Raw genomic sequence first — 130,815 nt, 5'->3', positions numbered from 1 at the left:
CCATTCTCTCTCTCTCCCTCTATCTGTCTTTCTCTCTGTGTCTGTTGCTCTCAAATAAATAAATAAAATTTTTAAAAAAAGTTTAAAAAAAAAATCTGCCTCAAGAGCTAGAGAAATTCAAGAGTATAGAATTCTTCAATAGCCTGATTAATAGAACTTGGGGTGAAGGTATCAGCTCTTTTTTCTACTTTACATACTTTCAGATTACTTTTTCTTCAAATTCATTGTTTGTTTATTTCAGGAGAGAGAATGGGCATGCCAGGGCCTCTAGCCACTGTGAACAAACTCCAGATGCATGTGCCACCATGTGCACCTGGTTTTTGTGGGTACTTGGGGAATCGAACCTGGGTCCTTCGGCTTCTCAGGCAAGTGCTTTAACTGCTAAGCCATCTCTCCAGCCCTAGATTATATTATTTTAGATTTTTTTTAGTTTTTTTTTTTAATTGTTTTGAGCTAGAGTCTCGCTCTAGCCCAGGCTGACCTGGAATTCACTATGTAGTCTCAGGGAGGCCTTGAACTCGCGGTGATCCTCCACCTTCACCCTCTGCCTTACTCAAGCTCACAAGGTAGCTCAAGGTAGTTCTATTGCATCCCTTCAAGTCTTCACTCTACTGTCTAAGCCTTAGCCTCTTTACACAAAACTCGTTCTCATCCCTCGATATCCAAACATTTACCAGACATAAAAAGTGGCTTCATAAATTGTTATTTGTGGCATCAGGTAAAGTTAATAGGACTTTCTCAACTCCATGCCTTCCTAGAGGACATACAGGCTCTCCACTTTAGTCTTCCCAGAGGCAAAAAAAATTACTTAGTACTTGAGGGCTGGAGAGATGGCTCAGTAGTTAAGACACTTGCATGCAAAACCTAACAGCCCCAGTTCAATTCCCCAGTACTCATGTAAATCCAGATCCACAATTTGGCACATGCATGTGGAGTTCTTTGCAGTGGCTGGAGGCCTTCACATGATCATTCTGTCTCTCTTCTATCTCTCTCTACTTGTACATAAATAATCTTTAGTTTTTATTTATTAATTTATTTGACAGAGAAAGAGGGAGGGAGAGAGAGACGATGGGAACACTGGGGCCTCCAGCCACTGCAAACGAACTCCAGACACATGTGCCCCTTGTGCATCTGGCTAACATGGGTCCTGGAGAATCAAACCTGGGTCCTTTGGCTTTGCAAGCAAATGCCTTAACCACTAAGCATTCCCTCCATCCCTTTGCACATAAATAAAATATTTTTAAAAATTACTTAGTACTTGAAAGAAAATCATAGCTGGGTGTGTTGGTGCATGCTTTTAATCCCAGCACTCAGAAGGCAGAGATAGGAGGATCACCATGAGTTCAAGGCCACCCTGAGACTGTAGAGTGAGTACCAGTTCAGCCTGGGTTAGAGTAAGGTTCTACCTTGAAAAAACAAAACAAACAACAACAACAAAATCAGGGGCTGGAGAGATGGCTTAGCGGTTAAGGCACTTGCCTGGGAAACCTAAAGACCCAAGTCCCACATAAGCTAGATGCACAATGGTGGCACATGCATCTGGAGTTCGTTTGCAGTGGCTAGAGGGCCTGGCGTGTCCATCCTCTCTGTCTCTAATAAATAAATAAATAAAACTAAAATCTTATTTTAAAAACCAGGATAGCAATTTGATTTTAAAACTGACAAATGACAGAGCTAAGCATGGTGGTGCATGACTTTAGTCTCAGCACTTGGGAGGCAGAGGTAGGAAGACCAACATGAGTCCTAGGCCACCCTGAGACTACATAGTGAATCCTAGATCTGCCTGGACTAGAGTGAAACCCTACCTGGGTGGGAGGGGGGAGGGAAATAAACTGACAAGTGACGAATTAAAACTACAAAATCTATTTGATCTTTGAGGCAGTCTTTATGGCTAAGAGTACATATATATTGTCTATGTTGATAATATGCTAACATTAGCTCATAAATACTCATAAATTTAAAAAGAAATCAAATTAACTTGGGTCTTCATGAATTTAACTGTAACTAATTTTTTTTTTAAAAAAGACTTCTCTCTTGGATTTGTGAGGGGGAAAGTGGGGAGCAGGAAGGGAATTATCATGGTTTATTGTCTATAATTATGGAAGTTGTGAATAAAAATTTTTTTAAAGACTTCTCTTTCCCTTTAATAGTATGTGTTACATGTCTGTCATTTGTCTAAGGCTGGCCAGCCTGTCATCATGTTCTCATGGGCTCATATGTTTCATGTAGCTTGTCTTTATGTACAACTAAATCGATGGTCATTAAGGGTTCTGAAGCACATAGATGTATTTTAAGATGATACTGGAAACAGGTATCCAATATATTTAAATATTTAAAATATTTTACCTCTGTGCTTTTGGCAACATGCTTGGTCATGCTTACTACAACAATAGACATGTTTGTATACCAAGTTTTAATCTTGCTTCTAACATTGCCTTCTAAGTGTTTATTATGACCTAAATCTTTTTTGTTTATTTTCTATTGACAACTTCCATAATTGTAAACAATATCCCATGGTAATTCCCTCCCTCCCCATATGTTCCCCTTTGAAACTCCACTCTCCATCATATCCCCTCCCCCTCTCAATCAGTCTCTCTTTTATGTTGATGTCATCATCTTTTCCTCTTATGATGGTCTTGTGTAGGTAGTGTCAGGCACTGTGAGGTCATGGATATCCAGGCCATTTTGTGTCTGGACGAGCACGCTGTAAGGAGTCCTACCCTTCCTTTGGCTCTTACATTCTTTCCATCACCTCTTCTGTAATGGACCCTGAGCCATGGAAGGTGTGATGGAGATATTTCAGTGCTGAGCACTCCTCTGTCACTTCTTCTCAGCATCATGGTACCTTCTGAGTCATCCCAAAGTCACTGTTGGGTTTTTTGTTTGTTTGTTTGTTTATTTTGGGGGGGGTTGGGGGTTTTTTGTTGTTGTTTGTTTGTTTTTCAAGGTAGGGTCTCTAGCTCAGACTGACCTGAGGAATTCACACCCAGCCATAAGTCAATCTTTTATTTGCCTACTTATACCATCTGTTTCAACAGCTCCAATTCCAAATGGTTTCAGAAATGCCTGATGTCACTTGGAACTCTGGAACTGCCCCCCCATCTGGTAGGCCTCTTCGTGCGTGCCCCTGCCTGTACCTCCTTCCTACATTCATCTGTCTTAATCTCCCGACTATGCACTCTCCCTTGGGATGCCAATGCTTGTCTATCTCTGTGATGTCTCCCCACTTCACTGCAGGTCAGACATGTTCTGCTTTACGGGTATGTAGGATCACTCCAGCCAAATGGGAGACACTCTAAAATTATTCTGATCATTCCCATGGAAACTCCAGGGAGGTCTCAGTGGTTTCATTTCTTCTTACTAAAGAAAATGGTTGGAGAGATGGCTTAGCAGTTAAGGTGCTTGCCTGGAAAGCCAAAGATCCCTGGTTCAATTCCCCAGGATGCACGTAAGCAAGATGCACAATGTGCCCCATGTGTCTGGAGATTGTTTTCAGTGGCTTAAGGCCCTGGCACACACCCATTCTCTCTCTTTCTTTTTCTTTCTCCATCTCTCTCTTTCATAAATAAATAAATAAAAGAAAGTGGAGCCCCCCCAGTACCTTAACCCACTGCCTCTTTCTCCTGCTGTGTCAGTTTTTACTTCCAGAGCCACCTCCTGGGACCAGATAAAATCCACCCTCCTGTTACAATTCCATTGGGCCACACCTCCACCTTGACCCTCACAATAAGAACTATGTGAGGATCATGATCCTGTAAAGCATGTTTCTTGCTGGGTATGATTGCACATGCCTTTAAGCTCATCGCTCAGGAGGCAGAGGTAGGAGGATTTCCATGAGTTCGAGGCTACCCTGAGACTACATAGTGACTTCCAGGTCAGCCTAGGCTAGATTGAAACCCTACCTCGAAAAACCAAAACAGAAAAAAAACCCTATTTCTGTTCAAAGTACAACTGTAAATCTGACCTTTAAAAATGGACTTCAGCTGGGCATGGTGGTGTGTACCTTTAATCCCAGCACTTGGGAGACAGAGGTATGAGGATCACCATAAGCTTGAGGCCACCCTGAGACTAATAATTAATTACAGGTCAGTCTGGATTAGAGAAACCCTATCTAGAAAAATAAATAGTAAATAAATAAATAGAAAACAACTTCCACCCATTCTCCAGATTCCACTAGTTTCCTGTTTGCTCATCTTGAGTTCTACCTTCAAGTTTTCTAACACAACTTACTTTACCATAACTCACTTTCTAGAAAAATCTGCCTACAATCAACATGATATCTTCTGGATTTGTGGAATCTCAACATATATATGCCTTCCTACTAACTGCACTGATATATATACTCTTGGCCTTCTGTCTCCTGCTTTATCTCTTATACACCTGATTCCCCTATCCCAATTCCCATAACTGCCAATATAAAGTCTAAAAGAGATAGATGCAACTGTCCTCCGCTTGCTCACGGCCTTAGGAGTCTTGACAGGTGTGGCCACAGGAGCAGCTAGACTTGAAATGTCTGCACATGAGACAACTTCCCTATCATGCCATCTGTCAAGAACGTCTAAACAAAACAAAAACAAGCCGGTTCCTCCCAACACCCCACAAATCCTGCCTCTACCCAATTCCCTCCAAAAGCACCAGAGGCAGGAGACCTGGATTCAAGTGGCAGCTCTGCCACTGACCCTGGGGCCCAGATCAACCCTTGCCTCCTCAGCCAGTGTCCTTACATGTCCTTCACATGGGATGGTGACTAAACCCTTCCTGCCTCTCCCACAGTGTGTAAGCTTCTACCCAACCCCAAAGCAATCCAGTATTTTATCGTCCAAACCCATGGCAGGGCCACTGGACAGGACAGGGGGATGGGAGAGGACAATGGATACTCTCTGTTTTTTAAAGAAAAATACAGTTTATTTCAGGCTTACAGTAAAAAATAAATAAAAATAAAAACACAAGCCGGGTGTGGTGGCGCATGCCTTTAATCCCAGCACTCGAGAGGCAGATAGGAGGATCACCTCACCGTGAGTTTGAGGCCACCCTGAGACTGCATACTACATAGTGAATTCCAAGTCAACTTGAGCTCGAGTAAAACCCTACCTCGAAAAACAAAATAAGGGCTGGAGAGATGGCTTAGCGGTTAAGCGCTTGCCTGTGAAGCCTAAGGACCCCGGTTCAAGGCTCGGTTCCCCAGGACCACGTTAGCCAGATGCACAAGGGGGCGCAAGCATCTGGAGTTCGTTTGCAGTGTCTGGAAGCCCTGGCGCGCCCATTCTCTCTCTCTCTTTCTCTCTCTGCCTGTCGCTCTCAAATAATAAAGTTAGATCAAATTTTTTTTTAATTAAAAAAAAAAAGAAAACCAAAACAAAGTCTGAAAAAACATCTCGGATCAGATGGACTTGATCAACTTGATTCCTTGACTGCTACATTGCTCCCAAATCGCAGAGGACTCAACTTCTTAACAGCAGCCACCAGGTGGGGTAGAGGTAGGGTTTCACTCTAGCCCAGGCTGACCTGGAATTCACTAAGTAGTCTCAGGATGGCCTTGAATTTATGGTGATCCTTCCACCACTGCCTCCTGAATGTTGGGATTAAAGGTGTGCACCACCACGCCCGGCTGGAATGTCTTAGTGCCATCACTCTCTCCACTAAGCTGGACAAGATAAAGATGTCTCTGTGCCTTTCCACTCATTCCAGACTCCAAGCCCTCCCCACAATAGACAGAATGGATCTATCTCCCCTTTTCATACATAAAAGAGTCTGGAAATGAAAGAATTAGCAAACAGACCCTGGACAGACTCCAGGGGATTTGTCCAGACATTGTAAACTTGCAGACAAACTTGAGCCACAGTCTGCCGAGAGATAACCAGCTATCTTTTTTTTTTCTTTCTGTCTTTCTTTATCTTAGCCCACAAGTATCCACTCACTGACTTACCACGTCAAGAAACTAAAATAATACCAGACAGCTTGCAGCTCCAACATCCTCCCTTCTCCCTTCCTCATTTTGCAGCTAGACTGTCCCAACCCAAGGCTAATAAAATCTCCCAGCACACACCACCCACCACACACCCTTGTTTCACACTGCTGTTGGCACCTGAGGCATCCACCTCTCAGACGCTATACTCTAAATAAAGCCTACTCTTTACCGTTAAGATTTCTTTCAAGGGGCTGGAGGAATGGCTTAGCAGTTAAGGAACTTGCCTGCAAAGCCAGAGGACCCAGGTTCAATTTCCCAGGACCCATGTAAGCCAGATACACAAGGTGGCACATGCGTCTGGACTTCATTTGCAGCAGCTGGAGGCCCTGGCGCACCTATTCCAGCCTCTCCCCTCCCCCCACCTCTTTCTCTCTGTTGAGTAAATAAATAAATAGGGTTTCAAACTTGCCTCTGAACTTTTAAATGTTTTCTTTATTTGAGAGAGAGAGAGAGAGAATGGGCACACCAGGACCTCTAGCCACTGAAAAGAAACTCCAAACACATCTGCCATATTCTACACCCAACTTTATGTAGATACTAGGGAATCAAACCTGGGTCCTTTGGTTTTGCTGGCAAGCACCTGAACTGCTAAGCCATCTCTCCAGCCCTTTTAAAAAGATAGGAGACAAAAAAAAAAAAAAAAAAAGATAGGAGACAAAGGTTTTCTAACGTTGAAATTCATTAAAATGAAAGACAGTGGAAAATATGTAAACATACAAAGCAAATTTACATTCAATTTCAACTATTTCTTTTTTTGTAATAGGTGAAAGAAGAAAAACAAAGCAAACTCAGTTTATTTTTGTGAATTTACAAAATACTAGTGAACTTGAAAAATGTAGATAGAAAAAAGGAACCAATTTTTAAGTTTTTATTTATTACATTATTATTATTTGTTGGAGAGAAGGGGGTGAATGAACACTGCTGCAAATAAAATCCAGATGGATTGCTTCAACTATTTTTTATTTATTTATTTGAGAGCGACAGAAAGAAAGAGAGAGAGAGAGAGAATGGGCGCGCTAGGGCCTCCTGCCACTGCAGACGAACTCCAGATGCGTGCACCCCCTTGTGCATCTGGCTAACGTGGGACCTGGGGAACCGAGCCTCGACCCGGGGTCCTTAGGCTTCCCAGGCAAGCGCTTAACCGCAAAGCCATCTCTCCAGCACTGCCTCAACTATTTCTTAATATAGAGTAAGATGCACTCTTTGAAGGTCCCCTGCGGTAGGTACTCGTTGATCTACCAGTTTGCAGCATTTGGTGGCGTACTAGAATAATTTATGGCGCGGTAGCAGGAAAGCACAGGGCATCTGAGAGGGCAAACCGCAGTCCGTTCAGTGGGCACGGGAAGCGCCCAGGAAGTGCTCCGTGGGTCCCCGGCTCCTCGGGCTGGGCACGTCCCCGGCGGCCGCGGAGAGCGCCGCCGACCATAGAGCGGCCAGACCTCCGGGATGGCTAGAGAGCCTCCGGAAGTGCCTGCGGGGCAAGATGCGTGCGGGCCGGCGCGGGGCTCGGCGGCCTGCGAAGTTAGCGTGTGCCGGGTCCGGGCGAGCACGGCCTTCCTCCCGGCGGACGGGCGGCGGGCGGCGCGCGGCCTCGCTTCCTCGCCGGCCTGCGGAGTCGCGGTGAGTGCGCGCGGGCTCGGCCGCGGGCGGGTCGGGGCGGCGCCGGGCCGACGCGCGGCCCCGGCCCCCTCCCCTGCGCCGCGGGTTCGCCCCCTTCTCGGCCGGTGTTCCGTGTTGTCTCGCAGTCCATCTGACCTGTCCTTAAGGAAGGAGCCGCGTCCCCGCCGCCCAACACACACACGTTTTCTTTTGTCCAACTATTGCCACGGTCTGAATTGTTTTACTTAGCAGTTTAAAGTCCCATTTGTTTGATATTTTACTTTTGAAAACTCACTTATATACACGGAAACCTTCTATTTTTGTTCTCTTTTTTTCCACCACACCCTCCCCCATAGTGTATTCAGAAAATAGTGATGTGTAACTGGGTAATGGTGCACAAAAACATTTCTTAGGAATTCCAGGGCAATGGAAAATTGAACTGTATTCAGAATGCTGTACTTTCTTAACTTACTAAAGCTAACTGATGTGGACGCCCGAGCACTCTTTGAGAGGGTCTTCATTTCCAAAGCTCATGACAGTCATGTTTGTTCCACTACTGTTATACTGGGCACCTCCCCCAAAGACACTTCTGTTTAATTAGTTCACTGGGGTGTAACCATGCAGCAGTCATTCTTTTAGCAAATGCACATATTTTGATTTTCTGTTGTGGTTAAATATAAAGTTGGTAGGTGGGAACAGGGAAGATGGCTCAGTTAAAGGGACTTACAAAGCCCACTGATGACCCAGGATCAATTAAAAGTAAGCTGGATACAAAAAAGTAGTGCAAACCTCTAGTATTGGTCCACAAGGAGAGGCCTCGCATGCACAAACACACATGCATGTGTGCACAAATAAGTAAAAGGCAAAAAAAAAAAAAAAAAAAGTAAAATGAAGGTTTTTTTTTTTAAATTGCAAACAGAGAAAGATGGAGAGAAGACACACAGAATGCATGTGCCATTTTATGCATCTAGTTTTACATGGGTACTAGGGAATCAAACTCGGGTTGTTAGGCTTTTTAGACAAGTGCCTTAACGGCTGAGCCATCTCTCCAGCCCAAGAATTGATTGATTGATTGATTGATTGGTTTTTTTGTGGTTTTTCGAGGTAGAGTCTCACTCTAGTCCAGGTTGACCTGGAACTCACTATGTAGTCTCACGGTGGCTTCGAACTCATAGTGATCCTCCTACAGAGCTCTGCCTCCCGCATGCTGGGATTAAAGGTGTGCACCACCGCGCCTGACTAGGATTTATCTTTTTAATGTGATAGATGTTAGAAACATTCAGCGAAGGCTGGAGAGATGGCTCAGCTGTTAAAATCACTTGCTTGCAAAGCCTGATGGCCCTGGGTTCAAAGCCAGATGCACAAAGTGACCCATGCTTGTGGAGTTCATTTGCAATGGCAAGAGGATTTCTTTCCTCTCATACTCTCTCTGCTTGCAAATAAATAAATAATATTAAAAATAAAACATTGACCTAGTACAATTTGAGATAACCACATAACCTTTCCTTGCTTGTTCAAGTCCAGAAATTGTATTGTTTTCCATTCCTAAACACTCCTCAAATTAGACTTCATCTGAAGGGAAAATATATTTTCCTCTACATCTATTGAAAACAGTGAGTTGTACCTTCAGTAGTTCCCATGATTTTAACATCTGGGGTCCCGAAGAAACTATTTTAAAGTTGTCTCTTTTAAGTTCATAAAGTAATTAACCTGCATAGGCATTCTTTAAGGAGGGTTTGTAAAAGTCAGTCTTGATCCACAGGTGCTAGCCAACTTAATACAGTGTGTGCACCCTGTAAAGAAAGTGAAAGTGATGGTGCACACCTTTAATTCCCACATTTGGGAGGCAGAGGTAGGAGGTCACCCTGAGTTCAAGACCACCCTGAATTCACATAGTAAATTCTAGGGGTCAGCCTGGACTAGAGTGAAACCCTGCCTCGAAAAAGAAAAAAGAAGCCAGGCATCGTAGTGCATGCCTTTAATCCCAACACTCAGGAGGCAGAGGAAGAGGATCACCGTGAGTTCGAGGCCACTCTGAGACTACATAGTGAATTCCAGGTCAGCCTGGACCAGAGTGAGACCCTACCTCAAAAAACTAAAAAAAAAAAAAAAGAAAGAAAGAAAGAAAGAAGAAAGAAAGAAAGAGAGAGAGAAAGAGAAAAGCGAAGGAAAACCCTGGATTGATCTCAACAGAGAGAAGCTGCAATCTTCCTGCAGGGTGGAGGCTGAAGCACTGAACTAGGCTAGGGTTTAGGCTTAAAAAGAGCTCTGACCCTGAAGAAAACAGACTGGACCTGGTGCAGGTCCAAGGGAAGTAAATAAGGAACATCTAGCTATTTGTGTCTTTGCTCAGAATAGGCTTCTTTTCATCAAGAATTGTCTATAGGAGGATACCCCAGATGGTTTCTGCTTTTTCAAGGCCTTCTGAGTTAAGGGAACTACATCAGTCACGGGAGTTGTCAAGCTAGTCTGAGAATGGCTGCTTCTGATGTTTCTGTAAGGCCTTCCAGTGTTAGAGACAGTCTAATGACTCTGGTCTTCAGGGAGAGTCATTAACCTTTCACACACAAAGCTACTGGGAGTCGTGGCACATGCCTTTAATCCCAGCACTCAGGAGACAGAGGTAGGAGTATTACCGTGAGTTCGAAGCCACCCTGAGAATACATAGTGAATTCTAGATCAGCCTGGCCTAGAGCAAGACCCTACCTCCAAAATAATAATAATAATAATAATAGCTATTGGGAGAAGAAAATGTATGGTGGACTAATTTTTTCTACCTAGTTACAGATTTTGATTCTCAGAAACTTAATGAATGGAGGAGGAGGAAACTGAAAATGTAGTGTTAGCCACTAACAGGAATGAAAGGGCTGGGCACAGTGGTTCATGCCTGTAATCCCAGTTCTCAATAGGCTGAGGCAAAAAGGATCGCACATTTGAAGCCAGCCTGGGCTACATATGAAGACCAAATCAATAAAATCAAAGTTGGTGGATGGACAAGAGCTGTTGAGTGATTTGTCATAAAATGTGAATGACCCTAACAGTGAGATTCCTTCTGTCAGCGTCACTATTCAGACATTTAACACCACCTCAACAATATCAAGTTTGTGAGTGTTGCACACTTCACACTAAAGCATTTGAGAGCTGATTATGTTGTTGCTTTGCATTGTAAGGTCTCACTCTAGCCCAGGTTAACCTAGAATTCATTATGTAGTCTCAAGGTGGCTTTGAACTCACAGCAGTTCTTCTATCTCTGCCTCCCATGTGCTGGGATTAAAGGTGTGAGCCACCACACCCAGCTCATCAGTTGATGATTCTTTTTTTTTTTTTTTTTTTTTTTTTGGTTTTTCGAGGTAGGGTCTCACTCTGGTCCAGGCTGACCTGGAATTAACTCTGTAGTCTCAGGGTGGCCTCGAACTCTCGGTGATTCTCCTACCTCTGCCTCCCGAGTGCTGGGATTAAAGGCGTGCGCCACCACGCCCGGCCGAGTTGATGATTCTTAATGAAGATTGATTGTGAAAATAAACTTTGGCTTTAGGGAAATTCCTAGCAAAATATGATTAAATGTTAACTATATAGCATCACATTCACATCCCCCACCAAATTTCAATATCTTTCCCAAACTGTTCCCCCAAATTCTTTATTTTAGGAAATCCCTGTGTCTCTCCATGGAGTCAGGGTCCACGACTTAACCCATGATGTTAATAGCTACCTTTCCCTCAGTCTGTTGTTCCTTGCTTCCTCCTGGGTCCATATTATATCCTGCACACTAGTCTCAGACTTGGAAAATAATTTTCAAATTCCTTTCTCTGCACTTTCTCTCAATAGAGAACTTTTTTAAACTTTTGTGATGTTCTTGAATACGTTTCAAGTCTGTAGATTGTGCTGAAGTTGAATGCAGAATTTTGTACCTTTGGGTGTTTTTCTGAGAAGAATCTGCTTTTCATTAGATTGAGGTTTCCACTTCCCCTCCCCCTCAAAAAAAAAAAAAAACCCTACAAGATACAGAAGCAGCTTGTGTGAAGACTCGTGTAGTAACTTGTAACCAGCTTTTCTTCCTCAGCCTCTGTGGGGACTGCAGGACCTCTCTCGTTTTATTTTATTTAGACTCGCTGACTGTAGGCGCCTCAATTGCTGAGCCATCTCTCCAGCCCCTCCCCCACTGGCTCTCCTGGGTGTGCTGCCTGTGCTTGAGCTCTGCTTCTCCATCTTCCCTTCATCGGCTAGGTTTTTTAGCAGTCCATTCTCCACAGAGCCACCATGGTGATCTTCCTACTCCCCACCCACACACCTAGAAAACTTCCCTACTTGCAGAAGGTCACTGCCACAAACAAAGGCTTGCAAGAAGGCTGTCACCACTGGCAGACATTTGTAATCCTGTGGCAAGCCCTGCATTTGGGCCATATGGGAAGTACCTTGGCAAGACTGAACATCTTAATTCAATCAAGGGTAAAGACCTCACTGAAGAGGCAGTAGGGGCTGGAGGATGGAACTTGCTAGAAGGGCCTGCTGGCCCAGCACTCACATAAAGCCGGTTGCACACGGTGGTACATAGAGTTCACTTGCACTGGCTGGAGGCCCTGGCGCTCCCGTTCTCTCTTTCTACCTTGATCACTCTCTCACTTTCGCTCAAATAAATAATACCAAAAAAAAAAAGAAAAGAAAAGATTTAAACCAGGCATTTATTTGCAAGCAGAGAGAGAATAGGCATGCCAGGGCCTCTAGCCACTGCATCTGGCTTTACATAGGTTCTAGGGAATCAAACCTGGGTCACTAGCCTTTGCAGGCAAGTGCCTTAACCGCTGAGCCATCTCTGAAGCCCAAAGTGTGTGTGTGTGTGTGTGTGTGTGTGTGTGTGTGTATGTTTTGTTTTAATTTCATTTACTTTTTTATTGACAAGTTCCATAATTATAGACAATAACCCATGGTAATTCCCTCCCCCCCCCACTTTCCCCTTTGAAACTCCAATTTCCACCATACCCCTTCCCCCTCTCAATCATTCTCTCTTATTTTGATGTTATCATTTTTTCTTCCTATTATGGGGTCCTGTGAAGGTAGTGCCAGGCACTGTAAGGTCATGTATATCCAGGCCGTTTTGTGTCTGGAGGAGCACGTTGTAAGGAGTCCGACCCTTCCTTTGGCTCTTACATTCTTTTTTTAAAATTTTTTTTTATTGGTACTTTTATTTATTTGAGAGCGACAGACAAGAGAGTGAAAGAGGCAGAGAGAGAATGGGCACACCAGGGCCTCCTGCTCTTACATTCTTTCCGCCACCTCTTCCGCAATGACCCCGAGCCTTGGAAGATGTGTTAGAGAGATTTCACTGCTGAGCACTCCTCTGTCACTTCTTCTCGGTACCATAGTGCCTTCTGAGTCATCCCAAGGTCACCACCATCTGAAAAGAGAAGCTTCTCTAGACAAAAGTGAGAGTAGCATTAATATATGAGTGTGAACATTAAGAGAAGTGATTACCAGGCAGTTTGATGAGCATAGTGTAAACATTTAGGCAGATGGCAGCAGACATTACACCCCTAGGGCTCATGACTACCCCTTGTTGTAGGTTGTCAGTATTAGGGATATATTCTTCCCATGAAGCGGGTTTCCCCCATAACAGACATGCCACTATTGTACCCATTGGCTCATTTGGCCTGGCTGGCCAAATTTAAGGCTTGTAATGTCCACTGTTGAGTATCTTCACTGGTGATTTCTCTCTTTCCCCTTGATCTGCATGCCACGTATCTTTTTCCAGCTTTCTGTCAGCTGGTCTACATGGAGGAGGTTTCCAGCTCAGCTTCAGCAGGGTTTCTCAGTGACCTTGCCACACAAGTATGTGGAGTCTTCAGCAATAGGGTCTTACCATCTATTCCTGGTGGAGAACCAAGAGCCTTAGCAATGGCCTGCAATGTTTTGGGGGCATCAGGGGTCTCCCTGGCCAACAACTCACTGGAAAGTGTCCCATCCCTGACACTGAAAATTTTCTACTAATAATCTATGGCTCCTGAGTGTTCCATTGTCCAAAAAAGTAGGTTTCCATATGACTTATTAATAACCTCTTAGATTTGATTAGCCCCCTCCCCATCTTCCTTTATTCAGTCTCTTCCCCTGACCTTACTTAGGCCTTTCCATTCTCATTAATCAGTTCTTCTACTTACATATATACAGTATGTTTTGTTTTGTTTTGTTTTTCAAGATAGGGTCTCAGTAGCCCAGTCTGACCTGGAATTCAGTATGTAGTCTCAGGGTGTCATTGAACTCCCAGTGATCCTCCTACAGTCTGCCTCCCAAGTGCTGAGATTAAAGGCATGCGCCATGACACCTGGCTTGTTTTCTTTCTTTCTTTTTTTTTTTTTATGTAGCATTTCACTGCAGCCCCAGCTGACTTGAAACTCACTATGTAGTCTCAGTGTAGCCTCAAATTCATGGTGATCCTCTTACCTCTGCCTTCCAAGTGCTGGGATTAAAGGCATGTGTCACCATACCCATCTTAAAAATAAATTTTTCAAATATTTTTATTTATTTATTTGCAAGCAGAGACAGTTAGAGAAAATTGGCATGTCAGGGCCTCCAAAATCATTTAAATAGCTGTGCCATGTCACAAGAGGGAGCTTGCTAAGAGATTTTAGAAAGTTACTGTGACTTTCATCTTGCACTAACACTATGTGTCATTTTCTCTTCTGGAAGAAGTGCCCTGGAGGCCATAGAAGACACTCAAGAAGATAGAGACGGCAGGAGGAAGGAGCCTTTGAAGCTTTGTTGGCCCTAAATGGCGGCAAAATCAAGGAAGCCTTCTTCAGCACCATCTTCAGCAGACCGGGCTCCTGAAGAGGACCTTGTCATCGTCAAGGTGGAGGAGGACCATGGCTGGGATGAGGAATCCAGCCTGCATGAAAACAACCCTCCTAGCCAGGAACTGTTCCGCCTGCGCTTCAGACAGCTGTGCTATCAAGAGACCCTCGGTCCCCGAGAGGCTCTGATCCAGCTTCGGGCACTCTGCCACCAGTGGCTACGGCCAGACCTGCACAGCAAGGAGCAGATCCTGGAGCTGCTGGTGCTCGAGCAGTTCCTGAGCATCCTGCCCCGAGAGCTGCAGGCCCTGGTGAAAGAACACCAGCTGGAGGATGGAGAGGAGGTGGTGACCCTGCTGGAGGACCTGGAACGGCAGATCGATATACTAGGACGGCCAGTAAGTAGCTCTGCTGGCAGAGTACAGAGCTCCTGGAAGCTGTGTACTGCCTTACTAAATTCTGAGCACTGGTTTTCTTTCTCTAGATAGATATAAATAAATAAATAATTTTTTTTAAAGTTTAAGAGCTGGCCATGGTGGCACACACCTTTAATCCCCACACTGGGGAGGCAGGGGTAGGAGGATCGCCGTGAGTTCGAGGCCACCTTGAATTCCAGGTCTACATAATGAATTCCTGGACTAGAGTGAGACCCTACTGTAAAAAAAAAAAAAAAAAAAAAAAAAAAAAGAATATTATTGTCTTCCCTACAGTTGCATAATACATAGCATGCTCAGATTGCTTTCTTAGTAGAACCTGACAAATGAATGTTTACCAGTACTCTTGTCTGCATAGCTGCTTATCAGGGGTGTTGTGGGTTTCTGCAGCTCTTCCATTGGTCCTAGAGTAGAAGCACGCAGCACTTGTGTGCTGAAGCAAGGAAGACAGCAGAAATCCTCCTTCAGAGCTCAGGAGAAACAGTGCTTTCTTTCTGAGCAGGTCGCTAGAAGGGCTCATTGCTGCCTTCAGGAAGTAAAGGGGACTCTACTGCTTCCTCATGCATGGATCTCCCATTCGTCTGCTGGCTCTCTTAACCCCATGCCCTTCCCTTCTCAGAGGAACCCTTATAAACCCCCGTCCCACTGTTTCCAGATCCCAGCTCGTGCGCATGGGCATAGAGTGCTCTGGGAGGAATTGGTATCTGCAGACTCCGCTCCAGAACCACGTTCTCAGCTCCCACCTGTGGCAACCCAGTGTCAGTCTCCAGTGCCCCGAAGGCCACAGGAAAGAGGTAAGAACTGTACCTCGCTGGTGAGGATGGGGAGAACATGGAGAGTACCATGTGGGGTGACAGTATTCACATCAGTGTTTACTGAAGAGAGGAAACTTTCACTGATTCAGAGTTTACTTGTGGTTTCTCACAAGAGCATAAGCAAATTATGAACAGTTATACCACTGGGGGGGGGGGGGGATGGGTCTCCCAGCAAGTGTTTAAAACCTCATAAGACTCTCCCCGCTAGCAACTATTAACTGCCAATACGTCTTCAGGGAAAGGGGCCAGGCCTCATGAGCCTTTCCTCCCCACTCCATGAGGAAGGTTGGTGATGGCCTGGCTTCAGGAAATCATGCACTTTAGAGATTTACTGTACGTTCAGGTTAAGTTCAAGGACATGAAAGTGCAGGTGTCCTGTGGGTAATCATGACACGGACCCAGAGTCTAAGATGTCAGCACTTTATGAAAAAGGATCTCTAGCATGATTTATGCTGAAATGCAAATAATTTTGGGGTGAGTGAGTGCTAACTCCCACAACCACAAAACCAGGCTGATGTCATTCCTGCTTCTTTCCCCTCAGCCACATGTATTTCTCAGAGCCCTGCCCCCTCCAAGAAAGGAAGTCCTAGTGATGAGGAGACCACAACCACACTTCTCACAGCAGGGATCCAGGTGAGCTGTGCTCCTGTCTGAAAGCCCATGTCTCTGGTTCCAGATTCTTTTGCACAGTGAGAAGTCAGTTCTTCATGTCTTCCAGTAAACCTAGTGCATTTTCTTCCCTTCTCAAATCCTTTACTTAGCACATCCCACCCTCCATCCTCTTCCAGCATTCTTGGAGCTGTGAAAGTGTCCAGGCTCTTGAAAGTGAGGCTCTTGTTTTGTTTCAGACTTTGGAAAAGATTGAAGACATGGCTGTGTCTCTTATTCGAGAGGAGTGGCTTCTTGATCCATCACAGAAAGACCTGAGTCGAGAGAATAGGCCTGAGGGCTACAGAAACATGTCCTCCCTGGGTAAGGAGAGTTGTGATCTGACTGTAATTTAAGCATTTCTTTGTTTGTTCTGTTTCTGGTAGCTTTATGAGCTTTCTGGAAGACGGTCGAATTTAAGCTCAGAATCCAGAAGGTGGAGACAAGGCCACTTCCAGAGTCCACACCGGAGCTTTGTTCTCTGATGCATGAAGTCCTCAGTTTGCACACGAGAAGTGTGCTGTTTGCCCTGTAGTGCCTCCTAAGTGCACTCATCGCTCCTTCCAGTTCCTGTGGGACCCTCACATAGCTTTGTTGTGTTTTCCCCCACATACAACTATTGTAACACCCCAAGGCTGCTAGGTACATTTGCCTATTCTGTCCTACTCTGTAGATCTTTTAGGAATTGTATATCTCCCTACTCCCCAACATCCACTTCTCAGTTGATCCCTTTGCAACTCTAGCCCCCTGTTGGTGGCCCTCTGATGGTGGCATTCCTTCAGCATTCAGCCTCTGGCCCTTCTGCTTGGTCCTGCACACATCTCTCCCACTATGAAGCTGTCCTGGGCAGAGTTGGTTTGTTTACACATAGCTGTTCCCCATGCACTTTCTTTCCCTCCTGGGTTTCTCTTCTACCACAAATGAAGTGACCTTGACAGTGTCTCTTTGTTACATATTTGTTTCAGGTGGTGAGACCAGGGATGAGAACAAGGAATTAGCTTCAAAACAGGTAATATCTACTGGAACCCGACAACATGGAGAGACAGCTGCTAAGTGCAATGGGGATGTTATCGGGGGTCTTGAGCATGGAGAAGCCCAAGGCATTCTGGGCAGATTAGAGAGGCAGCGGGGAAATCCCACACAAGAGAGACGGCATAAATGTGATGAATGTGGGAAAAGCTTTGCTCAGAGCTCGGGCCTTGTTCGCCACTGGAGAATCCACACGGGGGAAAAACCCTATCAGTGTAATGTGTGTGGCAAAGCCTTCAGTTACAGGTCAGCCCTTCTCTCCCATCAGGATATCCACAACAAAGTGAAGCGCTATCACTGTAAGGAGTGTGGTAAAGCCTTCAGTCAGAACACGGGCCTAATCCTACACCAGAGAATCCACACCGGGGAGAAGCCTTACCAGTGTAATCAGTGTGGGAAGGCTTTCAGTCAGAGTGCGGGCCTGATTCTGCACCAGAGAATCCACAGTGGGGAGAGACCCTATGAGTGTAATGAATGTGGGAAAGCTTTCAGTCATAGCTCACACCTCATTGGACATCAGAGAATCCACACTGGGGAGAAGCCCTATGAGTGTGATGAGTGCGGGAAAACCTTCAGGCGGAGCTCACATCTTATTGGTCATCAGAGGAGCCACACTGGGGAGAAACCCTATAAGTGCAATGAGTGTGGGAGGGCCTTCAGTCAGAAGTCGGGCCTTATTGAACATCAGAGAATCCATACTGGAGAAAGACCCTATAAGTGTAAAGAATGTGGGAAAGCGTTCAATGGGAACACTGGCCTCATCCAGCATCTGAGAATACACACTGGGGAGAAGCCATACCAGTGCAGTGAGTGTGGGAAAGCTTTCATTCAGCGGTCAAGTCTCATTCGGCATCAGAGAATCCACGGTGGAGAAAGGTCGGAAGCCATAGGAGTTTAAGAAAAGCTCTGCTTTTTATTTGAGCACTGTTCAACATTAGAGATCCCGTGCACTGGAGGGAAGGTCTTTGGATGTCATGAGAAAAGCAGAAAAGTTTGTCAGCACTGTTAGTGGCAGGATCAGTAGAGGGGACACAGGAACGGGTCTTCAGTAGTTTAGGTCAAGAGCCTTGACACAGGGTGATCAGGTTGACTGTCTTCAGAGGTGTCTGATGAAGCAGGACTCCCTCCCAGCAGCTTTGAATATCCTTTAGAATTTGAAGTAGTGTTGGAGCAACTTGCTTGCTGTGGCTAGAGGCGCGCTAACCCTTGCCCTCTGGATGAGTAGCTGTTGGTATGAAAGAGGCTGCTCCCCCACCACCGTCCTCTGCTGCCTCCCATCTCCTGTGACCTCTTCTCCCATGTCTTCTGAAGCTGCCACCGTAGCTCCTCATCTAGCTAAGAAGCTGCTTGAGTCTGAGGCAGCCTGGCAGTGACATTGCATTTGTATTTAGCTTTCTATTATCCTAGTTAGAAGTCTTTACAGACACTTAACACTTAAGCTTAAGTGTTTCTTTAACTAGCAGTTCTTCCAGTTGAGGGAGACCTATACCCCCTGTACACTCAGAGAGCTCCATTTTTAACAGCACCCCAGCATTTTCCTTCATTCTCCCCTTTACTGACCCCATGTACTTGTGCATCTGTGCTTGTCCTGTATCACCCCAGTTCTGGCACCTGTGTCAGCAGAGACGTGATGCAGTAGTGATGCAGAGAGAGGTGGGTGGAGCTCAGCCTGGCTGTTCCTGAGCTGCAGTGTTGTACCTCATGGTGACTGGTTCTCCCACCACCCCTTGCTAAACACTGTGCAGCTGTCCTAGTAATGCCGTCACGTGGAGGAAGAGGGGACGGGTGCTGGAAAAGACATGAAATCCTTACCAAGGGTATACATCATTCCTCTCAACCCGCTACAGTACTGCTCTCCTGGATTCCTGCCAGGCTGTACAAGCTCCCTGACTCTGGTCAGCTGTACCATTACGCTGAGCCCAGCTTCAGGTTGCCTTAGCACCACCCGTATCATTTCCTACTTGTTTCTTGCCATTGGTGTAACTCTCATGGTCACAGTGCTAAGCTAGCACCCTGACATCACAGTTCCTCGTTCTGAGTTTGGAACTCCACCAGTCATCTGCCAGTAAAGATGCACGGTGAGACCCACAGCACACTTCTGAGGCCTTCCCGTGCCACGGAATGCTGCTCAAAGTAATGAGGGACGATTAATGTATCCAAAATAAGTGTCCTCTAAGCTAAGTCTGCTTATTACTTATTATAATATTTATTCTACCATACTACTATTTCCAAATATTTGGAACATTCATTCTTAAAATTCTCATTTTATAACCCTTATTTAAAAACCTATTACTGTCAACCATATTTCATTTAATACATAATTGCTTTTCTGGGCTTGGAATTGGATAACTTTTGCTTTCCAGCATTGGCCCTCACACTAAGAATTATTCTGTTAATCCTGTTCAAAAAGCAAATGTGTAGGTTTTTAAAAAACATTTTTATTTGTTTATTTGAGAGAAAGAGAGAATGGGCACACTAGGGCCACCAGCCACCGCAAGTGAACTCCAGATGCATGCACTACTTTGTGCATTTGGCTTATGTGCGTCCTAGGAAACCGAGCCTGGGTTCTTCGGCTTTGCAGGCAAGCACCTTAACTGCTAACCTATCTCTCCAGCCCCAGATGTGTAGGTTTTGCTGAAAACGCCAAGAGAACACAATTTCCACTGTGAATATTCTGTAAAGGGATAACTGTCCTGTTTGTTTTATGATGGATGTATTTTATGACCTCATAGAGGTCCAGGATGTACGTCCTCCTACCTCCTCATGGCTCCCTTGACCACTGATGTCAAGGCTGTCTGCATTGACTTCATGAGCCATTGGTACACACCTGTCACTCCATCCTGCTTTCTTTGGTTAACTTTTCCACAACAGCCCTTTACGCCATCCCTTTTACCCTCGCTAGCTCTGTGCACATAACATTTCAAGAAGCCAGAAACAAGTTGAAATGGTTGTGACTAGATCTTTGCTCCCTGCTTAAGTTGTGCCTTACCTTCTACACAATACAAGTTCTGCTTGTGACCAGCGCTACCCTGTGTCCAAAGTTATCCAGGATGGATTCATTATGAGAGGGAAAGTAAAGGTGTGTGTCTGTGTGTGTGTCTGTGTGGTCTGAGTACATACCCACTCCTGACATAAACGTTACATGTGTCTGTAAACATACCCACTCCTCTGGTGTAACTATGCATGTGTGTGCATACCCACTCATGTAACTGTATGCGTGTGTGAGTACATGCCCACTGCTCTAAAATAACTGTGCACACCCACTCATGTAACTGTATGTATGTGTATATCTGTAATTCCCACTCCCCTCATGTAACTATGCATGTATTTGTGTACATACCCCCTCCTCTCATGTAACTGTGTGTGTGTGTGTGCACGCACGTGTGCATATCCACTTGTAACTGTGTGTGTATCTGTTACATGGCACTCTCTCATACACTTTGGAAGAACACCTGCCTTCATTCCCTATAACTTGCTCATTGAGCTCTAGGACCCAGAGTGATGAACACCAGAATTACTAAACCTCTGGCCGAGGTCAGAACAGAACAGACCGTGGCTGGGATGTGAGAAAGGACTGTCACTACAAGAGTGTCATGCGGCAGTAAGAGAAGGGCTGCGGATTCTTCATGTGGCATGCCCCTAGCAGTAGAGCGTTGCTCGCTCTGTGGCACTGCATTGAGCTCAGCGTTATGCTCCTTCATCCTGCAGTGCTGTTTCTTTACTCTCAGTCTGGAATAAATTATTCAGTACTTAATTTTCCCATCCTTGGCTTCCACTTTAGGAGCTGGCTTGATCAAGTGGCCCTCCCCTAACTCAGTTGCTATCCAACGTAGCCCTAGGAAAGGCCTCTAACATTTCAAAGAATTTCTCCCTAAAAGCAAGACAGTCCTTCTAGAATGTGGTGGTTGGTTTCCATATGGAACAGCTTAGTTGACCCTTGGAAGTAAGTCTTTAACTAATGGTAGCTAGCACTTATTGAGTGATTATTGTGTGTCAGCCCTAAGTTGAATATTGCTCCTCTTTGAGAGCTGTCACCACATTTCATAGGTGAGGAAATGGAGGCCTCGGGAGCTGATGAGCATCACGTTGGCAGTGAGTGACAGAACAGTCCGACCTGTGCAGCCTGGCCCTGGGGCCTGTGCTCCAACACTGTTTTGTGGACACTGAACACCTGCTCTGGCTGGCCCTGCAAAACGTGCACCCCTGTTGGAAGAGGAACCAGGGAAGGTCGTGTGCAGTGTAGTGCAGATCCATTGTAGTGACTAGAGAATGGGTTAGAGCATCTTTTTGTTGTAATTGCTTTGTTTGTTGATTGTTGTTTGGTTGGTTGGTTGGTTTTTTTTTTGAGGTAAGGTCTCACTCTAGCCCAGGCTGACTTTTGTTTTATTTTGTTTAACTTCTTTTTATTGACATCTTCCATAATTATAGGTAATAAACCATGATAATTCCCTCCCCTCCCCAACTTTCCCCTTCACAAATACACTCCATCATATCCCCTCCCCCTGTCTACTTTGATGTCATCCTTTCCTTCTATTAGGGTCTTGTGTAGGTAGTGCTAAGCATTGTGAGGTCATGGATATACAGGCCATTTTGTGTCTGGACAGTTGCATTGTAAGCAGCCCTACCCTTCCTTTAGCTCTTACATTCTTTCCGCCACCTCTTCTGCAGTGGACCCTGAGCCATGGAAGGTGTGATGGAGATGTTTCACTGCTGAGCACTGCTCTATTACTTCTCAGCACTGTGGTGCCATCTGAATCATCCCAGAGGTCACTGTCATCTGAAAAGAGAGGCTTCTTTAACCAAAAGTGAAGCCAGAAGTGGCACTTGAGGGGCAGAGGTGGTAGGATCACCGAAAGTCCAAGGTCACCCTAAGATTACATAGTGAATTCTAGGTCAGCCTGGGCTAGAGTGAGACTCTACCTTGAAAAAAACAAGTGAGAGTGGAATTAATATATGGTTATGAATGTTAAGAAAAGTGCTTGGTGAGCATAATGTATGTATTTAGCCAGGCACCAGCAGGTGTTGACCCCCCCCCCCGCGCCCCGGGCTTATGACATCCCCTGTCATAGGCTTTCCTAGGTTTTCAGTACCAGGCATGTATTCCTTCCCATGGAGCAGGCCTCCAGTCCAAATAGAGAGCAGTTGGTTCCCACCATAACAGACTATTGTACCTGTTGGCTCATTTGGCTTACCTGGTCAAATTTAAGGCTTACAGTGTCTACTGTTGTTTCTCTCTACCAGGTTGACTTTTAACATTTTTGTTTTGTTTTGTTTTGTTTTGTCTTGTTTTGTTTTTCAAGGTAGGGTCTCCCTCTCACACAGGCTGACCTGGAAGTCACTGTGTAGTCTCAGGCTGGCCTTGTACTCAAAATGATCTTCCAACATCTGCTTCCCAAGTACTGAGAGTAAAGGTGTGTGCCACCACGCCTGGCTGGTTTATATCATCTTTAAATGTTGATATTTTTTGTGGTTTTTAGTACAAAAAAGTTTAGTATAGAAGTTTTCAGTAAAAAGCTTTAAGAAAACAAAATTGTATCAATAATACTTTTTTTTTTTTTTTTTTTTTTACTTTTTTGAGGTAGGGCTTTGCTCTAGCCCAGGCTGACCTTGAATTCACTATGTAGTCTCAGGGTGGCCTCAAGCTCACCATGATCCTCCTACCTCTGCCTTCCAAGTGCTGGGATTAAAGGCATGTGCAACCACACCCGGCTTAAAATGTATATCTTATTTATTTACTTATTTATTAGAGAGAGTGGGTGCACCAGGGCCTCTAGCTATTCCAAACAAATTCCAGACACATGCGCCACCATGTGCATCTGGCTTACATGGCTTCTGGGAGTCGAACCTGGGTCCTTCAGCTTCACCAGCAAGTGGCTTAATCACTAAGCCATCTCTCCAACCCATGTTATCCATTTTAACCTACTTTCACTTTAATCCTTAAAACTTTTCCTTACTGTCTGCCATGCAGAGCATGCCATTGAAAGGTACATCACACCAGTGGACAAGATGTTTTTTGGCCCTTGTCTTTTTTAGTCTCATATGTATCTCACATGGTGGGATTTCCCCTGAACTTCAGGAATACTTTCCCTTGGTATAGTAATCTTTTTAGGTCCGTTTTCTTGACTATCTGCTTTTTTTTGTTTTGTTTTTCAAGGTAGGGTCTCACTCTAGCCCAGACTGACCTGGAACTCACTCTGTGGTCTCAGGCTGGCCTCGAGCTCACAGTGGTTCCCTTACCTCCCCCTCTGGAGTGCTAGGATTAAAGGCGTGTGACAGCACCTGCTTGCCTTTTTCTTGGTCTTACTCCCCTGCAGAGGAAAGAATCCCCACTCCATGTTTTCTTTACTTCTAGTCACCTGTTTCTTCATATTTTGAGTAACTTTGTTTCCTACCTTGTCTTATGTATGATGTCACCAAGTGGAGTTCTCCCCAGGTACCCACAGAACTCAGTGTTTGAAAACAAAATGCACCCCTTTTCTCTGTCAACCTGCATGTTCCTTTTTACTGGACATCGCAGCTTAACTTCTATAACTTGAGGGACACTACCCTTTGCATTTCTCGTCCCATCCTTGAACTCTTCGTTGTCCTACCCACCACTCTTTGTCCAGAACCTTGCTGCTAATAATAGTTCTTTGTCCTCTCAAGGCTTTTTATTTTACTAGTATTTTTCATTTCTACCATCCATCCCCCTTGGAGCCTTTCACACAGATCTCCATCGTAGGAGGCCGTAGGTGCTGTCGTTCTTTTTCCAGTTCCCTTGCTCTCTCAGTTCCCATCTGTGTGAACTTTGGTGGTGTCTTGTCTTGATTCGAGCTCCTGCGTGGCCTCACCAGCTCGGTGGTGCTCCTGTTCTTCCCTGGCCTGGCCATCCATGCCTCACCTGCCTCAGCCTCCACGCACCTGCACGCTACACTCTCAGTTCCTCATCTTCTGCTCGTGTCTGACAAGCCTTGCCTCTGAGCCTGTCTCTGTCCTCTCTGATGCACTCCACTCTGTAAAAGCTAGCTACCCTGATTGACCTGGTACACCAAGACCTCCCGTAGCCTGTGCCTCCTCAGCACTTGCCTTTGCATTTGTACTGTAATCTCCACAGTTACTAATATGTTGCTCTGTAATTGTTTTCTAGCACTGTATTATAGTTTGATGTTTGTATTTATTTCCAAAATCACATTGTGAGCTCCTTGAGGGCAGGAGTAATAACCTTCACATTGTATGCTGCACCCTCTAGTGCCTAGTACAGTGCTGAGCACACAGTAGGCGTTTAATAAATGTGTGTTGAGTTGTGGATTATTTGTAGTATCATCTATAGAAAACGTTGAGCCATTTGCAGGGATATCTCCTGCAACTTTGTGTGCTCAGGAAATACATACCTAGTTGCACTAAGTCTAGCACATCAGGACTTGCCTGCACTGAGGAGTAAGGCCACCAACAGAAGACAACTCTGGGAAGGTGAGTGTGAGATGTGCAGCTTGAAGTTCTCTGTTTGTTGCCAGACTCACTGGTGAGTTAAATAGGAAACACAAAAGCCGGGCATGGTGGAGTAGAGGTAGCAGGATTGCCATAATTCCAGGTCAGCCTGGACCAGAGTGAGACTCTACCTTGAAAAAAAAAAAAAAATAGGAAACACTCCTGGTGTGGTGGCACAACCTTTAATCCATTACTCAGGAGGCAAAGGTAGGAGGATCATCTTGAGTTTGAGGCTACCCTGAGACTACATAGTGAATTCCAGGTTGGCCTAGTCTAGAGCAAGACCCTGCCTCAAAACAAAACAAACAAACAAACAAACGAAAACAAGAAACTTTCATATTTGGAATTTACAGTAACATACCAGAATGTAGATTAAAGCTAAGCATGGTGACGCACACCTTTAATCCCAGCACTTGGGAGGCTGAGCTAGGAGGATCACTGAGTTCTAGGCCACCCTGAGACTACATAGTAAACTCCAGGTCAGCCTATGCTAGAGCAAGACCCTACCTCAAGAAAGTAAAAACAGAACGTAGACTAAAAAATTAATGAGGGGGCTGGAGAGATGGCTTAGCGGTTAAGCGCTTGCCTGTGAAGCCTAAGGACCCCAGTTCAAGGCTCGGTTCCCCAGGTCCCACGTTAGCCAGATGCACAAGGGGGCGCACGCGTCTGGAGTTCATTTGCAGTGGCTGGAAGCCCTGGCTCGCCCATTCTCTCTCTCTCCCTCTATCTGTCTTTGTGTCTGTCACTCTCAAATAAATAAATAAAAAATGAACAAAAAATATAAAAAAAAACTGAATAGGCTACTTTAAAAAAAAAATTAATGAGGGAGAGAACTGGCATGCCAGGGCCTCCAGCCTCTGCAGTTGAATTCGAGGCAACTCGTGCATATGCGTCACATTGTGCGTTTGGCTTATGTGGATTCTAGGGAGTCAAACCTGGGTCCTTAGGCTTTGCAGGCAAGTGTCTTACCCACTAAGCCATCTCTCCAGCCCTGTATTTTTAAATTGACACATAGTAGGCACATTTTTATGCCAGTCAGGTGGCATTTCAGTGCATATATGTGATGCTTGATGATCAGATCAATATAATTGGCACATCCGTCACCTCACACATTTAAATTTTATGGGCAAAATTGTTTTTTGTTGGTTGGTTTTCCAGGTAGGATCTTGCTGTAGCCTAGGCTAACCTGAAATTCACTATGTAGTCTCAGGCTGGCCTCAGACTCAACAGTGATCCTTCTACCTCAGCCTTTTTTTTGGGGGGGGGGGGTGAGGTAGGCTCTCACTTAGTTCAGGCTGACCTGAAATTCATCTGTAGTCTCAGGGTGACCTTGAACTCACAGCAATCCTCCTACCTCTGCCTCCTGAGTGCTGGGATTAAAGGCGTGCATCACCACGTCCATCCTACCTTATTTATTTGAGAGAGAGAATGGGTATGCCAGGGCCTCCAGCCACTGCAAACAAACTCCAGACACATTCATCTCCTTGTGCATCTGGCTTACATGGGTCCTGGGGAAATGAACTTGGGTCCTTGGCTTTGCAGGCAAATGCCTTAACCACTAAGCCATCTCTCCAACCCCTCAGCCATTTTTAAATATTCACTTAGTTGTTGCCAACTATAGTTATCTTAGTGTGCTACGGAACACAAGACGTTCCAGGGCCAGAGGTGTAGTAGCTCTGTTACAAATCTTCCATCCAACTACACATCTGTGCCTGTCTCTAGTCCTTGGAAACACACACAGCATTGGCTTCCAGATCATGGGAGGGAGCTGTGGGGCAGAGGGAAGCAAAGGAGCCCCTAGGAGTCCGGAGCCCCTCCCCATCAGTAAAGCAAGAATTTACATTTGCTTAAGGCCTTTCTCCTTCCCAGCTGCAAACTTGCAGTTTCTTAGGAGTCAAACCAGAGACCCCTTTACAGTAAAAAGACATGTTCTGGGGCTGGAGAGATGGCTCAGCAGTTACAGCATTTACCTGCAAAGCCTAACCTGGGTTCTCTAGTAGCCACCAAAATGGTGTGTGGCTGGTAAACAGTCGTAGTTCTCCATTAAGAAAGCCCATATCCATTGCCTCGGGTGTGTCTGGCTTTCTTTCTGAGCACCTCTCATCTCTTGTGCTTAAAGTATATGTTAAAATACTTTTAACAAAGTCCAACTCGGGCTGGAGAGATGGCTTAGCAGTTAAGGCACTTGCCTGCAAAGCAAAAGGACCCAGGTAAGCCAGCTGCACAAAGTGGCGCATGCATCTGGAGTTAGTTTGCACTGGCTAAAGGCCCTGGCACGCCCACCATTCAGTCATTTCCTCCCCGTCCATGCAAATATTAATTTAAAAACCCAACTCTGCTTCACACTGGATAGACCTGAAGTTCTTTTCTGCCTCCAAACCCAATGCTGGGTTTGCCTGAGAATTGGGAACATTAAGTTTAACATTCAGTAGTTGGTTCTGGAAGTGTGGGGATTGAGATTCCCCAGCACCCTCAGTACTAAGGATCGAACCCACAACCTCTAGCAAGCATTCTGCAATTGAACATATCCCCAGTCTGAGATTTGCAAAACAAATCCCAGGCTGAAGAGATGGCTCAGCGGTCAAGGCAGTTGCCTGCAAAGCCTAACGACGGGGTTCCATTCCCCAGTACCCAGGTAAAGCCAGAGGCTCATATCTCTGGCTGGAGACCCTGACACACCCTCTCTCTCTCTCTCTCTCTGGCTGTCTTCTCTTTCTGCATGAAGATAAGTAATTTTTTTAAGAATCCCATTTCTTCAACGACTCAGTATGAGACCTGGCTGTTGGTGTGTTTCAGAGTGAAGCTGGAGCAGGAAGGACACCATTGCAATTCAGCTTTGCCATAACTTTCACTGCTCAGGATTTACGTCTGCTGTCCCTTCTCTGGGATGTGTTGTAAATGTCTCCACTATACTTGTTTCTTGATGTAGGTGGGTTTGTTTGGGTTTTGGGGGTGTTGATCGAATTTATCAATCTTTTCACTTATGCCCTTGGGATTTGGGCTCACAATTAATAGTCCTAAGACACCTTCCACATTTTAGGGTTTCAGTTTTAATATTTAAAAGTCTTGACTTGCTAGGCGTGGTAGTGCATGCCTTTAATCTCAGCTCTCGGGAGGCAGAGGTAGGTGGATCACCATGAGTTCCAGGCCACCCTGAGACTACATAGTGAATTCCAAGTCAGCCTGAACTAGAATGAAACCCTACCTCAAAAATAAAAAAAAGGGGGAGGGCTGTGGAGGTACGGTTTAGTGGTTAAAGTGTTTGCCTGCTAAGCCAAAGGACCCAAGTTAGATTCCCCAGGACCCAGTTTGGCCAGATGCACAAGGGGCACACACGTCTGGAGTTCATTTGCAGTGGCCGGAGGCCTCTCTCTCTCCCCTCCCCCCTCTTTCTCTGTTTTAATAAATAACAAACTATTTTTTAAAATATCTTGATTATTGGGAATGTTTGTACAGTGAGGTAGCAATCTACTTTGTCTTTCCAGGTGACAAACTGGTTCTCCTTGGTGAAGAGTCTACTCCTGTCACTTATTAAGTTTCTGCATCTTCTAAATTCTGTACCAGGGCTGGAGAGATGGCTTAGCGGCTCAGGCGCTTGCCTGTGAACCTAAGGATCCTGGTCCCATTCCCCAATACCTATATCAACCATATACAAGGGAGCTTATGTGCCTGGAGGCCATTTGCAGTGGCTGGAAGCACTGGTGCGCCCATTCTGTCTCTCAAATAAATAAAAATAAAATATATAAAAAAAAAGAAATTCTGCACCATTTTTGTGCCTCCAGCATCGCGCAGTTTAAGCCCAGTGGCTTTATATTTATTTGGTGGGAAGAGAGTGCAAGAGAATGAATGGGCGCACCTGGGCCTCTTGCCTGTGCAATAACTCCACTTTGTGCAGCTGGCTTTACATAGGTACTAGGGAACCAAACCCAGGCCTACAGGCTTTGAAGCAAGTACCTTTCACTGCTGAGTTATCGCTCCAGCCCTAATCATGCTTCTTTATTTTCTAGGTGAATACTAAAATCTAAAAAGTTGGTGCCGGGCGTGGTGGCGCACGCCTTTAATCCCAGCACTCGGGAGGCAGAGGTAGGAGGATCACCGTGAGTTCAAGGCCACCCTGAGACTACAGAGTTAATTCCAAGTCAGCCTGGACCAGAGTGAGACCCTACCTCGAAAAACCAAAAAAAAAAAAAAAAATCTAAAAAGTTGGTGGTTTGTGGGAATAAGTTAAATTTACAGATTATTATTGTTGGGTTAGGGTTTTATGGTTTTTTTTAATAATTTTATTTATTTACTTGCAAGCAGAGAGAGAAAAGAGCCAGACAGAAGGAGAATGGGCACACCAGGGCCTTCAGCCACTGCAAACGAACTCCAAAAGCATGCGCCCCCTTGTGCAACAGGCTTACGTGGGTCCTGGGGAACCTATCCGAGGTTCTTTGGCTTTGCAGGCAAGCGCCTTAACCGCTAAGCATCTCTCCAGCCCCCCCCCCTTTTTTTAATCGATACTGGAATCCAGGGCCTCACACCTGCTAGACAAGCGCCCCACTACTGATGCACTTCCTCAACCCCCACAAAGCAATTCTCAGATTCTTCGACTCCGGGGCCTCACAGGGGCAGTTAGACTGGGGATGACCCACCTGGGAGGCAAGGCTCGGGTTCAGAAGTTATCTCCCGGTTTCATCTGTTACCTGACCTCGGAAATTTTATTTGGGAGCCACCAAGTAAAGCATTAAAAGGCCTTAAATCTAGCTTTCAGGTGGCCTCCCGCACCACTGAGAAGGGGGCCTCCGACGTCCTAGAGAGCACCTAGCCCCGGGGCTGAACCGCGCGGTCGGCCTCCCGCACCACCGAGAGGGGAGCCGCCGCAGTCCTAGAGCACACCTCGCGGGCGGCCTCTCTAGGCTGGCAGCGGGCCTCTGCGCTCGCGGCTTCCGCGGCCGTGCAGGAAGGGCGACCCCGCACCACCGAGAGGAGAGCCTCCTCAGTCCTAGAGCACACCTCGCGGGCGGCCTCTCTAGGCTGGCAGCGGGCCTCTGCGCTCGCGGCTTCCGCGGCCGTGCAGGAAGGGCGACCCCGCACCACCGAGAGGAGAGCCTCCTCAGTCCTAGAGCACACCTCGCGGGTGGCCTCTCTAGGCTGGCAGCGGGCCTCTGCGCTCGCGGCTTCCGCGGCCGTGCAGGAAGGGCGACCCCGCACCACCGAGAGGAGAGCCTCCTCAGTCCTAGAGCACACCTCGCGGGCGGCCTCTCTAGGCTGGCAGCGGGCCTCTGGCTCGCGGCTTCCCGCCCGTCCTGGTGCTGCGCGAGGGGCGGCGGTGCAGGAAGCGAGACCCCGCACTGCGGGGCGCTGCGGGCGGCTTTGCGCGCTGCCTCTGCTCCTCCCTCGTCGTCTTTCCTGCGTGGGAGGCGCGGTGGCTCGCGGGAGGTCTTGAGTTCCGCTCCCAGGGCGACAAGACGCGCTCTTTTTAAAATTTATTTTCGAAGAAAGCGTGAGTATGGGAGTACCAGGACCTCTTGCCAGCTGCAAACGAATCCCAGACGCACGCGGCATTTTGTGCATCTGGCTTTACGTGGGTGCTGGGGAATTGAGCCCTGGCTGGCAGGCTTTGCCAGCAGGTGCCTTTAGCTGCTGAGCCATTTCTCCAGCCTCAAGACTCGCTCTTCTGACAGCTGAATTTCCAGACAGAAGGGTGGGTGAATAGATGCCTTAATTTTTCTTAGCTCGGGGTCCTCTAGTCTCCCTTGAGATGGTTTCTGTTTATTTTTGTAAAGTGTTGCTCAGTTTAATGTGTGGGGGGTTATTTGTTTTTTTAATTTTTATTTTGGACTTAAAAATTTGGGGAAGACCACAGATGTGCAAATGCCATTTTCACCATATCAAGGATGTTGAGACAGTTTGTAGTATGGAAAAAGGCAGAGGGAGGTAATAATTACAACTGGAGTTTGGGAGCAGAAATCAAGTTTATAAGTTTCACAAGTTCTCCGCATAATGTTCAGTACCATAAAGATGGAATGGGCAGGGTGGGCCCAAGATGGGCCTAGTATCTTCCAAAAGCCAAGAAAATAGGGCATTCTTTTTGCTAAGATACTGCAGTATTGGGTATGTCAAGCAGTGCTCCCACAATTCATTCTCTTCCTCAGATAATGCGGATGTCTTGAATGTTAATACATACTGGCCAATGATGTCTTTGTCATTTCTTGTTTGTCTTTTGAGGTAGTGTTTTGCTCTAGATCAGGCTGACCTGGAATTCACTGTATAGTCTCATGGCCTTAAATTCACAGCGATCCTCCTACCTCTGCTTTACAAGTGGTGAGATTAAAGGTGTGCACCTCCACACTCGGTTTCATTGTCATTTTATTTCTAATTTACTTTACTGTTTACTTTGCCTTCTGTATTCCCATATTCATCTACCCTGTGTGCAAATCTCTTCAATTTCTGCCCTGTTTCTTTTTTTTTTTTTTAATTTTTATTAGCATTTTCCATGATTATAAAAAAATATCCCATGGTAATTTCCCCCCCCCCACTTTCTGCCCTGTTTCTTAACTTACTCTAAGATCACCAAAAATATTTTAAATTAGTAATTGTATGCTTTGTTTTGTTTTGTTTTTTTCAGTGTTGTGGTTCAAACATAGGGCCTCATGCATTATAGCCATATCCCCCACCCATATACATTATTTTTATGTTTAGATTCGATTTAAATACCTTTAAGGAGACAGTCTTAAATAGCTATTTTTATAATTTTTTTTTTTTTGAGAGAGGGGAGCATATAGAGTAAGAAAGGACACACCAGGACCTTCAGCTGTTGCAAATGAACCCCAGACACATGTGCATCTGGCTTACATGGGTCCTGAGGAATCCAACTGGTACTTTGGCTTTGCAGGCAAGCTCCTTAACCACTAAGCCATCTCTCCAGCCCTTAAGTAGCTATTTGAATCAAGTGTTCATCCAAGTAATTCTGTGATATTACTCTCTTCATACAGGTGAATGAAAACAATCTGGATCTATATGGTTGCTGTGCCTGAGATTATTAAACATTTGACAGCTCTAGTTAAGTCTGTGTCACATTATATTAACAGCAGAGAAAAGTATATTTGAAAAATCCTTTTATTATTTCAAGAATCAAGACCAGAGTTGTGACCAAGTATCACCTTTAAAAGGAAGATTGTCTTTTAAAAAATTTTTTGCAAGGATGGACCCACACCAAAAGGTCTCTAGCATATATAATGGAGATTATCTACACATTCCCAAGTGTGAAAAGGCTTCTCAGGGTAAGTGCCAGTCAGAAAAGCATGGGGGCAGAGCCACAGAAGAAAGACGGTTTAAATGCAGTGAGTGTGGGAAAAAGTTTTCCCAGAACTCAGGCCTTGTTCGACACCAGAGAATTCACAGTGGAGAAAAGCCTTATGAGTGTGATCACTGGGAAAGCCTTCAGTGTGCGCTCTATCCTCACTGCGCACGGAAGAATCCACACCGGGGAGAAGCCCTATGCTTGCAACCAGTGTAAAAAAAGACTTCAGTGTGAGAGCACACCTGATCGTCCATCAGAGAATCCATAATGGAGAAAAGCCCTATGACTGCAGTAAGTGTGGCAGAGCATTAGGCATGAGCTCAGACCTCATCAAACACCACAGAATTCATACTGGGGAGAAACCATGTGCATGTCATGAGTGTGGGAAGACTTTCAGCATGAGCTCAGACCTCATCAAACACCAGAGGATCCACACAGGAGAGAAACCCTATGAGTGTAAAGACTGGGGAAGCCTTCTATATCAACTCAGCCCTGACTAATCACCAGAGGATTCACTCTGGAGAAAAGCCCTATGAGTGTGGAGAGTGTAGAAAAGCATTCAGTCAGATCTCGACTCTTATTCACCACCAGAGAATCCATACTGGAGAAAAACCATATGAGTGTGATACATGTGGGAAAACTTTCCAGGGAAGCTCTAATCTTAATAAACACTAGAAAATGCATGCCAAAAGAAAGTGTCATCAGTGACGTATGTAATGAAGGATTCTAGGTGCCAGTTATTGCATCAAGAGTATTTTTAAAATGCATTAATCTTCCTTTGGAATATTGAAGAGAAGTCACTGAAGGGGGATTCATCAGCATGATGTCCAAGTCTCCAAAGTCAGCTCTCCTTAAATGCAGTTTCACAACTTGTGAGGTAAGACCATTTAAAATCATATTCCATAATGAAATTTTATTTAATTTTTCAAGGTAGGGTCTCGCTGTAACTCAGGCTGTCCTGGAATTCACTATGTAGTCTCAGGGTGGCCTTGAACTCACATCGACCTTTCTGCCTGTGCCACCCTTGTGCTGGGATTAAAGGCATGCTCCACCATGCCCAGCTCCATAATGAATTTGTGTTAAAGCTGTCTTACATTATACTTCTGTCTGTTGTGTCCACGGTTTTTGTTTTGTTTTGTTTTGTTTTGTTTTGTTGTTACCATTCCTTACAGATGAAACATTAAATTTTGAATTGAAAATAATGTGGCAGGTGAAAGATCACACACCCTCACTGACCCAGAGAAGTCCAGTCTGTTGATCATGCGTTGCCTTCAGCAACTCTACTTTCAGTGATGATTAGCTGCATTGAGCAGCCTCTTGGTGTCTCTTCAGGTGGGCATCTCAGTAGTTAATTCTCATGGTTGTCCTCGTTTGGCCAGGAAAAGTTCTGAGCCAAAACAAAATGGAAACCTCCTCCTGAAGCATTCTGGGGAGGATCTCCTGACACCTGATGCTCAGATTTCTTGCGTTCAGATAATTAAGCATTGACATCAACTCAGAAGTTTTCTGGCACTTAACACAAAATTATCCAGCTGGTCCCAGGTTCTATAAAAGAAAGAACAGGCTGATGCCCCTCCCAGCTCTGACACATTCTCTCTAAGAACGTGTAGTAAATTACTTGTTGATATAACTTTCATTCATCTGATGCTTTCTACGTGATTGTCACAGAAAATCTTCACTCTGCTCCCAGGTCCTTAGTTTACTTCTGCTCTGTGAATGCCACTAATAGTTGTTACACTCTTTTCAAGGTCTGTTTTCCAACTGTTTAGATATATTATTTCACTAAAAATTTCAGATGCTATATTTAGAAATGAAAGAAAATTGAAGAGTAATGGTATAAATTTAAATTTCCATGTTGAGAAAATGTAAAGGGGAAAAAAAAAAAAAGCAGGAAGGCCAGACATGGTGGTGCACTCCTTTAATCACAGCACTCAGGAGGCAGAGGTAGAAGGGCCAGCGTGAATTCAAGGCCAGCCTGAGACTATGTAGTGAATTCCAGTCAACCTGGGCTACAGTGAGACTCTACCTTGGAAAAAACAAAACAAAACAGGAAGATAAAGGAAAAATATTGAAGATGCAAACGTCAGTTAACACAAAGGCAGCACGCTGTCTTACTCAGAGTGTTCACACACGTGGTGCCGAGTTGCAGGTTCTCTCTACAGGCTGCTGCCTTGTGTTACACCTGAACCCCTCCTTCAGGAAAAAGTTCTGACTGTGTGGTTCTCTTGTTCTTTCAGGTGGCATCTTTAAAAGGAGCTGTTTCAAAGTAGAATTCTCCAGAAGTCCAACTCAAGGAGATGCCCAAGGAACTAAGAACACTGTTCAGGGGCCCCACACTGAACGAGTTTTAAATAACTTACCCACGGAGCCCATTTTGACTTATTACAGCAGTCACTGCCCCAGCCAAGAGTATTGCTCATCAAAGGACCTGGAGAAGTCATGCTGAATTCAGTCCTGACAGTGCTCAGCAGCAGGAAGCCCGCCATTTACCTTGTACACGATTTTAGATTCAACTCTAATGAAGAAGCAGCTTTTCAGACGTAAAGAGCATGGAAACGTCATCAATCTGCAGACATACCCAGCACACCAGAAATGCCAGAGCATCCAGTCTGGAGGTCATCCTAGGCCTATCCTGAGCCTGGAAAGACCTTAAGTACACAATGAATCCCACTAAACAGCAGAAAAATCATCTTGGGGGGTGGGGGGTCACAGGATTATAAAAACTGGCAAAACTTTAGGTAATGGAATGATCTGTCAGAATCTGAGGACACCAAGCTTCGGAGATGCCTCAGCAGTTAAAGGCATTTGCTTGCAAAGCCTGCTGACATGCCTTTGATTCCCCAGTACCCCCATAAAGCCAGATGCATTGAGTGGTGCATGCATCTGGAGTTCTATTCTCTCTCCTCCCCCCTTCCCCCCCCCCTCTTGCAGACTAAGATATTTTCTAAAAGTCTGAGAAGGCTTGTTTCTTCAGTATGAGGGGCCTGTGTGAGCTCATCTTATTAAACCAAAGTACACTAGACAGGAGCTTCATCTGTATTGTGAGTGAAGGTTTGAGGTGCTGTGATTGTGTTATTAAACATGAGGGTTAAGGTGTTTGCCTGAAAAGCCAAAGGACCCAGGTTCAAATCCCCAGGACCCATGTTATTAGCCAGATGCGCAAGGGAGCACACGTGTCTGGAGTTTTTTTGCAGTGGCTGGAGGCCTGATGCCCGTTCCCTCTCTTCCACTTTCTCCCTCAAATAAATAAATAACTAAAATGCTAAACATGAGAGTCTCTGTGCCTGAGGAAAAACCCTGGGTATGGTAAAGGCTCTCTGTGGCTCAGTTCCACTCCCAACAAGAAAGTCCATACTGAGTACAGCACATGAGTGTAGTCTGGAGGGAAAGCTTTTGGTTGGAAGTTAGCACTTATAACTAGGCAACCCACAAATGCAAAAACGTGCAAAGGTCTTCACCAAAACTTTTTGGATGGATGTGTAGATGGGGTGCCCAGAGCTCTATTTCCCCTTTTTGGATTTTTTGTTTTGTTTTTTGAGGTAGGGTCTCACTCTAGCCCATTTTGACCTGGAGTTCACTAGGTAGTCTCAGGGTGGCCTTGAACTCATGGCCATCCTCCTACCTCTGCCTCCTGAGTGCTGGGATTAAAGGTGTGTTCCACCATGCCTTTTATTTATTTATTTACTTTTCTGAGGTAAGATCTCACTCTAGCCCAGGCTGACCTGGAATTCACAATGTAGTCTCAGGCTGACCCCAAACTCAACAATTATCCTCTTACCTCTGCCTCCCCAGTGCTGAGATTAAAGGCTTGTGCCACCAACACCCGGCTGTTTAACCTTTTAACAAAACATTTCGCCCATGTAGAGAAAGATTAAATTATACTACCCTGACTATATCTTCACTGGGCTTTGATGGAAGATAGTTTCAAATTCTACCATCTGATATTTGGGTTTTCCCGTGGTAATTAAAAGCTGAGATTAGGGCTGGAGGGATGGCTCAGCAGTTAAGGTCCTTGTCTTCATAGCCTAGGGACCCTGGTTCAATTCCCAAGTGCCCATGTAAGGCCAGAAGCACAGGGTGGCACGTGTCTGGAGATCTCTTTCACTCAGATAAATATTAAAAAATTGGGGGCAGAGAGATGGCTCAGTGGCTAAGTCACTTGCCTGCAAGGCCTAAGGACCTGGGTTTGATTCCCCAGTATCCACGTACAGCCAGACACATCTAGAGTTTGTTTGCAGTGGCTAGAGGCCCTGGTGTGCCCATTCTATCTGCTGCTTTCTCTCACTCAAATAAGTAATTCTTTTTTAAAGTTTTTAAGCCAAGCATGGTGGTGTACATCTTTAATCCCAGCACTTGGGAGGCAGAGGTACAAAGATTGCCATAAGTTGTGTTGTTTTTTTCTGGTAGGTAGGTAGCTAGAAACTGGCCTGCAGAAACATGGGTGCTCCTTGCCTGCCCTAACAGAACTAGAACACATGTCTGATCCAGTCTCATTCAAGATGGCTGCAAGCAGCAACTCCAGCCTTGGTTTCTGCTTTTTCCTCAGTTCCTAGGCTTAGCACCTGTGATCTGGCCCTTCATGAGTCAGCCTCTTAGGCTCACCAACCAATCAGGTTCTGAGTTTGGTGATGAGGCTCATTCTAATTGGATGCCTGATGCATATAATTGGACCTGAGCCACTTAGCTCCCTTAATTAATATCTCTCTCTCCTTGCGAATACTTTTTTAATTAAAAAAAAAAAAGGAACCCAAGAATGTCTAGTTTCCTAGTGTTTAATGGAAATTAGGAGGGGAGGTTGGGCCAGGTGTGGTGGCGCACACCTTTAATCCCAGCACTTGGGAGACAGAGGTAGGAGGATCACTGTGAGGTCCAGGCCAGCCTGAGAGTACATAGTGAATTCCAGGTCAGCCTAGGCTACAGTGAAACCCTACCTACAAAAACAAATAAACAAACAAAATACAAACAAAAAGGGCTGGAGAGGTAACTTAGCCATTAAGTCCTTGCCTGTGAAGCCTAAGGACCCTGGTTCGAGGCTTGATTCCTCAGGACCCACGTTAGCCAGACGCACAAGGGGGGCGCACACGTCTGCAGTTTGTTTGCAGTGGCTGGAGCCCCTAGAGCACCTATTCTCTATCTGTCTCTATCTGCCTCTGTCACTCTCAAGTAAATAAATAAAAATAAACAAAAAGGGCTAGAGAAGAGGCTTAGTGGTTAAGGCATTTGCCTGCAAAGCCAAAGGACTTAGGTTCAATTCTCCAGGACTCACGTTAGCCAGATGCACAACGGGGCTCACACATCTGGATGGCTAGAGGACCTGTCGTGCCCATTCTTCCCCCCTCCCAACTCCTGTCAAATAAATAAATATAGGTCTAGGGAGGAAGAAGAAAGAAAAGGACGTGGGAAGCTTTGATAGGAAGGATGCTCAAGAATTTACTCAAGCTTGGGGCAGGCAGAACTGGGGACTGGAGGCAGGAAGAGTTCCAGGGCATCATCCTCAGCTGCACCTGGAATTCAAGGCCACAAATTTGAGGTCAGCCTGAGTCTCTAAATGATAAATAGTAAATAAATACTTCTTGGAATTGGATTGCTTACAGCTTGAGCAATAATTTGATAAAATTACATTCCATTATATCATATCATAATATACAATAGTTGCTCTTAAAACTAGTGGCCATTTATTTTTTATTTTTAAATTTATTTGGGAGAGAAGGGGAGAGGGAGAGAAAACTTTGTCCTCTCCTCCTGCTCATTTCTCTTTCCCAAACAAACTCTGGATGTATGCCCCACTTTGTGCGTCCGGCTTGCCTAGTGTCATTTCTTAATATCCTCATTATTATCTGACCAGTTGGGCTGGAGAAATGGCTCAGCAGTTAAGGTGCTTGCCAGTACCCATGTTAAACAAAATGCAGAAGGTGGCACATGCAACTGGGCCCCGATGCGCCCATTCTCTTTCCTACACCCCTGTCTGTCTGTCTGTCTGTCTCTCTCTCTCTCTCACTCAAATACATATATAAAATATTTAAATATCTAACCAGTGTTCCATTTACTACATTTCTGCCTTTAACTAATATTCTTGCAAAAAAAATGTGTTTAATACAGAAAGTTAGAAAGCTTCTTAGTTTTTTTCTTAGCTCTACTCTTAGAAATATCAGCCATAGAGCTGAGCATGGTGGCATTTGCCTTTAATCTCAGCACCAGCGAGGCAGGGGATCACTGTGCATTCAAGGCCACCCTGAGACTACATAATGAATTCCAGGTCAGCCTGGGCTAGACTGAGACCCTACCTTGAAAACCCAAAAATAAAATAAAAGACGAAATGCTAAGATTTGAAAATAATGAGATACAGTGAAAATACTCAAATTAACGGTTTTAAAAAAACTCACTGGTTATACTTATGATAATACACACATACTACTCTTTTAAAAATATTATGAAAACTTTAAGAGGAGGGGGAGATGGCTCAGCAGTTAAAGGCACTTGTTTGCAAAGTCTGATGACCTGGGTTCATTCCCCAGTCCCCACATAAAACCAGATACACAAAATGGTGCGTGTGTCTGGAGTTTGTTTACAGCGACAAGAGGTCCTGGAGCACCCGTGCTCATTTTCTCTCTCTGATCACAAAGAAATAAGTGCTGGGATTACATGTGTGAGATATCACACCTGGCATGATTTTTTCCCCTTTAAATAAAAGGTTTATTTAAAGCTTAAAAAAATCTGGATTGCTCCAAGAGGTTTAACTAATTGAAAACATCTTTTCACCTTAATTCAGGTGCATAGATTTTGAATGAAATTTAGAATGCCTCACTAGTTAATTTAACAAGTTTTTTGCTTATTCTACCAGTCAAATAACACGATGAAGGAAATACACGTCTCTGTCCTGCGGCTGGAAGGAGGGTGGTTGAGGCCAAATTTCTGTGAAACTTTTACTTGGTTAGTAGCAGAGGTTCCCAGGTCAGGTAGTTGTCAATCACACAGTCCTGCCTGGGTGGGGGGTGGAGGGGCGGGGGGAATGAGCTCCGCTGACGCCCTTTAGCAGAAGCAAAGAAAGAAAATGGAATGAATGTAAAAGCAGGTTTCTGCAAACTCACAAACCAGAAGTTCTTTGCTGCCCTGGGATGCACAAGGACCCACAGGCGCCCCTAGGGCGGGACCCAGCGGGAGCCGCGCGCCTGCACCCAGCCGGGTGTGCCAGTCCTGGCACCTGAGTCAGACAGTGGATGAACCAGGGGAAGAGCTATTAACTGCGGGAACCGAGTCCCTGGGAAGCCCGAATGGAGGAAGAGGGGGAAGAGACTTGTTCTCACAGGACGAGGTGGCCGAGTGGTTAAGGCGATGGACTGCTAATCCATTGTGCTCTGCACGCGTGGGTTCGAATCCCATCCTCGTCGGTTCATTTTAGACAGGGAATCATTAAAAAAAAAGAGTTGCTGAGTAATTTCCTTTGTGCCTCCTCTTCTCTGCGGCCTCATTTAGAACTTATCCTTGCAGGTAATAGAATTCCCCCAACAAATTTTCATTCCACCCTAAGGGAAGAATTGAGAGACTACATTAAAAAAAAAAAAAAAAAAAAAAAAAAAACATTGACACGGGACGTGGTGGCGCACGCCTTTAATCCCAGCACTCAGGAGGCAGAGGTAGGAGGATTGCCTTGAGTCCCAGGCCACCCTGAGACTCCATAGTGAATTCCAGGTCAGCCTGGGCTAGAGTGAGACCCTACCTCGAAAAACAAAAAAAAAAAAAAAAAAAAAAAAATATATGTACATATATATCAAAATTTAAAAATCAGCCAGGTGTGGTGGCATGCACCTTTTATCCCAGTCCTTGGGAAACAGAAGTAAGAGGCTCTCTATGAGTTTGAGACCAGCCTGGGCTACACCTTCCTGGGCTAGAGTGAGACTCTCCCCATCAAAAACAAATACAAACAACAACAAAAAGAGAGAGAGAGAGAGAGAAAGAGAGAGAGATCTATGTGATTAACTGATTTTCACGGAAGTTTCCAATCTTTTGGAAAAGGAAGAATCAGGGATGGAGAGATGGCTTAGTGGTTAAGGCGATTGCCTGTGAGTCCTAAGGACTCGGGTTTGATTCTCCAGGTCCCATGTAAACCAGATGCACAAGGCAGCACATGTGCTTGGGGTTTGTTTGCAGTGGCTGGAGGCTCTGGTGCATCCGTTTTCCTTCTTTCTCTCTCTCTCTATCTGCCTCTTTCTCTCTGTCTGTCTCTCTCTCTTTCCCATAAATAACAAATAAATAAAAATATTTAAAAGAAAAGACCCAAGGAGTGGGCTGGAGAAATGGCTTAGTGGTTAAGGCATCTGGAGTTCATTTGCAGTGGCTGGAGGCCCTGTCACATCTCTCTCTCTTTCTCTCCCCTCTCTTTTTCGTATGTATGTATGTATACATGTATGTATGTATGTATGTATATGTATATGTATATGTATATGTATATATATACACATACTTTCTTTTCTTTTTTCTTGAGGTAGGGTCTCGCCCTAGCCCAGGCTGACCTGGATTTCACTCTGTATCCTCAGGGTGGCCTCAAACTCACCTGGATCCTCCTACCTCTGCCTCCCAAGTGCTGGGATTGGGAGGCAGAGGTAGGAGGATTGCCATGAGTTCAAGGCCACCTTGAAACTACATCATGAATTTCAGGTCAGTCTGAGCTACAGTTAGACCCTACCTCAAAAAGGGGGGGAGGGATGGCTTAGCAGTTAAGGCGTCTGCCTGCAAAGCCTAAGGACCCAGCTTCAATTCCCCAGGACCCATGTTAGCCAGATGCACAAGGGGGCACACACATCTGGAGTTCGTTTGCAGTGGTGGGAGGCCCTGGCATACCCATCTCTCTCTCTCTCTGTCAAATAAATAAATAAAAATAAACAAATAAATATTTTTTAAAAGATCTTAATAAGAAAAGGTGCTGAGGGCTGGAACAGTAAATATGCTTGCCTGAAAAGCCCAAGGACCCATGTTCTACTCTCCAGATCCTACGTAAACCAGACATACAAAGGTGAGGCAAGCACAAGGTCGTACGTGCCCAGTAGGTGATATGAGCATCTGCTGTTCAATTGCAGTTGCTGCGGCCCTGATGCTCAAGTTCTCTTCTTTTTTCTCTCTCTAAAATTAATGTGTGTGTGTGTGTGTGTGTGTGTGTGTGTGTGTGTGTGTGTGTGTGCTGGGATTAAAGGCATGGTGGAGGTATGAAGATCACCATGACTTTGAGGCCACCCTGAGACTAGCCTGGGCTTGAGTGAGAAACAGAAAAAAAAAAAAAAAGATCCAGAGAGTAAGTAAACTGGCACACATGCATCTGGAGTTTGCAGCAGTAGGAGGTCATGTTGTACCCATCCATTTTCAAATAAATAAATATTTTTGCTTTGTATGTGGTGGTACATCTTTAATCTCAGCACTCAGGGGGTTGAGGTAGGAGGATTACTGTGAGTTTCAAGCTAGCATCTGACTACATAGTGAATTCCAAGTCAGCCTGGGCTAGAGTGAGGACCTACCTCAAAAAACCAAGGAAGAAAGAAAAAGGGTTGGAGAGATGGCTTAGAGGTTAAGGCACTTACCTGGGAAGCCTAAGGACCCAGGTTCTATTCCCCAGTACCCATGTAAGCCAGAGACACACGATGGCACATGTGTCTGTAGTTTGTTGGTAATGGCTAGAGAGCCTGGTGTGCCCATTCTCTCTCTCTCTGTATCTCTATCTGCCTCTTTCTCAATCTCAAATAAAATATTAAAATAATAGTAATAAGGCTGGGTGTGGTGGTGCACGCCTTTAATCCCAGCACTTGGGAGGCAGAGGTACGAGGATCACCATGAGTTTGAGGCCACCCTGAGACTACAAAGTGAATTCCAGGTCAGCCTGAGCTAGAGTGAAACCCTACCTCAAAAGACCCCCCCGCCAAAAAAATAGTAATAAATAAACTAAAACTTTTTAGAAAAGAACATATTAGGGTTGGAGAGGTGGCTCAGCAGTTAAGGTACTTCCCTGCAAAGCCTAAGGACCCAGTTCTATTCCCCAACGCCCACATGAAGACTTATGCATGAGATGGCACATGCATCTGAAGTTTGTTTACAGTGGCTAGAGGCCCTGATGCACCCATTCTCTCTGTGTGTGTCTCTATCTCCCTCTCTCCCTCTCTCAAATAAGCAACCGCAATAATTTCTTTAAAAGAACACATTCATGGGAGCATGGCTCGGCTGGAGGTTGGTTTATACACTGAAGTACCTAGGAAGAAAAGATTAGTCCTCGGAGAGCCCCGTGGGATATCACAGAAACCGTGCTTCTTATCATCACCTCCCATGTTGCAGAAATCTTGTTTTTTTTAAATATTTTATTTATTTATGATAGAGAGGAGAAAAAGGGAATGGCCACACCAGGGCCTCTAGCCACCCCAAACGAACTCCAGATGCATTTGCCACCTTGTGCACCTGGATTTATGTGGGCACTGGGGAACTGAAACTGGTTGCTTAGGCTTTGTAGGTAAGTGCCTTCACCTCCGAGCCATCTCTCCAGCCCCAGAAGTCTTGTTGATGACCTCAGCGTCCAGCCTCAACTTCACGTGCCCTGCGTGGACAGTGTGGAGCCTTGTCGCTCAGAATTTTCAGCACGCTTCTGACCTGACACCCGCGCTCCCCCCACTCCCACCTGTGCTTGGCTGCCATAATGCCATCTTCCAATTCCCAACCCACAGGGCACCTCTGAAGCCACAGGTAGAGATGGTAAGTATGTGTGCTGGATCTCCTGACCTGGAGGAATTTTAAACTAGGCTGATATAAGCCTGGACCCAGTTTGGTCGTTTGGGGTAAGGGACACAGATGGTGTCCTTAAACTTAGTTAGGTCCAAGATATTTAAAAGTGGGAAACAAGATGGTGAACATTACAGAATTGACATCAAAATTCACTTTTTTTTTTTTTTTTTTGGTTTTTTGAGGTAGGGTTTCACACTGGCCCAGGCTGACCTGGAATTCACTATGTGGTCTCAGGGTGGTCTCAAACTCACAGCATTCCTTCTACCACTGCCTCCCAAGTGCTGGGGTTAAAGATGTGAGCCACCACGCCCGGCAAAATTCACAAAATTTTGTCCCAACATCAAATCAACTTTTATTTACCTATGAAAGCTTTCTCTTTAGTGAACAGAAAACTGAATGCACAGTGAATGGAGTTTTATGGGTGGGCAATCTCCCTGGGCCTTAATGATTAAGAAGCTGTTTAAGGCGGTTGGAGAGATGGCTCAGTGGTTAAAGATGCTTGCTTGTAAAGCTTGTTAGCTGGGTTTGACTCTTCGGCACCCATGCTAGACACACAGAGTGGTGCATGCATCTGGAGTTTGTTTGCAATGGCAGGAGTCCCTGGTGTATAGCCATACTTTCTCAAATAAATATGCATCGGGAGTTCATTTGCAGGGTCCATTTCCTCTCTATCCACTTCTCCCCACTCATAAACAAATAAAAATAAAATATTTAAATTATATATATATATATATTATATATATATATACACACACACACACACACACACATATAATGATTTTTTAAAAAGAAGCAGTTTAAAGCATTCTTACTGTAAGTACTATCCTTGTCACAAAGAAATATGAGTTCCCCCATCCCAAATGTGCAACACTGTGTACTTGGCACAAATACATTAGATTGACCCAGAATATGAAACCTTAGAGAATTAGACACATACAAATGGCCTTCATTAGAAATTGCTCAGAAATCTAGACACAGAGTTTCAGAGCTATGAAGGTCGTTTCATGGGTACATCTAGTAAATGTTTACTAGCACCTATATTCAAGGCACAATGTTGTGGGGGGCAGGTCACTCATGGACCCAACCAACCCATAAAGTTTGATGTTGGAAAAATAAATCCAAGCCATCCATCTATGAGAAAAAAGTGCTGGCTGACAGTAAGGGCTCCAGGAAGCCACACAGGCCTAGCGGGCGGGAACAACACCCTTCAGGTCCTTCCTCACCCAGGTGACATTCCCAGCTCTTCTCACTAGTAAGTTGTGCTCCAATCTTCTGCAGTCAGGAAGGGCTCAAGGGTGACTCCAGTTCCATAAAACATGAGCACCAACTTTGGCATGCATGGTACAGATCACGGTGACAGAATCTTTTTCCCTACATGGCTTCTCTGATGTTGAATGAGGTATGAAGTTCGGGTGAAGCCTTTCCCACAAGCACCACACTCGTAGGGTTTCTCCCCAGTGTGGATTTTCTGATGCTCAATAAGGCTTCGATTCCAAGTGAAACACCTCTCACACTCGTTGCACTGGTAAGTCACCGGAACCTCAGTGTGTTCCCACTGGCCCTCCAATCTGCCTTGACCTTTCCCAGCCTCTCCATGCTCAGGGTCCTGATCATTCTTGTCACCATGGGTCCTCTGGTGTCTCAGGAGGTGGGAGCTGCGCCGAAAGGCTTTGCCACACGTGGTGCACTGGTAGGGTTTCTCCCCAGTGTGGATTTTGTGATGCTCAAGGAGGCTGCAGCGCTGTGTGAAGGTCTTCCCACAGTCTTCACACTCGTAGGGCTTCTCCCCAGTGTGGGTCCTTTGGTGTTTGATAAGATTTGAGCTGTGACTGAAGACCTTGCCACATTTTTCACACTCATATGGCTTCTCACCAGTGTGAACCCTCTGATGAATGACGAGGGCGGAGCTCCCTATGAAGGTCTTCCCACAGCCCTCACATTCGTAAGGCTTCTCTCCAGTGTGGATCCTTCTGTGCTTGGTCAGGCCTGAACTTTGTGCAAAACTCTTTCCACATTCATGGCAGTAGTGCCGCCTACTCCCCGGGGACTTTCTCTGCTTTCCCTGTAGCCTGTCTCCTTCCACACGTGCACTACTCTGGGCAGTGTGGTCAGCCGGGTGGTGTGGGGTCTGCCCAGGCTCTTGTCCTGGCTGGTCCTCAGCTGAAGGCAAGTCCCGGGTCTCAGTCTGCATCTCCTGACCTAAAACATAAGTAAGAACAGCTGTTAAGTACGCTGTAAGGTGATCGGGAAGGAAGCAAGTAGTACAGAGGTCTCTGCACAGCACAGATGAAGGGTTAAGCGTAGGAGTAAGGATACAATAAAGAGGAACAGCAGAAGGAGTACTGGGGAAAAAAGAGACCTGAGAATGGGAACAGGGACATTAGGAAAAGAGCACAGTGAGAAAGGAGGGAGAAGAGGGAAGGAAGGGAGAGCCAGGGACTGTGCTGGTGATACACGGGTAAGGGTGAGCACCCTAAGAACAGCAAGGCCAGGCCAGAGACCTAGGATTAGATATTAAATGCTTAAAACGGTTGAGCATGGTGGTGCACGCCTTTAATCCTAGCACTTAGGAGGCATAGGTAGGAGGATGATTGTGAGTTTGAGACCAGTCAGGGACTACAGAAAGAGTCTGGAAAAAATAGCAAAAGTGAAGACTCTCAGAAACTGGTCACTGGTCAGTGACACAAGTCACTGCTCTCCCCCCCACCCCCAAGGAGGGTCTCACTCTAGCTCAGGCTGACCTGGAATTCACTATGTAGTCTCAGGGTGGCCTTGAACTCACAGCAATCCTCCTACCTCTGCCTCCCGAGCACTGGGATTAAAGGTGTGTGCCACCACACCTGGCCAAGTCACTGCTCTTACTGCAGAATCTCGAAACAGAACAGGCAATGGTATACCGAGCTGGAGACAGCCCATACCACCAATGAGCTATGTGACCTCTGACAAGCCAGGTGACCCTCTGTGGTTCTGCACACTCACCTCTAAGGTCAGGAACTGTCATTGTGATAGTTAGGGTATTGTCAACTTGATCTGTTTAGTACAGAAACCCCCTTCGGGTGGGCCTCCAAGGCTGCTTCCAGTAAGGATTAACTGAAGACTCCAGAGTGAGTCCTTCCCCCAGAGCGGTGGCCCCTCTCACAGGTGGACTTTATATAAGGAAGCTCTAAGTGAAAAGAGCCCCTTCCTTCCTTCCACTTGACTGCCGGAGCTGCTTGCTGCCTTCCAGCACAGACTGAAAACCAGTGTTAACTGAAGACCCATGTGGAACAAAACCCGGCGGCTCCTCAGGAAGCCTCCGGGCCTTCAGTGAGGATTGGGACTGCTGAGGCATCTGGCCACATGCAATGAGCAGATACTGGGTTCCTTGATTCTCAGGCCTGCAGCTATTGGACTACTGTAAGCTAATCCAATAAATTCCCTTTTTAAAATAATTCATTCCAGCAGTTCTGTACCTCTACAGAACCCTGACTAATACAGTCATCAATATCTAACTCACACTGTGAGTCCATGGTCCACTCCCTAAAAGGGCTGTACAGCTTCCCCTCTCTGCCAGGGCTAGGAAATCCAAGGTAGTTGGTGTGTACTGAGCACGGACATGAGCCAGCTCCCCAGAGCTTAATCCACTTCACCTCGTTTAAACAGCCATTCAGAACACCACCGGTATGGCAGGGAATAAAGCAAGGGCCACATGGCTTCAAAAGTTAGTCACACACCTGCTCGCTAACAGGGGCTCACCAATGGAAATTCTGAATCCAAATATATACCAACTTCCAGAAGCTTCTAACATGCAAAGGGGAAAAGGACACTGTAGGAGAAATTACTGTCTATCAGTCTTACCCAGGTAAATCAGGCTGCCACAGCTCTCCTGTCTATCATCTCTGTATAGGGTCATCTGAGATGAATCCTGCTGTGTCCGCCCAGGGGAGAGGGTCGGGGCCACATCTTCCGTTTTCAGCAAACCCTAAAACAACAAATAATCCCACCTAGTGCCCTTCCCCAGAGTGAGGTAAACACAAAGACTACACACACCCTTAAGAGGGGCAAGTATGGTACAGATGTGCCTACTTAATCATATCTCCATAACATCTTTATCAAAAATAAAAACTGTTAGCTAGGCATGATGGTGCACACCTGTAAGCCCCAAATTCCACAAGCCAAAGAACCAAGATCTCAAGTTTGAGACCAGCCTGGGCTATCCTAGGAAATCCTGCCTGAAATGAAATGAAATAATGAAATGAAATGGAAAAGGAAAAGACAAGACATGAAATAATGAAGTGGGAAAAAAAAAAACTAAAGAAAATAAAATAAACCTGCCAAAGGTAAGAAATATGTCACACATTAGGCTAATTACTTTCATGTGAATATCTTAATGGTCCAGAACACAAAATGGCTTGGAAAACAAAGGCCAATGCAATAAAAGAAGGCAAGCCATTTCCAAACTCTTCAAAAGATGTGTAGTTTTCTTTGGCAATGTGAAGGTGAGGGCTCATTAAAAATACAACAAAATCAGGCTGGAGGGATGGCTTAATGGATAAGGTGCTTGCCTACAAAGCCAAAGGACCCAGGTTCGATTCCCCAAGACCCACATAAGCCAGATGCACAAGATGGCACATGCTTCTGGAATTAATTTGCAATGGCTAAATGCCCTGGCACACCCATTCTCTCTCTCTCTCTCTCAAATAAATAAAATAAAAACAAATAAAAAAATACAACACAATCTATATCGGAGATGAAGGAAAATCAGGAGAAAAAAATAAAGATAGTGTTAGAGCCCCAAATGTTGATAACATGAAGCAGTGAGATATGAAAATCTAAAAGTTTAAGTAATGTACATGTGTACTTTATTCTACCTTAAGAAACAAAATGGGAACTGGAGAAATGGCTCACCTATTAAAAGCACTTGCTTGCAAAGCCTGTCAGCCCAGGTTCAAATCCCCAGTACCCAAGTAAAGCTAGATGTGTTTGGAGTTCATATGCAGCAGCAAGAGGCTCTGGTGCACCCATATTTTCTCTTTCTTTCTCCCTCTTGTTCTGCTCACAAGTAAATAAAAGAATTTAAAAAGTAGGATGTGGGCACTGGCTGAGTAGAACACCTGAGCAGACCTAAGCTGGAACCCTAGCACGGCCAAAAAGGTAACACAAAGAAATTAAACCACCAGAGCTGGACATGGCAGTGCACTATCACCTCAAAGCCTTTGATTTGCATTTCCTGAATTATCCTTGTTAAAGAAGAAATCCCACTGATGAAGGCCTAATGAAAGTGATGAGGTAGGAAAGATGGGAGAGCAGAGATCCCTCCAAGGCAGCAGAGAAACAGGAAAAGCCTCCTAAGTGAGTATCAAACAAAGGGTATTTGGATACGAAATAATAAGATGAGAAAACACAAAGCTAATGTGGAGCAAGGATGAGGGTTGGGTAGAACTGGGGAGGGGGGTGGGAGGCCCAACTATCCAGTTGAGTGCTGGGGGGTGGGGAGCTCCAGCTCACCTGGGGCTGTGGGGCAGGCCTGGCAGCTACTGTGGCATCTTCTCTGCCTGTACCTCCCTCAGAAAGCCCAGGAATCTGGAGAACTAAGACAGAATAAAGCTCTGGGTGAGATATGCCCTGGCATTTAGCCTCCTGACCCCATAGGATCCAAGGTCCATCACTGGGGCTAGTCAAATCTTGGTGGGAAGTTTATACAAAGAGCTTAATTTCAAAGTGCAGTCTCCCTCCATACCAGAGCAAACTTCCAGTCTCAGTGATATGTGCTTACATATCTAAACAATACTAGCTACTGTAGAGAGGCCTCCATAGGTATATATTAAATGGGTGGGGATCACTATGTTGCTTAAAAAAAACAAAAAAAAAACCCTTCCCAAACATGAGTTTTTTTGTTTTGCTTTGGTGTTTTTCCTTCTGCAAAGTAGGGTGTCTCACTCTAGCCCAGGCTGAGCTGGAATTCACTATGTCGTCTCAGGCTGGCCTCAAACTCAAAGTGATCCTCCTACCTCTGCTTCCCGAGTGCTGGGATTAAAGGCGTGCACCTGAATAAAGACTTCAGAATTCATATAGTGCAGGCCCAGGCATGGAGCTCAGTGGTCTTGCCAGCGTAAGTCAGGCCTGGGCCGGTTCCCTAACACCACACATGCTCACACAGGTGTTCGTTCATGCAGTGTCAAAGGCAGTACTCACCTCTGACCTGTGAGGACTGGAATCCCAGAGACTCATGAGATTCCTGCTTGAGAAGTGGCTTCACTGGTTGGGGATGGCTACTTTGTGAGGCCTGGGCCGGAGCCAACAGGGCCACCTTGCAGAAGAGCAGTTCCTGTCTCTGGTCACCAGTTGAGACCTAAAAGTAATTCATTTACTTTCACTTATTCAGTACATATGTCCATCATTGCTTTCTAGGTGTGTTTTCTATTCCCCCAGGCACTAATTCTAAGAGTTCCATGAATATTAAATCATTTAATACAAACATCCAGATGAACTGTTGTTCTGAATTATATAAACTGGAAAGTCAGTCTACACCTTGGTGCTGTTATGAAATCCTTGGAAACTGATGATAAAAGAACTAACAACTTCTCTGAAAAATGAGGATAATATTTTGCACTTCACCAGGGTTTTGGAAATAGGATCACAATATGTAAAATCAATCAAAACAGGGATTGAGGGCTGGAGGAATGGCTTAGTGGTTAAGGTGCTTGCCTGCGATGCCGAAGGACCTAGGTTCGATTCCCCAGGAATCGAAAGTCAGATTCACAAGGTGGTGCATGCGTCTGGAGCTTGTTTGCATTGGCTGGAGGCCTGGGCGTGCCCATTCTCTCTACCTGCCCCTTTCTCACCTCTCTCTCTCAAATAAATAAATATTAAAATAATATATTTTGAAAAACCAGGATTCACATGGGGCACATCCTCACTAAATGCAGATTCCTTTCCATTTACAGTTTAGTTTTCGAGTCCTCTCTCCCGCGCTGCTCTTCACTTCCCACCCTCTAGACAGTGAAGCTCAGAAAAGAGCTGGTTTTCACTGACTCCAAGCGCAGTGCAAAAGCTCCAAGTCCAGGCACTGTACATCCTGGCCACTGGTTACAAGGCGCTGGCCACACGTGCTCTGGCACAAGGACCCTGGCCACGGTGGAGGAAACAGTCTCTTAAACAGGCCAGAAGACAGGGGTCAGAACCGACCCATTTTCTACTGCAGGCTCAAAACCGGCGACCCACTACCTGGAACAGGGAAAACTGCCTGGTCTTCCGTTTTCTGGGTTCTAAGAACCACCGCAGAACGACAGCTACAAACCCATGTGGCAGGACCGTCAGCGACAGGAACTGCACACGTGACGAGACATCTCTCCAGCCCGAGAAGCCCACCTCCACCTCGTCACGGATGTGACAACGCGTCCCACCCGAGCCTCGCTTCCTCCGCTGTCCGTCCGTCCGTCCGTCCGTCCGTCCGTCCGCGGGGCGACCCCGGAGGCGGCCCGGCCCCTACCTGCGCTGGCCCGTCCAGCTGCGTCTCCAGATACTCCAGCAGCATCACCACCTCGTCGCCGCTGTCGGGGTGCTGCTCGCGCACCCAGCTCTGCAGGTCCCCGGGCAGGATGCTCAGGAACTGCTCGAGCACCAGCAGCTCCAGGATCTGCTCCTTGCTGTGCACGTCGGGCCGCAGCCACTGGCGGCAGAGCTCGCGGAGGCGGCTCAGCGCCTGCCGGGGCCCCGCGGCCTCGGGGTAGCGGAAGGCGCGGAAGCGCTGGCGGGAGCGGTCGGGGCCCGGGCTGCCCAGCCACCGGGCCGCCTCGTCCTCGGCCAGCGGGGACGCCTCGTCCTCCTCCACCTTGATCACCAGGAGCTCCATCTGGTCCTCGGTGGAGCGGCCCGAGCTTCCCCTGGACTCTCTGGCCATCCTGAGCGGGGCCAGTCCTCGCGGCTCAAGGTAGTTGAGAGCCTCGCATGGTCACAGGGTTCAGGGCAGAGAAGAGATCGCTAGGGATCCGTTTCCTCCTCCTTCCCCCATGCCCAGGGGTTCAGGACACCCCAAGATGCAGCTGTACAATGTCTCCTGTAATCTGGGCCTTTGCAGGGGGCATCCTCTGCATCCCACCGTGACGCCGAAGATCCCCAAACTGGGACACAGGAACTTATCTCCAGACACAAGGTCCTGGGACTCTGTAAGCGGCGGTGGGAACGGGAGCCACTTCCGGGGCTCTCTAGGAAGCTCCCCTCGGTGGTTGTTTCCCAGTTAAACATTAGTGGTCCTGCCCCCACCCCCACGCAGGAGAGGGTTGTTGGGAAAGGATGACGTAAGAAAAGGGACCTCATCTTGAAGTCCCGCAAGGATGCTGCTGCGATCCCCAGTTCTTTCTATGTTTGCTTGTTTTCTTTCCTTTTCTTTTTGGTTTTTGAGGTAGGGTCTCACTCTAGCCCAGGCTGACCTGAAATTCAATAATTCTATCCTCCTATCTCTGCTTCCCCCATGCTGGGATTAAAGGCGTGTGCCATCTCATCAGATGGCAAAATGCCAACAGCAAAAGTCAGCTGGAATTTGCGGTATGTGTAGGACATGAAAGAAAGGGAGCCCATCATTTGTCTGGAGAGAGTGGTGGTCCCCAGGTCCTCCCTCTCCAATGGACTTTAACCCACCACTTTCTTTCCTCACTTTAAAGGCTAACCCTTCTCCCAACAGCTTTGAACATAGGTAGGAAAGTACTCAGAGATTGGTGGCCCTAGCACTTGGAGGAACACTGTGAGTTCTAGGCCAGTTTGGGACTACTGAGTGAGTTCCGGGTCATTCTGGGCTACAGTGAGCCTCTACCTCAAAAAGCCAAAATAAAGAAAACTAAAAAATAGAAAAGTGCTCTGGTCACTGAGCTGGCTCTTGCAGATGTAGGGAGAAGGGACCCTGCCAACTTAGCTCTCCTGTTTGACCTCTCCTGATCTCTTCTGTATGCCTGGCATGCATACAAAAGGAAGTTTAGATAGAGCCACAGGGGACTAGATTTCCGGCAACAAATGACTGAAGACTCAGTAAATCCTCTTTCTGCCCAGAAGAATGGAAAAAACAGAAAATTCAATTCTGCAGGTTATCAATAAATACTGTCATTATCTTTTGGAGTTTTTGTCTTTTGTTTTGTTTTGTTTTTCAAGGTAGGGTTTCACTCTAGTCCAGGAAGACCTGGAATTCACTACGGACTCTCAGAGTAGTGATCCACCTACCTCTGCCTCTCAAGTGCTGGGATTAAAGGCATATCTTTTGGAGTTTAAAAATAAAATTGTCATTTATTTGCAATCAGAGAGTGGGAGAGAGGGAGGAGGGAGAGAAAATGGATTTACCAGTTCTCTGACTTGCTGCTGCAAACAGACTCCAGATGCATGCGTTACTTTAAACAAACTCCAGATTGCATAAGTCACTGCGCATCTGACTTTAGGTTCCTTCAAGGCCTTCTGGATTAAGGGAAGTTTATCAGTCAGGGGAGTTGCCAGGCTCCTCTGGGACTGAATGACTCCGATGTTCCTTCAAGGCCTTGTAGTCTCAGGGACAATCATTAACTCTTCAGTTCCCTTTGGTTTTCAGAGAAAATCACTAACCCTTCACACATCTAAATATTTTTTTAAAAAATTGTTTAGTTTGCAAGTAGAGGGAGGACAGAAGAGAGACTGAGGAAAAAAAAAAAAGAATGTCAGAGCCTCCACCCGCTGCAAATGAATTTCAGATACATGCACGATTTGTGCAGCTGGCTCAATGCGAGGACTGGGGAACTGAATCCCCGTCCAGGCGTGGCAGGGAGGCGCCTTAACCCGTAAGCCACCTCCGCAGCCGCCCACATCTGCAGGTGAAGCACCTCAGGACGCAGAGATGGACAGAGACGCTCCTGCGTGCTGAGGCAGAAGTGGCACAAGGCTCGTCCACAGCGCGCCTGCGCGGCCGGAAGTCGGCGTCACGCGGCCAGAAGTCAGCGCTCACGCGGCCGGAAGTCGACTCTCACGCGGCCAGAAGTCGACTCTCACGCGGCCGGAAGTCGGCGCTTACGCGGCCGGAAGTCGGCGCTCACGCGGCCAGAAGTCGACTCTCACGCGGCCGGAAGTTGGCGCTCACGCAGGCGGACGAGATCGTCGTCCATCGCCGGCCGTCGGGGGTGGGCTCATGACGCCCGTGTTCGGATCCTACCGGTGGCAGGACACGCCGGGCCGTGGGACGCAGCGACGCAGACGACAGGGAGCCCTGCGCGGGCGCGGCGGGACCCCCGCCCCCGAGGGCCTCGGACCCCGGCCCGGCTCCAGGGAACCGTCCCCCGCGCGCCGCGACCGCGCCCGGCTCTCTCCCTCTCCCGGCGGATGGCGTCGCCACCAGCACGACCTGAGCAAGGAGAAGGAGGAGAGCTGTCGGCAGCGGAGGCTGCGGGAGCGGGAGAGGATCAGCGAGCTGGGGGCGCCCGAGGTGTGGGGCGCGTCCCCGAAGCTTCCCGAGCCCGACTCGGGCGACGAGCGCACGCCCGCCTGCGGGGACGTCCCGCGCCGCAGCAGCCCCGCCTCGGACGGCGCCCGCGAGGAAACGGGGAGCGAGACCGGCCGCTCTGCGGAGAGGAAGAGGAAGAGGAGGCGGTCCCGACGGAGCCGGGGGACGTCGTCCGACAGCGACGGTGGCTCGGACGCCGACGCCAGCCCCGGTGAACGTCCGCAGAGCCAAGAAGAAGAAGAAGAGGAAGCACAGAGCCAGGCATCCGGGCAGGAAGACCAGCAAGAGTGCCCGGCGCCGTCGGTTCACGACCGGCGCGGCCCCAGGGCCTGATCGGGCCCGAAGCGCAGGACGAGAAGCCTTTGCATTACGGCCACGCCTTGCTCCCCGCCAAGTGAAGACCGGGAAGCGCATCCCGCGCCGCGGCGAGATCGGGCTGACGAGCGCTGAGATCGCCTCCTTCGAGGGCTCGGGCTACGTCATGAGCGGCAGCCGGCACCGCAGGATGGAGGCCGTCCGGCTGCGCAAAGAGAACCAGATCTACAGCGCGGACAGAAGCGAGCCCTCGCCTCCTTCAACCAGGAAGAGCGGCGGAAGAGGGAGAGCAAGATCCTGGCCAGCTTCCGAGAGATGGTGTACCGAAGGACGAAGGGCCGAGAGGACAAGTGAGCGCGCCTCGGCGGCCCAGCGGGACTTGGGGGCAAGCCGCAGTCTCCGTGACTGCGCGTTGAGTGAACAGCTTCACGGGGCTCTTGCGTGACTGCGTTGCGGAGCCCCGTAAAGAAACCCTTTGTGAGATGCTAGGAAGTCATTTTGAGACTGTTGCACGTGGGAAAACGAAGAAGAAAACGTGCACGTGGCTTCACAAATACTCAGACGATGCAAGAGAAAGATGAATTGTCACTCCAGTCCCTGATTCGCCCCCCACCAAAAAACGTTAGATGTCTGTCATACCTTTCCATAGTTGTTGCACATACAAGTTACATTTTGCAGGATAAGGGTTAGTGTTGTTAAATTGGTGTGCTCTTTTCTTCCTGGTTACTCTGATTTTTTTTTTCCTCCTCCCTTGAGGGCTTTATTACCTCTTGGAGTCATGCATCTGCCCAGGAAGGACCAAAAGAACCTCAGAACAAGAGCCAGGCGGTGGTGCACACTTTTAATCCCAGTGCTCGGGAAGCGGAGATAGGAGGATCACTATAAGTTCAAGGTCACCCTGAGACTACATAGTGAGTTCCCGGTCAGCCTGGGCTAGAGTGAGACCCTACCTCAAAAAACAAACCACCTAAGACCCTATTACTGAAGACTCCACATACTTGGGCTGCAAGGCCACTGAGAAATCCTGTTGGAACTGAGCTGATAACTTCCTCCATGTAGACCAACTGACAAAAAGCTTGAAGAAGCCGTTCTTCGTGCAGTTCAATGAGTGAAAGAGAAGTCACCAGTGAAGATATTCAACAGCAGACACCACAAGCCTTATGTTTGGCCCGCCAGGCCGAATGAGCCAACAGGTGCAATAGTGGCATGTCTTGTTATGGGGGAAACCAACTGCCGTCTAATTGTACCAGAGGCCTGCTCCATGGGAGGGAATACACCCTTGATGCGAAAACTGAAAACAGAGGTAGTCATGAGCCTTATGGGTGTAATGTCTGCTGCTGTCTGGCTAAATGTATATACTGTGCTTATCAAAATGCCCAGTAAGCACTTCTCTTAATGTTCATACCCTTATATTAATGCTACTATCACTTTTGGTAGAGAATCTTCTCTTTTCAGATGGCAGTGACCTTGGGATGACTCAGAAGGTATCACAGTGCTGGAAAGAAGTGACAGGAGTGCTCAGTACTACAATATCTCTATCACACCTTCCAAGGTTCAGGGTCTATTGCAGAAGAGGTGGTGGAAAAAATGTAAGAGCCAAAGGAAGGATAGGATTCCTTACAACGTGCTCCCTCCAGGCACAAAATGGCCTGGATATCCATGACCTCACAGTGCCTGACAGTACCTACACAAGACCATCATAAGAGAAGGAAAAGATGCCATCTAAATTAAAATAGAGACTGATTGAGATGGGGAGGGGATATGATGGAGAATGGAATTTCAAAGGGAAAAGTGTGGGGAGAGAGGTTATTACCATGCAATATTTTTTATAACCATGGAAAATGTTTTTAAAAATTGAGAAAAAATAAGATTAAAAGAAAAATATCCCATGGTATTTTCCCCTTTGAAATTCCATTCTCCATCATATCCCCTCCCCATCTCAATCAGTCTCTCTTATTTTGATGTTGTGATCTTTCCCTCTATGAGGTCATGGATATTGAGGCCATTTTATGCCTGGAGGGAGCATGTTATGTAAGGAGTCCAACCCTTCCTTTGGCAATTGCATTCTTGCCACCACCTCTTCCACATTAGACCCCGAGCCTTGGAAGGTGTGATCGAGATGTTACTCGGTACTCTAGTCACTTCTTTACAGCACCATGATAACTTCTGAGTCGTCCCAAGGTCACTGCCATCTGAAAAGAGAAGATTCTCTACCCAAACCATGGGGTATTTTTTATAATCATGGAAGTTGTTAATAAAAGTTTGGAAGAAAAAATGAACCACCAAAAAATAAAGCCTTCCCAGCAGGAGATTAAACATTAATCTGTTAAACATACAGACCTTACACTGAGCACATCAGGAGGCTGGTTTCCAGTGTGGCCTTAGCACAGTTTAGGCTTCTTTTCCCCATCATCACTTCCCTTAGTTTGTTCTGCCTTATGTAACAAAAGGGCTGGTTCATCTCCTGAATTTGGTTATGCTTTTCCTGGGCTATTTCTAAGAGGGAAAGCCTTTTTTTTTTTTTTTTAATGAGAGAGAATTGGTGGACCAGGGCCTCCAGCCAGCAGTCAAACTCCAGATGCATGCACCATGTTGTGTGCATGCTTGACTTCATGTGTCTGGCTTATATGGGTTCTAGGGAGTCAAACCTGGGTCCTTAGACTTCACAGGGAAGCACTTTAACTGCTAAGCGTGGCAAAGACACTCTCTCTCTCTCTCTCTCTCTCTCTCTCTGTCCCTCCCCTCTCTCTCTCTCTCTCTCTCTCTCTCTCTCTCTCTCTCTGTCTCTCTCTCTCTATATATATATATATATATATATATATATATATATATATATATATGTTTTGTTTTTCAAGGTAGGGTTTCACTCTAGTCCAGACTGACCTGGAATTCAGTGTGTAGTCTCAAGGTGCCTTCCAACTAAGTGATCTCCCTACCTCTGTCTCCTGAGTGCTGGGATTAAAGGCATGCACCACCATGCCTGGCTTAAAAATATTTTTAAGGAATTATTTTGTTCCTTTGTTACAAAGCTGTCACCTCAATATATAAGAGTTGGCACTGTGCTTTTCTTTATAGTCTGATATTAAGGTTTTGGATGTCAGTAGTGATCGGTGATAATCTCACTGTGAGACATCCACACAACCCAAACTAAATCATCTCATTTGAATAACCTCTTTTTCAAGGCTCAAAACACTGGCATTCCCAATAGAGCAGAGGGCAGGAGGACAGGTTCTAGAATCTGGTGGGCCACTGTGACCTGGAAAGGCGCCTTCATCAACATGTGACACAGTTAATGCTATCACACTAGCTTGAGGTTTTTCCAAAGCAGATTGAGGGAAATTGGTGAAATTCTTGCTTTTACATTCACATGCTTCCTTATTATTATTTTTTTTTTTATTAACAACTTCCATGATTATAAACAATATCCCATGGTAATGCCCTCCCTCCCCCCACTTTCCCCTTTGAAACTCCACTCTACATCATATCCCCTCCCCATCTCAATCAGTCTCTCTTTTACTTTGATGTCCTGATCTTTTTCCTCCTGTTATGATAGTCTTGTGTAGGTGCTGTGAGGTCATGGATATCCAGGCCATCTTGTGTCTGGAGGAGTATGTTCTATGGAGTCCTACCTTTCCTTTGGCTCTTAAATTCTTTCTGCCACCTCTTCTGCAATGGACTGTGAGCCTTGGAAAGTGTGATAGAGATATTGCAGTGCTGAGCACTCCTCTGTCACTTCTTCCCAGCATCATGATGCCTTCTGAGTCATGCCAAGGTCACTGCCATCTGAAAAGAGAAGGTTCTCTACCAAATGTAAGAGTAGCATTAACATAAGGGTATGAACATTAAGAGAAATGCTTACTAGGCAGTTTGATGAGCATAGTATATACTTTTAGCCAGTGAGTAGCAGATGTTACACCCCTAGGGCCCATGGCTACCCCTTTTGTAGGTTTTCAGTATGAGGGATGTATTCCCTCCCATGAAGCAGGCCTCCAGTCCAATTAGAGGACAGATGGTTTCCACCATGACAGACGTGCCATTATTTCACCTTTCGGTTCATTTGGCCTGGCAGGCCAAATTTTGTTTTTGTTTTGCAAGGTAGGGTCTCGCTTTAGCCTAGAATTCAGTATGTAGTCTCAAGTTGGCCTGGAAATCTCAGCAATCCTCTTACCTCCACTTCCTAGTGCTGGGATTGAAGGGGGGTGCCATCACACTTGACAACGCTTCACTTTTTATTCACTTAACACATCTTGAAAATGTTTTATATCAGTACATTCAAAGTAGTTGTGTCCCCCGCCCCGAGATTGGGTCTCTCTCTAGCCTAGGCTGACCTGGAATTCACTATGTAGTTTCAGGGTGGCCTTGAACTCACAGTGATCCTCCTACCTCTGCCTCCTGAGTGCTGTGATTAAAGGTGTGTGCCACCACGCCTTGCCCTACAAATTAATTTTTATTTTTTTGTTTATTTTTAGTTATTTATTTGACAGCGACAGAGAGAGGAAGAGGCAGAGAGAGAGAGCATGAGCGCCCTGAGGCCTCTAGCCACTGCAAATGAACTCCAGATGTGTGCGCCCCTTTGTGCATCTGGCTAACGTGGGTCCTGGAGATTCGAGCCTTGAACCGGGGTCCTTAGGGTTCACAGGCAAGCGCTTAACCGCTAAGCCATCTCTCCATCCACAAATTAATTCTGGTGTGACATTAAACTTTGTACTGTATGCAAGTGTCCTTGGCCATATGGAGTTCTGATTTGATGGAAAGATAGGAAATTGCATTAGATAGAAATGATTAGAGTAGCAGTGGTTGAGAGACATCAGGCTGGTTCTGCAGACAAAGTGAGAGTAGAGCTTTCTCTCTCTCTCTCTTTCTTTCTTTCTTTCTTTCTTTCTTTCCTTCCTTCCTTCCTTCCTTCCTTCCTTCCTTTTTAAAGACAGGTTCTCACTCTAGCCCAGATTGACCTGGCACTCATTCTGTTGAACTCAAAGTGATCCTTGTACTTCTGCGTCCCAAATGTTGGGATTAAAGGTGTGCACCACCATGCCTGGCACTCTTTATTTCTTGTGCTGTTTGTTTACAGTCTGCTAGTTTTCATTGACTATGAGAAACAGTCTTACAAAGGTGTTTTCTCTGTGAAAAATTTATTGGGTGAATGATAAATATTTGTTAGGTGCCACCTATATTGTAAGTGCTATGGTAGGCACTAGAGGTGGATCAAACTGTAAGTTGGCCTTGATCCTTGTCACTACAGGATGTTACATTCTACTGGAGGAGGCAGGTTTGAAAAAGTTAACAAATTGCAGCATGCCAAGAAGGAAATATGAGGCTAGAGATGAAGACATAGATTTTTCTGGTACAATTGTTGGTAAAAACCTAGGATTGTCACATTTAAGTTCTGTACTTTTAATATTTAATAGATATTGTAACATCACCTCATAAAATAGGATTCTCCAGTTTGCAGATCAGCATAACACCAATATTGTCCTTTCAAAAAAGCTTATCTAGGCTGGAGAAATGGCTTAGCTGTTAAGGAGCTTGCCTGCGAAGCCCAAGGACCTATGGGTAACTCTCCAGATCCCACATAAGCCAGACCGCAGAAAGGTGAGACAAGCGCAAGGTCACCCATGCCCACTAGATGGTGCAAGTGTCTGGAGTTTTACTGCAGTGGCTGAGGTCCTAATTCCTTCTGCCTGAGGTAGGCGCACTGTCACTAACCTCTGGTTCTGTTATAGCCCGCGGTGGGACGTCTCTTTTGGGTCCTCCCCTAGCCAACTATCCAATAGAAAAAAAGAAAAAAAAAGTACTTTGCTCCTATTTTCCCCTCAACTCCAGCTTTCAGATGGAGATGGTAACAACAAAGGCCGCCAAGCCGCTGGGCGTCGGTGGGCAGGCCTTCCATCCCCTTTCCACTTGGCCAAACCCGGACACCATCGAGTTGACTCGTGGTCCTCCCGCGGTCCTAGAGCGGAACCGGAAGCGCGCTGGGCAAGAGCTCCGACCCTCCCACGCCTGGCTGCTCGGGGCGCGCGGTGGCTGGAGGCGTGTCGGGGTGTTTGGGCTCCCGATGGGGCCGGAGCGGTCGGGTCAGGAGGGTAAGAAGCGGCCTCCATCGCCGAGCCGTGAGAGCCGGAAGCGGGTGCGTGGCGGATGGGAGAGGGACGCAGCCGCCGACCCAGTGAACCGGCGCGGCCCGCTGCGGGCGTGCTGAGCTGGACTCAGGCTGTAGCTGAGGCCCATCTCGGGACGCCGTCGCGGCAGTCCTGCCGCCGCAGTCTCGAATGCCGGGGCGCAGACGTGAGCTACCAAAACCAAGCACAGCTGCTTCCGCTGCACAGACCGCTCCCGCCGTGAATAGGATGAGCTGGACCAGGGTGGCGTTGGGGCTGGGGGAGAGCGCACACACAAGCCCTAACGCAACCTAACCTAACCGCGACCAAGAATGGCTCGGGTGCAGTGGTCAGGGGTTCCTTAAAGATGGTACCTGAGAGATTTTGGCATGGAGGAAGGCGTGTGGAGAAAATGGGCTTTGTACTGTGTGAGGAATTTGCCCCTGGGGTGAATTTCTGGAGAAATTTTAAGCGGGGGGGGGGGGGGGATATGATCTCACAATTTAAAGCTAGGAACTCACAATAGGAATAGACTGAGGGGAGTTAAATCAAGAATACTTAAAAGTAGGTGAAGGGCTGGGAAGATGGCTCACAGGTCTACTTGGCCTTCGCTTTGATTCCCAAGCACCCATATAAAGTCAGATGCACAAAGTAGTGCCGGCGTCTGGAGGTTGGTTGCAGTGGCAAGCGGCCCTGGCGCACCTATTCATATTCTTTTTCTAAAAAATTTTAAGTAGGTGCAGTTAAAAAGTTGCCACTGGAGATGTCAGCTAAGGTCTGAAATCTCAACATTCAAGCTACTGAGGCAAGGGGAGGATCGCAGAAAGTGGAGAGCAGATGAAAAAAACAAACTTGCAACTAATTCAGGTGGGAGGCAAAGATTGTTTGGACCCGGTGTGTGGCGCACACCTTTAATCCCAGCACTCGGCAGGCAGAGGAAAGAGGATCATGGTGAGTTCAAGGCCACTCTCAGACTACGTAGTGAATTCCAGGTCAGTCTGGGCTAGAGTGAGACCCAACTTGGAAAACAAAGACAAAACAAAAATGTTTGGGCCAGTGTTGTGGTAGATACTGTTAATAGTGGTCATATTATTGATCTGCTTTGAAAGTAGACCTAATAATATTTTCTTCCGGGTCAGATCAAAGGTAGATAAGCAAGAGAGAAGAAAAAATAAATTCAAGGTTTTTGGATTATGGATACAATAGAAATTGAACAGAAGAGCTGAGGCTTAGCTTTGGGGCCCTGTGTAAATTCTTCAGCCCTCCATGTCAAGTTTTCATCTATGTAAAGAAGGTAATTTTTTATAGCTTTGTGTGGAGATTAAGTGAATTAAATGTAAAACAAATGAAACAACTGTGTTGGTTTATTTATTAGGCTGGGATATAAGATATGACTGAATATTAACAAGAAGAAAATTAAAGGGTTAAAAGTGGTTTTCCTTATAGAAAGAGTAGAATGTGTAAGGACTCAGGGACAAAAAAAAGAAAGAAATAGCTTTACACATAAGCTTGAGGAAGTGTAAGTTGTTCTTTAAAGCATATGGAGTGTTTTGATCTTAAGGGCAGCAGCCATGTAAAAGGCAGTGCAGACACAAATACCATTTCCACCTTAGACAGGTCACAGGTGGTGGTGTGAAAAGTGGATTGGTGTTTGTCAGAAAGAGCAGTTACAACAGCTTGTGTACGAGAGAGTGGTGGCAGTGAAATAGGTGAAGTGCATGGATAAGGGATGAACATTGAAGGCATAGGTTAGGAGAACTTGATGAGTCATATACATAAGGCAGAAAAGGAGGGAGCAGCCAGTTGTCTGGTTAAGATAATGGAATTCCTCCCAAAGACAGATTATGTTACTATACATTGTGTTGACATGTTTATCACATCATAGAAGTCAGCCACCACTACCTCAACAGCATATGCTTTATACCTGTATTAGATTTCTCTAGAGAGTTGGGGGGACCAGTGTCTACATCGATTGGTCGATAGATAGCCTAAATAATCATTACAGTGAATTGGCTCATGTGATCCTGGAGCTAGTGTGTCTTACTGTCTTCGGGGGTAAGTGAGCAAGCTGGAGACACAGCACAGCAGATGGTTTAGTTCTTGTTCATGCCAAAGACCTACCAACCCAGAAAGCTGATAGCGTAGTTCTGAAGGCCAGCATCCTAAAGGTTGAGGAGGAGCTGCGTTTTCAGTCCAAGCCTGAAGGCAGGGTGAAGTATTTGAGTTTGAAGGCTGCTAGGAGGTGTTCTGTTATTTGTTAGAGGGTCAGCCTTTTTGCTCCTCCCAGACCTTCAACTGATTGGATGAGGCCCACTACATTATAGAAGACAAGCTGTTTCACTATCCACAGTTTGCCAATTCATTTTTATTTTATTTTTTGGTTTTTCGAGCTAGGGTTTCATTCTGGCCAAGGCTGACCTGGCATTAACTATATAGTCTCAGGGTGGCCTCGAACTCATGGCAATCCTCATAGCTCTGTCTCCCAAGTGCTGGGACTAAATGCGTGCGCCACCACGCCTGGCCAGTTTGCCAATTCAAAAGTTAATTTTATCCAAGATCACTTTCAAAGACATCTAGAATAATGTTTGATCAAATATATCTAGGCACCCTCTAGCCCAAAGTGGATATATAAATTAAGCACCACACTTGTTTTCTGGCAAATAATCATCACTTACCTTGACTTTTTCACTTTTAGCAAAAATACTGTGTTTGAGCTGGATGTGGTGGCACACGCCTTTAATCCCAGCACTCGGAAGCCAGAGGCTACCTTGAGACTACATAGTGAATTCCAGGTCAGCCTGGGCTAGAGTGAGACCCTACCTTGGAAAAAAAGGAAAATACTGTATTAGGGCTGGAGAGATGGCTTAGCGGTTAAGGTGCCTACAAAACCATAGCACCTAGGTTCATTTCCCCAGGACCCACGTAAGCCAGATGCGCAAGGTAGCACATGCATCTGGAGTTAGTTTGCAGGGGCTGAAGGCCCTGGCATGCTCATTCTCTCTCTCAAATAAAAATACTGTATTGGGCTGGAGAGATGGCTTAGCGGTTAAGCACTTGCCTGTGAAGCCTAAGGACCCCGGTTCGAGGCTCGGTTCCCCAGGTCCCACGTTAGCCAGATGCACAAGGGGGCGCACGCGTCTGGAGTTCGTTTGCAGAGGCTGGAAGCCCTGGCATGCCCATTCTCTCTTTCTCCCTCTATCTGTCTGTCTCTCTGAAATAAATAAAAAATTTAAAAAAAAATACTGTATTAACAGGTTATGTATGGTGACACATGCCTAATGTCCTTACTGCTTGGAAGGCTGAGGAAGGAGGATCCTATTAGCCCACATCCACCTTCAGTATCATAGCAAGACCGTGCGTCAATAACAACAAAAACAAAGAGGAAGGATGCTAGCATTGGAGTTTAAGTTTATTTATTATTTATGTAGGGACTTACTGTGTAGTCTAGGTTAGCCTCAAACTTGAAATTCTCCTGTCTCAGCCTCCTGAATGCCAGGAGTATAGAGGCCTCCAGCACCACACCTGGCTGTTGTTTTGGATTTTTGTTTGTTTATTTGTTTTGTTTTTTCAAGATCTCTAGCCCAGGCTAACCTGGAGTTCACTATGTAGTCTCAGGGTGGCCTTGAACTCATGGTGCTCCTTCTACTTCTGCTCCTGAGTACTGGGATTAAAGGCATACACCACCACGCCCGGCTTGGAAGTTTTTTTTATTTAAAAAATATTTTGGGCTGGAGAGATGGCTTACTGGTTAAGGCATTTGCCTGCAAAGCTAAAGGACCTAGGTTCAATTCCCCAGGACCATCATAAGACAGATGCACAAGATGGCACATGCATCTGGAGTTTATTTACAACAGCTAGAGGCCCTGTTGCACCCATTCTTTCTATCTGCCTCTTTCTCCCTCTCAGTCTCAAATAAATAAATAAAATTATTTTTATTTATTTATTGAGAGATAGTGTGGGCACTTCAGGGACTCTTGCCCCTGGAAACAACCCCCAGATATATGTGCTGCTTTGTGTATCTGGCTTATATGGGTACTGGGGAATTGAACTTGGGCCATTGGGCTTTGTAAGCAAGTGCCTTTAATTGCTGAGCCATTTCTCCAGCCCTTCATTTTGTTTTTAACGCCAACACCAAATTTCACATGTTATGTTTAGCTGTATCTGCTTAACCTAAAGCAATAACACTAAGACCCACGTTTTATTTGGAGGAATTAGATTATTTGAATCCATGCCTGTTGTTAATAAAATGAACTGATTATTAAAAGTGCTCATGGGCTGAAGAGATGGCTTAGCGGTTAAGCGCTTGCCTGTGTAGCCAAAGGACCCCTGTTCGAGGCTCGATTCCCTAGGATCCACGTTAGCCAGATGCACAAGGGGGCATACGTGTCTGGAATTCGTTTGCAGTGGCTGGAGGCCCTGGTGTGCCCATTCTCTCCCCCTCCTTCCCCCCCTCCCTCCCTCCCTGTCTCTCTGTCTCTCTTTCTCCCTCCTTCCATCCCTCTTTCTGCCTTTTCCTCTGTCTGTGGCTCTCAAATAAATAAAAATAAATTAATTAAAAATTAAAAGGTGGCACGTGTCTGGAGTTCATATGTAGCGGTTAGAGACCCTGGCATGCCCATTCTATGTGCCTCCTTTCTCTCTCTCAAAAAATAAATAAAAATAAGATAGTTAAAGTGCCCCATGGATGTGGCACATGACATCAGTCCCTTAAGATTGGTGTTACTATGTGTGATCACTTGGTTAAGTCTGAGGCTTCCAGTACATTCATTTCTCCCCTGACTAATAGGCAGTGTGGTAATGGAAACTCTGAGGCTGTTCTGTTTGTTCTCTTTTCACCTAGTGGCTTTATCATTTATTTTGAGAGCTACAACATGGGAATTTCCCCTAAAAAAAATCTCTGGTTCTTGCTTTCAGCTGGAAATCTATATTTATTTTATTTATTTGAGAGAGAAAGAGGCAGACACAGAGGGAGAGTGGGCACGCCAGGGCTTCACCCACTGCAGACGAACTCCAGGCACGTGTGTCCCCTTGTATATCTGGCTTATGTGGGTCCTAGAGAATTGAACCTGGGTCCTTTAACTTTGCAGGCAAGTGCCTTATCCATTAAGCCATCCCTCCAGCCCTGGAAATCTAGGTAACAGTATTCTTGCTTTGTTTACATAATGTGGGAATAGCTGTTGTGGAGAAAAGGGGAGAGAGTGACACACATATCATTGCTGTCATTAGTACTAACAGGACTACTACTCTGACTCTTGGTGTTCTGTTTCCAGGTGCATCCTTCGGGAGACAGGCCAAAGAAAGTTCTGCAGAACAGAGCAGCCTGAAACAAGGGATGGCAACACCATCGGTGAGTGCTTGTTCCTGGCTGCCCTGTCCTCCTATGGCCATGCTTAGGGAATGCAGGAGGACCAAGCCCTGCGCCCCATCTGTAGGGTTCAGTGGTTGTTTCAGGGTTTAACAGGAAAAGGGCAACAGCTGAGGGGAGGGCGCAAGCTGTGCGGCCTCGCCAGGCAGTCTTGGCCGTCGTGCCTGCTCCGCAGAGGCCAGCGGGCTCCCGGAGACCCACCGGGGAAGGGGCCCTCCTGCCTGCCGTAGGGAACTGCTTACTCCCGGAGACCCACCGGGGAAGGGGTCCTCCTGCCTGCCGTAGGGAACTGCTTGCTCCCGGAGACTCACCGGGGAAGGGGCCCTCCTGCCTGCCGTAGGGAACTGCTCCCTTGCGGCTAGCAACTGTGACTCCTTCATGGGCCTGTCTGCCTGCAAGGCTCACTGTGCTTGGATCTTAAAAATAACTTGCCTTTATCTTGGCAATTTCAGCTTTAAAAGGGCACAAAACAGGCTGGGTAAATTTAGGGCTGTCCTTGCTTCACCAGAGTTTTGACAGATGCTCTTTACTCATGTGCACACTGAGCCGGAATCTGATAAAATTTATTTATTTTGGTTTTTCAAGGTAGGGTCTGGCTTTAGCCCAGGCTCATCTGGAATTCACTAGGAAGCCTTGGAGTGGCCTTGAACTCATGGTGATCCTCCTACCTCTGCCTCCCAAGTGCTGGGATTAAAGGTGTGTGCTGCCATGTCCGGCTCTAAAATTTATTTTTTAGAAAAAATATTCTGGAGGCTAGAGAGATAGCTTAGTGGTTAAGGTACTTGCCTGTGAAGCCCAAGAGCTCATGTTCAAATCTCCAGGTTCCACATAGCCAGATGCAGTGACACAAGCACGCAATGCCGCACATAAGCCACAAGGGTACACACGTGTCTGGAGTTTGTTCACAGCAGGCTAAAGGTCCTGGTATGCCCATAGTCTCTCTTGTCTCTTTCTTTCTCAAAAAAAAAAAAAAAAGAGAGAGAACATTATATGTATTCTGGGGCTAGAGTGATGGCTTAGTGGTTAAGGTGCTTGCCAGCAAACCAAAGGATGCAGGTTTGATTCCCCAGTACCCATATAATGCCAGATGTACAAGGTGGCATATGCATCTAGAGTTCATTTGCAGGGGGTAGAGGCCCTGTTGCACCTATTCATTCTGTCTCTCTCTCTCTCTCAAGTAAATAACTAAAATATTAAAATAAATAAATATGTATATAAAAAATTCCTACCTCAAACAAACAAACAAAAAAAAGCAGGCATGGTGGCACATGCCTTTAATCCCAGCACTCAGGAGGCAGAGGTAGGAGGGTGACTGTGACTTCGAGCCCAGCCTGAGACTACATAGTGGATTCCAGGTCACCCTGGGCTAGAGCGAGACCCTACTTTAAAAAACTGAAATTTATATGTATTTGAGAGAGAGGATGGATGTGCATGGCCTCTTGCTGGTACAAGCAAGCACCAGACACATGCACCACTTTGTGCATCTTTCTTTTTAAATTTTATTTTATTTATTTCTTTGGCAGAGAAAGAGGGAGAGAAAGAAAGAGAATGGGCACACCCAGGGTCTCCAGCCACTGCTAAGGAACTCCAGATACATGTGCCCCCTTGTGCATCTGGCTAACGTGGGTCCTGGGGAATCAAACCAGGGCCCTTTGGCTTTGCAGGTAAACGCCTTAATGAGTAAGCCATCCCTCCAGCCCTGTACATCTTTCTTTATGTAGGTACTGGGGAATTGAACACAGGCCATCAGGCTTTGCAGTAATGTATTTTTAACCACTGAGCCATCTCTCCAGCCTCTGACCTAAAGTATAAGGTAGGAGGAGATCACTGTGGGCCCAAGTGAAGAACATGTGCTTAGCAAAAGCAGCCTTGAAGCCCCTTTACAACCTGTGCTTGTGACAGGGCCTCCAGGTGCAGGGGAAGAGCAGGGTCCTCGGGCAGGAGACCCTGTGCAAACAGTTCAGGCAGCTGCGCTATGAAGAGACAGCCGATCCTCGAGAGGTTCTGCGCCAGCTCCGCGAGCTCTGCCATCAGTGGCTGCGGCCCGAGACCCGCACCAAGGAGCAGATCCTGGAGCTGCTGGTGCTGGAGCAGTTCCTGAGCATCCTGCCCGAGAAGCTGCAGGCCCGGGTGTGGGAACAGCACCCAGAGAGTGGGGAGGACCTGGTGGGAATACTGGAGGACTTGCAGTCACAGTGTGGAGAAACAAGACAGAAGGTAAGGGTCACATGTGCCCTTTTGCAGGGAAACAGGGATTGAGACCTTGGGAGCCAATGGGAGTGGGCTGAAGTCTCTTCTAACCCGGAAGCTGAGCATGCTGCAAGTTCCTTTCTCTTTTACCCTGCCCCTTTAACATTTCTCTTTGTGCTCTTTTATAGCATAGACAAGGAATGTTTTCTTCTGAACAGTTTCATAAACCCACATGTACCTAATTTTCTATACTTGGATCTACTTATCTCTAGGCCTTAGACCAGAGAAAGGAACAGGAGCCTCTGGTTGAAGAGACAGCCCCTCCCAAGATGGTTCTGCCAGAGTGTGTGGTTGTGAGTCCTGAGCAAGAGAAGGGTAAGAACTCTGGATGCATGGGCCACTTTATACATCTGGCTTTTCCTGAGTACTGGGGAATTGAACCCTGGTCTTCAGGCTTTGCAAACAAGTATCTTTAACCCCTGAGCCATCTCTCTAGCCCAAAGGCCATTTTTGATTCTAGTTCCTCTCCTTCCTTCTAGTTTTTACATATCATGACTGGAAAATCATCTGTCCTGTCCCTTTCCCTCACGCTCTCACTCCCACCTGCCAGGCACTAGGGAAATGAAGTCTGCTCTGCGTACACCCTCAGGCTCCTGAGGTATTACCAGGTATTATGGGTTGCAGTCAGGGAGACACATAGGGACACACAGCCACAGTACTGCCTTGTGAGAGCTCTGTTGAGCCACAAAGGACAACCATTTCTGGTGTCCACAGAAATCAAGGTTAAGACGGTTAGCGATGCTTTGTTGCTTCGACTACTGCTGAAGGGAAACAACTCAGGACTTAAGGTTTTTTCTAGCTCATGTTCTCAGAGGTTGCAGTGTAAGGCTGGCTGATCCATTGCTTCGGACCTGAGGAAAGGCAGCGAGAGCTGTAGCAGAAGCAGCTCTCATAATGGCAGCCAAAAGGGTGAGGGGAAGTTGGGGAGGGAAGACAGGCAGAGTATATTTTTCTAGGGTGTGTCACTAGTGACTTCTTCCTGTAAGCCCTATCTCTCATTTGCCACCATCTCTCAATAATGCCATCAAATGATGACTTTGTGAATGGGTGACCCCATCATTGATATTCAGAGGCCTCTCAAGCACACTGATTGGGAACCAGGCCACTAGCACATGAACCTTTCAGGGTGGGGGGAGGACACTTTTATTTATTTATTCATTTTTTGGTTTTTCAAGGTAGGATCTCAGCCCAGGCTGTCCTGGAATTCACTATGTAGTCTCAGGGTGACCTCGAACTCACCATGATCCTCCTATCTCTGCCTTACAATGCAGGAAGTAAAGGCATGTGCCACCATACCTGGCTTTGGGGGCACATTTTATAGCCAAACCAAAACACATTTTTTGTGAACACATTCCTCTCAAGGCCTTGCATTTTGTTGTTGTAGCTTTACTGCTGGGGACCCTGTGCCCAGAGGACCCCAGCTAACTTCCTCAGATTACATACTGGCCTGTGATAAAGTTGGCCCCATGCTGGCTTACCTTCATGTATAGAGTGTCGTCTCTTAGTGACCCGGTGGCTTTTTTTTTCCCATATGACAAATCATAGCTAACAATATATAATAGTCAACTCTTTTAAGATGATTGACTTGAAGCCGAGAGTGGTGTTGCACGCCTTTAATCCCAGCACTCTAGAGGCAGAGGTCGGAGGATCACTATGAGCTTGAGGCCAGCCTGGGTCTACAGAGTGAGTTCCAGGTCAACCTGGGCTAGAATGAGACCTCCTTACTTCAGACAAAAAAAAAAAAAATCTTTGTGTACTATTTCTTCCATGTACATTGCACACAATCATAAACAACCACAGAATTTTGACTTTGCACACATGGCTTAATTTAAAGTTCTCCTAGTTTACAGATCCCTTTCCCCTTAATTAGCAGTGAATGTTTAATGTTTCAGGTGAAGAGGCAAGGACTGACCATGGAAAGCTTGATGCAATGACAGACTCCAGTGGGAATGTGCGATCATCTGAACCCATCGAGGCCCCTTGTGAGGACTCCTACTTGGAAAGGCAGCAGGCCAAGCCCAAGGAGAAGCTTGATGGACGGTGCTCTGAAAATAAGGAGGAACTCACCCAGCACCCAGACCTGACTGAGCGTGAAGGGGCATGTGCAGGGGAAGAGCTGTGCCAATCTGCCTTGTGTCCCACTTCTGCTCCTACTGGACATCAGGTCCTCTCGAGAGAGAAATGTCATCCATGCCATGAGTGTGGTAAAGTCTTTCAGAGGAGCTCACACCTCGTTAGACACCAGAAAATCCACCTTGGCGAGAAGCCTTATCAGTGCAGTGAGTGTGGGAAAGTCTTCAGCCAGAACACGGGCCTTCTAGAGCACCTCAGGATCCACACCGGGGAGAAGCCCTACCTGTGTATCCACTGTGGGAAGAACTTCAGGCGCAGCTCTCACCTGAATCGTCACCAAAGAATTCACAGTCAGGAGGAGCCCTGTGAGTGCAAGGAGTGTGGGAAAACCTTCAGCCAGGCCCTCCTCCTCACACACCATCAGAGAAGCCACAGCCATTCCAAAATCCATCGGTGCAGCGAGTGTGGAAAAGCCTTCAGTCTGGCCTCAGACCTTGTTCGACACCACAGGATTCACACTGGGGAGAAACCTTTCAAGTGTAAAGTATGCCAGAAAGCCTTCCGACTCAACTCACACCTCGATCAGCACGTCAGAACCCACAATGAGGAAAAACCCTACCGGTGTAACGAGTGTGGAGAAGCATTCAGGCAGAAGTCAGGTCTCTTTCAGCATCAGAGGCATCACCACAAAGGCAAACTGGCTTGATGAGGGTCCCTTCTTACAGAGCTTCACGGGGGAGGGGAGATCACTGTAGCCAACTGTGGCATTAGAATTCTTGGGAGTGAGCCGAGCATGGTGGCACACGCCTTTAATCCCAGCACTCGGGAGGCAGAGGTAGGAGGATTGTCGTGAGTTCGAGGCCACCCTGATACTCCATAGTGAATTCCAGGTCAGCCTGAGCTAGAGTGAGACCCTACCTCAAAACACCAAAAAAAAAAAAAAAAAAAATTATTGGGTGTGGCAAGTTAGAAACTGTTTGCCTCCATCGCTTCTCTCCTCTGTTTTTCTCAGTGTCACCTTTGGACTACAGTGTCATCCCTGTGGGTACCGGGACATCAAAGTTAAACCATGTTCTTCATTCCAGGACTTCCCAGAGCCTTTAATGTGATAAATGCATGATTGTGTATCTCTCAGGAAGAGCCTCGTGACTGAGCACAATCTCTGGAATCAGCAGCAAATTGAGCATCCTCAGATTTACACAGGAAAAGAGGAAAAGAGCAGGCTGATGCTTTTGTGATTGCTGTGGCAGCAGGGTCCTGAGAAATGAAACAACCATGTTTGGAAATGCACCACTCTCAAAGCTATCTTCCAGTAAAGATTAACCCAACACTGCCCACTGGCTCACCCTCTCCCACCCCCTGGCCTTGTCTTCACTTTTCCTGTGCACAGTGGAAACATTTTTAGAAAATGAAGGTGATCTTTTCCAGCTTTGCTATAGAACCTACACCCAGAATTAGCTCATGTCACTTTGCTCCCCACCCCTTCCCCTCCCCCCTTCATCACATTACTTCACAAGATCAAAGTTTCACTTAGACTGTACAGGAGAGCTCATGAGTCCTTTGAAGGAATTGTGCTGAATTAATCCAAGTTTTCTGGATTGGCTCCTCCAGAACTAGTACAGTCGCTGCTTCTTGACACTGTTCAGATGTGTGCAGTGGAAGAAACTGGGCCTGTTCCTATCGCTGTGAGTAGTGATTAGGAGTGAGCTAGCTCTGTTTTGTAGGCTGCTAGTCAGGGTTGCAGGCTCAAAAAGAAAAAAGGCCTGAGTCATGCCGTCTCCCCGGGATGTGGCCGGCCTATTCAAAGTATCCAGACCTCGGTCTAGCTCATCAGCCTGTCTGGAGCCCCACATGCATCCCGAATAACCAGCACAGTACATCCAACTTGGTACTTCATTTACCTCCCCAAGGGTGTAAAACCCCCTGACCCAGGCCACTCCAGCAACCCATTCTTGATCCGTTTTGGCCTAGGAGCTGCTCTTTGTGCTTTCACTTTGTTTTCCTAACAAACCCTGGTTTAACTGGTCTGCTGAGTCTGCACTCGTCTGTCTGCCCAGGTTGGAAGACAAGAACTGAAGAGCCACTGGCTTGGGGCATCTTAGTGACCTAACATCTGGCACACTCAAACACACTCCATAGCTCTCAAAACCAGCAACAGTATCAATGGTGCCGTTTTTAAATGTTGCTTGTTGGAATGTGTTTAACTATCAAACAATAAAGTCAGCCTGGACCGCAGGGGTGATGCTTCCAGTACATCACCAGAATGGTAAACTGGACTTACTGGTTGGTCACTGTACAGGACATGCTTCTCAGAACTCTTCTGTCCAGCAGTGTGGATGACAGCCCTCGTAGTGATTAGAATGGCATAAATAGCAGCTTAGGAAAGTTTGTTTCCCCTGCAGTTAGAAAGGACTGTGAGGGGCGGGGGTTGGGAGCTGGAGAGATGACTCAGTGGTTAAGGCACTTTCCTGCAAAGCCCAGGGACCCAGGTTTGATTCACCAGTACCCATGTAAAGCCAGATGCACAAAGTGGTGCATGTGTCTGCAGTTTTTTGCAGTGGTTAGAGACCCTGGCATGCCCATTCTCTCTCTCTCTCTCTCTCTCTCTCTCTCTCACTTTGCAAATAAATGAATAAAATTTAAAAAATAAAAAAGAACGTTGGGCTGTAGTGACAGCTTATCAGTTAAGGTGCCTGCCTACAAAGCATAAGGACCTCCAGGTCCCATGTAAACCAGATGCACAAGGTGGGACATGCATCTGGAGTTCATTTGCAGCGGCTAGAGGCCCTGGCATGCCCATTCTCTTTCTCTGTCTCCCTCTCTATATCTCAAATAAAAAAATAGAGCCAGGTGTGGTGGCACACACCTTTAATCCCAGCACTTGGGAGGTAGAGGTAGGAGGATCAAGAGTTCGAAGCCACCCTGAGACTACATAGTGAATTCCAGGTCAGCCTGGGCTGGAGTAAGACCCTACCTTGAAAAACCAATAAATAAAACTAGAAGAATGTAGGGCCAGAGAGATGGCACAGCAGTTAGGTACTTGCCTGCAAAGCCTAACGACCCAGGTTTGATTGCCCAGTGCACATGTAAACTAGATGCACAAACTGACCCATACATCTGGAGTTCGTTTGCAGTGGCTGGAAGCCCTGGCAGCCTATTCTGTCTGTCTGTTTGTGTCTCTACTTGCAAGTATTTTAAAAAAGAATGTGGCCAGGCATGGTGACACATACCTTTAATCCCAGCACTCAGGAGGCAGAGGTAGGATATCACCGTGAGTTTGAAGCCCCCAGAGACCACATAGTGAATTTCAGGTCAGAGGTCAGTCTGGATGCAGACATACCACCTGCAGAGTGGGGAGGAGGCGGCGGCACTGCCGGAGAACCTAACCACGCGGCACAGAGGTGCAGGGCACGGTGGGAAGACATGTATGATGGGGTGGGACTGTGCATGTGTTGACCTTTTTATCTTTAACTAATTTGTAACTCAGAGAAGAGCTGGTAGGACGGTGTGCAAGTCCTGTGTACTCTTCACCCAGATTTGCCCATTTATAACACATTTCATGATACGCCTCACCTAACCCACCCCACATTCCTGTGCAAGCCACATTCTTTCTTCTTTTTTTTTTTTTTTTTTAATTTATTTGAGAGCAACAGAGAGAAGGACAGATAGAGGGATAGAGAGAGAATGGGCATGCCAGGGCTTCCAGCCTCTGCAAACGAACTCCAGACGCATGCGCCCCCTTGTGCATCTGGCTAACGTGGGACCTGGGGAACCGAGCCTCGAACTGGGGTCCTTAGGCTTCACAGGCAAGCGCTTAACCGCTAAGCCATCTCTCCAGCCCCACATTCTTTCTTTGTTGTAAGCACATGTCTACATGTTTACGTACTTGGTATGGATTTCTGAGAACCAGGGACATTCTTTACAAGCAAAATATAATCACCAAGTTTAGGGGAATTAAGGTTATGATTCCCTCAACAACACCAGTCTTTGTTTGGTTTGGCCATGTTATCCCAGTAGAATTTCTTGGAGTTACCTCTCACTGCTGGAACAAAACACCCAACCAAAAGCAGCTGATAGGAGGGGAGGATTGATTTTGGCTTACAATTATGAGAAGCTTCATGATGGCAGGGGACAGTTTGGCATGAGCAGACACTGGACATCACCTCTGCCACAGCAGGTGGACAACAGCAGGAGAGAGCCAAATTAACGCTGGCAAAATAGGGGCAAATGAACTTCAAGGTCCAACCCTAGTGACACACCACCTCCAGCAAGGCTCCACCTCCCTAGTTGCCATCAGCGGGGGACTAAGCATTCAAAACACATGAGTTGCCAGGTGTGGTGGCACACACCTTTAATCCCTGCACTTGAGAGACAGAGGTAGAGTATTGTGAGGTCGAGATCAGCCTGGGACAACACAGTGAATTCCAGGTTACCCTGGGCAACAGTGAGACCATACCCTGAAAAGCAAAAAAAAAAAAAAAAAGTTTACGCCAGCATCATATGCTACATGTAGTTGCTGTGTGCCTCATATTACATGCTCTGTGTAGTTGCCATGTCTCACATCACACACTCCATGTAGTCGCTGTGAGTCTCATCTCTGAATCTACTCAGTCTTTTTGTTTGTTTGTTTGCTTGTTTGATTTTTTTTTTTTGCTTGCTTCTTTTTTTTTTTTTTTTTTTTTTTTTGAGGTAGGGTTTCACTCTAGCCCAGGCTGACCTGGAACTCATTATGTAGTCTCAGGGTGGCCTCCCGAGTGCTGGGATTAAAGGCGTGCGCCACCACACCTGGCTGCTTGTTTGACATTTTTGGTCATGACACTGACATACTTGAAAAGTCCAGCTAGTTTTTCTGGATAATGGTGTTTCCTCAGCTTGAGAGCCGGGTTGTGCCCTTTGGCTTAAGTGCCTACAACAGAGCTGATGCGTTCTGCCTGCCATTTTAGGAGGTGATTACGTGCAACTCTTCCCGGTACTGACAAGGCCATAGTCATGCCTGTCTGACTTCTTCACTGGAAAGTTGCCATTTTCTCCTTGTTACTTAGCAGCTTGTAAGGGACGCTTTGAGATAGTGCACCTACCTAGGTCCTCGTTACTCATTCACCACTAGCTTAGGCATGCATCTGGTCTTGCTGTTCACCCTCCTGGGCAGGGGTCCTTGTCCACCTTACCTGCCGTGCTTGCTGCTGAGTCCCTGGGTCACGATGGGACCTGGCTCTAGTGCGTGTGCACTCCTCATTTACCAGATGACCCAGTCTGCTCTGCTGGCTCCTTCCTAAAGCAGTAAATGGGCTGCTCTGTGTTCCCTTGGGGAAGACTGGATGCTTCATTCTAGCTCCCAGCAGAATGGCTTTTCAAGGTGCATCTTTTGTCTCCGAGACCCTTTCTACATTCAGGACCAGGACACGCACATGCTGGTGACAGACTATCAAGGAGCCACTGGGACTGTCAGAGGCTCCAGTTCCTTTAGCCTTGGATTACACCCCGATGGGTGGACCCCCACAGAAGTGAGTGGTGAGTGCCAGAGGCCGAGTTTGGTAAGGAAGCTGGGAGCTGGCCCCTGGCTGATGCTGGCTTTGGGAGAAACTTGGTTGTCCATGTCCTCAACATTTTTTGTCTGGTTCTTGTATGTTATATGTAAGCAGCTTAGTGTGTTTGTAGTTATGTGCATGCACATTGGAAGTACTTGAGATTTTTTTTTTAAACAGTTCATTTTTTTTCTTTCTGGATGCATCACTGGGTTTATATTAAATTCACAGCTGATGTAGGAATGGCTGAGTGAAAGCTAGAGATGGTGAGCCACTGTGTGATAGGTGAGGTGTTTTTTTTTTGTTGTTGTTGTTTGTTTTGGGTTTTTTGTTGTTTTTTTTTTAATTAATTATTTATTTATTTGAGAGAGACAGACACAGAGAGAAAGACAGATAGAGGGAGAGAGAGAGAATGGGCGCGCCAGGGCTTCCAGCCTCTGCCAACGAACTCCAGATGCGTGCACCCCCTTGTGCATCTGGCTAACGTGGGACCTGGGGAACTGAGCCTCGAACCGGGGTCCTTAGGCTTCACAGGCAAGCACTTAACGGCTAAGCCATCTCTGCAGCCCTTGTTTTGGATTTTTGAGGTAGGGTTTCACTCCAGCCCAGGCTGACCTGGAATTTACTATGTACTCTCAGGGTGGCCTCGAACTCATGGAGATGCTCCTACCTCTGCCTCCCGAGTGCTGGGATTAAAGGTGTGTGTCACTATGCCCAGCTACATCCTTTGTCAGTTTTAAAATCAATTAAAAAAAAAAGTATATTGTAATGTACAGCAGATTCCAAGACAACACTTCATTTTGGTTACAGGTTGCAAAAGATGTTATGGCAGGAAATCCAGATGTTTAGATAGCATGGAGAAGGGTCGCCGTCATCTCAGTTCTACGGAACAGCTTACTTTTTGCCCCTAATTCCACCTGTGGCCAGGGGTCCCTGCCCCCAGCCTTCGCTTTCAGCTCCTCGGGTTTCTTCTGTCTCTCCTTTTGCTGCTGCTTGAAGGCCTCACCCTCCCCACCGTCTCTGCTCTGCTGCTTGGGTTGTTCCAGGGGTGGCTTCTTGCCACCTTCACAGCCCGATATGGCGCCAGCCACCCTCCGCTGCTTCTTTTTTTTTTTTTTTTTTTGTATTTAGCTTTAGTTACTTGTTTGAGGGAGAGGGAGAGAAAAAGGGAGAGAGACAGAGAGAAAGAATGAGCATTCCAGGGACTCTAGCAGCTGCAAACGAACTCCAGACCATGTACCACCTTGTGCTTGTGCCTTATGTGGGTCCTGGGGACTCAAACCTGGGTCCTTTGGTTTTGCAAGGAAGCACGTTAACCACTACAACATCTCTCCAGCCTGAGATTTTTCTCTCCTCAGCAAATTTCACATATGAAGCTGGTCATGCAGACATGCATCAAAAGCCCCTAGTCCCAGAGAAACTGGGGAGGCTGGACTAGGAGGACCACTTTAGCCCAGGATTTCCTGTGTGTATGTATGAAAGAGTCTTTTATAGCTCAGACTTATCTCAAACTCACTAGACAGGCAAAGATGACCTTGAACTTCTGATCATTCTGCCTCCACCTCCCAAGTGCTGTGATGACAGGCATGTGCCACCACACCTGGCCAGAGCCCAGGAGTTCAAAACCAGCCTGGATAGCATCAAGATTCTCTGTCTCAGTATGTTAATTATGAGATGTTTGGGACTGGAAAGATGGCTCCGTGGACAAAGGTGCCTTCTTGCAATAATGAGATGCTGCATTTGGCAATACCATAGGTCATTATTAACAGCAGTGTTGCCCTAACTTTCATTAAGAATCCAGAACTCGTTTGTTTTACAACTGCAAGTTTGTGCTCTTGACCAATATCTAAACAACCTTTTTCTTTTTGGTTTTTCAAGGTAGGGTCTCATTCTAGCTCAGGCTAACCTGAATTCACTCTGTAGTCCCAGGGTGGCCTTGAACTCACGACGATCTTCCTACCTCTGCCTCCCAAGTGCTGGGATTAAAGGCGTGCACCACCACACCCAGCTCTAAACAAGCTTTTAACAAACAGAATTGCAAAATAGAATTCTAACATCTTGTCCAACATCCTCAATTGACAGGAACAACAAAACTCAGTTGGAATGTCTTGTCCAGGGAAGAGCTGCTTCGGAAATCCGTGGCTCCTGGTCTTAGTCTGGAGTCTGTCAATTGCCACATGTCTGGTTTTACACCACGGAAGCAGAGCAGAGCATTCAGTGGTCTAAATGCCAAATGAAACATGCAACACCAGTGCCTTCCCTTGCTGTCTTTATGTTCATGTACGTCTTTAAGTTTCTCTATGTATGTAAACATGTATTGTCCTTTTTCATGTGAGGAAAATGTCTCACTGTAGCCCAGGCTGACCTGGATCTCACTCGGTAGTCCCAGGCTGGCCTCAAACTCACAGCAATCCTCATACCCCTGCCTCCCAAGTGCTGGGATTAATGGTATGCACCACCACACCCAGCATTTTTTTTTTTTTTTTCGAGGTAGGGTCTCACTCTGGCTCAGGCTGACCTGGAATTCACTATGTAGTCTCAGGGTGGCCTCGAACTCTTGGCAATCCTCCTACCTCTGCCTCCCAAGTGCTGGGATTAAAGGCGTGCACCACCACGTCCGGCACACCCAGCATTTTTAAGTATATTTTATTTATTTGAGAGAGAATGGGCATGCCAGGGCCTCCAGCCACTGCAAACAAACTCCAGATGTGTGTGCCCCCTTGTGCATCTGGCTTATATGGGTTCTGGAGAATCAAACTGGGATCCTCTGGTTTTGCAGGCAAACACCTTAACCACTAAGCCATCTCTCCAGCCCCTTGTTTTGTTTTAATTTGGAACATTTCTTCTCTACCCCTAGAGATTATTTTGTCTTGTTTTGTTTCTGAATTCATGGAATCAGTGACATTTAAATAATGAATATAGTATTTTAGAAGAAGTTATAACTAAGATGGCTCCTTTAATGTAGAATAAGATACTCCTGGAAAAATGGAACAAGATGGGAAGACCTCAGAAATACCCAACTGGTAAGTGCCTGTGTTCCCAAAAGAATCCAACCATGCAAACAGAAGAGGAAATTGTATGCAACTAGAGAAAGCAGTTACACAAAGCCTGCTTCCCTGGAGGACACAGAACAGGTACCACTCCCCGTGTGTGATCACAGGACTGTCCCAGGAGGATGGCCCTCAACATGTAATTACTTTGCACATTTACCTGCGACAGCCTTGACCACTCTGCCCAGCTTGGTCACTGTGTAAATGAAGAAGCCAGAAGACCAATTTGATAAGAGTGAGGTTTCCATGACAGTGAGCTGTCAGCGCTGGGGACTCAGGGCAGATGCTACACGAGACCCAAGCAAGAAGTAGAGGGAAGGGAAAGGAGATGGTAGAGAGAAGTGGGTGGCAGTGCAGATTCTGCAAGTGCTGGTGTGAGAATGCAAGAAGCGCAGCACAGATAGCTGTACCGCTGAAAGGACAGGACCACATCCCAGGCACAGGGCTGGCCCCCCAGTGAAGCCATGCCTCACCAACATGAGAAAGGCAGCAGCCTGGGCTCATGAGCCTGAAGAATGGTGTGTGTGTGTGTTTGGGGGAGGGAGGAGATTCTCTATGTCAGCATTAATTTATCTTAGGGAAACAGTGCTAAATCTCAGTAACATAGAAGTATGCATGTTTTGGTGATGGAGAGAGAGATAGCTTAGTGGTTAAGGCACTTGCCTGCAAAGCCTAAGGACCCAGGTTCTATTCCCCAGTACCCACGTAAGCCAGATGCACAAGGTGATACAGGCATCTGGACTTCGTTCTCAGTGGCCAATCTTTTGCTCTAAAAATAATTAAATAAGAGCTGGAGAGATGGCTTAGCAGTTAAGGTATATGCCTGCGAAGCCTAAGGACCCAGGTTTGATTCTCCAGGTCCCACATAAGCCAGATGCATATGGTAGTGCATGCGTCTGGAGTTTGTTTGCAGTAACTAGAGGCTCTGGTGCACCCATTCTCTCTCTCTCTCTCTCTCTCTCTCTCTCTCTCTCTCTCTGTGTGTGTGTTTTTAATAAATAAGTAAATAAAAAGAATGGAAAAAAATGTATGTTTTAGCCGGGCATGGTGGCACACACACCTTTAATCCCAGCACTTGGCAGGCAGAGGTAGGATGATGAGTTCAAGGCCAGCCTGAGAATACATAGAGAATTCCAAGTCAGCCTGTGCTAGAGTGAGACCCTACCTCAAAACAAGCAAACAAACAAACAAAAAGTATGTTTTGTTTGGTGCTAGGTATTGAACCCAGGGCCTCACCATCCACTGAGCTATACCACAACCCTGACATAGAAGTATCTTGAAGCTAAAGAGAAGTGACATTTTCCAGGAGGCTAGTAGTGAGGGCTGATCTGAGCTCCACTAAAGGCCAGATGTGGCAGAACCTCCTTGGTGCCTGGTGGGTATATTTGACATCAGATGCTGGCAACCATGACTCATAATACCTGTAATAATAAATATAACTTCCCTGACGTGCTAGTGCACGGTTTGAATCCCAGAACTCAGGAGGCAGAGGAGGGACTACAGAGTGAATTCCAGGTCAGCCAGAGCTAGAGTGAAATAAAGCAAACAGAAAAACATCAAAAAAAATCTACCTTACTGTTTCACATGACCTAAGTCTGAGGCAGGCTGCAGGCTTGGCGCTGCAGTCCTGCCATGTTCCACGTGGGTACCCCCACACTCCCACCCCACCCCCACTTTTTCCCATTTTCCAATTCCAGTTCCTGACCTCACCATATTGGCCTTAATGCATCATAGCTTTCGGAGTTTCCATAAGCTAAGGATGTTAGAGAACTCTTCACATGAATGTATTGAATCACATATGGTGGCTCACAGCTGTAATCCCAGCACTGGAGAGAGGCTGAAGCAGAAGGACTGCCTCTAGTTCAAGACCAGCCTGGGCTACAGAGTGAGACTATGTTTAAAAAAAAAATACAAAATAGGGGCTGGAGAGATGGCTTAGTTAAGGCACTTGCCTGTGAAGCCTAAGGATCCAGGTTCAATTCCCCTATACCCACATAAGCCAGACATACAAGGTGGTGAATGTGTCTGGAGTTCATCTGCAGTAGCTTGAGGCCCTGGCTCTCTCTCTCTCTATCCCTCTCTCAAATAAAATATTTTAAAAATACAAAATAAACAAAAATAGATGGGGCTGGGGGGACTGCTAAGTGGTTAAAGGCAATTGCTTACAAAGCCTGACAGCCCAGGTTTGATTCCCCAGTACCCACATAAAACCAGATGCATAATGTGTCTGGAGTTCATGGGTAGTGGCAGAAAGCCCTGGCATGCCTATCCTATGTCTATCTGGCCCCTTAGCTCTTCTCCCTATCCCCATTCCAATAAATAAATAAAAAAAATTAAAAGGCCAGGCATGGTGGTGCACACCTTTAATCCCAGCACTTGGGAGGTAGAGATAGGAGGATCACTATGAGGCCAGCCTGGAGCTACAGAGTTCCAGGTCAGCCTGGGCTAGAGTGAGACCCTATCTCGAAAAAGAATAAATAAATTAATTAATTAATTAAAAAGGAGCATGGGTGTTACAGTCAGGTTCACATTGCTAGCAGAAAACAACCAACCAAAGAGCAACTTGTGGGGCGGGAGTAGGAAGGTCTATTATGGTTTACAGACTCAAGGGGAAGCTCCATGATGGAAGGGAAAACAATGGCATGAGCAGAGGGTGGACATCACCAGCTGACCAACGTCAGATGGACAATAGCAACAGGAGACTGTGCCAACACTGGCAAGAGGAAGCTGGTTATAACACCCATAACCCCACCCCCCAAAATACATTGCTTCCAGAAGGCTTCAATTCCCAAATTGCCATCCGCTGGAGACCCAGCATTCAGAACACCTAAGTTGACCCCTGAATCAACCTACCACAGTGGGGTACCTGTCTATCCTGCTCCTAAGAGGACAGGGAGGAGGCTTCCCGGTGCCAGCTTCTCCCACATCCAAGTTAGTGAATGAGAGGTGGGGCCAGGCCAGAAACGTGTGTAGCCAAGGTCTTCCCCGGGGATCATGAGGAGCAAGGAATAACGCTCCCCTAGAAAACCTGCTTCATGCTCTTGGCAGGAAAAATCAAGAGGTGGGATGTCTGTAGCCTGTGTCCTCTCCTTCCCCAGGGGCTGTGTGGTCCATGGCCTTGATCAAGCTGCTGGCCCTGCTGAGAAGACGCCCAGCAGGAATCCCCCCAGGAAGCAGGGGAGACATCACCCGCAAGGGGAGGAAGAAAGGCAGGGCCCGGGTGAGTGAGCTGCTGCAAAGCGGAAGTGGAGGAGCTGCCTGCACAGACCTAGGTTCAAAAGGACATTAGGGAGGTGGAGCCCGACCAGCAAGATGCATGGCGATGCTGACTGCTGGTCCCCTCTCCCCCACCTCGGGTCACAGGCGCAATCAAAAGTTATATGTGTGAGGGCTGGAGAGATGGCTTAGCGGGTAAGGCATTTGCCTGCAAAGCTAATGGACCTAGGTTCGATTCCCCAGGACCCACATCAGCCAGATGCACAAGATGGAGCATGCATCGGGAGTTCATTTGCAGTGGCTGACGGCCCATCCTCTCTAGTTCTCTTTCACACATAAAATGAACAATTTTAAAAAGTATATTTAGAGAGAGAGATTGAGAGAAAGAATGGGCACACCAGGGCCTTCAGTCACTGCAAACAAACTCCAGATGCATGTGCCACCATGTGCATCTGGCTTACGTGGGTCCTGGGGAATCGAACCAAGGTCCTTTGGCTTTGCAGGCAAATGCCTTAACTTCTAAGCCATCTCTCCAGTCCCTAAAAAAATTTAAAAAAAAATAAAAGTTCTACCTGCGAGAGTGGCCAAATGCTGCCTTGGGCTGTCCTTGGGCACCTCAGCCATCCTGTGGTTCATATAAAAGGAGAGAGGAAATGGACTTGAATAAACATTACGTAGTGGGTGTGCTCCATAAAGTAATCCTCTGGAGTCTCCAGTCTGAGCTGGGGATATGAGAGAAAGGTTATGCGTGGATGTATATAGTCAGCATTCCTGTTTTCCATCATTAAATGAAAGAAATTTTAAAAAATAAATAAAATAAAGGACATTAAGCCCGACTTCCCAAGCTGATCATCACTGGACTCTGGCTTCTGAATCTCAAGAGTGAGATTCCACCTGGTTGTTGATGAGACCAATAGCTACACAGCTGAGGACCATGTCAGCCTGGAGGTCACTGTTCAGGAAATGCGGGATGTGTTTGGGGTCCTGCTGTGGAGTGGATTTCCCACGCATTCCAGGAGGGGAATGTACTGGGAAGTCTCTGGTGCTGATCAGAACTTGGTCCAAGATGCAGTCAGAAGGGACAGATTTGAGTTGATTTTCTCACTTTGCAGACAGCAGCTACCCAGATCAGAAGGACAAGTTTTCAAAATCGAGGCCTGTCTTAAAGCAAATGAATAAGAACTTCCTCTCACTTGCCCCCCTGGAAGAGCACTATTGCTTTGACAAATCATCGTGTGAGTGCCTTGAGAGTGACCAGTTCCTAAGTGGGAAGCGTCTCCTGGTTGGCTATAAAAGCTGGTGTGCGACCACCACACACGGTTATCTGGCTTGGTGTGAGCCCTACCAGGACGAGTCTCCTGTGGAGGCAGACAAGGACGCAGAGCTGGGCTTGGGGGGGAATCTGGTCATGAGCTCTGCTGTTGTGCCGCTCCAGAAGGGCCCGAGTCCCGGTCACCTGTGCTTGGACAGCTTCTTCACCTTGATGTCAGCTTTGAAGAAAGGAGTGAGGGCCACAGGGGCAACCCGTAAAAATAGGGCAGAGACATGTCTGCTTATGAACGCGGAACATATGAAGAAAACAAAAGGGGGTGATTTTGATTTCATGGTGGGAAGGAATGACGAGATAACGCTGTGTTGTTGGCATGGTGACAGTCTCATTAGCCTGCGCTCCAATGCTGCAGGCATAGACCCAGTCACGGAGGTGAGGTATTCTGCTGATGGCCAAGCATTCCCTCCGGTGAGCGTGCCAGCCATATTGAGGCTGTGTGAGGAGTACAGGAAAGGTGTGCCTCAAATGGATCAAACCATTTCCAAATACAGAGTGAGGCTAAGAAGTAAGATGTGGTACTCAGCTTTGGTGAATTTGAGCTACGTGATTGATGCAGCCATAAGCAATGCCGGGCAGCTGCACAGGATCTGTGACCCAGGCTCTGCTCTCGACCTTCCAGACTTCTGGAGATGTGTTGTACACTTTTACTTGGGACACGACATTAATTTGTTAGGTTAAAGAAGGTGAACAAAATACACAGTAGCAAAATACAAGCATCAGGACTATAATTAGATCGTACCTACCAAAGCAAATCTGATGTACATAATGCAGCAATTGAGTAGCGTTTTTTAAAATCAAGCATAGAATTTCAAAGACTTACAACAAATAATGTTAAAAACAGTCTGAAGGGCTAGAGAGATGTCTTAGCGGTGAAGGCTCTTGCCTGTGAAGCCTGAGGACCCATGTTTGACTCTACAGATCCCATGTAAGCCAGATGCACAAGGTGATGCAAGCATGCAAGGTCACACGTGTGCACAAGGTGGCACACGCATCTGAAGTTTGATTACAGTGGATGGAGGCCCTGGCTCACCAATTCTCTCTCTCACTCTTGTTACTTTTCATTAAAAAAGGAGGGGGGACAATCTCTTGGGTGTGCCTCAAAAAAAATGAACTTTATGTCTGTTTTTGTGTCAAATATGGAAAGTCTCTTTTTTCTTGAATTATTTTGTATATTAAAAGAATGAACTCCTGCCCTCTCAATTTTCTCTATGAAAAGCCATTTTAAAAAATGCAGGGGCCCTGGAGAGATGGCTTAGCAGTAAAGGCATTTGCCTGTAAAACACAGGTTCAATTCCCCAGTACCCATGTAAGCCAGATGCATAAAGTGGTACATGTGTCTGGAGTCCATTTGCAGTGGCAGAAAGCCCTGGCATGCTTATTCTCTGTGTCTGCCCTTTGGCTCTCCCCTCCTACACCCCACTCAAATAATTTTAAAAGGCAGGGCATGGTGGTGCACACCTTTAATTTCAGCACTTAGAAGGCAGAGGTAGGAAGATTACTGAGTTTGAGGCCAGCCTGAAGCTACAGAGTTCCAGGTCAGTCTGGGCTAGAGCAACATTCTACCTTGAAAAAAAAAAAATGCAGGCAAATGTCATAGAATGTCACTGAATGAACAGTCCAGGGGAGATATATCTTGGTCATCCTCCTACCTCTGCCTTCCGAGTGCTGGAATTAAAAGCATGCACCACCATGCCCAGCCCTAAAGGAAGAATTTTCTAAACAAAACAGATTTAAGGGACTAGACTGAGATCCTCATGTAAAATGGATCACATTGTATGTGAGACAGAGCCAGGCATGAAGTTAGTATGGGGTGGAGGTGAAGGTGCCTTTGAGTATTAAAGTGAATGATGTGCCACCTGTGAGAAGTCAGGAAGAGACTGAATGACAGGAGCTGTCGTGAGATACCACTGTTGGCAAAATGCCCTGTTAGCATCACCTCAGGGGACAATATAACCTTGTGGCATAATGTGCCATGTTAGTGTCACATAAGGGGATGAGTGAGTCTAATATGAAGGTTAATAGTGATGTTCACCCAGGAAGAAATATCTGGAATAAGTCAACTGTGACTCCTTAGTGTTGAAATTTGGTATTGGTGGATTAAACTAGACAGAAAAGAACCAGATTCCAAACCCATTTCTGTGTTTTAGACACAACTCTCCTCTCAACATGGGGATTTTGTGATGTATAGACATGTGGTAGAAGTTTAAGCCATGTGTAAGTCATAGATTCACACACTCTGTATGCTCAGAGTATGTTTATTTCCTATACTTCACCTGATAATCTTCATGAACTAGATCACTTGGTGGACTGGTTTGTTTGTCCTCCTCCTTCCTCTCCTCCTTCTCATCCTCCCCTCCTTTTTTAATTTTTTGTTTTTTCAACGTAGGGTCTTGATCTAGCCCAGGATGACCTGGAATTCACTATGTAGTCTCAGGCTGGCCTTGAACTTACAGTGATGCACCACCACTCCCGGCCTGCTTCTTTCCTTCTTTTTTTTTAAATTTTTACTTAGTTATTTGAGAAAGAAGCACACCAGAGCCTCTAGCCACTGCAAACGCTAGACACAGGTGCCTCCTTGTGCAACTGTTTCATTTTTAAACAATCATGAAGTGGGGGTGAGACAGATGCTCAGTGAGTGAAGAGCACTTGTCCACACAAGGATGCGGACCTGGGCTTGACGCCCAACCCCACATAAAACCCGGATGTTGGCCATGTCTGTAGCACCAGACCTGAGGGGTGGAGACAGCCTGACAGAAGTGGCGGCTCTAGGTTAAATTAGCATCTAGAAGAGACCATTGATGTTCTCCTTTGCCCTTTGTGTGGGTATGCAAGTCTTCACACACACATCAAACCAAAAAAAAAAAAAAAAAAAAAACCTTTATAAAAAGGGTAAATAAAATTGGAAAAAAAATTCTTTAAATGAATTTTTGCTTGGGACTAGGGCAGAATTTCTGGTGACTTCTGAAATGGCCCTAAACATACTTCTGCCATTTTTTTCACAACTTTATTTATTTGATTTTTTTCACCTTCTTATTTATTTGAGAAAGAGGCAGAGAGAAAGAATGGATGCACCAGGTCCTCCAGCCAGTGCAAATGATCTCCAGACTCATCCATCTCTTTGCGCATTTGGCTTATGTGGGTACTGGGGAACCAAACCTGGGTCCTTAGGCTTCTCACTAAGGCAAGTCTCCAGCCCTATTTATTTATTTACTTGAGGCAGATAGAGAATGAGTTGCCAGGGCCTGTGCATCTGGCTTACATGGGAACTAGGGAATCAAACCTGGGTTCTTAAGGCTTCACAAGCAAGTGCCTTAACTGCTAAGCCATCTCTCCAGGCCCTGTTTCTGTTGTTTTGAACTACATATTTCTGACACAGCATATCAACACTGACAGTTATAAAATCAAAACATTAGTCAACTCTGAAAAATGCTAAAATGGTCTACATCCCACATAATCAAATGTTCTACCACAGCTTTATTCTTTACATGAAAAAAAAAAAAAAAACCTCATGGGGCTGGAGAGATAGCTTAGCAGTTAAGTGCTTGCCTATGAAGCCTAAGGATCCCAGTTCAAGGCTTGGTTCCCCAGAACCCATGTAAGCCAGATGCACAAGGGCGCATCTGGAGTTCATGTGCAGTAAATGGAGGCCCTGGCATGCCCATTCTCTCTCCCTCTTTGTCTGTCACTCTAATAAATATATTTTTAAAGCATTTCATTAGTATGCAAATTGACATTCTTTTTTTTGCTTTTTCAATTTTTTATTAACAACTTACGTGATTATAAAAAATATCCCCATGGTAATATCCTCCCTCCCCTCACTTTCCCCTTTGAAATTCCATTCTCCATCATATCTCCTCCCCATCTCAATCAGTCTCTCTTTTATTTTGATGCCATGATCTTTTCCTCCTCTTATGATGGTCTTGTGTAGGTAGTGTCAGGCACTGTGAGGTCATGGATATCCAGGTCATTTTGTGTCTGGGGGGAGCACATTGTGGCATTCATGTTTAATAAATCCTAAAATATGTCCAAGAATTTTTTTGTTGTTTATCTGAGAGAAAGAGGGGGAGACAGAATGGGCACACCAGGGCATCCAGCCACTACAAATGAACTCCAGATGCATGCGTCCCGTTGTGTACCTGGCTTACGTGGGTCCTGGAGAATTGAACCAGGATCCTTTGGCTTTGTAGGCAAGCACCTTAACCACTAAGCCATCTCTCCAGCCCAAAGAACTCTTTTAAGAAAAATGGCTCAACAGTTAAGGTGCTTGCTTGTTAAGCCTAACAGCCTGAGTTTGATGCCCCAGTGCCCATGTAAAGCCAGATACATAAAGTGGTGCATGCATCCGGAGTTCATTTGCAGTGGCAAGAGGACCTGGCCCATCCATTCTCTCTCATAAATAAATAAAATGTTTTAAATAGAGGAATTGTTTTAAAATAAATTTATGCTTCATTAATAGTGATCTTTTATTTCTATTCTTTTGTTTTGTTGAGGTAGGGTCTTCCTTTAGCCCAGGCTGGCCTAGAATTCACTACGTAGTTTTACACTGGCCTTGAACTCATGGCAATCTGCCTACCTCTGCCTCCCAAGTGCTGGGATTAAAGGCGTGCGCCACCACGCCCATCTATACTTACTTTATGCCTTTATACACAGGGTCAATTAAAACTTTCTTGGGTGAAGAGGGGCCACAGGGGGAAAACTTAGAAGCCATGACTCAGGCACACCCCACGTGTCCTTCCAGTCTAATAAATCGTGGCCTAGAGGGAGGCCATGGGGAGTTCATGGCAAGAAGGGACAGAGGCTCATGGGGAGACATTCAGAGGCTGTTTTGATTTTGGCATAGGGTTTGTAGTGTTGCCCAAATTGGTCTGAACTCAGACTCCAGCAATTCCCCTCAGTCACAGGCCTTCATCACCACACCAAGCACTGGGAACCACTCTGGATCAGGACTTTAATTCACGTCTAAAGGCCTGGACTTAAAGAAAACTGACTTTAGCCGGGCGTGGTGGCGCATGCCTTTAATCCCAGCACTCAGGAGGCAGAGGTAGGAGGATTGCCATGAGTTCAAGGCCACCCTGAGACTCCATAGTGAATTCCAGGTCAGCCTGGGCTCGACTGAGACCCTACCTTGAAAAACCAAAAAAAAAAAAGAAAATTGACTTTGATTTTTTTTGGGGGGGGGAGGTTCAAGGCAGGGTTTCACTCTAGCTCAGGCTCTCCTGGAATTAACTATGTAGTCTCAGCGTGGCCTAGAATTTGCAGTGATCCTCCTACCTCTGCCTCCCAAGTGCTGGGATTAAAGGCACCACCATGCCCAGCTCTGACTTCAATGTTTGAGCAATGACATAAACATGTAAAATCTACACTCTAATATTTAAGAAACATTCCCAACTATTAATGCTGAGTGTTCTCTAGATGCCACACTTAAACAAATCCCCTCAGCATAGAGCCAGGACACTCATGACTCCTCAACCTCAGCCTATGTATACTCACACTGTACATGCCTGCCCATCACAATGTTTAGAGACAGCACAGCAACTACTGCTGTGTGAACAGGTAATGCTGATTCCCAGGGACCCCATCAACTACTGCTGTGTGGAAGTATGCTGATTCTCAAAGGCTTACAAGTGTTTAAAATGTCACAAGAGACACCTCTGTATATCATCTGAATTTACCCCATCTTTTTTTGTTGTTCTTTCTTTTTAATTTACCCAGTCTTTAAACAATATATAAAGACATGTTTAGACTTGTTCAACATTCAGTGTTATCGAGACAAGGTTCTCCGTACCCACTTTCAGATGAGACTTGGCTGCTATGGGAAATCAATAGCAATAAATCAAGGGTTAGGAAACAAGGAGGCCATCAGGAGCTCCCACAGGCATCCATCCAGGAGACATCAGTTTCTGAGTTTTAGACAAGCTATTCATCCCAAAAGAATGGAATAGGCGATTTGGTAACATTTTGTAAGATGGCCACACCTAGAGGTGTGCACGGCCACAGAAGCGGTCCAGTTTCACTGTGCTGTGGGTTCTACAATGCCTGACAAGGTTACAGTGATGACTGAAGGCTTTCCCGCACTGGTCACACGCGTACGGTCTCTCTCCAGTGTGGCTTCGCTGGTGGTTCATGAAGACGGTCCGCGTGCTGAAGCTCTTGCTGCAGTGGCTGCATGGGTAGGGCTTCTCCCCGGTGTGGATGCGGCGGTGCTGCAGGAGCACTGCGTTCCTGCTGAAGGCCTTGCCGCACTCTGTGCACTGGTAGCGCTTCTCGCCGGTGTGTGTCCGCTGGTGCTGGACAAGGTGCGAGCTAAGGCGGAACGCCTTCCCACATACCTTGCACTCGTAGGGTTTCTCTCCCGTGTGGATTCTTCTGTGTCTGATGAGGCCATTGCTGGCACTGAAGGCTTTCCCACACTCCTTACACTGGTAAGGCTTCTCTCCAGTGTGGCTGCGCTGATGTTCAGTCAGGCCTGATCTCTGCCTAAAGGCCTTCCCACAACTGTCACATTCATAGGGCTTCTCCCCAGTGTGGATGGTCTGGTGCTGAAGGAGGTCTGAGCTCTGGGAGAAGCTTTTCCCACACTGGCTGCACCTGTAGCGCCTCTCTCCAGCATGGGGCTGGGGCTGCCTCTGTACCCAGCTCTGACAGTGACTACTTTCTCTGGACTTGGAAGCCATATGAGCATCTCCCTGGGGTCTGCTTTCCCCCAAATGTTCCACTTCTTTCAAGGTGTCTACCTTGGATGCCAACTTTTGATTTACAGGTATAGTTTCACTGCCTGGAATAAGAAATGGGCCAACAATGATGACTCCAAGTCAGACATACAGGTCAAAGCTGGCAGGGTAATGTCAGGAGGGCTGAGACAGGGATGTTAGGCTCAGCAGCTGTGCTGAGAGAAAGCAAGGTTCATGGAGAGGGTACACAAGCAAGGATACAGAACACGTACTATAAGGCACTATTCTTTTTTTTTAAGCAGACTTTTTTTTTAAATTTTTTTTTTTTTTTTTAAATTTGAGAGCGACAGACAGAGAGAAAGACAGATAGAGGGAGGGAGAGAGAATGGGTGCGCCAGGGCTTCCAGCCTCTGCAAACGAACTCCAGACACGTGCACCCCCTTGTGCATCTGGCTAACGTGGGACCTGGGGAACCGAGCCTCGAACCGGGGTCCTTAGGCTTCACAGGCTAGCGCTTAACCACTAAGTCATCTCTCCAGACCCATAATTCTTTTTGTTTTAATAGTTTATTTTTATTTACCTATTTGACAGATAGAGGAAAAGAGTGAGAGAATAGGTGTTTCAGGGCCACAGCTCTAGACACATGCACCCCCTTATGCATCTGGTTAATGTGGGTCCTGGGGAATCAAACCTGGATCCTTTGGCTTTGCAGGAAAATGCCTTAACCACTAAGTCATCCTTCCAGCCCAACAATGCCTAATTCTAACACAAGTAAGTTGGGCCCAGAGTTCACAGTCTGTTTTTTTTTTTTTTTTTTTTAATGTATTTATTTACTTGAGAGATGGAGAGAAATGCATGCCAGGACTTCTTGGGGCTGCAAACAAACTGGGCTAAAGAGGTGGCTTAGCAGTTGAGGCACTTGCCTATGACGCCTAGAAGCCACGTTCAACTCCTCAGTACACACGTAAGCCAGATGCACAAAGTGGCACATGTATCTGGAGTTCATTTGCAGGGCTAGAGGCCCTGGCATGCCCATTCTCTCTCTTGCTCTAAAATAAATAAATAAAATACTTTTTAAAACATTGCATATGCATGCACCATCCTATGTAGAGTCGCAAGACATCTGAATGGATCTGGACATTTCTTACCTTGTTCTTGAAATTGGTGGAAGCCCAAAGATTCATGTTTGAGTTGTGTCTCTATGGACGGGAACTGGATGGTTTTTGATTCCTGCTTGGACTTTAGAAGTGCCACATCTTCTGAGAGCCCTTGAAAATGTCCATGTTCTCGCTCTGGGGCCTGCAGGCAGATGGCTTTAGGTTCATGAGAGAAGAACTAATGGAGTTCAAGCTAATAATACGAGATCTCACATAACAATATGGAGCACTCTGTAGAGAGATGGCTTAATGGAAGGACCAGAGGTGGGTTTTCTTGTTGTTGTTGTTGTTGTTTTTGGTTTTTGAGGTAGGGTCTCACTCAAGCCCAGGCTGACCTGGAATTCACTATGTAGTCTCAAAGTGGCCTTGAACTCAAGATGATCCCCTTTATCTCTGCCTCCCAATGCCGGAATTAAAGAAGTGTGCCACTTCACTCAGCTTAGAGTTCTATTTCTTAACAAAGAGGAGAAGGGGGGCTGCAGAGTTGGCTCAACAGTTAAAACACTTGCCTGCAAAGCCTAACAGTCCAAGTTCAGTTCCCCAGTACCCATGTAAAGCCACATGCAAAAAGTAGTCCATGCATATGGAGTCTATTTGCAGTGACTGGAGGCCATGGCATGCCCATATTCTCTCTCTCCTTACAAATAAACATTGGTTTTTTAAATTATTTTTTAAAAGCTAGTCATGATGCTGCATGCCTTTAATCCCAATACTTTGGAGGCAGAGGTAAGAGGATTGTCGTGAGTTCAAGGACACCCTGAGAGTGCATAGTGAATTCCAGGTCAGCCTGGGCTAGAGCAAGACCCTACCTTGAAAAGAAAAAAATAAAAAAGAGGAGAAGAGGAAAAGAAAAAGTTACTCAGTATAGTATGCTGGTTTAAAATAAGTCAGTTACTTGATATCCAACAGAAATCCCAGCTATAGAGGGAGGCTGAGGCAGGAGATCACAAGTTCAAGGCTTGCTTGTGCTACACTGTATGGGTATAGCAAGCCTGGAGAGTTTAGAGAAATTTACTCAAAATACATAATGAAAATGGGGCTGGTTACATAGGTCAGTGGTAAAGCACTTGCCAAATATGTACAAGGCCAGAGGTCAAATCCTGACCATAAGTGTGGGCTGGGGGGGCATGGAGAGTAACTTCCCTCAGCCTGAGCATGCTGTATTTGATGGCTCATTTCCATGGCATAGAAAGTATGGCCAAAGTGACGGTATGTGTATGACTCCGTTGTGAAACACCAATGTCCGTTTTGCTTTCTGTCCTCTGGAGGAAAGCACCTGGTATGTAACGGTGACATTCAAACAAACTACAGGAAAAGACCAATAAGGCAAGAACTGAAACCTCCTGACCACAGCCACAGAGTAATGGAAGGTGGTGTATTCATGTAGAGTTCATTTGTAGCAGCCAAAGGATAACTGAGGCTCCCTCAGCACTTGTAGAGAATGGATCCCCCAGTGTCCCTCAGACGATGGTCACAGCTGTATCTTCACTGTGAGCACAGGAGACCCTCCCAAGCAGCACCTGCGTTCCCAGCTCACAAGAACAGAGAGAAAACAGTGTTCATTTGATAACCATTAAGGTTATGGAGTAATCGTGTACACAGCAAGAGAGAACTGAGGGCTGGATGGATGTCTTAGCGGTTAAGGCCTTTGCCTGCAAAGCCAAAGGACCCAGGTTCTATTCCCCAGGACCCACATTAGCCAGATGCACAGGGGCCACACGTATCTGGAGTTTGTTTGCAATGGCTGGAGGCCCTGGAGCGCCCATTCATTCTCTCTCTCTCCCTCTTTCTCTGTCATAAATAAATAAAATATTTAGTAAGAGAGAACTGAGACTGGCAGCCTGTCAGCACCCTCTCCCTGCACCTTTGTCCTCCTCTCACCTGGTGCCCAGGCTCGCTGAACTCTTGCTCCAGATCTTCAATGGCAGCCACGGCCTCCTCCCCGCTCTCGGGCTGCTGCCCCCGCACCCAGGCCTGCAGCTCCTCGGGCAGCATGCTCAGGAACTGCTCCAGCACCAGCAGCTCCAGGATCTGCTCCTTGGTGCGGGTCTCGGGCCGCAGCCACTGGCGGCAGAGTTCTCGGAGCCGGCGCAGAGCTTCTCGGGGACCAGGCGTCTCTTGGTAACAAAACTGCCTAAAAAGTTGGCGTGAGGCCTCCTGGACAGAAAAGCTGTTGGCTGACAGGTGGAGCTTTTGGTCCCTGAATGAGTCTTCCTCCACCTTCACGATCTTCAGTACATCCCGACCCTCCGCCGAAGCCATTCTAGCGCGGACGTGGAAGGCTCTCGCTGGTGCGGGGTGCAGGGAGGCGGTGGCCCGGCAGTCTAACCTCCGTGCGCGCACGCCTGACACCAGAGCGCTACGTAATCAGCGAGACCAGGGAAAGTCGTGGGAAAACACAGGAAAGAAACAATGAGTAGAATGTAACCATTTATATTAAGGTATTTACTTGTGTTTACTTATGTTTGGAAACTGGAAAGGATATGGAAAGTGATCCCCATTTTCCATCCTTCCCTGCAGTCATGTGTTTGTAATGCCTCCCATTGTGACTCTGAGCTCACAGATAATAAATCGGCTTTTTTTTTTAAAAAAAGCTGTCTTCAACTCAAAGCTGTTCAGACTTTCTCCTATGGAAAACCGACATCATTTAAGCTGAGCTCTTGAGTACAAAAGGAATGAACCCCCCACAGTCGGCTTGAGGAGTGGAAGAGCCCCAAGACTAGCCAAAGGCCCGGATGCAGGGCAAGGCAGGCAGGTCATCTGTAACCCAGTGACAACAGAAAAGTGGCTGGCAAGGCACACAGGAGTGTGGACTTTGTAAATGCAACGGCAATCATGTGAAGGCTTTTACGAAGTGCTAGACCACACTTGCGCATAAAGTTCCGATACTGGAAATGAGGGTGAAGCCAGGAGCAGAACAGTTGAAATAAGTAGGAGCAAAGGTTACTGCACTGATTCCGCAAAGACTTCCACCCAGATAAGATGTTACTATGCAGCTTCTACAGGTGACCTGTAATCCACGAAGAAATAATCTGGTAAATATCAGTCGGCCGTGAGGAAACAACTACAGAGAACGATGTGTTCCTATTTTCCTTCAATGAACTAAAAACGTCCTAAAGCTTTAAAGACCATTTTCCCCATTAGCCCCGATAACCTTAGAAACAACAGTAAAGAAAACCACCCACACTGCCAAATTCCCGAAGGATAGCAGATAAGAAGGACAAGGAGGCAGACGAATAGCTTACATACCATCACGAAGAGGCGAATCTCGAAGATACTCCCGGGACGACCAGCGGCGTCTCTCCAACAGGCAATGGGGCGGGAAGAAGGGAGGACAGAGGTAGGCTTATAACTACATTAAAGGAGATCGAAAAACAACATGCAACTCGTGTCCTCAGATCGCCTCCCAGCTGGTCCGCATCCAGTGCCCGGGCGCTGCACGTCCAGGCCGGGACCTCACAAGTCCCCGAGGCGCGGGTCCTCCAGGCGCCCGACTCTCCCCGGGCAAGGAGGCCCCGAGCGTCCCACAGCCCACAAAGGCCGGAAGTGCGGGGTCGGTGCGGAGCCCATCCGCCCCGCGGAGCCCCCTCTCCTCTCTCGAGAAGCCGCTTCTCTCGGCAGCGCGGCGGCGCCCGGCGACCACGTGACCGTCGACCCAGGGACAAATCGCAGCCCAGTGCGAGCCAGACGGAGCAGCCCGGACGGCAGCCGGCAGGGGCCGCTGCGGGCGCCTGAGGGTCAGCCGGAACGGAAACAAGCACGGCTGGGCCGGAAGGAACCGTCTAGTTCCCCATGGGAAACTTCTCCACCATTCATTCGTTCCGGGATGCGACTGCTGCCAACCTTGGGTCTCTGGCTGCATTGCTGGGGGGAAAGCGAGAGGAAAGCCGGGGAGAGGAAGAGGAGTGCAAACTGGGAGAAAACAAAACTGCCGCTGTGTTTCTTTTTCCTCTGACCTTGCTTCTGGACTCTCAAAGTCCGATAGATGGGTATGGAAACAAAATAACTAGGGAGAATTTACTTGAAAATTTAGTAAAATAAGTATTTGTAAAATCTGTTAGAATAGTAGCTTCAATGTACGTGAAACAAGTAACTTAGAAACTGCCTTTGCTGTAACGCAGATTCCTCCCTTGTGCTCTGAACATAAAGAAATGTGGACTACCGCCTGGCTTCTTTGCTTTTATTTTATATCTGTCAACTCTGGCTATAGGCATGTTAATCGTTTAAGAGTTGTCTAAACACAGATGGAGGGGGGTATGCTGCTCATCCCCCTTCAAGTCTGAAGGCACAAGACTAAGAGTAAAGCAGTATATTGCTGCTAGCTTTTGTTACTTCCTGTTCCAGACCCCCTGAAAGTCTCCAGTCAGTGTCCAAATCTGCAGTCACCTTGTATTCCAGGAACAACAGAGAGTCAAAGACAGATCAACCCATGATGAAATTACACCCGAGCACAGACCATCATCTCCTTGTTATCAACGGGTTGGCTGGGGGCGCTTGTGCTCTTCCAGGACAGAAATTGTGAGTATGTGAGCAAAAGTTCTTTCTATGCTGTCAACTCTGGGCCATTGAATGACCAGGCCAAGAGTCTGCACTGGCAGACAGAGGAATCTTGTGACTCCACATCACAAGAGTTGGTGCCTGTTGCCCCAGTCTACAAAAGTCAGGGTCTTCGTGGCTCTAGATACTGAAGTTGGAAGCTTACTGTTCTGGTCTTTAATTCGCGTCAGTCCTGGCAGTTGGCAGCCATTGTAATTCTCGGGTTCCAGCAGTAAGTAGCAACAGCCGGTGCCCGCTCATGTTACAGCTTCTGACAGGGACCCAGAGGTTGGGATCTTCAGCTCACACAGCACTGAGGCTACAGTGCCAGAATTTTAAGCCTTTGACAGTAGTTAGAACTAGAACTATTCTGCAAAGGAGAGCTATAAAAAGCTTCTGAGATCTTTGTCTGTCACGACTGGGAAGCTCTCTAAAACTGTTCAGCCCACCTCTTGCTGTTGCTGCCACAATCTCTTCAAGTTACGGACTCCTGCTCTACAGATAATAATCAAAAGGTAGGCGGGATCCGGGCTGGTGGTGTACACCTTTAATTCCAGCACTCGGAGGCAGAAGTAGGAGGACTGCCATGAGTTCGAGGCCACCCTGAGACTACATAATGAATTCCAGGTCAGCCTGGCCTAGAGAAAGACCTGACTTTGAAAAAGAAAAAAAAGTAGGCTAGAAAAGACAACTCGAGAGATTCTTTTTTAAAATTTTGTTGGGGCTGGAGAGACCGTTCAGTGGTTAAGGCACTTGCTGGCAGGGCCTAATGACCCAGGTTCAAATTGCCAGTACCCCAAGCCAGATGCACAAAGTGGTCCATGCATCAAAAGTTCATTTGCACCAGCTGGAGGCCCTGGTGCACCAGTTCTCTCTGTCTGTCTCTCTGCTTGCCAAAAAAATAAAAACAAATAATTGTTTTAAATTGTGACTATTAAAAACATTTTTGCTATTTGTATATGCATACATGTGTGTGTTAGTGTAAGTGTGCAGGTTGTACCCACTTGTGATCCCAGTATGCAAGAGGCTGAAACAGGAGGATCACCATGGGTGATGCAATGGACCAAAACTAGAGCCTTTCTAAGCAAGCTCTTTACCACTGAGCTATTTCTCCAGTGCCAAACAGTATTTTGAATAAAGAAATAAGCTTTTATGTTATTCATTAACTTAATTAATGAAGATAAACGAATCACACCTCAGCGAACACACTGAAAACAGATTTAAATCTTCTTTAATGTTTTTCTTGTGATAGGGTCTTGTTATGTAGCCTGGGCTTTCCTTGACCTCATTGTATAACCCAGGCCAGCCTTGGACACATGGTGATCCCTAGGATGAAAGACATTCTAAGCAAATTGAACGAGGAAGCAAGCGGGTGTTAGTATCCTGATACCTGACAAAACTGGCTTCAAACAAAAGTTAGAAGAGATGAAGTCACTTCAGTCTGATTAAGGGAACAGTCCATAAAGAGGATATTACAATTCTAAACACATGAGCTAAACACCAATGCACCCAGTTTATACAAGAAGCACTACTAAATGTAAGGACACAGATGAACCCAGCACAGTTAATAGTGGATGACTCCCGCAAATAGACAGGTCATGCTGACAAAAGAATAAACAGGCCAGGCATGGTGGTGCACACTTTAATCCCAGCACATGGGAGGCTGAGATAGGAGGAATTGCAGTGAGTTTGAGACTCTACCATGATTACGTTAGCTTCACTCCAAAGATGCAAAGGTGGTTCAATATCATACCCCACATAAAGGGACTCAAGGACACAGATCACATGATGATCTCAATAGCTGCAGAAAAGGCCTTTGACAAAATCCAACATCCTCTCATGATAAGAACCCTGAAGACAGGCTAGAGAGATTGCTCAGTGGTTAAGGGCATGGGTCTGATGGCCAGAGTTCAACTCTGCAGAACTCACATAAGTCAGAAGCATGAGGCAGCACGCACATCTGGAGTTTACTTGCAGGAGAAAGGGGCCCTGGCGTGCCCTTTCTTCCTCCCTCCCTTCCTCCCTTTCTTCTTTTCCTCTCTCCTTACAAATTAATAAATAAAAATGTTTTAAAAAGCCCTGAACAAATTAGAAATAGAAGGAACATATTTACCATAATAGAGAATATTCACTAAAATCTGGGTCAGACAAGACTGTCCACTTTATCTACTCTTTTTTGGGGGTGTTTCAGAGGGGAGTGTTTCAAGGTAGGGTCTCACTCTAGCCCCAGCTGACCTGGAATTCCCTATGTAATTTCAGGGTGGCTTCAAACTCATGTTGATGCCTCCCAGAGCACTTGGGATTAAAGGCATGTGCCACCAATGCCTGGCACACATTATCTACTTTTATTCACTATAGTACTGGAAATCTTACCTAGGGCAATAAGGCAATAGAAGCAAATAAACAAATAAGGAAGAAGCCAACCAGTAGTCAGAGGTAGGAGGATCACCGTGAGTTCGAGGCCTCCCTGAGAATACACAGGGAATTCTAGGTCAGCCTGGGCTGAGTGAGACCCTACCTTGAAAAACAAAAAAAAAAAAAAAAACAAAAAACAAAAAAAAAGGAAGGAAGAAGTCGAAGTATTCTTATTTGCAGATGATATGATATGAATAGGAGACTTTAAAGACTCCACTAGAAAACTCTTTAGAGCTTAGATAAACACTGTCAGCAGAGGCAGGATACAGAATTCACATGCAAAAATCAGTATCCTTCCTAGATAACAACAATCATACTGGGAAAGAAATCAAGCAACAACACCATTCATAATTGCCTCAAGAACCAGGCATGGTGGCACACGCCTTTAATCGCAGCACTCGGGAGGCAGTGGTAGAAGGATCACCAAGAGTTCGAGGCCACCCTGAGACCACATAGTGAATTCTGGGTCAGCCTGAGCTAGAGTGAGACCCTACCTCAAAAAAACAAATAAAGAATTACCTCAAAAATTTTCCAGCACAAAAAAAAAAAAAAATTCCAGCACAAAGTGGTATATATAGCCATCTGGAGTTTGTAGTGGCAGGAACCCCTAGTGGGCCCCCCCTTTTTTTTTTTGTTCTCTCTCTCTCTGCAAATAAATAAATAAAACAAGAAATTTTAGAAATAGAACAAGAAATTTTGTTCTAAGCCTCTCCAAGCAGATGAAAGCCCTATACAATGCAAACTTTAAACAAACAACAACAAAAAAAAACTAAACTAAACAAACAAAACCCAACCCACAACCACCTGGGAAAAGATAGCAAAGGATATGTACAGGCAATGGGCCAGGAGAGGCATTTTGGATGGCCAGTAAATATATTCAAACATATCACTGCTTTTGGAGTCTGTGTAAGCAGAGCAGACGTGGCACTTCTGACTCACAGACTACTAGCATGCACAATGCTGCCACCTCTTCATGTCCCAGACAACTAGCCGCCCTGGCTCTTGACCGATGCCACTGGCCTCTGCACTTTCACTGGATACGCTCACTCCCCCCTCCAACTCCCCCTCCCCCGTATTTTACCAGGGCCTTCAGTGTATCACATTTTGCTCTGGTGGTGTGAATAATTTATCATTAGTACTGAGAGCCAACATTACACGCTAAACATTACCCAGTTAGTCCAGTTCTCTTCTGACCCTGGTATGACACAGAACAGGATAGGAACCCTGTGGGGCAGAGAGTCACAAGTGGAAACTTTGTCCTTCTTCACTGCGTAGTCTCAGGGTGGCCTCAAACTCACAGCAACCTCCTCCTACCTCTGCCTCCTGATTGCTGGGATTAAAGGCAAGGGCCACCACACCCAGCATGTTTTGTTTTGTCTTTTTAATTCATTTGCAGACATTCATTATTCACTGCTCCCAATTATTCCTGCACTGACCTTTACCTGACTATGTGCATCACAAATATCTTATCTCAGTCTTTGTAATTATTTCCCACAGATTTCTAACATTTGTATATACACATAGATAGTTTTAATCTTTTATGAGGTCAGATTCATTTTTGGCAGTTTGTATTTTTGTGCAGTTTAAAGGAAATCCTGCCTTGAATTCATAAATAAATGACCCTAATATCTTCGTTAAAACTGTGAGATTTGGGGCTGGAGAGAGAGAGATCAGAGGTTAAAGGTGCTTTCTAGAAAGCCTGACAGCCTGGGCTCAAAACCCCAATACCCACATATAGTCAGATGCACAAAGAGGCACATGAGACTGGACTTTGTTTGCAGTGGTACGAGGCCCTTTCATTCTCTCATTCTCCTCCTCTCCCTGCACCCTTCCGTCTCTCTCTGCTTGTAGATAAATAAATAATAATAATAAAAAGATAAGGACAAGCATGGTAGCACATGCCTTTAATCGCTGCAGGCATTATGCCTGAGAGACAGAGGTAGGAGGATTGCCATGAGTTTGGGGCCACCCTGAAACTACATAGTGAATTCCAGGTCAGCCTGAACTAGAGTGAAACCCTACCTCAAAAAAAAAAAAAAAAAAAAAAAAAAAAAGCTGGGTGGGGTTGGGAATGCCTTTAATCCAGTACTTGGGAGGCAGAGGTAGATAGGAGAATCACCATCAGTTTGAGGCCAGCCTGGAACTACAGAGGGAGTTCCAGGACAGCCTGGGCTAGAGTAAGACCCCCATCTTGAAAACAAAACAAAAAAAATTTTTTTTAAGTTCAAAATGGGGCTAGAGAGATGGCTTAGCGGTTAAGGCATGTGCCTACGAAGCCTAAGGACCCAGGCTCAATTGTACATGTCCCACGTCAGCCAGACGTACAAGGTGGAACATGGAGTTCGTTTGCAGTGGCTTGAGGCCCTGGTGCACCAACTCTCACTCTCTGTGTCTCTCTCTCCCTTTCTCTCTGTCTCTAATAAATAAATAAAAATAAATCTTTTTTTTAAAAGTTTACAATGTAAGATATTTTTACTTTCTTGTGAAATTGATCTTTATGTTATGCATAAAGTAGAAATCCAGCTGTTTCATTTTTTCATTTCGATACCTAGACATGACATTTCTCTGACAAGCAGCTCCTCATTTACTCCCCCTGGCTGCAGTGTTTGTTTCTGCTGTTTGTTTCTCAGTCTTCAGTTGTCTTGCAGATTTGCTTATCTTTAGTAGTGCCAATATTACACAGTATAAAATATTATCCATTTTAAATTAATACTTATATCAGGAAGGGAAAGATTTTGTATTGCTTCCGTTTATTTAAAAAAAAAAAATCTTGCCAGGCTGGAGAGATGGCTCAGCAGTTAAAGGTGCTTACTTGCAAAACCTGCTCACCCAGGTTCAATTTTCCAGTCACCCACATAAAGCCAGAGGTAGAAAAATGGCACAAGCATCCACTGATTGTTTTCAGTGGCAAGAGAGAGCTTGGCTGGCAAGAGACCCTGGATCACCAATACATGTGCACACACACATGCATGCATGCAAATAAACACCAATTTAAAAAAATTCCTTGGATCTTCATGATTCTTATTCCATGCAAATTTAAGCATTCCATATAAATTTGAAATAAACCAGACAAGTTCTACAGACCACACACTATTGTAATTTTTATTGTTCTGCATTGAGTGTATGTATTAATTTAGGAAAGAATGACATGCCATCATGTTGAATTCTCATACATACATACTATGTGTATAACTTTTTTGTTGTTTTAGGTTTTTGTTGTTATTTGTTGTGTGTTTTGTTTTTGTTTTTCGAGGTAGGGTCTCACTCTAGCTCAGGCTGACCTGGAATTCACTCTGTAGTCTCAGGGTGGCCTTGAACTCATAGCGATCATCCTCTTACCTCTGCCTCCCTAGTGCTGGGATTAAAGGTGTGCCTGGCTGTTTTAGTTTTGAGACAAATTCTCACTGTAGCCTAGCTGGTACAGAACTTACTATGTAGACAAAAATGGCCTGGAACTTGCAGCAATCCTCCTTCTCAGCCTTCCAAGTGAGACCCACCACAATGTTTTTTTATATGTATATATATATTTAAAATTTTATGTATTTATTTATTTATTTGAGAGAGTCAGAGAGAGGTTGAGAGAGAATGGGCATGCCAGGGCCTCCAGCCACTGCAAGCTCCAGACACATGTACCACCTTGTGCATCTGGTTTATGTGGTTCCTGGGGAATCCAGCCTGGGTCCTTTACAGGTAAACACCTTAACCACCAAGCCATCCCTCCTGCCCTGTGGTAGTTTTTTTTTCTCAAGGTATGGTCTTGCTCTATACCAGGCTGACCTAGAATTCACTATGGAGACTAAGGCTGGCCTTGAATTCACCACAACCCTCCTACTTCTGCCTTCCGTGTGCTGGGATTAAAGGCATCCACCACATTAAAGGCTTGGCCACATGCCCTTTTGTTTCTTTGTTCTGTAACTATTATCTTTTTAAATTCATGCTTGCTTTCTTGTGCTGCTGGTGATGGGAAATGTAAAGTGTGAAAAACTTTTAAAAAATATTTTATTTTATTTATTTTTATTTATTTGAGAGTGACAGGCAGAGAAAGAGGCGGGGGGGGGGGGTGAGAGGGAGGGAGAGGGAGAGAATGAGCATGCCAAGGCCTCCAGCCACTGCAAATGAACTCCAGATGCATGTGCCCCCTTGTGCATCTGGCTTACGTGGATCCTGGGAAATTGTGCCAGAACCGAGGTCCTTAGGCTTCACAGGCAAGTACTTAACAGCTAAGTCATCTCTCCAGCCCTATTTTATTAGAGAGAGAATGGGCATACCAGGGCCTTTAGCCACTGTAAACAAACTCCAGATGCATATGCCACCTACTGCTTAGGTGGCTCCTGGGTAATTGAATCTGGGTCCTTTTGCTTAGCCAGCAAGCACCTTAATACCAAGCCATCTCTCCAGCCCAACATTTTTTTGTATTTGTTTATTTGCAAGGAGGGAGTGGAGGTGGGAGAGAAAGGAGAGAGGAGGGAGAGAGAAATGGTCACACTGGGGCCTCTTGCCACTGCAAACTCCAATGCATTCACCACGCTGTGCATCTGGGTACTGGAGAATCCAGCCCAGAGTGCCAGGCTTTGCAAGCAACGGCTTTAACCACTGAGCAATCCCTCTAGCCCAACAATTTTTATTTATTTATTTGAAAGAGAGAGAACGGGTGCGCCAGGGCCTGCAGCCTCTGCAAAGAAAGTCCAGACGCATGAGCCACCTTATGCAGCTGGCTTTCATGGGTCCTGGGGACTCGAACCTAAGTCCTTTGGGTTTGCAGCCAAGCACCTTAACCAGCTCCGCTTTTTTTTTTAATTGAACAACTTTGCTAAATACTAATCTTCATAATATGAGGGCCGGATTGCCTTGGGTTCACTAAGTTAAATATTCAACATGGTCGTTAAGCATGTATATGTTCATAAATTGATGCTTGATCTGGATAATGCGATCGGTTCTAAAATTTAAAAAGCATTCCTCGTTCGCTCTTGCATCCCCTTCCACCCATTTTTCTCAGCATTCACGTGAATTTCTCAGGCATATTTCCCCAGAATTTTCTTTGCGACCACACGGGAAAATGCCCTTTCTTCTCTCGGTGCTCTCGGCTCTAGGTGCACCTTGCGCAGTCGGGGCGTCACGTGGCCCGAGCGGCGGGGGTGGGGGCGGCGGACCATAGAAAGTCGGGGCGGCGGCTAGAGCGGCCGGAAGTGCGCTGCGCCCGCCCCGCCCCCGGCTGCCGAGTTTCGGGCACTTCTGTGACCGCGGGGTGCTGCAGCGGCGCCGCTCTCCCGGGTGGGTTCTGGTGTCCCCGGGGTCCGGATCCCACGGTGCCCGGGCCGGGCGGACGGCGGTGGCGGGTGCGTGGGTGGGCAGCGGCCCGGTCCTCCGCCCCGGGGAGGTCGTGCGCCCCGGTGCAGGCCCGGATCCCCGCAGGGCCCGCGGGCACCTCGGCTGGGTCGGCTTCCGGTGTCTGGTGGGTCTCGGGCGCCTGGCGGTGGGAGTCTTGGGTCACGTAGGTGAGCCGTACGAATTTTATATATGTATATATATGCACATAGTATGTACACATATATATATATAATAAATGAAAGCCGTCACCGGTTTGCTCTTCTGGGGAACAAGGTCAGTTCCAAGGTCAGTCTTTTAAAGTCTTCTGGGGTCCTGGGCAGGAGCAGGCGCTTTGGAGCCGGGCGGCCTGGCGGAGTCTGGCCTCGGTCGCTGACGGTGTGACTTTTGGCCGGCCCCGTAACCTCCCTGTGCCTCTGCTGCTTCGTAAAAGGAGGATAACGAGATTCCCCTAACGTAAACTGAGGATTAGATGAGTTAATGCGTGGAAGGTGCTAAAAATAGTACCAGGCACAGAGCGAGCACAATTTAGAGATTTGCTGTTGTGATGGGTACTGTTGGTATTTTTTTTTATTTAAAAATAAAAGATTAATTTCGAGAGAGAATGGGCGCATCTGGGCCTCCTGACACGTGCGCCACTTTGTGCCTCTGGCTTTCCGTGTGTACCGGGGAATAGGCCGGCGTGCTTGGCAATCAAGCGCCCTTAAACCGTTGAGCCATCTCTCTCCAGCCCTGCTGTTGTTTCTAATTATGACAGCACTTAGTCAGTAACCTTGGTTACTTGATGTTAAGAGTGTTTTGAAATTTCGTGCCTTTCGCTAGTTCTCGTAATGGACGGTTCTATATGTTAGGAATAATAAGAGATTCTGATAAGGGTCTGCCCCAAAGCAGATTTGACTGGTTTCTGTAGAGCTGTTGTGATTCTTGGCTCCCAAAGCTTTTAGATCTTGGGATGCATTGTTTTGGGCTGGAGACCCAGGTTCCTAGCAGTGAAGAAGGATGCCGGCCCTCGGTGTGAGCTTGTTTTGCGCTGGGGACCCACCCGTTTTCGGCTCCTCTGCAAGAGTCCTCGCTCAGGCGAGGATATAGCTCGCAATAGCCCTTCCGTGCCACTCCAACATTACACGGCTGGCTGTGGCTTTCTTTTCTGTATCTGTACCTTTTTAAGTTCTGTTTTGTTTTGTTTTGTTTTGTTTGGGTTTTTTTTTTTTTTTTGGTTTTTTTTGAGCATGAGAAATCTTGTTTTTGTCATCTTTGGTCTTTTTGCTTATTTGGCGAATGCTTCCTGTTTGTAAACAGTCTAATCGTACCCCTTTGTACTCTGCACCATTGTACTGAGACTCCAGGTAGGACAGCTGGTGGACCCTGAATGCGGTCAGGAATGGATGTTCAGGATGTGGTAACGTTTCTTTTCCTGCGTGGCCCCTGTCCTCCAACCCCCATGGACACCTTCATGCTCCTTGGGCCTGAGACTGAACTCTGGGTCTGGGCTGTAGACCCACTCTCACCTCTCTTCACCCCTCCTAAATGATTTGGACTTTACTAGTCAGGAAGGAGGGAAGACAAGATTTTCCTTAATGTTTAGGATTGTGTTATGGGGCTTGGAGATGGCTCAGTGGTTAAACGTGCTTACAAAGCCTCCTTGCCCCTGTTCAATTCCCCAGTACCTACCTGAAGCCAAGTGTACAAAGTGGACCATGCATCTGGAGTCTGTTTGCAGTGGCAGGAGGCCCTGGTGTGCCCATTTTCCCACTGTCCTTGCAAATAAATCAGTAAAATAAAAAATTGTGTTACGTAAGTGTACAGAAAAACTATAGGTAGGTCTACTGCTCAGCTTCAACAGCTGTCATCTTTGGGTCGGTTTCATTTGTTCTTTTTCTTCCTTCCCCTTTTTTTTTTTTTACCTTTCTTTACCTCCTCCCTCCCTCTCTCCCATGCTCCCTCTCTTTCTTCCTTCTCTGTTTCTTTTTTCCTCCCAGCAAATCAGAGGCCAAGACATCTTTTTATCAGTTCAGTGCTGATATGTTATGGGGACATTTGTCTTAACCATACTGTCAGTCAGCAAAATTTACAGTAATTCCTTAACATTATTATGTTTAAGTTTTCCTAATTGGCTCACAGGTAACCTCTTTTGGATCTGAATATGGCTTCCTTTTTCATCAGGTTGCTGCCTGCTGTCTTTATTGTCACAAGCCCCCTTTGCTTGGTCTTTGACATCGTCACATGGGTCGTGTTACTGTGTTATGGTCCTTCTGTTTTGCTTGGTGTCTTTAATGTCTTGTATTCACATAGGAAGTCCTTCATTACTGAGACCTGAGGTCCAGTTCTGGAGAGGGATCCAGTTGACTTTGGTTGCCCCACAACTGTGGGGTAGCCTTTAATTTTTACCTGTGCACAGGTACTAGCTAGGATCTGGATCTTGATTAAGCCTAAGTGTACCTATTTGAGCAAGATTGGCTCAGGTGGTGGTGCCCCAGATCTCATGTGTCAGCTGATTGGGATGAGGTATTTTTCCATTGTAGTAGTTGATGGAGCCGGCCATGGTGATGCCCATAATCCCAGCACTCAGGACGCTGAAGCAGGAGGATTGCCAAGAGCTCCAAGTCCAGATTTTGTAGGTACCACCTTCCTGTGAGGCAGAATGGACAGCCTCTCTTTTTTTTTTTTGTTTTTTATTTTTTTGGAGGTAGGGTTTCACTCTAGCCCAGGCTGACCTGGATTCACTATGTAGTCTCGGGGTGGCCTCAAACTCATGGTGATTCTCCTACCTCTGCCTCAGGAGTGCTGGGATTAAAGGCGTGTCCCTCTTAACGGCCACTTACTACTTAACTTGTGAGATCCCATGGGAATGAGAGGGAGGCATACTTCCCTTTATTCTGTGTGGGACCCCCATGTCCCTTCAGAGGGGGGTCTGTCTGTGTGGGACCCCCATGTCCCTGCAGAGGGGGGTCTGCCAGGATGGCATTCCCCAGTTCATCTACTTGTCCATCTCCCGTCTAGGGTCCAGCCCCATAGGAAGCTGCCGTCCCTCCGAGGCCTGCCTGTCTCCTGCAGGCAGCCTTTGTCCTTGACCTACTTGCTGGGTGTCAGCTTCCTCTGGCCTCTAAGCTCCCCATAAATTGAGGGCATTTTCGTGTCAGTGGGCTTTCTGACTTTGAAGTGCACATTTTCACCCCACAGTTGAGGTTTTAAGTCTCCAAGGTAAAATTTAGCAACATCCAGAGTGTTTGGATTGTCAGGACTTGGATGGTTGGTGCTAGTGACACACAGTGGCCCAGGCCTGAGGTGCTGCTAAGCATCCGAGTAGTCAAAGCCCCTGCTTCCCATATTGTAGAACCAGTCTCACCCCAGCTAATTACTAGTGCTGGCACTGAGAGACCTGGCTTCACGGAAATTATTCGCCTAAATGCCTTTTTATTCCCTTTAAACCTTTCAGTTTACAGATTATCCAATTTATTTTTGTGTGTACTGTACAGTAGGTCCTGGAGAATTAGCTAAGGATAGCAGTTTGCAAGAAACCACCTAGCAGGGTAGAGGGTTTATTTTTGTTATCCTCTGAGACCCTCTTACAATAGAGCTTTGGCTGTCTGGGAGCTTGCTGTGTGCACCAGTCAGGCTGCCTTCAAACTTGCAGTTCTCCTTCCTCTGCCTCACAAGTGCTCTTGTGTGTCACATCACGTGCCTAGCTAACAAAGTTTTAATGGAAAACGGGGGCACTAGTGCTGTTACTGGTGGGTTTGTTTTTAAGATAGGATCGCATTACATGGCCCACAATGGCCTTGAACTCATAATCTGCCTTCCTCAGCCTTCCAAACATTAGCACCAACACACCCAGTTGCATGAAGGACTAGAACAAGTTAAAAACAGACCCCAGATGGTTACATCACCCACTTATGATGTGTTTAAACTTGTGACAAAGGACAGTAGAGGAATTGTACTCATTGCAAGGAAATCCTCTCTTAAGCTTCAGAGAGCCACAAGCACTTAGAACCCATGATCCTCAGCTGATCCTGCTTACCATGTTCTTGCACTGGTTACCTTGTAGCTGAATGGCTTCTCCATATTCTAGATACTCAATTACAGTTCATTGCAGGCAAATTACTTCTTTTTTTCTTTTGAGGTAGGCTCTCACTCTCGCAAATTACTTCTTAACCCTTTACTAGTTTCCTCTTATCTTAACCATCATTGATGAATCATTGATCCCTTGGACAGTAGTCAGAGACTTCCTGTAGTTTCTCTGGAGAATTTTTGAGGTACTGTTGAATTTGGGGGTGGGGTTGGGTTCTCTTTTGAGGCAGGGTCTCACTGTGGCTCCAGGCTGGCCTCTGAGTAAACTCATGGTGATCCTCCTACTTCAGCCTCCTAAACGCGTGCAGACCTTTTGAGGTACTGTTGAATTCTTTTTCTTCTTCTTCTTCTTTTTTTTTTGGTGGGGAGGTTTGAGGTAGTGTCTTTGTAGTGTCTTGCTCTAGCCAGGGCTGGCCTGGAACTCACATTGATCCTCCTACCTCTGCCTCCCAAGTGCTGGGATTAAGGGTGTGCTTGTTGAATTCTTCTGAGCAGAATTCCCAGTGCAGCAGGGGCCTGCCCTACAATACAATTCCATTTCCTCGGAAACGACCCGGCGTGGGGAAGCAGGCCAGCACAGCCCTGGTCAGCTCACTGCCTGAGCCTGCTCGTTGGCTGTGTTATTGTTCCCCACCCCCAGGTTGGATCTCTCTCTAGCCCTGGTTGACCTGGAATTCACTGTGTAGTCTCCGGATGGTCTTGAACTCACAGCAATCCTCCTGTTCCGGGATTAAAGGTACACAGTTAAAGGCTTGGGGCCTGTTTTTTAAATATTAAGCTAGGGAGAATTTGCAGTGTGCTCTTTCTCAAAGCTTTCGTTTATCCTGCAAGGAAGAGGGGAGTGTTGCAGGAGTAGCAGTGTGCTTGAGGGGCGAGAAAAGCTGTGGAGAGGAGGGGACACCCCTTGAGCTCCAGGGTTTCAGTGTTGTCCCTGCAGAGATGTGGCTTTCTTGGGAGAAAAGAGTGGCTGACTGTAGGCATCCAGGAGTTGGCCTCAGCAAGCTCCACTTTTAGCTGAATTTAAGTGTCAGTTTTGGCCATTTGGTTGGCTGAGCCTCGCATCAGAGAGTATGGCACATCTCACTAATAGGAAGTTCAGTGGATTTTTTTTTTGGGGGGGTCTTTTGAGGTAGGGTTTCACTCTAGTGCACGCTAACCTGGAATTCACTATGTTGTCTCAGGGTGGCCTTGAACTCACAGCGATCCTCCTACCTCTGCCTCCCAAGTGCTGGGATTAAAGGTGCGCGCCACCACGCCTGGCTCAGTGGCATTTTTGATAGCCTGCCATCCTTTCTTTCTCTTTCCCCAAATGCAGTGCCTTAACCAGAGAGAGACTGGTTGTTAGTATTCACTTCTTATTGTCACCTAATAATATACCAGACACAGCCTAAGTGGAGCCAGTTTGTGATTTAGGTTCTGTGGGTCAGAAGCTAGGCAGCACCAGCCAAGCTCCTGAGGGTCTTGGGTACTGATGAAAGCTAGCTCTGGCCTAGGATCTACGTAAAAGTTCACTGGGGCTGTTGGCAGAATTAAGCTTCTTTTGGTCCATGAGGTCATCCTGAGGCAGTGTCTCCTCATTCTCAGCCCTGGGTTTATGGCCACATATCTGTAGGGTTGTCATAGAATTGGCTCAGCAACAGACCTTTGTGTAATAGCATCTCAGCCAGTCACTGAAAGGGTCTCACAAGAGAGTTGCGACAGTGGGATGCCAGGTCTCACCGTATCTTTCAAGTCCTTTCCCAAGACACGGAGCTTGTAGGGTTCAGGTTTGGAGTGTGCTTTAGTTATTTTTATTGTTGCAGTAACAAAATACCTGACAAAAAGAACTTAGGCCAGGCACACGCCTTTAATCCCAGTGCTCAAGAGACAGAGGTAGGAGGATCGCCATGATTTTGAGGCAACCCTGAGACCACATAATGAATTCCAGGTCAGCCTAAGCTAGTGAGACCCTACCTTGAAAAACCAAAAAAGAAAAAGAAAGAAAGAAACTTAGGAAGGAAGGTGGTTTTCGCGCATGGTTTGAAGGTGCACTCACTCCAGCACGGCACGGAAGTAAGGCAGCTGGTGCCCTGTCTGCAGAGCAGACCGAGGGTGCCCTCCTCGCTTCGTCCTCTTTATTCAGCCCGCAGAATGCTGCTGCCTGCTATCAGCTGGGTCTTCCTACCTCAGCTAAACCTCTGGGGAGGCCCTCAGACACACCCAGATGATTCTAAATTCTGTCAAATGAGACTCACCTTCTCAAGTCCACCCATGGTCAACTTGACAGCCAAGCAACATCACTTTAAGCCATGTTTTACCCCACCCCACCCCCTCATGCTCATCTCAGTGCAGGATGGAGTTGGTCTAAAAGTTCCTGTGGTCTGCACCAGTCTCCACAGTGCTCAGAGGTACAAATGCAGAGTCTCTCTGGGACTCGGGCAATCGCTTAAACTGTGAGCTCCTAGAAAGTAAAAATACAAGTCACTTCCAGTATACAACAGCACAGAGTACATTCCCGTTCCAGAGGGAGGATGGGCATGGCAAGGAAAGATTGGGCCAAAGCAACTGGACCCAGCAGGGCAAACCCCAAAATTTGCAGCTCGTGTCTAGCATCCGGTGCTTCAGATGGAGCGGGCGGGCTCCTCCGCCCTGGCCGCGCTGTCAGTCCAGCTCTCCTGCCTCGCCTGCGCTGACCTCTGGGCCAGCGCCTCTGCCTGCGGCTTTCCTCGGCCGATGAGTGCAGTCGTCGCATCTCCGCATTCTGCATCTTCACACAGGCCTCCCATCCCCAGCTTGGTGTAACAGCTCCTCAGTATCCACTTGCAGGAAATTTGACCTGCCACACATGGCCAGGCTGCAGAGGCCCTCTGGTGCCAGCCTGCGTGACCGCCATGTTCCGTCTTCCGTGCCTGCGGAACCAGTGCTGTGTCAGCTGCACCGCCAGGCCCGCTGCCGCCTGGCTTCACCCTTGTAGCAGCCTGTGCTCCTCAGCCCCACCAGGAAGCACGTCCTCGGCTGGCATTCTCCTCAGTTTATGCTCTCTTGTCATTGAATTTACATCCTCACAAGTCACCCTGAGGCTGATGGTAGAGTCTTACCCTGAGAACCATCCCTGTTGTCCCTGGTGAGAAAGAAGCTTTGCCCCCACCATGTCCAGGGCATTTCATTTGCACACCTGCCCTTGCCACACCGTGGTTCACAGTTTTCTGTGCTCTCACACAGTAGGTTTGAATAATGGCAACGAGCAGTTAGCCATTCCAGAGCCTGGTCACTATCATGTCTTGAAAAAGCCTCAGCCAAATAAGTCAGTGTATTTAGAATTTAGCCTTGGTGAAGTATTCAGATATGGGCAAATTGCAACCAGATTCATTGTAACGCAATGGCATCTAGTCCAGTTCGCAGTAGAGTCCTTTGTCCCCTCAAACCCTGTGAGCCCGGCCCCTGTTCTTACTCCTCTTGGCACTTTGGTATTTCGAGCTTGCCCCCAGAGTGGTCCAGTAAACTGCTTCCAGCATACCGGTTATTCCTACACCCACAGCTCCAAATTCTTCCGTGAACCACACAGTCGTTTAACACAGCACTGACTTTCCACTTATTAATACCTGTTTTCTGTACTGCTTTTTCACTGGAAAAATGCCTGACAACAGCACCTAAAGGAAGGTAGAACTTATTTTGGCTCGCAGTTTGCATATCGTTCATTATGTCAGAATGCAGAGGAAGACCCATGGTAGTCAGCCCGGGGCTCCAGACCATGCCATGGTGCCGCCACCTTCAGGATGGGGCCTCTCACTTCAGTCCGACCTCTAGAACTGTTCTAGCAGACATTCCCGCAGTTTCTGTGAGATGGGTCTAAATCTCCTGAGTTGACAAGATTGGCCACAGGGTGGTACCAAATTTGCTGCAAAAAGCATTTGAACATAGGGGAGAATCTCTGAGGTGGCCCCCTGGCAGTGCCCCAGGGTGCTGGGCACGATGGGAGGGGCATCTGCAACTGGAGTGGCTCATAGTGATTTCCACCTTCAGGACGTTATTGCGCAAACAGGTCGCAACGACAGTGACGCCAGAGAACTGCTCGGCTCAGGATGGCCAGAGTGTCCAGGGGAAGCTCGGGCCGCTCCACCGAGGACCAGATGGAGCTCCTGGTGATCAAGGTGGAGGAGGACGAGGCGTCCCCGCTGGCCGAGGACGAGGCGGCCCGGTGGCTGGGCAGCCCGGGCCCCGACCGCTCCCGCCAGCGCTTCCGCGCCTTCCGCTACCCCGAGGCCGCGGGGCCCCGGCAGGCGCTGAGCCGCCTCCGCGAGCTCTGCCGCCAGTGGCTGCGGCCCGACGTGCACAGCAAGGAGCAGATCCTGGAGCTGCTGGTGCTCGAGCAGTTCCTGAGCATCCTGCCCGGGGACCTGCAGAGCTGGGTGCGCGAGCAGCACCCCGACAGCGGCGACGAGGTGGTGATGCTGCTGGAGTATCTGGAGACGCAGCTGGACGGGCCAGCGCAGGTAGGGGCCGGGCCGCCTCCGGGGTCGCCCCGCGGACGGACGGACGGACGGACGGACAGCGGAGGAAGCGAGGCTCGGGTGGGACGCGTTGTCACATCCGTGACGAGGTGGAGGTGGGCTTCTCGGGCTGGAGAGATGTCTCGTCACGTGTGCAGTTCCTGTCGCTGACGGTCCTGCCACATGGGTTTGCAGCTGTCGTTCTGCGGTGTTCTTAGAACCCAGAAAACGGAAGACCAGGCAGTTTTCCCTGTTCCAGGTAGTGGGTCGCCGGTTTTGAGCCTGCAGTAGAAAATGGGTCGGTTCTGACCCCTGTCTTCTGGCCTGTTTAAGAGACTGTTTCCTCCACCGTGGCCAGGGTCCTTGTGCCAGAGCACGTGTGGCCAGCGCCTTGTAACCAGTGGCCAGGATGTACAGTGCCTGGACTTGGAGCTTTTGCACTGCGCTTGGAGTCAGTGAAAACCAGCTCTTTTCTGAGCTTCACTGTCTAGAGGGTGGGAAGTGAAGAGCAGCGCGGGAGAGAGGATTCAAAACGATTTTTTAGAGTTTTATTATTTATTTCAGAGAGTAAGAGAGGGAAAGAGACAGAGAAAGAATGGGCGCGCCAGGGCCTCCAGCCACTGCAAGTGAACTCCAGACACATGCCCAGCTTTGTGCATCTGGCTTACGTGGGTCCTGGGGAATTGAACTGGGATCCTTTGGCTTTGCAGGCAAATGCATTAACCGCTAAGCCATCCCTTCAAGCCCTTGAAAACTCTTAACTGTAAATACCAAGGAATCTGCATTTGAAAACACAGACTGTGTTAAGTGGTTTCCTATACTGTCATCTTATTTACTGGTTCCAACCAATGTAACCTAGAAATTCTTTATCCTCATTTTTCAGACAAGAAGTTAATATTTTGTAGATTTTCTTTCTATTTTCTAAAATGGTTTCAGAAATACACACACAATAAAGCCAGGCATGGCGGCATACGCCTTTAATTGTAGCACTTGGGAGGCAGAGGTAGGAGGATCACTGTGAGTTTGAGGCCACTCTGAGACTATATACGGAATTCCAGGTCAGCCTGGGCTAGAGTGAAACCCTACCTCAGGGGAAAAGAAAAGAAATACAGGAAAGGCCATGGAGTCATTTTATGTGAACTCCCGGCTTAGTATTTTTACACATTAGCAAAGTGACCCTAGGAAAGCTGTGCCTCAGTCTCCCCACTACTAAAAAGAGGGTGATAATGGTTTCTCCCTCATAGAGTAGTTTTGGTGCTGAATGAGTTCAGATCCGTGATGTCTTGGAAACTGTTCTCATAGACAGTGCTCTAGTCAGTTAATGAATGACTTCCAGGTCCCGGGTGATGAGGAAGAGCAGGAACTCCTCTGCCCCAAGGGAGATGTGCTGACACCAGATCAAAGCTCTCAAAGCAGCCAGCTGGAGCCAGCGAGGCCTCTGCTCGAGCACGAATCACTGGGAGGCTCGCCTGCACGTGTCAGAGGTGAGTGTTACCGTTTAGGCTGCAAGTTTTGCTTTTCCTGGGGTGCCCATCATGAACCTAAGGCCTCCTGGGACATGCTAGCTCAGTGCTCCACACTGAGCCACATCCCAGCTCTTGCAGGGCTTTTGTATATCCGGGGATGGGAGTCAGTCGGGGTCAGATATTAATCTGGGTTTTAAACTTGGATCCTGCAAAGCAAGGGGTGGGTCTGACTCAGAACTTGTCTGTCTCAGTTGGCCAGGACGACCCCTGCAGAGAAGACCCAGTGACAGAGTCTCAGGTAGGCTGACAGCCACTCTCCCTCCCCAGTGCTTCCGGGGATGCTCCTCCCAGCCGTCCCTCTGTCTCTGCACTCTCCTCCATCCTCCACCCCATTCCTAAGTGGGATGTGAATTTTTTGCCCATCCCAACTTGTTACCTTCACATAGGTGCATACCTGAGGCTTCTCCAGTTTTAAGTCTGGGGGAATTGTGTATCCCAGATCTTCCCTGCTCTGTCTCTTCAGTCAACTCCTTCTATTGCCTCAGGAATCGCTAAAGATGGAAGATGTGGCCCTGGCACTTTCCCCCAGATGGACAGAGCAGGACTCTTCTGAGATGCTTCTCTACCGAGACGAAACACAGGAAAACTCTGGCAGCCTCATCTCCCTGGGTGAGACTACTGGTACTAATTTCCCCCTGGTTTTTTTGTATCTATTTACTTTAATTTTTTGTTTATTTGTTTTTGTTTATCGAGGTAGGGTCTCATTCTAGCTCAGGCTGACCTGGAATTCACTATGTAGTCTCAGGCTGCCCTTGAATTCACTGCAATCCCCTATCTCTGCCTCCCGAGTGCTGGGATTAAAGTCATGTACCACCATGCCAGCTATAGCTTTTTATTTTAATTTTAATTTTTTATTTATGGGCACAGCAGGGCCTCTAGCCACTGCTAATGAACTCCAGACATGTGCCACCTTGTGCATATGGCTTATATGGGTCCTGGGGAATTGAACCTGGATCCTTAGGCTTTGTAGGCTAGTTCTTTACTAAGGCAGCTCTCCAACCCCTCTTTTATCTTATTTATTTATTTATTTATTTATTTATTTATTTATTTATTTATTTATTTTTGAGGCATGGTCTCACTCTAGCCCAGGTGGACCTGGAATTCACTATCTAGTCTCAGGTTGGTCTTGAACTCACAGCAGTCCTGCCTCTGCCTTCCAAGTGCTGGGATTAAAGGCGTGCACCACCACATCCAACTGTTCTTGTATCCTTTATGTAGTGGAATCTCCCTGCCCTCTGAGGCTGTTAAGTACTATTAATTCAGACTTTTTAAGCCCTTGTGCTTGTGACCTTGGTTCTCTACCCTGTGAGTATCCTGTTAGGGTAAGTGGAATAAAGCAGATGATAGCCCTAGTAAGTTCCAGCTCATAAAAGAAGTCAGTTTCTTCTCTTCCTATTTCTAATGTTTTAAATTTATTTATTTTGAGAGAGGGGGGTTGGGGAATGGGTGTGCCAGGGTCTTCATCCCCTGCAAATGAACTCCAGACACATGCGCCCCCTTGAGGAGTATGTGCAACATAGTGTGCTTGTGTCTTCTGTGTCTGGCTACGTGGGACCTGGAGATTCAAACATGAGTTATTAGGCTTTGCAGGCAAGCGTCTTAACCGCTGAGCCATCTGAGGGACTTTTATTTATTTATTTAAGAAAGAGAGAGAGGCAGATAGGGATAAAGAAAGAAAATGGGTATGCCAGGACCTCTAGCCACTGCAGATGAACTCCAGATCCATGTATCACCTTGTGCATCTGGCTTATGTGGGTCCTGGGGAATCGAACCTGGATCCTTAGGTTTCACAGGCAAGCACCTTAACTCGTAAGCCATCTCTTCAACCTACGAGGGGCCTTTTTACAGAAACTAGGTCATGGAGTCCTGGTGAGAGTTAGAAGTGACCTTGAACCCTGACTGCAGCCCAAGAGGGATGGCGAATATCACACTGCTCAGTGGGGAGTGGTGAGGCTCCACTCTCTCTCAGGCCTGCTGCCCATTCTGCCTAGGGATGCTGGCTCTGCCAGGGCTCTACCCAAGATGGCTGCCTTTGTCTTTGATCGCTGACCATCTTCTGAGTCTCCACTTTGGATATTGCCGCAGTCGTTTCACCTTTCTTGGTGACTTCATGTGTCGTCATCTCAGCACGGGCTGTGGTGATGCCTTACTGCCCGGGGGCTGGGAAGTCGCCTGGCCTCCCCCCCACCACTGCCCCTGTGCGGCCTCCCTTCACTCCGCTCCCTGCCCGTGCCCACCCTTGGCTTCTAGGTCTTTGTGATTCTTGATCTCGCTGCTCTGTCCTCCCATTGACTTATTTATGAGGATGGGGAGAGAGAGAGAATATATGCACATGTTAGGGCTGCAAACAAACTCCAGAACATGTGTGCCATTTTGTGCATCTGGCTTTGTGTGGTTGCTGGGGAGTCAAACCCAAGCTGGCAGGGTTTTGAAGTACCATTAACTACTGAGCTATCTCTCCAGCCCCTTTTGAGTTTTTTGAGGTAGTGTCTCATTGTAACCAAGGCTGACCTGGAATTCACTATGTAGTCTCAGGGTGGCCTCGAACTCATGGCAGTCCTCCTACCTCTGCCTCCCAAGTGCTGGGAGTCAAGGTGTGCACCACCGCGCCCAGCCCCATTTCTGCTGGTCTCTTTCTGCTCTGTCTTTTCATGCAGTGCATAATGCACATTTGTTGCGCTTGTGTTTCAGGTCAGGACATGCAGACTGAGACCAGGGACTTGCCTCCAGCTGAGGACCAGCCAGGACAAGAGCCTGGGCAGACCCTGTGGCACCCGGCTGAAGCCCCCTCCCAGAATCCCGGATGTGCAGAAGCTGGCGGCGAGCAGGAAAGCAAGTCACAGAACACGCAGAAAACCACCACAGGGAATCGGCGCTTCTATTGCCGAGAATGTGGCAAGAGTTTTGCCCAGAGCTCAGGCCTGAGTAAGCACAAGCGAATCCACACTGGATTGAAACCCTATGAATGTGAGGAGTGTGGCAAGGCCTTCATTGGGAGCTCCGCCCTTATCATTCATCAGAGGGTTCACACTGGTGAGAAGCCATATGAGTGTGAAGAATGTGGCAAGGCCTTTAGTCACAGCTCGGACCTTATCAAACACCAGAGGACCCACACTGGGGAGAAGCCCTATGAGTGTGAAGACTGTGGAAAGACCTTCACGCAGAGCTGCAGCCTCCTTGAGCATCACAGGATCCACACGGGGGAGAAACCCTACCAGTGCAACATGTGCACCAAAGCCTTTCGGCGCAGCTCCCACCTCCTGCGACACCAGAGGACCCATACTGGAGACAAAGACTTTTATGTTCCAGAACCTTACTGGGAAAGTCAGAGTCGGGTGGAGAGCCAGTGGGAGAATATTGAAACCCCCGTGTCTTACCAATGCAATCATTGTGAGAGAAGTTTCTCCAGGATTACAAGCCTTATTGAACATCAGAAAGTCCACACTGGCGAGAAGCCCTACGAGTGCCAAGTGTGTGGGAAAGGCTTCACTCGGCCTTCATACCTCATTCAGCATCAAAGAAGACACATGGGGAAGAAAAGTTCCATCACAGCCACCCCTGCCGTACATTCCAAAGTGGGCGTGAACTTGTCCTCGAGCTGAAGCCACCCCTCGGGTCCTGAGAGACTGCAGGAGCTGTTGGCTGGGGCACATCATCGCATGATGAGGATCTGGCCGAGACGCATTATCTTCTACATTCTAGAAGATGACTAGAACAAAAGAAAAAACACACACATTTCATAGGAGGTCAAGAGTGCAGGGTCCTTCCCCATTGGAATCCCACGGTCTTCCAGGCTGGCTGTTGCCCTCTGTCGGCCAGCCGTCCACCGAGGGTGATCTGGGCCACCACTCTGACCGCTGTTCCTGATGATCGTGGACCCGCCCGCCACAGGCGACCAGACTCCCGAACCAATCTCATGCCCTCCTTTGTGCCTTGTACACAGGTGCTAATAAACACTTATTAATGTACCAATGCGATTTCCTACATAGCCCTGCAAATCCAGCAGTGTTGGCCTTGTCCCCGAGGCCATTCGTGTGTCTCAAAAAGTGAGGTTCTAGATTCTGAGTCAACAGCTGTTTTGTTTTCCATGCCAAGAACAACTTCTTGGCAAAGCCAAGGTGAAGATGGCTTGCTTATGATCAAATCTGTTGATTCTTTCCCTGAAAGGAATTCTAGTGAGAGTGCCTTAAACAGCCCCTGTATCATGAAACATTGTGAATATGCTCTCCCCATGCAGTTCCATTCTTTCCTTTTTTTTTTTTTTTCTTTCTTCTGTTAATTTTGCTACTCTTAAGGAAGAAAACTTTCCTACTTTCCTATTTGTGTAGTGTGAAAACAGTTTAAGAGAGAATAAAAGTGGTGGATTTTCTAAGGCTTAGCCTCTTGGTTCTTGCCTCGTAGTCTCCTTGGGCCTAACCAAGAGTCCTTCAAAGCCGCGGCAGCTCACTGGCGCCTCCCTGCTGTCACGCCCACAGCCTCGTGCAAGGACAGCGGGACATGTTCACGAGAGGCCAAAGTTAAAACTCCAGGGCTGGAGAGATGGCCAAGCGGTTAAGTACTTGCTTGTGAAGCCTAAGGACCATGGTTCAGGGCTTGATTCTCCAGGACCCATGTAAGCCAGATGCACAAGGTGGCACATGTATCTGGAGTTTGCAGTGGCTGAAGGCCCTGGTGTGTCCATTCTCGCTCTCTCTCTCTCTCTGTTGTTCTCAAATAATAATGATAATAATAATAATAATAAACTCCAAGGCTGGGGAAATGGCCCAGCAATTAAGGCATTTGCCTGCGAAGCCTAAGGACCCAGGTTCAATTCTCCAGGACTCACATTAGCCAGATGCACAAGGGGGTACATACGTCTGGAGTTTGTTTGCAGTGGCTGGAGGCCCTGGCACACCCATTCTCTATATATACACCTTTCTCTCTCTCAAATAAATAAAGATTTTTTTAAAAACTTCAGATAGGGTATAAGGTTTATTTTATATAGTATCTTAATGTTATTTTTATTGAGTTTGTCCTCCCCTTTCCCCTTTCCCTCACATTCTCTCCATCTAGTCCCTCTTCTATTATCTTTTCTCTCCCCCTACTCCTTTTCCTGGAGCTACGTTCTGGGCCCAGAATTGGGCAGGTAATGATGGCCATGTGAAGTTGTGAATGCAACGGCCACTGTGTGTACAAAAGACAGCATCTGGAGCTGGAGAGATGGCTTAGTGGTTAAGTGCTTGCCTGTGAAGCCTAAGGGTCCTGGTTCAAGGCTCAATTCCCCAGTACCCATGTAAGCCAGATGCACAAGGTGGCACATACATCTGGAGTCCTTTACAGTGGCTGGAGGCCCTGGTGCACCCATTCTTTCTCTGTCTCTGTCTCTATCGCTGTCAAATAAATAAAGGAAAAAAATGCATCTGAATACACTCTTTCCCCATCCTTTGTCTCTTCCATTCTTTCCATCACCTCTAAGCAGTGTTCCCAGAGCCTTGGGTAATGTGACAGAGGTGTCTTATTTAGTTCTGAGCACTCAGTTGTGGCCGTTTAGCACTTAAGGTTTGAGTCTCCCTAGAAGTCACCGCCATTTGCAAGCAAGAAGCCTCTCTGACCAAACATGACCATCAGTAGTTAGAAGGCAAATTTGATGGGCACAGCCACCCACTTAGCCAGACAAACAGTAGTGGGGCTTCCCTGCTAGGGCCTGTGATTTCCCCAGCCATGGGAAGGTCCATGAGGAGAGCATGTGACCAAGCAGTGTCCTCATGGGGTGTGTGTCCAGTGCAGCCTTGTCCCCCCCAGAGCCTGCTGGAGCAACAGCACCTGCCTTCCCCAGCGGGGCTCTGTTCACACATGGGTAGACAGATGGGTTTATAAGGAGCATTTCAAGAACATTTTAAGCTGGGTGTGGTGGCACACACCTTTAATCCCAACACTTGGGAGGCAGAGGTAGGAGGATCACCATGAGTTTGAGGCCCCCCTGAGACTACGTAGAGTTCCAGGTCAGCCTGGGCCAGATCTCCCCATGCAAGCCCACACCATCCAGGTCGGTGCTCACACCGCATGTCTGAGGTGGACTGTGGGGCTTCAGAACCCCCAGATTGCAGCACTCTGAGTTGTATACATTGACTCCCAAAGTGCCTGTGTGGAAAAAATGTCCTTTAATGACACAAGATGAGAACCACGATGTTAGAGTGTATTAATGTCTCCTTGAATGTATTTTGTAGACCGCCATCTCAATGGCTCCTTATGACAGTGAGAATTTCATTCTTGTGAACTTAAGTGAGAAAGTTTATGTCTGCACTGCAGGAGTATTTATTTATTAAGGATTTTTTAAAAAATTATGAGAGAATTGTTGCACCAGGACCTCTCTACCCACTGTAATTGAACTCCAGACCCATGCGCCACCTTGTGCATCTGGCTTATGTGGGTTCTGGAAAGTCAAACCTGGGTCCTTATGCTTTGCAGGCAAGCACCTTAACCAATAAGCCATCCCTCCAACCACATTTACTTATTTCTTTATTTTATTTTATTGGTTTTTTGAGGTAGGGTTTCACTCTAGCCCAGGCTAACCTGAAATTCACTATGTAGTCTCAGGGTGGCCTCAAACTCACGTCAGTCCTCCTACCTCTGCCTCCCCAAGTGCTGGGATTAAAGGTGTGAGCCACCATGACTGATTATTTTTTGGTTGTTTTAAGGTAGGGTCTCACTCTAACCCAGGCTGAAATGGAACTCACTTTGTAATCCCAGGCTAGCCTCAAATTCATGGTGATCCTTCCATCTCAGCCTCCTGAAGAGACACGTGCCACCACATCAGGCTCTGCAAGAGCATATATTGTATCATTTTTAAAATCTTTCAGGGGCTGGGAGATGGCTCAGAGGTTAAAGGTGCTTGCTTAAAAAGCATGCTGGCCCAGGTTTGATTCTCAAGGGCCCATGTACAGCCAGATGCACAAAGTGGTGCGTGCATCTGGAGTTCATGTGCATTGGCAGGAGGCCCTAATGCACCCGTTCTCTCCCTCCCTCTTTGTCTGTGCTTGAAAATATAAGTAACTTGAACAAATATCAAAAAGTAAAATACAGCCAGGCATGGTAGTGCACACCTTTAATCCCAACACTTTGGAGGCAGAGGTAGGAGGATCGCTGTGAGTTCAAGGGCAGCCTGGGAATACAGAGTGAGTTCCAGGTCAGCCTGGGCTAGAGTGAAACCCTACATCAAAAATGAATAAGTATGATGTTTCTGCAAGTTTCTGTATGCTTTCTTGAAATTTTTTTTGGTTTTTCGAGGTAGGGTTTCACTCTAGCTCAGGCTGTCCTGGAATTCACTATATAGTCTCAGGATGGCCTCGAACTCCTGGCGATCCTCCTACCTCTGCCTCCTGAGTGCTGGGATTAAAGGTGTGTGCCACCATACCCGCCTGGAAATGTGTTTTTAATTTTGTATGTATTATAACAGTTTATACTCTTTTATGCCCTCACCCCTGCTCCTGTTACCCTGGGGCCCCTCCTCAGTAGGGTTATGGTATTCACTGTGGGGTCATGAAGGCCTCAGGCAGTCCCTGTGGGGTAGCTGGGTGGGTGGGTGGGGACTGTGCCTCAGGATTTTCCTACCCACTCTGTGGCTCTTACAATCTTTTGCCCCCTCTTCCACAATGTTCCCTGAGCCGTGGCAGGCCTGTTGGCAGTCTGATGTAGTGTTGTGCTCTCTGTAGCCTCTAGATTTCTGCTTTGATAAGTTTTGATAGATCACCATGCCTGTCACCATCACCCTGGAGCTGGTTGTTAGGCTAGCAGTGAGAGCAGTATTCATGAGGCTGCTTCCTCTGCAGTTTCCCCTTGGCACTGGAAGATATGGTAGACGTGGTACGTCTCATGGTGGGCAGTTGGCTACCTTCTTGTCTTACTGATGGATCTTGGTTCTCCTCTGTTTTCTTTGCCATCTATAAAATAAAGACTGAAAACAGAGTGGGTTAAATGGGGTACGTGCTAAGTTATTTGAGAGATTTGTTTCTTCTCCAGGGAGCAGCGGGGGGCTTCTTCCTGAGGTCTGGGTTTCCTGACCACAGGAATCCGACTTGATTTCCCAGCTACGCCGTCCAGTGGTGCTTGGGTAAACACAATGAACACACAGCAGGCAAAATACGATTTAAAGGAGGGCTGGGGGTGTCCTGGAGAGAAAGCCCCATCCCAACTATTCTCAGCTTCTACTTAAGATTCATTATTAGAAAACTATGGAGAGCTAGAGCCAGACTGAAAGAATGTAATTACTCTTCTGTGTGAGAGGAAGAAAACTCAGTAGCAAAGGCCAGTTAGCTAGAAAAAGAGATATAAAGGGAAGAGCAAAGAAGGGAGGGGGGTACCTAATAGGATGGTATTGTGTATATGTAAGTACTTTGACCAACACATGAAATGACATCCATACACAATTATTCATGAAAGACAAGCTAATATTAGAAACAAATGAATGCCCATGACCAGGGGTCTCATTGAATAAGCTATGATGTATCTACTTGGCAGAGTAATCACCATAAAAACAAATGAAAACTATCTCAATATACATCAATAGGGTGATGGACACTCTATGTAGTATACTACCTGTGCTAGGCAGGATAATAACATCTCAATGTTGTCCATATTATAGTCACCAAAACCTACAGATATGTTACATGACAAGAGTCAAGGTGACAGGCAGGTTTAAGGTTGCTAATCAACTGACCTATGTTTCCTTAGATCAGACCCAAATTTGTTTTCTGTTGCGGTGGGAGTGTTGGCGTTGACTCCAATAAAACGACTTACAGGCAGAATTGTGAATTAAACCTAATTTCTCATGTGCTCGAGCTTTCAATGAAAATCTATTTTGAGATAGCTACAGACTCACAAAAGCAGTTGTAAGATATAATTCAGAAAAATCCCATTACTCTTTACCAAGTTTCTAACTTAGTAAAAACTTGAAGACTACTACTTGATTAGTTATTTCTCTGTGACAAAGTACCTGACAAAAGCAATTTAAAGAAGGCTGAAGGTTGGTGAGATGGCTCAGTGTTTAAATGCCCTTACTTACAAAGCCTGACAGCGCAGGTTCAATTCGCCAGGACCCATGTAAAGCCAGGCGCACAAAGTGGTGCATGCCTCTGGAGTTCATGTTTGCATTGGGAAGAGGCCCTGATGCATTCATCCTCATTTTCTCTCAAATAAATATGTTTTTTTTTTTTTTAATGGAGGATGGGTTATTTTGGTTCACAGTTCTAGATGAATACTGCATCCTGCAGACAGGGTGGGTCTTTCCACATCGATTAACCCAATCTGAAAACCCCGGGGATTTTTCTCCTACGTGACTCTAGATCCTCCCAGGTCGAGGGCAGTATTAACACACACAGGCCCCGTCATCTTTGCCCTGACTCCTGACAACCCCGTTGTCTTCTTTAAAATATATTTATTTATTTATTTATTTGACAGAGAAAGAGAGAATGGGCGCACCAGGGCCTCCAGCCACTGCAAGCCAGCTCCAGACGCGTGTGCGCCCTTGTGCATGTGGCTAAGGTGGGTCCTGGGGAATCGAACCTGGGTCCTTTGGCTTTGCAAGCAAACGCCTTAACTGCAAAGGTGTCTTCTATGACTTTCTCATTGCGGGAATATTGTACACATGCAGTCATTATCCTCTTGGGATTGGCTTTACACACACCAGCACACACCGGAAGCGCGTCACAGCGTTAACGCGCCGGCCCGCGACTCTCGCCCGCCCGTCTAGTCGCGGGGAGGACCACGTCTCGGTGGTCGGTCCTCCCGGGGCGGGGCACGGGGCGGCCCCAGGCCCGCGCCGCCCGCGCTTCCCGCCTCAGCTGACCGGGACCCGCGTGGAGCCTGCCTGCAGCACTTCCAGCATCGGCGTCCACCTAGAAGTGCAGCGGGGTGGGGAGGCGGCGGTGGGCGTGCACGGGCCTGGGAAGCCCGGGAGGGGGAACCCACCCGGCACACCCACAACCTGAACACCCACGCCCCGCACACCCACACCCGGCACACCCACAACCTGCACACCCACGCCCCGCACACCCACAACCTGAACACCCACACCCCAAACACCCACACCCGGCACACCCACGCCCGGCACATCCACGCCCGGCACATCCACGCCCCGCACACCCCGCACACCCATACCCCGCACCCCCACACCCTGCACACCCACAACCTGCACACCCACGCCCCGCACACCCACACCCGGCACACCCACAACCTGAACACCCACGCCCCGCACACCCACACCCGGCACACCCACAACCTGCACACCCACGCCCCGCACACCCACACCCGGCACACCCACACCCCAAATACCCACACCCCAAACACCCACACCCCGCACACACACGCCCCGCACACCCACATCCCGCACACCCACACCCGGCACACCCACGCCCGGCACATCCACGCCCCGCACACCCATACCCCGCACCCCACACCCCGCACACCCACACTCTGCACACCCACACCCCGCACACCCACACTCTGCACACCCACACCCCCGCACCCCACACCCCGCACACCCACACTCTGCACACCCACACCCCGCACACACACGCCCCGCACACCCACACTCTGCACACCCACACCCCGCACCCCACACCCCGCACACCCACACCCCGCACACCCACACCCGGCACACCCCGTGGCACCTGCTCAGTGCGGCGCGGGCCCACGGAGGAATGCGCGCGGCAGAGGTGGTCTTGCGTTAAGCTGCCGCAGTGCCTGGAGTCCGCTCATCCTTGCGCCTTGTACGATGTCACCGTCCGCCGGGTACCCGCTGTCTCCCCACTGTAGCCAGTCATTAGGGGAGCGCACCACTCCACTGGCCTGCTCCGGTCGTCCCCGCGAAGTCTTACCGCGGGGCTGGTCAACAGCGCACTCCGCAGGCTCATTGTAGGTGCGCAGCTATGCTTATGGGGATCTTACAGCCTTCAGGAATGCAGCCGCTCTGGAAGCGGGGAGAGGGTATTTCAAACCAGAAAGGCAGTGGCTAGCTTGGTCTACGTGGCTGTACCTGTGTCCAGATGTCACGGGCGTTCTCGCTTAGCTTTCATGAGAAAACAGTGTATTCTTACTCTGCCTCTTCCGTCTCGTGTTGAAAGGATATTGTCTACTGCAAAAGTCATTACGAGTCCTACGTGTGCTCCATGCCCTTTGGCTCTCAAGTGCCCCATCCTGGACTATGAATCATTACTACGCTGCTAAAATACAGATTCCCCAGGCCTGCCTCAGCAACTGTTTGATTTGCCTGGGGTGGAGGTCTAGGAAACTGCCTTTCAAAAGTCTGGGACATCAGGCGTGGAAACCAGGGCTGTGTGTGGGGGGGGGGGCGGCGTGAAAGTAGAGAGAGACATTCCTCTTTACAGTAAGTACTCAAGAGGGTGTCTGCCCACCATGCCTGTACTTGCTTACCAGGCGTCTGCGATCTAGATGTTAGGAGCAATAATTAAATATAAAAATGGGATGTGAGAAGTAAATGGGAACTGCCGGAAGCAATAATTAGAAGTCGAATTGGGGCACTCAGTCAGCAGTGACAACATCGCCATGGAAACCATGGGCCAAGACCAGAAACTGACCAAAGACTGGCAGCTCTGATAAGCAGCGCTCACTCAGCAGTGGCGAGGTCACCATGTCAATGGCAACTAGGGGCCAAGACCAGAGACCCTCTGCGGCTGATATGCAAATGAGCTAACCCTAAGGTGGCTTTCAGCAGCCAGGATGACTGAGGAAAAACCGAGTATAAGAATTCCAGCAAAGACTCGGGAAATTGGCCCTCAACTCAGAGGCAGACTCCACGTTTCTCTCTGTGTTGAAACCCACCGCGAGGAGAAGCAGCCCGCGGGACCCCTGGGCAGCCTGGTGGCCAGAAGAGCAAGGCCCGACCAGACACTGCTGCCCCCCGGACCAAGTGGAGTCGCTTGTGAGTGCCCTGGGGGTTAGGGCCGGAGGCTAGCATAGTTGACAGGATAAGAGAAAGGGAACTGGCCAGATTACATGTGAGAAGAGTGAATAATGTCTGTAAACTGAATGTATATAATCCCCCTCTTTGCTCACGACACTAGCCTCACCAGAAAACCCTGACTCCGAGCACCCCTGGGATGGGCTTTGCCTCACCCTGCTCCTTCTGTTTACAACACTATCCTCTTTTCTCCCCTGATCTGCAGAGAATCTACTGTCCTCTCAGTCACTATCTCAGCATTTAGCCAGACTGGGTTCAATTCAGTGGTTCCCACGTTAAGCCAGATGCACAAAATGGCATATGCGCCCAGTCTGTTTGCAGCAGTTGACGTCCTGGCCACGCCCACTCTGTCTGTCTGTCTGTCTGTCTGTCTGTCTCTATCTCTGCTTGCAAATAAGATCATGAAGTGTCTGGAAACAGAGCTCAGCGGTGCAGCATGTACTTAGCACAAAATAATTAAAGCATGAGTAATATTAATTATGACCTCGCACTGCGCTGCGAGAAACATGGGCTCCTGACCAAAAGTTCAATCACTGAGAGTCATGCAGGATTTACATGTTCCCTTTTGCAGACGAAAATCACCATATTTTATGTCAACTGAAAGAAGCCAGACAATTTAGATTTCACCACAATTATTTTAAAATTAATTCTAACATATTCAGTGAACTAGTGTGTGTGTGTGTGTATACCTCCGGATCCCACGCCGCCACCCAGCCCGGAACGCGCCACTCTCTGCAGCTTTGACCACTGCAGCTCCGTGGGGAAGGAAAAACAAAAACAAACAAACAAAAAACTACAAACGCTGGATTGGGACAGTGGTGGTCTTCCGTGGAGCAGCACTTCTGTCTGCGTTCCTCTTTTTTGTTTTGCTTCCCCAACCCCCCCAGGGCTCTCCTCCATGCTCCTCAGCACCTCAGGCCTGTGGACAGGGCACCATATGGTAGCAGATCAATGACACAGGAATTGGGGGTTCCAATGCCAATGCAGCAATACGATATGATGTAAGAATTTTGAGGGTGTCTCCAGGTTCTTGTGAATATGACGAATGCAATCTACAAACCAGAGGATGAAATTCAGAAAGCTTTTATTAGATTACAGATAGAAGGTGAGAAAAGGAAGGCAGAGCTCATGGGCCTGTCCATCAGATACAATGAATATGTAATATCACTGGGGGCAGAATTGCAACAGGAAGCCAGCCTGTGCTCCATTCTGAGCCAGGACTCCCAACCTCTCTAACTGTCCAACAACACTGCTTATGCATCAACGGTCCCTTCCTCCCAACCTCTCATAGATCTCACCTCCTCATTGTTCTATTGAAAGGAATATTTCTTTGCCTTTTGGCAAACGTTTACCTAGGGGGTGTGTCTTCCTCCCTGCAGCCAAACAACCTACCAAGGCCTTCCTGCCAAATTCTCTGGAATCTGTTGCATTGGATGGATCCTTCCCTTACTACTCTCCCTAACCTCTTCCCAATGAATTATCAGGAGCTTGCCCTCAAATTGTAACAATTTAATCTTATTAGATCCAAGACAGGTGGCCATGGCATCCGCCTTTACCCTGCCTGTACCAGGCCTCGTGACAGGAATACAGGAGGAATTCTCAACATTGGCCTGCGTTTTCAGCAAGACTGCTAATCTCACTGCACAAGTTCTGGCAGAGATTAACCAAGAAGCGAAGGAACTCCAAATCTCAATATTACAAAATAGAGCCACTGTTGATTTGCTGCTACTAAAGCATCATATTGGATGTCGGCAATTTCCTGGAATGTGCTGTTTCAACATTACAGATAATTCTAATATTATTCCACAACAGATAGATAAAACCAAACAAAAGATTGACAAAATCCATGAGAGTACTTTTTGGTCACATTTAGGGCAATGGTTTCCATGGCGAAGCTCTTTACAGGGCCTCATTGTTGATTCTGCTAATTCTTCTTTTTGGTCCTTGCGTATTCAGATGCCTCACTAATCATGGCCACTAAACATCAGCCCCCAAATATTTAACTTCTGCAGGACTGCGTGGGACACCCCAAGAGATCTACTGCCTCCCCCGCCCCCGGCTTGAAGCAGTTGGAATGTGAGTTGTCTCCAGTCCTGGCCCATGCAGTCCTCCCCAAAATGTCCCACTCACCCCCAGTTCTCCCCAATTTCTTTTACCCTTCCAGTATCTGGACTGAAGGGTCAATAGCCTTCCCTGCAAACTAAAAGGGAACTAAAGAGTTAATGACCATCCCTAAAGCTCAGAGAAATAAAAGAAACCACAGAGGTATCCGGCCTCATTAAGTTTGGCAACCCTTCCCTGACTGATGTACTCCCCTTAGCCTAGATGGCCTTGAAGGACCAGAGACCATCTGACTATCCTCCCTTAGACATTCCTGGCTGAAGAAGCCTGTTCTGAACAGGGTCACAAACAGCTACAAGTTTCTTATCCACTGCACCTGGTCCAGTCTGTTTTTTTCCTTAGGATTCTCCTTATCAACTTGCACCCTAGCCTAGCCCAGTGCTTCAGCCTTCATCCCATGGGAAAGCTGAGGCCTCTCGCTGTTTTCTCTCAATAAAACAGTCTTGTCTGTAGAGATCAAGTCCGGTGTTCTCTTTTGATTTTCTCTTACACTTTCCTTACCAAAAGAAAATTAAATTTTTTTTCTTTTGTTTTTTCATGGTAGGGTCTCACTCTAACCCAGGCAGACCTGGAATTCACTCTGTAGTCTCAGGATGGCCTTGAACTCATGTCAGCCCTCCTACCTCTGCCTCCCCAGTGCTGGGATTAAAGGCATGTGCCACCAGACCTGGCAGAAAAATTGTTTTGAATCATATAGACTATACAAGCCAACTCAGCTAATTACCACATCTTGCTTTGGTAAAACCCAGCTACCCTGCTTACCCTTTCGCTGACCCCTCCCCACTGCTATAAACACTATAAAGTAAAAGCAAAATCTCAGCTCTGGGTCAGAGCTTCTTTTGGTCTCAAGCTCTTTGGCCCCTAGGTAAATAAACTCATACTGATGTTGGAGTGATCTTTCTCAGAAAAGTTCTGCAACACAACCAATTCAATGTTCAGTTACATATTCAACAGTACAGTTACTCTCATTGTTAAATGTGTACATTGTTTCAAATGTGATCAGTTGAGGCCCTTTCAAACTGGTTTCTAAGTCCTTTGATAACAGATTCTCTGTTGTATTTTCTCACACCAGACATACTTTTGACAGCAGAGTGGGCACTGAGACACTGCTCCACACTGTCATCCTCAACTCAGGCAAGCTCAGATTTGCGGCTTCCACACAGGAAAGAATTCCAGAAAAAGTTGGTCTGAAACACTTAAGGGTTAGGAGAAAGGGCGCTCAGAAAGATCATAAAAGCACACCTGAGTGAATGGGCGTTAATGTGCCCACAAGAGAGTTACATTCAGGTATCTTGGCGTTACCCATATATATGGTGACTCTCAAGTTACATGTCAAAAGTGCAGTAAGAGGTCTGGAGAGATGGCTCAGCAGTTAAGGCACTTGCCTGCAAAGCCTAATGACCCTGGTTTGATTTCCCAGTACCCATGTAAGGCCAAGTGCGCAAAGTGGTACATGTACACCTCGTGTTCGTTTGCAGCAGCTGGAGGTCCTTGTGCACTTGTTCTCTGCCTCTTTTCTTATCTTTCTCTGCTTGCAAATAAATAAGAATATTGCTGGGTGTGGTGACACACGCCTTCAATCCCAGCACTCGGTAGGCAGAGGTAGGAGGATCTCTGAGAGTTCGAGGCCACCCTGAGACTCCATAGTGAATTCCAGGTTTGCCTGGCCTAGACTGAGACCCTACCTCAAAAAACAAAACGAACAAAAAAGAATATTATCTTTAAAAAAAGGTTGCTATGAAGTTTTTTTTTCTCACTTGTCTTTTTTTTGATAAGTGAGACAATAGGGTGACTCCTGAAATGTCTTGGGTAGAATTATAATCTGAAAAGTGAAATCCAAAGCCACTAGGGTTGCACAGGGTTTACTAACTGTCCTTCCCTGTGCTGCAGTCAGGTTTGTATTGCTAGCGGAAATCAACCAATCAAGAGCAGCTTTCGGGGGGGGGGGAGGGTTATTTTGGCTTATAGACTTGAGGGGGAAGCTCCATCATGACAGGGGAAAGGGATGGCATGAGCAGAGGCTGGACATCACCCTCCTGGCCCAAATAAGGTAGGCCATAGCAACAGGAGAGTGTGCCAAACACTGGCATGGGGAAACTGGCTAAAACACCCATAAGCCAGCCCCCAACAATACACTGCCTCCAGGAAGCATTAATTCCCAAATCTCCATCACCTGGGAACTTAGAATTCAGAACACCTAAGTTTATGGGAGACACCTGAATCAAACCGCCACACCCTGCAAATAGGATTTCTGGCAAAATTCGTAGAAAACCATTGGTAACTGCTGTTAACTGTGCAGGAATTCCTGCTCCTCTCCTGGGTGAGGGGCCTTCTTTCCTTTCTTGGGTCCTCATAATTTTCCCTGTCTTTCTGATAGAGATGAAGAGTGAGGTCGTCCTTTGTAATTAGGTAGTTAGGGACATGGGTCCACAAGAGCACAGATGTCATCTTGCCCTGGAGAGACGAGAAAGCTCCAGTATGAACGGACACCTGGCTCTTTCAGGTGGCCATCGGGGCAGCCCCGCTTCCTGCCTGGCTCTTCCTCCAGGGCTGCTTCTTCAGCTCCCACCACGTTACATTACTGCATACACTCCGAAAGCCATTGGCTTTATTCTTTACCATGTATAATTGCCCATGTTTTGGTCTTTATTTTTCCATTTCTCCAGTTGCTAAAAACATATTCCTTTTCAACAATTACAATAGAATAGGTATTTTAGGTGCTGGAGAGATTGCTACGTGGTTTAAAGGTTCTTGCTTGCAAAGCCTGATGGCCCAGGTTTGATTCCCCCAGTACCTACTTAAAGCCAAATGCACAAGGTGGTGCATGCCATCTGGAGTTCGTTTGCAGTGGGCAAGAGGCCCTTACATTCTCATACTCTCTCTTGATCTGTCCGTCTACCACTTTCTCTGTTTCAAATACATAAATAATTTTTAAAAAAGAAAAGAGAATTACTGTGAGTTCAAGGTCACTCTGAGACTACACAGTGAATTCCAGATCAGCCTGGGTTAGAGTAGACTCTACCTCGAACATATATGGAAATAAAAATTAACTAGTTGATTTTTTTTAAAAGCTGGGCATGGTGGCATACTTGGGAGGCAGAGGTAGGAGGATCTCTGTGAGTTCAAGGCCACCCTGAGACTACATAGTGAGTGCCAGGTCAGCCTGGGCAAGAACGAGACCCTACTTTGAAAACCAAAAAAAAAAAAAAAAAAAAAAAAGAAAAGAAAAAAAGATGCAGGCCATGGTGGCTCATGCCTTTGATCTCAGCACTCTGAAGGCAGAAGTAAGACTACCATGATTTCAAGACCAGCCAAGGACTGCAGAGTGAACTCCAGGTCAGCCTGGTTAGAATGAGACCTACCTCAAACACACACACACAAGATATTTTAGTTTTAGGGGCTGGTGAGATGGCTCAGTCAGTTCAGTGCTTGCCATTCCAGTGTGAGGACTCTGGTTTCAGATCCTCAGCACCCTTGTAAAAGCATGGCGGTGCAAGTCTGCAGCCTCAGCCCCAGAGAGGCCGAGACATGAGCCAACTAGCCTAGCTAATCAGTAAGCTCTGGGTCTCTCACTGAACTGAAAAAATCAGATGCAGAGAAATTAATGAAATCAATCATCTGACATCAACTCCTAGCCTGTACACGCACACATATGAACATGCATACACATGCAAAAAAGAGAAGGTACTTTATTTTTTTAATAAAAAGCATTTAAAATTTCAACACTTCATTTCTTATGTGGTATAAAATATAGAGCCAATTTAATTACTAACCATACTGACACCCTGTGGGATCAGCTTTGTTATTTAATATAGTTTCCTTTAACCACTGATATTTCCTTTTCATTTTTGATAAGTTCTTTTAATTATTAGATTAAGAACTCATAAAAAGAGCCATGTGTGGTGGCACACGCCTTTAATCCCAGCACTTGGGAGGCAAAGGTAGGAGGATCACAGTAAGTTCAAGGCCCTGATACTACAGCGTGAATTCCAGGTCAGCCTGAGCTACAGAGATACCCTACCTTGGGAAAAAAAAAAAAAAAGGAACTCATAAAAGTAATTTTATATTTTTGAAGAAAATGTCATACAGTATTGACTATTGTTTTTAGATTCGTGATGTTCTTACACAGAAGGAC

At 46.9% G+C, this 130,815-nt stretch overlaps 6 protein-coding genes, 1 long non-coding RNA gene, 1 other non-coding gene and 2 pseudogenes across 15 annotated transcripts; 7 read left to right on the top strand and 3 right to left on the bottom strand.

The window, feature by feature from the left end:
- The first annotated feature begins 14,245 nt into the window (after positions 1-14,245).
- Positions 14,246-28,259, top strand: Zkscan8 (zinc finger with KRAB and SCAN domains 8). Of its 3 annotated transcripts, XM_045132189.1 has the most exons (7): positions 14,246-14,747; positions 15,439-15,577; positions 16,140-16,231; positions 16,447-16,570; positions 17,212-17,255; positions 27,539-27,667; positions 28,228-28,259. In XM_045132189.1, the coding sequence occupies exons 1-6, from the start codon at positions 14,328-14,330 to the stop codon at positions 27,638-27,640; spliced, it is 921 nt and encodes a 306-aa protein (XP_044988124.1). In that variant the 5' UTR covers positions 14,246-14,327; the 3' UTR covers positions 27,641-27,667; positions 28,228-28,259. The 3 variants fall into 3 exon arrangements, with proteins under 3 accessions (XP_044988124.1, XP_044988123.1, XP_044988122.1); XM_045132188.1 differs by lacking the exons at positions 27,539-27,667; positions 28,228-28,259 and adding an exon at positions 17,544-21,394; XM_045132187.1 differs by lacking the exons at positions 27,539-27,667; positions 28,228-28,259 and having other exon boundaries at positions 17,212-21,394.
- A 2,765-nt stretch (positions 28,260-31,024) lies between these two features.
- Positions 31,025-35,235, top strand: LOC123454082 (annotated as a pseudogene).
- Positions 35,236-39,333: 4,098 nt separating this feature from the next.
- On the top strand, positions 39,334-39,415 carry Trnas-gcu. Its single transcript has one exon. It is a non-coding gene; the product is annotated as a tRNA-Ser (tRNA).
- Positions 39,416-43,122: 3,707 nt separating this feature from the next.
- On the bottom strand, positions 43,123-50,984 carry Zkscan4 (zinc finger with KRAB and SCAN domains 4). Of its 2 annotated transcripts, XM_012951774.2 has the most exons (5): positions 50,254-50,982; positions 48,957-49,113; positions 48,270-48,352; positions 46,620-46,743; positions 43,123-44,981 (listed from the first exon to the last, which is right to left on the bottom strand). In XM_012951774.2, exons 1-5 carry the CDS (start codon positions 50,662-50,664, stop codon positions 44,131-44,133), a joined length of 1,626 nt encoding a protein of 541 aa, XP_012807228.1. In that variant the 5' UTR covers positions 50,665-50,982; the 3' UTR covers positions 43,123-44,130. The 2 variants fall into 2 exon arrangements, with proteins under 2 accessions (XP_012807228.1, XP_044988126.1); XM_045132191.1 differs by lacking the exons at positions 46,620-46,743; positions 48,270-48,352 and having other exon boundaries at positions 50,254-50,984.
- A 1,918-nt stretch (positions 50,985-52,902) lies between these two features.
- LOC101607217 lies at positions 52,903-53,883 on the top strand (annotated as a pseudogene).
- A 5,634-nt stretch (positions 53,884-59,517) lies between these two features.
- On the top strand, positions 59,518-71,616 carry Zscan26 (zinc finger and SCAN domain containing 26). 4 transcript variants are annotated; one of them, XM_045132193.1, is made up of 6 exons: positions 59,536-59,656; positions 60,767-60,921; positions 64,898-64,974; positions 66,895-67,209; positions 67,455-67,557; positions 69,135-71,616. In XM_045132193.1, the coding sequence occupies exons 2-6, from the start codon at positions 60,894-60,896 to the stop codon at positions 70,019-70,021; spliced, it is 1,410 nt and encodes a 469-aa protein (XP_044988128.1). In that variant the 5' UTR covers positions 59,536-59,656; positions 60,767-60,893; the 3' UTR covers positions 70,022-71,616. The 4 variants fall into 4 exon arrangements, with proteins under 4 accessions (XP_044988127.1, XP_044988130.1, XP_044988128.1 ...); XM_045132194.1 differs by having other exon boundaries at positions 59,552-59,612; XM_045132192.1 differs by lacking the exon at positions 60,767-60,921 and having other exon boundaries at positions 59,518-59,612.
- LOC105944929 (piggyBac transposable element-derived protein 1) lies at positions 71,086-83,114 on the top strand. Its single transcript, XM_045132822.1, is given in 5 exon segments — positions 71,086-71,121; positions 72,632-72,716; positions 80,989-81,114; positions 81,990-82,206; positions 82,208-83,114. Coding segments are annotated over 5 exon segments (1,371 nt in total).
- Positions 83,115-87,672: 4,558 nt separating this feature from the next.
- On the bottom strand, positions 87,673-93,847 carry Zscan31 (zinc finger and SCAN domain containing 31). The gene is made up of 4 exons (XM_004670873.2): positions 93,514-93,847; positions 92,146-92,623; positions 90,256-90,406; positions 87,673-89,211 (listed from the first exon to the last, which is right to left on the bottom strand). The coding sequence occupies exons 2-4, from the start codon at positions 92,524-92,526 to the stop codon at positions 88,412-88,414; spliced, it is 1,332 nt and encodes a 443-aa protein (XP_004670930.1). The 5' UTR covers positions 92,527-92,623; positions 93,514-93,847; the 3' UTR covers positions 87,673-88,411.
- Positions 93,848-94,117: 270 nt separating this feature from the next.
- Positions 94,118-116,571, top strand: LOC101606345 (zinc finger protein with KRAB and SCAN domains 3). 2 transcript variants are annotated; one of them, XM_045132190.1, is made up of 7 exons: positions 94,118-94,253; positions 94,663-94,782; positions 110,611-111,080; positions 112,414-112,561; positions 112,795-112,841; positions 113,089-113,212; positions 115,295-116,571. In XM_045132190.1, the coding sequence occupies exons 3-7, from the start codon at positions 110,670-110,672 to the stop codon at positions 116,203-116,205; spliced, it is 1,641 nt and encodes a 546-aa protein (XP_044988125.1). In that variant the 5' UTR covers positions 94,118-94,253; positions 94,663-94,782; positions 110,611-110,669; the 3' UTR covers positions 116,206-116,571. The 2 variants fall into 2 exon arrangements, with proteins under 2 accessions (XP_044988125.1, XP_012807204.1); XM_012951750.2 differs by lacking the exons at positions 94,118-94,253; positions 94,663-94,782 and adding an exon at positions 102,413-102,486.
- LOC123454112 lies at positions 115,887-123,687 on the bottom strand. Its single transcript, XR_006633162.1, has 2 exons — positions 123,250-123,687; positions 115,887-116,312 (listed from the first exon to the last, which is right to left on the bottom strand). It is a non-coding gene; the product is annotated as an uncharacterized LOC123454112 (long non-coding RNA).
- Between the last annotated feature and the right edge of the window lie 7,128 nt (positions 123,688-130,815).

This window comes from Jaculus jaculus, chromosome 13 (assembly GCF_020740685.1).
Source record: "Jaculus jaculus isolate mJacJac1 chromosome 13, mJacJac1.mat.Y.cur, whole genome shotgun sequence".
NCBI lineage: Eukaryota > Metazoa > Chordata > Mammalia > Rodentia > Dipodidae > Jaculus > Jaculus jaculus.
Note: the sequence above shows the minus strand (reverse complement) of the source record. Positions and strands in the feature narration are given on the sequence as shown.

Excerpts from the sequence above, each read along its gene's own strand:
- LOC101606345 (XM_045132190.1), top strand. The coding sequence starts at position 110,670 with ATGGCCAGAGTGTCCAGGGGAAGCTCGGGCCGCTCCACCGAGGACCAG. Across the intron at positions 112,842-113,088 it reads ACCCAGTGACAGAGTCTCAG|GAATCGCTAAAGATGGAAGA; the intron begins GTAGGCTGACAG and ends CTATTGCCTCAG. Across the intron at positions 113,213-115,294 it reads TGGCAGCCTCATCTCCCTGG|GTCAGGACATGCAGACTGAG; the intron begins GTGAGACTACTG and ends CTTGTGTTTCAG.
- Zkscan4 (XM_012951774.2), bottom strand. The coding sequence starts at position 50,664 with ATGGCCAGAGAGTCCAGGGGAAGCTCGGGCCGCTCCACCGAGGACCAG. Across the intron at positions 49,114-50,253 it reads AGCTGGACGGGCCAGCGCAG|GTCTCAACTGGTGACCAGAG; the intron begins GTAGGGGCCGGG and ends AATTACTTTTAG. Across the intron at positions 48,353-48,956 it reads CCAGTCCTCACAGGTCAGAG|TTCTCCAGATTCCTGGGCTT; the intron begins GTGAGTACTGCC and ends ATTCTGTCTTAG.
- Zkscan8 (XM_045132187.1), top strand. The coding sequence starts at position 14,328 with ATGGCGGCAAAATCAAGGAAGCCTTCTTCAGCACCATCTTCAGCAGAC. Across the intron at positions 16,232-16,446 it reads TTCTCACAGCAGGGATCCAG|ACTTTGGAAAAGATTGAAGA; the intron begins GTGAGCTGTGCT and ends GTTTTGTTTCAG. Across the intron at positions 16,571-17,211 it reads CAGAAACATGTCCTCCCTGG|GTGGTGAGACCAGGGATGAG; the intron begins GTAAGGAGAGTT and ends TATTTGTTTCAG.
- Zscan26 (XM_045132192.1), top strand. The coding sequence starts at position 59,585 with ATGGGGCCGGAGCGGTCGGGTCAGGAGG. Across the intron at positions 64,975-66,894 it reads AAGGGATGGCAACACCATCG|GGCCTCCAGGTGCAGGGGAA; the intron begins GTGAGTGCTTGT and ends TGCTTGTGACAG. Across the intron at positions 67,210-67,454 it reads GTGGAGAAACAAGACAGAAG|GCCTTAGACCAGAGAAAGGA; the intron begins GTAAGGGTCACA and ends ACTTATCTCTAG.
- Zscan31 (XM_004670873.2), bottom strand. The coding sequence starts at position 92,526 with ATGGCTTCGGCGGAGGGTCGGGATGTACTGAAGATCGTGAAGGTGGAG. Across the intron at positions 90,407-92,145 it reads TCAGCGAGCCTGGGCACCAG|GCCCCAGAGCGAGAACATGG; the intron begins GTGAGAGGAGGA and ends ATCTGCCTGCAG. Across the intron at positions 89,212-90,255 it reads CCACCAATTTCAAGAACAAG|GCAGTGAAACTATACCTGTA; the intron begins GTAAGAAATGTC and ends TTCTTATTCCAG.